This window comes from Macaca mulatta, chromosome 16 (genome assembly GCF_049350105.2).
Source record: "Macaca mulatta isolate MMU2019108-1 chromosome 16, T2T-MMU8v2.0, whole genome shotgun sequence".
Lineage (NCBI taxonomy): Eukaryota > Metazoa > Chordata > Mammalia > Primates > Cercopithecidae > Macaca > Macaca mulatta.
The window spans coordinates 20720337-20851735 of NC_133421.1; the positions used below are offsets into that span (position 1 = coordinate 20720337).

The following is a 131399-nucleotide window of genomic DNA, read 5'->3' on the forward strand; positions in this document are numbered from 1 at the left end:
CTCCCACAAGAGCCCGGAGTCTTAAGTGGACAATGAGCCATTGAAAACCATGCCAGGGTCAGTCACGGTGGCTTAGCCTGTAATCCCAACACTTTGGGAGGCCAAGGATGGCGGGTCACTTGAGGTCAGGAGTTCGAGACCAGCATGGCCAGCATGGTGAAACCCCGTCTCTAGTAAAAATACAAAAGTTAGCGGAAGTGGTGGTGTGCGCTTGTAATCTCAGCTACTTGGGAGGTTAAGGCAGGAGAATCGCTTGAAACCTGGAAGCGAAGGAGGTTGCAGTAAGCCGAGATCGTGCCACTGCACTCCTGTCTGGGCGACAGAGCAAGACCCTGTTTAAAAATAATAATAATAAATAAATAATAAAATATGGGCTTGGTGGTTTACGCCTGTAATCCCAGCACTTTGGGAGGCCTAGGCGGGCGGATCACCTGAGGTCGGTAGTTCGAGATCAGCCTGGCCAACATGGCAAAACCCTGTCTCTACTAAAAATACAAAAAAAAATTAGCCGGGCGTGGTGGCGGGCGCCAGTAATCCCAGCTACTCGGGAGGCTCGGGAGGCTGAGGCAGGAGAATCGCTTGAGCCCGGGAGGCGGAGGGTGCAGTGAGCCGAGATTGCGCCACTGCACTCCAGCCTGGGCAACAGAGCGAGACTGTCTCAAAAAGAAAAAGAATTGTGGCATTTTTCAAGTATGTTTGGCAAGCTGCTTCCTGGTCGTGGGCGTCGCCCTCTGCACCCCCGTGCTTGTCCCCTGAGAGGAGAGGAGAAAGGAGCAGCCCTGAGCCCCGCGACTCCGCGACCCCGCGCCGCCATCCGCTCTCGGCCGCCACGCCTGGGTCCTGCCGCCTCCCGACGACAACGTCGCCGCTTCACAGGAGGCACTGGACCTGGCGAGCGGCGACCGCGAACGCCTCTGCCGGCCGCCCAGCAGCCCCCCGCCAGGCCCCGGCGTCCCCAGCACCGCCCGGAGTCACCCCACCCCCCTCCTCGGCGTTCTCTCCTCCGCCCGCGTCCCCTCGCCCGCCCCGACGTCCCCTCGCCCGCCCCGACGTCCCCTCGCTGCGCCTTAGAGTCCTCTCTGCCCGGGGGTCCCTCTGCCCTCTGGGCTTCCTCCAGTCCCTGGTTCCTCCCCCCTAACCCCCGGCGTCCCTACTGCTCCTCGGAGTCACCCACCCCCACGTCCCCTAGCCTCCGCGGCGTCCCCTTCTCCCCTGCGTCCCCTCGCTCCCTCCCAGAATCCCTATGGCTCTGGGATCCCCCTGATCCCGGGCCTCCACCCGGGCATCTCCTCAGTCCCACCCCCCGGTGCCAGTCCCCGCATCCCGGCGTCCCCTCGCCGGGTCACTCCAACGACGCGGAGAAGGCGGAGCCCGAGTGTCGGCCGCCGGGTAGCCGCTCCGCTGCGGCGCCGCAGTTCAGTCTGGGATGTCCCAGCGCATCAGTGTTCCCACACCCGAGAAACGACACTCGCCAGCGCTCTAAATTGGTGCTGGAATTCGGGAAAGAGGGCATTTTTCTTCCGCAGCCTTCAAGTCCTACGACCATACTGGAGAAACGAGGTCTTTAACGATGCGAAGTCGCATGCTTGCTGTGACCTCGTGGCGGAATGGTAGCGCGTCTGACTCCAGATCAGAAGGTTGCGTGTTCAAGTCACGTCGGGGTCAAAGTTGGGCTTTTTTTTTTTTTTTTTCTTAATTGTAGAGAACTGGAAGGAGAAGAATAAAAGTCATAAATGAAGAAATTAAGCCCCGTGCAAGATCTGTTGTCCTTCCAACGCAACGGAAAACAACTCGTTTTTCCTTTCCCTGGGAGTAAAAAAACCGTTCCGTTCCGAGGGAAAGAGTTTCCGGTAAGAGGGGCACCACCAACCCTCCGAGTGAACCCCGAGGGAGCTGGAAGCCACCCAACCCGGTCGCAGGGAGGGTGCCCTGCCCGCCACGCCCACGCCCACTTCTGCCCCCTCGCCGACTCACCTGGGCTCTCACCTGGAAGGGGTCCCTCACGTCCCGGAAGTGTGCTCCCCACCCTAAGGACTGGTGTCTTTTGCATCTCCGTCTTCTCCCTGCCTGCCTTGAAATTCTCTTTTTTTGTCTGCTGCACTTTCAGGTATTCCTAGTCTCAGTGATGGTCTCTCTGGTGGTCCTTTCTCTGACACTTGAATTGACACCTCATTCTCAGCAGGTCTATAATTTGGCCACAGCCGTAAGGCCTGGATATTCACTTCAATGTTGTCTAACATTTGTTACCGTGTATTACATCTGGTTGGAGGGTTCATAGGATCTAATATTATGAAACATGATGTTCAGGTCTGAATTCTCTCCACCTGCATGGTCCAAAACCCCCAGGCCAAGAAATTATAGTTTCCCAGGTTAGGAGACCCCACAGATGCTGGCAGAAGTTGAGGTAAATTCTCTCTGAGAGAAATACACCCTCACAATAGGCCTTCTAGTTTTCCCACATAGAAAGTCTCAGTTGAAATTTATTCATAATATATTTTAAAGGAAAATAAAATCTGTGAAGCTGATTCTGCTGTCTACTGTTTTTGCAAAAACAGCAGAATCAGATCCACAGATTCCGGTATGGAGATTATCAGATACTGAATACACAATGGATATGTTTAATCTTTTTCAAAAAATAAAAGAGGGGACCAAAAAGTTAACTAGGGAATGATAAACAATAAAAATATATGTGTAAATAACTAAAAAAAAAAATTCTAGCAATGAAAGATTTAATACTTGAAATTAGAAACACAATGGATATATTTAACAGCAGATCAGACTGAGTTGAAAAAAGAATAAAATGGAATATTGTGGTAATTCAAAATATGTGGTCAGGTGCGACTAAATATACAAATTGACAACTGCTCGACCATATTATAAAAATAGAGGGCCAGGCATGGTAGCTTATGCCTGTAATCCCAGCACTTTGGGAGGCCCAGGAGGGAGGATCTCTTGATCCCAAGAGTTCAAGACCAGCCTGGACAACATGGCGAGACCCCGTCTCGGATGTAGTGGTGCACCGCTGTGGTCCCAGCTACTCAGGAGGCTGTGGCAGGAGGATCACTTGAACCCAGGAGCTCAGGAGGCTGCAGTGAGCCATGATCACACCACTGCACTCCAGCCTGGGCAATAGAGACCCTGTCTCAAAAACAAAACAAAAAGTAGGCCGGACGGATCACCTGAGGTCAGGAGTTCGAGACCAGCCTGACCAACATGGAGAAACCCCATCTCTACTAAAAATGCAAAACTACCCAGGCGTGGTGGTGCATGCCTGTAATCCCAGCTACTCAGGAGACTGAGGCAGAAGAATCGCTTGAACCTGGGAGGCAGAGGTTGCTGTGAGTCAAGATCATGCCATTGCACTCCAGCCTGGGGAACAAGAGCGAAACTCTGTCTAAAAAAAAAAAAAAAAAAAAAAATCAAGGAACTACGTTTTGGTATAAAATTCTTTGATTTCTTTTAGGGCCTGCTGTCTGTCACGTTGGTATCTTATTGCTAGGAAAAGTCAGTCTTAAAGTCTCTCTTTCTTTCTTTCTTTCTTTCTTTCTTTCTTTCTTTCTTTCTTTCTTTCTTTCTTTCTTTCTTTCTTTCTTTTTTTTGAGATAGAGTTTCGCTCTTGTTACCCAGGCTGCAGAATCTCGGCTCACTGCAACCTATGCCTCCTGGGTTCAAGCAACTCTCCTGCCTCAGTGTCCCAAGTAGCTGGGATTACAGCCGTGGTGCACCACCACGCCTGGCTAATTTTGTATCTTTAGTAGAGATGGGGTTTCACTATTTCGGTCAGGCTGGTCTCAAATTCCACCTCAGATGATCCACCCACCTCGGCCTCCCAAAGTGCTGGGATTACAGGCATGAGCCACCACGCCCGGCCAAGGTCTCCGTTTAAAATTGATGCTGGGCAACTGTGCCTGAATTCCAAAGGGAGGAAGGTATGAGGAAGCACGACTACCCATTCCCACCACGGCGTGAAATCGTATTTCAGGTTTACTTTAGAAATGCGCTTGGCCACCGGCCGGGCGCGGTGGCTCAAGCCTGTAATCCCAGCACTTTGGGAGGCCGAGACGGGCGGATCACGAGGTCAGGAGATCAAGACCATCCTGGCTAACACGGTGAAACCCCGTCTCTACTAAAAAATACAAAAAACTAGCCGGGCGAGGTGACCGGCGCCTGTAGTCCCAGCTACTCGGGAGGCTGAGACAGGAGAATGGCGTAAACCCGGGAGGCGGAGCTTGCAGTGAGCTGAGATCCGGCCACTGAACTCCAGCCTGGGCTATAGAGCGAGACTCCGTCTCAAAAAAAAAAAAAAAAAAAAAAAAAAAAAAAAAAAAATGCACTTGGCCGAGAGGAGGGGTCCGTTCTGTTGGCTGGGGAGCCTAGGAGTTTTAGTTTACACCACATACTGGCATCCTTGGCTCCAGAGGGGAGGAATGAGCTTGGGCTTCAGAACCGAGAATGTTCCTATCAGAATCTGTTCCTTCAATGGGCTAAAGCCTGAGCACATGTCACCAAAGCTGGAGAGCTAAGCGGCACAAGCCAAGATCTGGAACTCACCTTCTGTTCCTCCCACGCGCCATCTGAACTTGATACTCAGCATGAGAAACTCCTTAGCGTCAGCCCCACTCCCACCTCAGAGGAGGGGCAGCCTTCCTCAGCGGGGACTTCAGCCCTGGGGGACACTGCCTGGCCAGGCCTTGGTGAAGAGTCCTCACGACCTCATTCCCTGGAGCTGCCTGTGGGAGACGGAACTCTAGAATCTGAGTGTCAGAAAGAAACTGGGTGATCTCAGCCTAGTTCGTGCTCCAGGGGATACACAAAACTGACAGTGGCTGGGAATAGAGGCAAAAAGTGTCCAGAGCGATTACAGAACTGGAAGGTCTCATTTGTATAAAACAGACAGAATGCCAGGGACCCATAGACTCCCACTCACACAGGACTAGAAAGGAAAAGGCCAAAACATTAGCGGTAATGATCTCTGGGTGGCAAGATAACAGATTTAAAAAAAAATCTTTTTGCCTGTGTTTTATTATTTTAAAGCAACAAACAGTAAAGAATAGTGGTAAATGTTCCAGCCTGCAGTGAGAGGACCTGGCTGGAAATCCTGACTCCTGCCCTGATTAGTTGTGTGGCCTGGGACAGTTTATCTAACCTCTCAGTCCCCAACTTCTTCATCTGTAAAATGGGAATAATAGTGGTCCCCATCTTACAGGGCAAATAAGAGAATTCAGTGAGTGGATTAGAGTTCACACTGCGTGAGTGAACATAGAGAGCTTCAAACAGTGCCTGGCACATGGCAAACACCATAGATGCTGGCGGTGTGTTCACCAGTACTCTGTAAACCAAAAGTAAAATTCTGACCAGGTGTGGTGGCTCACACCTGTAATTCCAACACTTTGGGAGGCCAAGGCAGGAAGATCGCTGGAGCCCAGGAGTTTGAGGCCAGTCTGGGCAACATAGAAAGATCTCATCTCTACAAATAATAATTTAAAAACTTAGCCAGGTGTGGTGACATGCACCTGTAGTCCCAGGTATACTCAGGAGGCTGAGGTGGGAGGATTGCTTGAGCCCAGGAGGTGAAGGCTGCAGTGAGCCATGATCATACTACTATACTCCAGCCTGGGTGACAGAGCGAGACCCTGTCTCAAAATAAAATAGAATAAATACAAAATAATAAAATAAAAACGTCTAAGCTCTCCAACTGACTGGCAGACACCCCCCCATTCCCTACCCCTGCCCCGCCCTCAGCCAAGGACATTCCAAAGTAACCTGAAAATCTAGTTCAGGCCATGATGGGAAGAGGAGTCCACATGCCTCATGATACCCTTCTCCCTTTGGAATTCAGGTACAAGAGACCAACATTAATGTTAAAATAAAGATCTGGCCGGGCACAGTGGCTCACGCTTTAATCCCAGCACTTTGGGAGGCCAAGGCGGGTGGATCACCTGAGGTCAGGAGTTTGAAACCAGCCTGGCCAATGTGGTGAAACCCCGTCTCTACTAAAAACACAAAAATTAGCCAGGCATGGTGGCGGGCACCTGTATCCCAGCTACTAGGGAGGCTGAGGCAGAAGAGTTGCTTGAACCCAGGAGGTGGAGGTTGCAGTGAGCCCAGATCAGGCCACCGCACTCCAGCCTGGGCAACAAGAGCAAAACTCCATCTCAAAATAAATAAATAAATAAAAATAAACAATAATAAAATAAAGATCTTAAGACTGACAAAGCAATGTCTTTATAGGTACCAAATTCCAACCTGACTCTAGTATATCACATGACAGATAGCAGACTCCGAAAGAAATCAATGTATTTTATTCCAGAATATATATATGTGTGTGTATATATATGTGTGTGTGTATATATAGAGAGAGTTGTTGTTGTGTTTGAGATGGAGTTTCACTCTTGTCACCGAGGCTGGAGTGCAATGGCGCAATCTTGGCTCACTGCAACCTCTGCCTCCTGGGTTCAAGCAATTCTCCTGCCTCAGCCTCCCAAGTAGCTGGGATTACAGGCACGTGCCATCATGCCCAGCTAATTTTTTGTATTTTTAGTAGAGATGAGGTTTCACCGTATTGGCCAGGCTGGTCTTGAACTCCTGACTTCAAGTGATCCGATCCACCCTCCTCAGCCTCCCAAACTACTGGGATTACAGGCGTGAGGCACCACGCCCGGCCCCAGAATATATTTTTTTGGCATATTTTGAAATGGCCCTGCAAAGCTGTCTCTTGTAGAGGAAATTTACATTCTGTAGAGAATCCCCCTCCCTTTCCAGGTCTTTCTCCTGGTCCAGGAGATATTAACTAAGAGTCTGGTACGTTTTCAGGTCTGGTAAGAGCTCTAAAGCCCACCTCCTGGAGGCTTCCTCTGCATGAACAGAACCTCGGTCTCCACAACCCCCTATCCCCAGACACTCCTTTCTATTGATGCCGAGTTTTTAGATCATAACTTAACTCTTTCAACCAATTGCCAATCAGAAAATCTTTGAATCCACCTATGACCTGGAAGCTCCAATCCACCCCCATCACTCCCACCTCTCACTCCCCTCTTTGAGTTATCCTACCTTTCCATACAGAACCAACGTACACCTTACATGTATTGATTGATATCTGCAAGTTCTGTCCCCCTAAAATGTATAAAATCACACTGTGACGCAACCACCTTGGGCATATATTCTCAGGACCTCCTGGGGCTGGGTCACAAGTTGTGGTCCTCACATTTGGCTCAGAATAAATCTCTTCCAATATTCTCCAGAGTATGGCTCTTTTTGACAGCAGCTTTTCTAGAATTCTTAATGTTTCCAAGGCTAAGAAACTCATCACTAGATTAGTCAGCAAAAGAAGACTGTGTAAGTTCAGAACTTAGACCAAGAGTGTGTTCCGCTGTCCCCCAACTCCAAGACAGGGACCCGGTGGTTCTGTGACCTGCGTGCTGTGATGGATCATTCAAATGCACGGCAGGCTCCTGAGGCCATCACAGGCCGCCTGGCTCTTCTCAGGCTCTCCTGGTGGGGGAATTTTGACCACAGTTAGCAAGGGATAGAGCCAAGGACAGTTTCGCTGTCTAAAAAGCAAAACATCTCAGCACACCGGCAGAGGGCGCAAATTGCAAGCCCAGGAATCACAGGGACGTCATCGGGAACATTTTTCCTCCAACATAGAACTAATGAACTGTGTGCTTGGGTATTCTCTAAAATAATTTCTGGAAAACCATGTAACCCTTGTACATGTTCCAAGTGGGCATAAAACATTTTCACCATAATTAAAAATAGTTGCAAGGGCTGGCATATTACAAATAGTAACATTTAAAAATGAAATGGTTACATCATTGTTTTAAATATATCCAATGACGTATACACACCACAATTTGATACTGTCACCCATTTTTGAAAAATACATGAACAAGCTCTTCCTTAAAGTCAGAAAGTTTCATCTTTCCTTTTTCTCTTCATATTTCCATTCCTTCCCTCCATCACTTTGTAATATACTTTTATGCTGAAAGTATTTTATTTACCACTCTGTCATGACTCTCGCCACAAAAATACAAACGTAAATTGAAAATTAAAATGTCTCATTTCCTGAGATCTTCAAAGGCTAAGTATTAACAATTTTTCTTCGGGATGGAATTATCACTATTTTTAAAAATCTTTTTTGTCTCCCTCAAATCGTGGGAACTATAATTAATATCAACACAGCGTTGCTACAAACAACACAAATATATTACACATCTTGGTAATGTATTACAAGGTTTTGAAGTTGTCAGACTGCCTCTTTGTTTGGCTCCTGAGAAGTGTTTCCGCCTTGGGGCAATGTGAGGTACAATGTGGGTGAGAAGGTATCTTTCTTTAGTGACAAATACACTGCCAAGAGAAAGGAGAAGGCAGTTTTCTTTTTTTTTTTTTTTTTTTTTTTTTTTTTGAGACGGAGTCTGGCTCTGTCACCCAGGCTGGAGTGCAGTGGCGTGATCTCGGCTCACTGCAAGCTCCGCCTCCCGGGTTTACGCCATTCTCCTGCCTCAGCCTCCTGAGTAGCTGGGACTACAGGCGCCCGCCACCTCACCCGGCTAGTTTTTTGTATTTTTTAGTAGAGACGGGGTTTCACCGTGTTAGCCAGGATGGTCTCGATCTCCTGACCTCATGATCCGCCCGTCTCGGCCTCCCAAAGTGCTGGGATTACAGGCTTGAGCCACCGCGCCCGGCCGAGAAGGCAGTTTTCATCAGAAACTTGGGAATCTGGAACAGTAGTTGCTTTTTTTTTTTTTTTTTTTTTTTTGAGATGGAGTCTCACTCTGTCACCCAGGCTGGAGTGCAATGGCATGATGGCATGATCTCGGCTCACTGCAGCTTCTGCCTCCCGGGTTCAAGCGATTCTTCTGCCCCAGCCTCTTGAGCAGCTGGAATTACAGGCACCTGCCATCATGCCCAGATAATTTTTGTATTTTTGTAGAGACAGGGTTTCGCCATGTTGGCCAGCCTGGTCTTGAACTCCTGACCTCAGGTGATCCACCTGCCTCGGCCTGCCAAAGTGCTGGGATTACAGGTGTGAGCCTTAAAACTTTCCTTGTCACACACAGTATTCCCTTGTCACATACAGTTGACTGCTCCAGTTTGAAGATGCCATCAAAACCTGCTATGGAGAGACTGGGAAAGCTGACTGAGCCAGTGGCCCACTGGAGGGACCGCAGCAGAGCAGACGGAGCAACCACATCCCAGATGCTGGGGGAGGAGCACACCCCCAGGTCTTTGTATGGCCCCAGAGAGCTGGGCCAGATGTCACTGAGCCAAGTCAACCCAAAGGAAGCCTGGAGACCGAGTCACAGGCAGAATCTGTGCAAAGGGACGAGTAGACATTTTAAAAAATAAAAAGAAAAATGCAATTTTCCCAAATAACCTTATTACTTTATGATGAGGAATAACAGAACACCCATGAGTAGGTAGTTTTTCTGTTTTAAATTTTTTTTTTTTTTTTTTTTTTTTTTTTTTTTTTTTTGAGACATAGTCTCTCTCTTTCACCTAGGCTGGAATGCAGTGGCACCATCTTGGCTCACTGCAATCTCTGTCTCTCAGATTCAAGCGACTCTCCTGCCTTAGCCTCCTGAGGCGCTAGGATGACAGGCGCCCACCACCACACTGATTTTTTGTATTTTTTTTTAGTAGAGACAGAGTTTTGCCACGTTGCCCAGGCTAGCCTCAAACTCCTGACCTCAGGAGATCTGCATGGCTCAGCCTCTCAGAGTGCTGGGTTTGAGCCACCACTCCCGGCCTGTTTTACATGTTTTTTTTTTTTTTTTTTTTTTTTGAGACGGAGTCTCACGCTGTTGCCCAGGCTGGAGTGCAGTGGCGCGATCTCGGCTCACTGCAAGCTCCGCCTCCCGGGTTCCCGCCATTCTCCTGCCTCAGCCTCCTGAGTAGCTGGGACTACAGGCGCCCGCCACCGCGCCCGGCTAATTTTTTGTATTTTTAGTAGAGACGGGGTTTCACAGTGGTCTCGATCTCCTGACCTTGTGATCCGCCCGCCTCGGCCTCCCAAAGTGCTGGGATTACAGGCTTGAGCCACCGCGCCCGGCTGTTTTACATGTTTTAACTTAGGTTAAAGAGTTGCTATTTTGGCTGGGCGCGGTGGCTCAAGCCAGTAATCCCAGCACTTTGGGAGGCCGAGACGGGCGGATCACGAGGTCAGGAGATCGAGACCATCCTGGCTAACCCAGTGAAACCCCGTCTCTACCAAAAAATACAAAAAACTAGCCGGGTGAGGTGTCGGGCACCTGTAGTCCCAGCTACTTGGGAGACTGAGGCAGGAGAATAGCGTAAACCCGGGAGGCGGAGCTTGCAGTGAGCTGAGATCCGGCCACTGCACTCCAGGCTGGGCGACAGAGTGACTCCGTCTCAAAAAAGAGTTGCTATTTTAAGTGTTACATATGTCTATAGTCTATTTAATTGCTTACTTTGCAATAAGACACTGAAATAATTTACAGCTCTTTAAACTCCACTTTTAGGGGCTGGACGCAGTGGCTCATGCCTATAATCCCAATGCCTTTGGAAGGCCAAGGCGGAGGGATCGCTCGCAGCCTGGAGTTCAAGACTAGCCTGGCCAACGTGGCAAGACTGCTACCCCCAACTGTTATTATTTTGAGATAGGATATCGCTCTGTCACCCAGGATGGAATGCAGTGGTGCCATCAGAGCTCACTGGGACCTTGAACTCCTGGGCTCAAGGAATCTTGATGCCTCAGCCTCCTGTCTATCTGGGACTACCAGCATGCAGCACCACACCTGACTAATTTTTTTATTTTTTGTAGCAATGGGGTCTCACTATGTTGGCCAGGCTGGTACGGACTGCTGGCTTCAAGTGATCATCCAGCCTCAGCCTCCCAAAGGGATGAGATTATGGGCATAAGCCACCCCAACTGGCCTGGTTATTTTTTAATTAAAATTATTAATTAAATAATATTTATTTTTATTAGTGGTTCATGGGTGTAATCCCAGAACCTCAGAAGGCTGAGGAGGGAGGATTGCTTGAACCCAGGAGTTCAAGACCAGTCTACCAACATAATGAGACCCAGTGGCTACCAAAAATAAATAAATAAATAATTAGTCGGGAGTCTAAGTTCCAGCTACTTGGGAGACTGACACGGGAGGATCACTTGAGCCCAAGAGGTTGAGGCTACAGTGAGCGATGATCGCACCACTGCACCCGAACCTGGGTGATAGAGTGAGACCCTGTACCAAAAAAAAAAAATAGAGGTAGTTTGCACTTGAATGCAACTTAAGTCCGCTACTTGTTGAAGACTGCCCATGACTGTCTGGTCTTAGACATTTTGAAATGGGATGAAATGTATGTACCTTAGCAGAAAGAACAGACTTTAAAGTTAGACATATCTACATTCAAATCCTGGTTTGACCAGTTGCTTTTACGTAAGCCTTAGTTTTCTCATCTATGAATAATAAGAATAAGAGATAATGGCTGGGCGCAGTGGCTCGCGCCTATAATCCCAGCACTTTGGGAGGCCGAGGCGGGCGGTTCACGAGGTCAGGAGATGGAGACCATCCTGGCGAACACGGTGAAACACCGTCTCTACTAAAAATACAAAAAATTAGCCGGGCGTGGTGGAGGGAGCCTGTATTCCCAGCTACTCAGGAGGCTGAGTCAGGAGAATGCCGTGAACCCAGTAGGCGGAGGTTGCAGTGAGCCGAGATCGCGCCACGGCACTCCAGCCTGGGCGACAGAGTGAGACTCTATCTCAAAAAAAAAAAAAAAAAAAAAAAGAGATAATAATGCCCATTGTGATTTTTTTTTTTTTTTCTTTTTGGTAGGAATCAAATGAGAATGTGTTACAGGGCCTGGCAGTTAGGTGTTCAAAACTGGGGATTATTCTTGTGGTGATGCTGAACAAGGCTGTCTTTACGCTTCCACTGCTCTGAGGGCCAGGATTTCTGGGGCCAGCTCTTGCCCTAAATTCTTGTGTGACCTTGGGCAAATCCCATTTTCCTCTGAGGCCCAGTGACCCCATGTGTCCAATGCAAGCTGGGCGCCTGGAGAGGCCTCGAGCTTTGACACTCTCGTGCTAACTCTCTACAGCCTTGCTGCTCAGAAGGTGGGCCTCAGACCCGCAGCAGAGGAGGCCTGGGAGTAGCTGCGGATTCTCAGACCCCATCCCAGACCTACCCCAGACTCTGTGATTCTCATGCACGTTGCGACCGAAAAGGTTCTGCCCCACTGTTCTGGATTAAACTGATTTGAGGTACCTTCGTGAAAGAACCAAACCACCAGAATGATTGGGAATTTAGACATTTTGTTGACTCTAGGAATTAGGCATATCCTGACAGTTTAGAGACATTACTCTTCATTTCCGACTCCTCACATCTGAAAATATGGAATTTATTCATTCTGAATGTTTTATTTCTGGGGACAGCAGGTACTCCCAGTGCATTTGCTGAATGAATGATGAGCTGTGTATGGAGTTGGATATTCCTGTTTTTTGATTATCTGATGTTAGATGATGACCTTTAGTTCCCACTCTGTTTCTGGAATCAGGCAGAGGTAATTTCCAGTCCCCTATCTGCCACTAATTAGCCATTTAGCTCCAGGCAAGTTACTTAAACCATTTGAACTGCAATTCACCCATCTGAAGAAAGCAAGTGATAACCCCCTCTAGGATCCTTGTCAGGATTATGAGGTAATGGCTGCAAACACCCAGCCCAACCCGGAATACGGCAGCTGTTAATGATATTACAAGAAGGAAATGTCATTACATCAAATAGTAGGTAATGGACAATGGTATTACATTATTATCGTTGTCGTTGTTAGTAATATCTTGGGGACAGATTCAAATGGAGCTATAGGACAAAAAGTGCTTCTGGGCATTCTCCCTCAGTGACCAGATGACACCCAGGTTCCTGGAAGATGGTCCCCTCCAAGGTCTTTGATATTACTTTTGGTCTGGTGTCACACTTGGTCCACAGTGGCCCCTCACAGGCATGGCCAAGCAAACACTCTTCTCCAAAGATGGCTTACAATCTGAGAGTCCTTGTACTTCTTACAAACACAGTCCCTCAGATGACTCCAAGTGGCCTTCGTAGTTGCACAGAGCTTTCTGGGCTGGAAAGATGGCGGACTGGATGTTCTCCTACTTTTTAATTTAATTTTTATTTTATTTTATTTTATTTTATTTATTGAGATGGAGTTTCACTCTTGTTGCCCAGGCTGGAGTGCAATGGTGATCTTGGCTCACTGCAACCTCCACCTCCTGGGTTCAAGTGATTCTCCTGCCTCAGCCTCCCGAGTAGCTGGGATTACAGGCATGCGCCACCACGCCCAGCTAATTTTGTATTTTTAGTAGTGACGGGGTTTCTTCATGTTGGTCAGACTGGTCTCGAACTCCCTACTGTCTTACGCATCCGTGTGAAGAGACCACCAAACAGGCTTTGTGTCAGCAACAAGGCTGTTTATTTCACCTGGGAGCAGGTGGGCTGAGTCCGAAAAGAGAGTCAGCAAAGGGTGGTGGGATTATCATTAGTTCTTATAGGTTTTGGGATAGGTGGTGGAGTTAGGAGCAATGTTTTTTTTTTTTGAGACAGAGTCTTGCTCTGTTGCCCAGGCTGGAGTGCAGCGGTGCGATCTCTGCTCACTGCAAGCTCCACCTCCCGGGTTCATGCCATTCTCCTGCCTCAGCCTCCCCAGTAGCTGGGACCACAGGCGCCCGCCACCATGCCCAGCTAATTTTTTGCATTTTTAGTAGAGACGGGGTTTCACCGTGTTAGCCAGAATGGTCTTGATCTCCTGACCTCATGATCCACCTGCCTCAGCCTCCGAAAGTGCTGGGATTACAGACGTGAGCCACCATGCCTGCCCAGCTAGGAGCAATGTTTTACGGGCAGGGGATGGATCTCACAAAGTACATTCTGAAGGGTGGAGAGAATTATAAAGATCCTTCTTAAGGGTAGGGAAGATTAGAAAGTACATTGATCAGTTAGGGTGGGGCAGAAACAAATCACAATGGTGGAATGTCATCAGTTAAGTCTATTTTCACTTCTTCTTGTGGATCTTCAGTTGCTTCTGGCCATCTGGGTGCAGGTCACAGGGGATATGATGGTTTAGCTTGGGCTCAGAGGCCTGACACCTACCTCAGGTGACCCGCCACCTCAGCCTCCCAAAGTGCTGGGATTACAGGTGTGAGCCACCACGCCCAGCCCTTATTTATTTATTTATTGAGATAGGGTCTCACTCTGTTGCCCAGGCTGGAGTGCAGTGGCACAATCATGGCTTGCTGCTGCCTTGACCTCCCGAGCTCAAGCAATCCTCCTATCTCAGCCCCCTGAGTAGCTGGGACTAGAGGCTCATGACACCATGCCTGGCTAATTCTTAAATTTTTTGTAGAGATGAGGTCTTACTATGTTGCCCAGGCTGGTCTCCAACTCCAGGGCTCAATCTCCCATCCCATGATGCCGACTGTTTCTTGAGTCCAGGAGTCATGTTTGAAGGGAAACTGAATGACTTCAGCTAGGTCATCTCTGTCAAGACCTGAAGTATTTTATTTTAACCTCCAAAATCCAGCACTAGTCCCGTTCTGTCCTGCACTCAACAGCAGTGCTGAGTCAACTGAGCTCCTGGCCGGTCTGGGGGCCTGAACTCCTTCCTGGTTGAGCACGACCAAGCCCTCAGAGTTATCAGACATCCTTGACTATCTCTGGTCGGTCTGCACATCCTGAGTCCGGATTGCAGCAGCAATTGGCCTAGGCATTAACCTTGGGCACTGCCTGGAGATTGTTGCGCTGAGTCATAAAAGATGTTGCGGGGGAAATAAAGAGAAATCAGACTGTTACTGTGTCTATGTAGAAAAAGGAAGACACAAGAAACTCCATTTTGATCTGTACTAAGAAAAATACTTCTGCTTTGAGATGCCGTTCATCTGTAGCCCTAGCCCCAACCCTGTGCTCCTAGAAACATGTGCTATATTGACTCAAGGTTTAAGGGATTTAGGGCTGTGCAGGATGGCTTTGGTAAAAATGTGTTTGCAGGCAGTATGCTTGGTAAAAGTCATCGCCGTTCTCCAGTCTCGAGTACCCAGGGACACAATGCACTACGGAAGGCCACAGGGACCCCTGCCCAAGAAAGCCTGGGTATTGTCCAGGTTTCCCCCCACTGAGACAATCTGAGATATGGCCTCATGGGAAGGGAAAGACCTGACTGTTCCCCAGCCCGACGCCCATAAAGGGTCTATGCTAAGGAGGATTAGTGAAAGAGGAAGGCCTCTATGGTTGAGATAAGAGGAAGGCATCTGTCTCCTGCTCATCCCTGGGAATGGAATGTCTCGGTGTAAAACTCGATCATACATTCTATTTAGTGAGATGGGAGAAAACCGCCTTATGGCTGGAAGCGAGACATGCTGGCAGCAATACTGCTCCTTAATGCACCGAGATGTTTGTGTAAAGTCAAACATCAATCTGGCCTACGTGCACATCTAGGCACAGCACCTTTCCTTAAACTTCTTTAGAACACAGAGTCTTTTGTTCACATATTTTCCTGCTGACCCTCTCCCCACCATCACCCTACAATCATACCGCATTCCCCTCGCCGAGATAGTAAAGATAGTGATCAATAAATACTGAGGTAACTCAGAGACCAGCGCCAGTGTAGGTCCTCACTTACTGAGCACCAGTCCCCTGGGCCCACTTTTCTTCCTCTATACTTTGTCTCTGTGTCTTATTTTTTTTCTCAGTCTCTCATTTCCACCTTGCGAGAAATACCCACAGGTGTGGAGGGGCAGGCCCCTTTCAAGATGTGGCCACATGTTTTGAACAAAAAGTCACAAAAGATGTGGCTGCATGTTTTGCCCATTTGGGCTTAAAATCTCAGGGTCTTACATCTGCATATGGCTAAGGGAGCTGGGTGGGGCAGACGGGCGTCCTCTGTCGGGGTGTATATGGGGGCACCTTGTAGGGCAGTGCTCCAAGTCCAGAGATGTATTAAGAGATTTCTTTGACATCTTGGACAAGGATATGGACTTCTGCTGAGCATACACGTCAGACGCTCTCTCGGTTGCCTGCTTTACACCCATTCTGCTCATATTCTGTTCTCACAGAACCATAATGATTTTTCTTTTCAAAGAACCAGCTTTCGGTTTTGTTGATTTTTCTCTATTGATTTCCTGTTTCCAATTCTATTGGCTTCTGCTCTAATTTCTTTTTTTCTTTTCTTTTGTTGGCTTTGGATTTAATTTGCTCTTCTTTTTCTTGTTTCCTACGGTAGAAGCTTAGATGATTGATTTTAGATCTTTTTCTTTTCTCATAGATGCAGTCAATGCTAGAAATTTCCCTCTAAGCACTGTTTTTTTTTCTTCTGCATCCCGCAAACGCTGATAGTTTGTATTTTAATTTTCATAAGATTTAAATTCAATACCAACATATTTTAAAACTTTTCTTGAGATTTCTTCTTTGGCCCATATGTTACTCAGAAGTGTGTTGTTGGCTGGTGCAGTGGCTCACGTCTGTAATCCCAGCACTTTGGGAGGCCGAGGCAGGTGGATTTCCTGAGGTCAGGAACTCAAGACCAGCCTGACTCAACGCAGTGAAACGCTGTCTCTACTAAATACAAAAAATTAGCTGAGTATCGTGACCCATGCCTGTAATCCCACGTACTTGAGAGGCTGAGGCAGGAGAATCGCTTGAACTCGGAAGGCGAAGGTTGCAGTGAGCCAAGACCGTGCCACTGCACTCCAGCCTGGGCAGCAAGAGTGAAACTCTGTCTCAAAAAAGAAGTGTGCTATTTAATCTCCAGATATTTTGGGTTTTTTTCCAGCTAGCTTTCTATTAGTGATTTCTAGTTTAATTTTATTGTGTCCTGACAACATACTTTGTGTGGTTTCTTTTTCTTTTTTTTCTTTTTTGAGACAGTTTCTCTTGTTGCCCGGGCTGGAGTGCAATGGCGCGATCTTGGCTCACTGCAACCTTTGCCTTCCGGGTTCAAGCGATTCTCCTGCCTCAGCCTCCCGAGTAGCTGGGATTACAGGCATGCATCACCACACCCGGCTAAATTTTGTATTTTTAGTAGAGACAGGGTTTCTCCCTGTTGGTCAGGCTAGTCTCGAACTCCCGACCTCAGGTGATCCGCCCACCTGGGCCTCCCAAAGTGCTGGGATTACAGGCATGAGTCACTGTGCCTGGCCCAAAATGTTCTTCTGAAGCCCTGTGCTTCTCTCGGCTTCCTTTAAATTGTGTGTGTGCGTGTGTGTGTGTGTGTGTGTGTGTGTGTGTGTGTGTGTGAGACAGAGTTTTGCTCTTGTTGCCCAGGCTGCAGTGCAATGGCTGGATCTCAGCTCACCGCAATCTCTGCCTCCCGGGTTCAAGTGATTCTCCTGCCTCAGCCTCCTGAGTAACTGGGACTACAGATATGAGTCCTGGCTAATTTTGTAGTTTTAGTAGAGACGGGGTTTCTCCATATTGGTCAGGCTGGTCTCGAACTCTCAACGTCAGGTGATATGCCCACCTGGGCCTCCCAAAGTGGTGGGATTACAGACGTGAGCCACTGCACCTGGCCTGTGTGGTTTCTGTTCTTTTGAATTTGTTAAGGTGTGTTTTATGGCCCAGAAAATGGCCTATCTCATGAATGTTCCATGCTACCTTGAGAAGAATGTATATTCTGCTACTGCTGGATGAAGCAGCCTACAAATACTCATATATCCACTTGACTGGTGGTGCTATTGAGTTACTGAGCTTCTGCTCACTGGATCTGTTCATTTTTGATAGAGGGGTGTTGAAATCTTCAACTGATAATAGTGGATTCACGTATTTCTTCTTGTAGTTCTACCAGTTTTTGGCTTCACACATTAAGGATTGATATGGGGCTGGGTGAAGCACTTTGGGAGGCCGAGGTGGGCAGATTGCATGAGTCCAGGAGTTCAAGACCAGCCTTGGCAATTTGGCAAAATCCTGTCTTTACAAAAAAATACAAAAATTAGCCATAATGGTGGCATGTGCCTATAGTCCCAGCTACTCAGGAGGCTGAGGTGAGAGGATCGCTTGAGGTTGCAGTGAGCCGAGATCGTAACACTGCACTCAAGCCTGGGTGACACAGAGAGAGCAAGACCCTGTCTCAAAAAAAAAAAAAAAAAAAAAAAAAAAAAGACGGTTATGCATTCACCCCTTTACCATTGTGTAATACCCCTATAAAGATATCCCTTTATTTGCTCTGAAATCTGTCTGAAGTCAGTAGAGCTAACCCTTGCTTTCTGTTGATAAGTGTTAGTATAATATATCTTTCTCCATCCCTTTGCCTTTAATCTAGATGTGTCTTTATATTTAAAATAGCTTTATTTTATTATTATCATTATTATTATTATTTTAATAGAGATGAGAACTTGCTACGTTGCCCAGGCTGGTTTCGAACTCCTGGGTTTAAGCAATCCTCCCACCTCAGCTCCCAAATTGCTGGGATTATAGGCATGAGCCACCTTGCCTAGCCTATGTTTCTTTTTCTTTTTTAAAGAACTTTTTTCAGTGGTTCCCCAAAAGTTTGCAATATACATTTACAATTAATTCAAGTCCACTTTCAAATAACAATATGTCACTTCACAGGTAACACAAGTGCTTTATAATAACAAAATAATCCTAATTCCTCCTTCTCATTCCTTTCTATGGTTGCTGTCGTTCATTTCACTTAGGCATACGTAAGCATATCTAAGTTTCAAGGGGTTGATCCTGGTTTGCCTAAACCAATCACCAATGCCCCTTGTCTAACCCACCACCACAAGCCTGTTTTGGAGCTATCATGGGGAAGGGTGTTGGGTTTCCCACTATAGGTAAGCTTGGATTCAACCATTTTCATTTTGATTTTAGATGATAGGGTGACCTTAGCAGGTTGGGCAACTTGGGGACATCCAATCCGGGTTGTTAGAGTTTCTCATACATGTGGATTGGAATTATCTTGATTTTGCCACTTTTCATTGTTTATGTGTTCCTTGGGAGGCAACCACATGTTTAGGAATGTTTGCCACATGGTTATTAAGTTTCAAAGAGGAGGAATTATGTAAGATTTAAATTCATGACCAGGCTCAGTGGTTCACGCCTGTAATCCCAGCACTTTGGGAGGCCAAGGTGGGAGGATCACTTCAGTGCAGGAATTAGAGACCAGCCTGGGCAACATAACAAAACCCCATCTCTACCAACAACAACAACAACAACAACAAACATATTAGCTGGGCGTGGTGACATGAGCCTACTTGGGAGGCTAAAGCGGGAAGATCACTTGAGCTAGGGAGTTAAAGGTTGTGGTGAGCCATGATTGTACCACTGCACTCCAAAGTGGGTGACAGAGCAAGATGCTGTCTCGAGAAACAAAACGAAACAAAAAAACACCACCACCAACAAAAAACAGGCTGGCCACAGTGGCTCACACCTGTAATCCTAGCACTTTGGAAGGCAGAGGTGGGCAGGTCACTTGAGGTCACGAGTTTGAGAGCAGCCTGGCCAACATGGTGAAACCCTGTCTCTACTGAAAATACAAAAATTACCCAAGCATGGTGGCGTGTGCCTGTAGTCCCAGCTACTTGGGAGACTGAGGCATGAGGATCCCTTGAATCCAGGAGGCAGAGCTTGCAGCGAGCCGAGATCGTGCCACTGCACTCCAGCCTGGACAACAGAGTGAGACTGTGTTTCAGAACAAAAATAAACAAAAATAAATAAATAAAACCCCCAAACCTGACGCTTTGAACTGCTACGGTGGTGGCTAAGTGCATGCATCACACCCCACAGTTAGGAGAAAATTACAAAGCAAACACTGGGCTCTGAGATAAACCAGACCAAACCAAAAAAACCAGGGTCACTCTGTTAAGTCCTAGTATCCCAAATCAGTGAAACTTGAGCCGTTCCTGGAAGTTGTTGACTCCCTGACCTGAAATTCTTCTCTCTGATTTTTGTAATGCTAATATCTGAAGATGCGTTATGACCTTTATGGATACGATTTTCATGTGACGTTTTCGCTGTTTTTTTCTTTTTTTTCGTATCATTAACGGACAGATAGTAACTTTAGTAATCTTGTCTTTCTTTCTTTCTTCAAAAACCTGTAGTGTTTTCTCATTTGGAAATCCATTCCCTGAAGTCTGACCGTGCAGTTGTTGTGCAGATAACATTCTTTCCTTGTCTAAAATGCATCTGCCTCTGGCTTTTTCTCCCACTAGGAAGGGTCTACCCAGAAAGCCTTGAGGCACTGATCTATCTCCTGGAGCTGCAGGGGCGGTTTGTCCAAGTGCACAAATGAACCTAGATCATTTCTAAAGCTCCTATAACTTGGAGATGATGATGTTAATAGTGACGGCTTATATTTGCATTCCTCAATAGGGTTCACAGGCAGGCATGGCTGCTCATGTCGGTAATCCCAACACTCTGGCAAACGCAGGCTGGAGGATCACTTGAGCTCAGGAGTTTGAGGCTCGCCTGGACAACATAGGTAGACCCCGTCTCTACAAAAACTAAAAAATTGGCCAGGCATGGTGGTGAGCGCCTGTAATCCCTACTAAGGAGGCCGAAGTGGGAGGATCACTTGAGCCTAGGAGGTTGAGGCTGCAGTGAGCTGAAATCATGCCACCACACTCCAGCCTGGGTGACAGAGTGAAACCCTGTCTCAAAAAAAAAAAAAAAAAAAAAGGAGTCACAGTGCACTTTTACACTCATTTCATCCTTTGATCTTCCCAATAAGGATGAATTTCATGAGGCAATAAACCTTAACTCTCAAGAATCCTGTTTTTTTTTTTTTTTTTTTGAGACAGTTTCACTCTTGTTCCCCAGGCTGGAGTGCAGTGGCGTGATCTCGGTTCACTGCAACCTCCGCCTCCCAGGTTCAAGCCATTCTCCTGCCTCAGCCTCCTGAGTAGCTGGGATTACAGGCGCGTACCACCATGACCAGCTATTTTTTGTATTTTTAGTAAAGACGGGGTTTCACCAGACCTCAGATGATTCGCCCGCCTTGGCCTCCCAGAGTGCTGGGATTACAGGCGTGAGCCACCGCGCCGGGCCTCCTGTGTTTTTTTTGACTGTTTGCTGGCTTTGTTTCTGTTTTACTTTCTAGATTCTGTCTGATTCTTGGCCAGGTCTGTTTCTGGCTTGGGTTCTGATTTGTATACAGCGACTTATGCCCCCTTCATTGAGGTTTTCACTATCTGACCATTAGCCGATCTCTGCCAGACAGCGGACTGAACAGGAATTCTGACTATTGATGGTGGATTTTTGTTGTTCTTGTTTTGGTTTATGCGTTTATCTTGGAGATCCCAATGTCTCCTGGCTCCTCGGTTTTGTCTTTGTTGTTTATATACAGTGTGAGGACAAGTTACTCAATTAGAAAAGGGCCTTTTCTTTCCCTGGAATGGAGAGCAGCCTCTGATGCCTGTAGATCAACCAATTGGTCAGTTTTGAGTTCTATGTTTTCCTTGATGATTTGTGGGCAAAGTGAACAAAACTGAAAAAGCTGGCTCTCTTTCTGTGTGTCTAAGTGCATTTATTTATTTTTTGAGGCAGGGCCTCAGTCTGTCACCTAGGCTGGAGTGCGGTGGCACAATCACAGCTCACTGCAGCCTCCACCCCACTCTGTGCTCAAGCGATCCTCCCACCTCAGCCTCCCAAGTAGCTGGGACTACAGGCGCATGCCACCACACCTGGCTAATTTTTGTATTTTTTTTTTTTTGTAGAGATGGGGTTTCACCATGTTGCCCATGCTGGTGTTGAACTCCTGAGCTCAAACAATTCTTCTGCCTCAGCCTTTCAAAGTGCTGGGATTACAGACGTAAGCCACTGCACTACCCCATGTATCTAAATTTAAAAAGCCTTCCCCTTTCTTGCCAAAAATAGATATTTGTCTTTTACAATCACCTGTTTATACTCTCTGCCTCCCTTGCTCTCTCCTTCTCTGTCTTATTTAATATCTGTGATTCTCTTGGCTTTGCCCTTTTCCAATATTGGCTTTATCCTAGGGCCAGCAGCTGCATTATGGCTGTAGCACTTCCAGACATAACATTAAGATACTGCTGGGTGTGGTGGCTCACGCCTGTAATTCCAGCACTTTGGGAGGCCAAGGCAGGTGGATTGCTTGAGCTCAGGAGTTCGAGACCAGCCTGGACAACATGGTGAAACCCTGTGTCTACAAAAATATACAAAAATTAGCCAGGCTTGGTGATGGGCTCCTGTGGTCCCAGCTATTTGGGAGACTGAGGTGGGAGGACCTCTTAAGCCCAGGAAGCAGAGGTTGCAGTGAGCCAAGATCACACACTGTACTCCAGCCTGGGCAAAAGAGTGAGACTCTGTCTCAAAAAAAAAAAAAAAAAAAAAATTCGGATACCGCAATATCTGAAGGAGAAGATAGGGGCCTTTTTCTTGTCTGACTGTTAGAAATAGGAAACGTTTTCCAGAAACACCATTAGATTTTCACTCAGGATTCATGGCTAGAATTGGATCATGAGCTTGGGCAACATAGTGAGACTTTCTCTAATATACATATAAATACATTAAATAGAATTGGGTCATGCATGTCCATTCCTACATAGGGCCCTGAGAAGGCAAATGAGATTCTTGTGCCTGGCTAAAATGAGCCATTTGGGGTGAAAGGAATGTTGGGGAACTAGCCATAATGACCACCATCAATTCTACAATAAAAAGAGTATCGAGGGCCGGGTGCGGTAGCTCACGCCTGTAATCCCAGCACTTTGGGAGGCTGAGGCGGGCAGATCATGAGGTCAGGAGCTCGAGACTAGCCTGGCCAACATAGTGAAACCTCATCTCTACTAAAAATACAAAAATTAGCCAGGCATGGTGGCACATGCCTGTAGTCCCAGCTACTCAGGAGACTGAGGCAGGAGAATTGCTTGAACCCAGGAGGTAGAGGTTGGAATGAGCCAAGATCTAGCCACTCCAGCTTGGGCAAAAGAGTGAGAGTTCATCTCAAAAACAAAAAAGAGAATTGGGGCTGGGCACGGTGGCTCACGCCTGTAATCCCAGCACTTTGGGAGGCCGAGGTGGATGGATCACTTGAGGTCAGGAGTTCAACACCAGCCTGGCCAACATGGTGAAACCCCATATTCACTAAAAATACAAAAAAAATTAGCTAGGTATGGTGGCATATGTCTGTAATCCAAGCTACTCGGGATGCTGAAGCAGGAGAATCGCTTGAACCTGAGAGGTGGAGGTTGCAGTGAGCTGAGATCGTACCATTGCACTCTGTACTTCAGCCTGGGCGACAGAGTGAGACGCCATCTCAAAAAAAAAAAAAAAAAAAAAAAGAAAGAGAGAGAGAATCTTAGTGGATTGGAGTTTTCACCTGTAACATGTAACGCTAGAAGCATGGGAATGTGTAAAATATGATGGCTGCAAACATTCAGAAAGCACACGCCACAATATCCTGAGAAAGTACCCACTAGAAAATGAAAAGCTAATCAGAATTTTAAAATACAGGTAAGACGGAGACGTGGTCAGAACATGGTGAGTATGAGATGCTGAATAAGGCCCCCCAAAGATGTCCCCATCCTAACTCTTGAAACCTGTGAATACGTAACCTTGCGTGGCAAAGGGACTTGGAGATGTGATTACTGCAAGGATCGTAAGATGCAAAGGTTATTCTGGGTTATCGGGTGGGCCTAATGGAATCTCTTTTTCTGAGAGGAAGACAAGAGAGTAAAAGCTGGAAAAAGGAGACGTGATGAAAGAACAGAGGCTGCAATGATGCGCTTTGGAGATGGAGGAAGAGGGAGGTGGCATCTAGAAGCAGGAACAGGCAAGGGAATGGATTCTTCCTGAGCCCCAGCAAGAAAGCAGCTCTGCCAACACCTTGATTTCAGCCCCACGAAACCCATTTCAGGCTTCTGACCTCTGTTAACTAGTAACTTTGTGTTATTGTAACCCATTAAATTTGTGGTAATGTGTTACAGCAGCAATCAATAAACACTTATCACGAGTGACCAAAATTAATTCAAGAAGAGGTTAAAAAAAAACCCTGAATAGACCAGCAACTTCTAAGTAAATAGAAAACTTTTTACTTTTTTTCTTATTTTTAAATAAAATGCCCCTTCTATAAAGGCATCAGATGGTCCTCTAGGGGAGTGGCCTTCAAACCTTCAAGAAACAGATCATTCTTATGGTATTTGAAAAATTACGGAGCCTAAAGATAGACGGAAGCCGGGCGCAGCGGCTCACGCCTGTAATCCCAGCACTTTGGGAAGCCAAGGCAGGAGGACTGCTTGAGTTCAGGATTTCAAGACCAGCCTGGGCAGCATAGTGAGACCCCTGTCTCTATAAAAATAAATAAATATCAAAATCCTGAATATAATATTAGCAATAAATCTACCGCTATATACCTGTTATAGTATACTATTAGGAATAAGGGAAGTTTATTCCAGGAATCAGTGACAGCTACACATTAGGAAATCTACAATGAACTTATATTAACAAGCAAAAAGAGAAGAAAAATATGATTATTTCAATTAATACTAAAAAAAAAAAAAATCTGTGAGCACGGTGGCTCATGCCTGTAATCCCAGCACTCTGGGAGGCCAAGGTATGAGGATCGCTTAGAGCCCAGGAGTTTGAGACCAGTCTGGGCAATATAGTGAGACCTCTTTGTCTCTATAAAAAATATGAAAACAGGCCGGGCATGGTGGATCATGTCTGTAATCCCAGCACTTTGGGAGGCCTAGGCAGGTGGATCACCTGAGGTTGAGACCAGCCTGACCAACATGGAGAAACCCCATCTCTAAAAAAAAAAAAAAAAAATACAAAATTAGTCGGGCATGGTGGCACATGCCTGTAATCCCAGCTACTCGGGAGGCTGAGGTAGGGGAGTTGCTTGAACCCAGGAGGCGGAGGTTGTGGTGAGCCAAGATCGCACAATTGCACTCCAGCCTGGGCAACAAGAGTGAAACTCCGTCTCAAAAAAAAAAAAAAAAAGGAAAAAGAAAACAAAATTAGCCAGGTTTGGTGGCACATGGATGTAGTCCCAGTTCTTCAGGAGGCTAAGGTGGGAGGATTGCTTGAGTCAGGGTGGTTGAAGCTGCTTTGAGCCGAGATCAAACCATTGCACTCTAGCCTAGGTGACAGAGAGAGATCCTGTCCCAAAACAAAACAAAACAAACTGATAAAATTCAACTTTAATACATGCTTTTAATAATATATTTCAGAAAGTTAAGAACCATATATGAACATAATTATGACTATTTATCAAGCATCAATAACAAATTCATCATATCCCTAGTCCAGTGAGTGTCCCATTCCCTAGATAAGTACTGATTAGACTAGGGATATGATTTAACTAGAAGACAGTATTTTCATGAGGTGCATTCTTTCTGAATAAATCTGCAGATATAATGCAATGTCAAAATCCTAACAACAGGGTTCTTTGTTTTTTAAATTATTTTATTGTTTTGTCTTTTATTGAGATAGGGTCTCACTCTGCTGTCCAGGCTGGAGTGCAGTAGTGCAATCGTAGCTCACCGCAGCCTCAAACTGTTGGGCTCAGTCAATCCTGTCACCTCAGCCTCCCAAAGTGCTGGGGCTACAGGTGTGGGCTACCAAGCTCAGCCAACCACACATTGTTTTAAAAGCTATTTATCAGCCAACAGAGCTACTTCTTTCCTCCTTACTTTTCTTTTTCAGAGTTTTTGTTATATCTTCCTGTTTACACTATCAATTGCTTTTAGAGTCATTCTATTAAATTTTAAAATAATGGAATACACAGAAGTGGACTAAAACCTAATATGTTAATTGAAAATTAATTTTCCTGTTCTACTTTTTGGAAGGAAGTCACTATGTACAATCCATCTTTAAGGAGTGAGGAGTTATGCTCTGCATCACATGGACTTTTTACTTTTTGTTGCTATTGTGAAGGATTTCTTTTAGTATTTTCATATATGTTATTACCAATATAAAGGACTGATATGACTTGTTGAAGAACTTCTTTTTTTTTTTTTTTTTGAGACGGAGTCTCGCTCTGTCGCCCAGGCTGGAGTGCAGTGGCCAGATCTCCGCTCACTGCAAGCTCCGCCTCCCGGGTTCGCGCAATTCTCCTGCCTCAGCCTCCCGAGCAGCTGGGACTACAGGCGCCCGCCACCTCGCCTGGCTAGTTTTTTTGTATTTTTAGTAGAGACGGGGTTTCACCGTGTTAGCCAGGATGGTCTCGATCTCCTGACCTCGTGATCCACCCGTCTCGGCCTCCCAAAGTGCTGGGATTACAGGCTTGAGCCACCGCGCCCGGCCGAAGAACTTCTATGTAGCAACTTTATTAAACCCCTTTACCAATTCTATTAGTTTTTCTTCATATTTTATTTCTTTGGGTTGGGTTGTGTGGATTTTTTTTTTTTTTTTAGGAGATGGGGTCTCACTGTGTTGCCCAGGCTGGTCTCAAAACTCCTGGGTTCAAGTGATCCTCCCACCTCGGCCTTCCAAAGTGTTACGATTATAGGCATGAGTCACTGTGCCTGGTCCAGTCTGGCAATTTCTACTGTGAGTAATCCCTTTGCCTTTTCTTTCCTAATATTATACATTACATTTCCATTTCCTGTCTTATTACATCAGTCAGGACTTCCAGAAGATTATCAAAGAACAGCAGTGATCACAGATCTAGTGAACATCCTTGGATATTTGTCTGTTGAGACTCTCAGTTCTTTTGGAAAACTTCTCTACTCCATACGTGCAGTCCTCGTGGGACGAGACCAGTCACAGGGCACCTAATTCTACCCTGTAGGTACAAAGCTGGGTGCATGGTCCAGGGCAAGCCAAACATCAGACCCTATTTTCCCACCCAGGGCGATTGTTCCAGAGGTGGGCAAGAAACCTAAGCAGGGCCAACCAGATTTTCTCCCAGTTTTTTGTTTGTTAGTTTGGAGCCAGAAGAGAGGAGGGGAGGGCCTTACTTTCTGGTTTAACAGATGGGAAAGATAGAAACGAGGGCATCAGAGGCCACCCACCGCTGTAACCTGCACAGGAAGAGAAAGGTTGCTTGCAGAGGAGGAAGAGAAACCACGGAAAGAAATCCCAACGGGCAAGGAGAAGGGAGGAGAGGGACCGAGATGGGGAGAGGGACGATCTTGTTTGTGTGTGTGTGTTTTTTTAAGATGAATTCTCCCTCTGCCACCAGGCTGGAGTGCAGTGGCGAGATCTCGGCTCACTGCAACCTCCGCCTCCCGGGTTCAAGCAGTTCTCCCGCCTCAGCCTCCCTAGTAGCTGGGATTACAGGCGCGCGCCAGGACGCACAGCTAATTTTCGGTAGAGACGGTGTTTCACCATGTTGGCCTGGTGTTTCACCACGCCGAATGATCTTGTTTTTAAATCCCTGAATCCGGCCGGGCGCGGTGGTTCACGCCTGTAATCCCAGCACTTTGGGAGGCCGAGACGGGAAGATCACGAAGTCAGGAGATCGAGACCATCTTGGCCAACACGGTGAAACCCCTTCTCTACTAAAAATACAAAATAAATTAGCCGGGCGTAGTGGTGGGCGCCTGTAGTCCCAGCTACTCGGGAGGCAGGAGAATGGCGTGAACCCGGGAGGCGGAGCTTGCAGTGAGCCGAGATGGTGCCACTGCACTCCAGCCTGGGGGACAGAGTGAGACTCTGTATCAAAAAAAAAAAAAAAGAAAAAAGAAAAAAAAAAAATTCCTGAATCCACACTTGCTGATTATGTGAGCCAAAAAATTTGTTTTCCGTTTTCTTTACTTACATTGGATCACTTACAATGGAAGGAATTTTGACTATTACAGAAATCATTCTTGTCCTGGTAACTGACACTTATTAGGTAATGGCTGGTGCCAGGCTGAGGGCAGGTGGCACTGGCTCAGGTCCTCCGCCCAGGCAACCCCAGTCTTCATAGCTGGCGACGAGATGTTCTTTCACGTTTGCAGATGAGGAAGCTGAGGCTCTGGGAGGAAAGCGCGCTGCCCACGCCCTTCTGGGCAACAGCCTCTTGTACTCCCACAGCAGGCTGACGGATAAACTTCCAACACGACCAGCGGGCACCAACTGTGCAACTTGGCAAATGGGAGCATGTTGCTCTACCCTGGTAGATTCTAAGTTCTCTAATGGAACAACTGATGAAAGGAGAGGAGTATGCAACCAGCATCCAAACCAGCATCCAAACCAGCATCAAAGCGTGTAACCAACTCAATCTGTTCAATCTGCACAGTAAATGCGCCCCACCCATACACCCCGCGGGGTGCTAACCTAGTCACCGCTCGAGGCCTCTGAGTCCTTCCACGCCAGGTCATTCAGAACCTGAAACTCCCAGCGGAGGTGCAGAGGCGGGGTGAGTCCTGGCGTCCGCGAGACTTGGAGGACCCAGTCCCCGGAGCGCATTCCGTTAGTTTGCAGAGCTTTTTCAAACTTTGCCTTCCAAGTGCAGGAGTTCCTTGGTCTTTGCAAGACCCGCAGGCGTCCGCAGTGGTGCAGAAAAAGGTGCAAAGGGTGCGCCCAAGGTCGCAGGCTGCCTGGCTGCGAGCTCAGTCGGGCCCCCGGGCGCCAGGCGCGGGGCGGGCTCTGGGCGGGCGGCCGGGGCGGGGACTGCAGAGCCGGCTGCGTTGCGCGGTCCCCACTGCCTGCCTCTGCGCTACCCGGCCGCAGCGCGCCAGTCACATGGAGGATCCTGAGGAGCCCGCGCCCGTGCGCGGAGGCCCGGAGGCCACCCTTGAGCTCCGTGGGTCGCGCTGCCTGAGGCTGTCCGCCTTCCGAGAGGAGCTGCGGGCGCTCTTGGTCCTGGCGGGCCCGGCGGTGAGTAAGGTGGCTTCCGTGGGAGGCCGGTCCCGGCGAGCTGGGGGCCTGGTGAGTCCTGCCTCCGCGGGTGAGTTGGCGGAGTTTGGGGATAGAGCAAGCTGGCCGCGGCCGGGCGCCGGGGAGCATAGTGCCAGGAGCCGGGCAGGCACCCCAGCTCCTCCGCCTGCGTCCCGGCCGCCCTCCGCTCCGCACCACCCGACTGGGAGCCCCGCGGGGCACTGCGGGCACGGCTGGCATGCGCCTAGGCGCACGTTGGCCCGGAGAGGCCGGCGGCTCCTGCCTCCTGCGCCAGGAGACACCGGGGAGCTGGGACCTTTGCGCCTAACGGGGCTCAAGCAGGTCCAGGCTGCATTTGCATCCGGGGCTGCCTTCTCTGGGAGCTGATTTCAACCAACAAAGCACAAGTTGCCTGAACTTCAAAACACGAGGGAACTTGTTTCTTTGAAAATTAGCTGTAAAAAGTTTGGAAGCTCAGCGATCTAAATAATCCCGAGGCATGGAGGAGGAGGTGCGTGGTCTGTCGTGGACTTAGAGCTGCGAAATGATTTCTTCAGAATTAAGTCAACCTCCACCGAGGAAACCAGAGGCATCCTGTACCACCCCCTCCCTGCCAGTAGTATGTATGTAACAGAAAAAAAGCGTTTTAATGTGGTTCTTTGTGGGATCGAGGTGTTCTTATCTGTGGGATTCTTTTCTTTTTAATCATTAGGTTAGGGCTGTTTCTGCCTTGTCTCCTAAAAGTAATGTGGTTTTTAAAACCACAAAAATATAATCCTATCCACGTTCTCCTGCCAGCTTGGGTGGTTTTCAAACCGAGAGGGTAGGACGCTGCACAAGAAGCGACTGGTATGCACTTAAGGCGTGAATAAGCTTTTGACTTTGAGGCCCACATTCTGCACCTGCGCGGGCTGAGGGGGGCCGCTGTGCCCCTGGAGTGGAGACTCGGTGGTTTGTGGGATATTGTGGCACACGCTGTGGTGTGCAGGACAGCAAGAGTAATGCCGAGGTCAAAGCCATGGAATGAAGATCCATCAGCGATGCTTTCTTACAGACCAGAAAGAACTCATGATTTGGGGCCGGGCACGGTGGCTCACGCCTGTAATCCCAGCACTTTGGGAGGCCGAGGCGGGTGGATCACTTGAGGTCAGGAGTTTGAGACCAGCCTGGGCAAAATGGTGAAACTCCGTCTCTACTAAAAATACAAAAATTAGCCAGACGTGGTGGCGGGCGCCTGTAGTTCCAGCTACTCCAGAGGCTGAGGCACAAGAATCGCTTGAACCTGGGAGGTGGAGGTTACAGTGAGCCAGATCGTGCCACTGCACTCCAGCCTGGACGACAGAGTGAGACTTGGTCTAAAAAAAAAAAAAAAAAAAAAAAAAAAAAACACCTCATGGCCGGGCCCAGTGGCTCACGCCTGTAATCCCAGCACTTTGGGAGGCAGATGCAGGCGGATCACGAGGTCAAGAGATCGAGACCATCCTGGCTAACCGGGTGAAACCCTGTCTCTACTAAAAATGCAAAAAAAAAAAAAAAAAAATTAGCCAGGCGTGGTGGCAGATGCCTGTAATCCCAGCTACTTGGGAGGCTGAGGCAGGAGAATCGCTTGAACCTGGGAGGTGGAGGTTGCAGTGAGCCGAGATAGCGCCATTACACTCCATCCAGCCTGGGCAAAAAGAGCAAAACTCTGTCTCAAAAAAACCAAAATAAAGAAACACCTCATGATTTGGAATCTCAAGACCTGGGGCTGCATGCCCTGCTTTGACCTCCGAAAGTAAGTCAGGAAGCAGCTGTGCGAATTGAAACAGCCTCTTAACCTCTTCTGGTCTCTGCGTATTCATCTGTAAAATGGAGATAATAATCGTGTCTTGTCCTAACACTCCCTCACAGAGCTGCTGTAAGAAGGGGCTTTCTAAGGCTATTATTGTTTTATTAATTTTTTTTTTGAGACAGGGTCTTGATCTGTCGGCCAGGCTGGCGTGCAGTAGTGCGATCACAGCTCACTGCAGCCTCAACTTCCGAAGCAGTGGAGACTACAGGCACACACCACCATGCCTGGCTAATTTCTGTATTTGGGTTAGAGATAGGGTCTCCCTTTGTTGCCCATTGCTTGAATTCCTGGGCTCAAGCAATCCTCCTGCCTTCGGCCTCCCAAGAGCTGGGATTATAAGCATGAGCCACCTTGCCCAGCCTGTTATTGCTTTAATAGTATAGCAATAATAATAATAACAATAATAATAATAACAGGGCAGGTTTCTGAAATCCAGCCCTCCTAGTAGCCTGATTCCCTTGATGTGGGGTGCCTCTCCAGGTCTCCAGGGATGAGCGCTGGATTGACGCACCGGGGACCTCACCCTTCTCTTTGTATGTACACGCATGTATACCACTGTGTTTATTACAAATGTCATGCATATTTACTGTAGAAAAAATAGAAAACCAAGACCAACAGAAGGAAAAAACCCTCTGAAATCTCACCACTGAGAGGTAATTTGGGACTGGAATTTCCTTCCAGTCCTTTGTGCGTGTGTGTCTCTGCTTTGTGAAAATGTGATTGTAGAGTTTTGCTACCTGTTTTAGTCTTTCATGAAGTGTATGTGGACCCGCCTGGGTCTGTCTCCCCATCTCTAATCCCATCTGCTGTAAAGTTTTCTGTTTGCTAAAGGGCATGGGATAAGGAAAGACCACTCCCTTCTTTTCCCATGCTCATTGTCCAATTCTACTCCAAGTGTCCAACATAACATGAGGAAGATGCCCTATCTGGCTCTCCTCTCTGTAATTTTCTCTCTTATTCGCCATCTCCCTTCCAGACCTCTCAAGTTAACCCTGACCCTTGAGGTCTCACTGGGCTTTAAATGAGGCCTTCGTAAAGAGAATAACCCCTAACACAATGGAAAGTGTGAGCCGAATGGTGCTTACTTCTCAAAAAAATGTGTCCATTTTATCTTGGAGAGAGCTTGAGGAAGACTGGATTTGCAAGGGAAGGAATGTACCTGGCCTCAGGTACTCCAGTTGTGCCTCCTCTTTGTCATCAGCCTCTCATCACCTGGCTGAATTGAGAAACTTCAAACAGCAAAAGTTCTGAAAAGTAACACCAAAGGTGGACCCCCGGGCATTGCCCAGGATGTAACAGAGGTGGCATAGCCTAGGCCCCAACTCAAGGAATTGTTTCCACTTGTATGGGAAGGAGCTGGTGGACCTTCTAGGGCTGCAGGGCGGAAATATCAGATAAGACAGGCAGGTTGAGGGGAGTGAGGTGGGGGATCTGGAGAGACCCACTTTACCCAGGACACACAAAGGAAAAAATGCAGGCTGACCTTTTGAATTGTATCCTGAAGGCAATGGAGAAGATATTGATCAGGAAGTGGTTACTGACACCAGATTCTACAGGAGAAGCCTGGTCAGAGACAGACCGGGCCTAGGCCGGAGGAAGAGAAGACCTACAGGGATGGCGGTTCCTCCCTTTCAAAGGGTGAGAGAAAGTAGTCAAAGATGGTAGGAGCTGGATAGAGGAAAGCCGGGTGAGGTCCGGCCCCCGCCGCCTCTACTCCCCGTTTCCTCCTCCAATCCGTCCTCACCAAGGCCTTTGGCTTTAACTCCTTAAATACCTCTCAGAGGGATCCACTTTTTAAATGCCCATCTGAGCTTATGCCTCCTGCTCAGAACCTTTTCCTTGGTCCTGCAAAGCCCTCTATGGCCAGGGCCTGGCCAGCCCTCCAGCCTCATCTCTCGTCCCTATCTCCTGGTTACACCCTCCACCCAGCCTCCTTTCAGTGCCTCAGCCTGGAAAGTCCTCCCCTACAGACAAGTCTCTGGTACCCAACTATATGACATTGACTTGTTCATCATGCAGGTTTCAGCTCCACTTCATTTCCCCCAGAAACCTCTGAATTCTCTGTTGCACCCCATAGCGCATCACACAAAAGTCTTGAGCTGTGTAATTTATTGCGTTTTGAACATCTTTCCCTACTCTACAGATGCTCCCTGGCTTACGATGGGGTTATGTGCACTGAAAGTATCATTAAGTCGAAATGCCTCTAAAGGATGAGATCATGGATTGCAAGAGTCCTGACTTACGTGGGACGGCCGTGACTGGCTTGCCACCCCTATGCTGGCCAATTATCTTCAGTTCTTTTCCCCAGAAGCAGGAGACACATATGGCCGTTTTGTACTCATGATGGGATGCAAAAACACAAAACAATACCCAAAAAATGCTGGCAACACAGTCTACTGTAGAGTGTCAGTTGCCTGCACTTGTGATGGCAGGGCTGATGGGCAGCTGTGGCTCACTGCCCTGACAGGCACTGCAAGTCTGAGATTACACATTACTAGCCCAGGAAAAGACCAATATCCCAAATTCCAAGTACAGTTTCTACTGAATGTCCATTGCTTTCGCACCACTGCAAAGTTGAAAAATTGTAAGTCAGAACCATCTGTACTGTGGGTCCCACGGGGCAGAAATGAAGTAATGGTGTCTAACTCACACCTGTTCCCCCAGTGCTTGGATGTACTTCGTGCTCCAAAGACAGTGGCTGTATGTAACCATCTGAGTTGAGAGTCAGGTGGCTGGGCTGATTGCGAAACCTCCTGGGCTGTGTTTCCTCGCATGTAAAGGAAGGGGGGCTGTCCCAGGTGACCTCTCAGCTTGTTTCCAGTGAGCGAACTTTCAGCAGTCATGGGAGCGGGTAGGAGAGGCTGTCTGGAGGTGCCTGACACGTGCTCTCCCTGGAGAGCAACTTCTAAAGCCACCAGGCATTGAAAGTCTTTATCTGGCTGCCAAGTTTGCTTATTGTTGTCCAGCCAAAATCTGAGCAGGGTCGCTGTGACAAGAAGGGACGGAAGCACGGTCAGTCTGGAAGTTTCTTTGTTTGAGACAGGGTCTTGCTCTGTCACCCAGGCTGGAATGCAGTGGTGTGAGTGGCTCACTGCAGCCTCAAACTCCTGAGCTCCAGTGGTCCTTCATGCCTCAGGCTCCTGAGTGGCTGGGATCACAGGTGCGTGCCACCATGCATGCTATTTTTGGTATTTTTTTGTAGAGATGTGGTCTCTACAAAATGTTGCCTGGGCTGGTCTTGAACTCCTGGGCTCAAGCAGTCCTCCCGCCTCAGCCTCCCCAAGTGCTGCGATTGCAAGCATGAGCCACCGTGCCCGGCCCAGTCTGGCAATTTCTGTCATCCATTCAGCTCTGTCCAAGCCACTGCCAGTTCAGGCTGTTCTTCAGACAGCAGCTGCTGAGACATCTAGCGGAACAGGCCTTTGTCCAGAATTGGTTCATTCCCTGGGCACAGAAATACGCTCTGTGATAGCACAGTCCCAGAGGGTCTGGAGCACTCAAAGTGTGACCCTGGACCACATGCATCTTGCCTGGGTGTGTATGAGGGAGCGTGGGGATATACTGAAATGAAGATTCCTCAGCCCCACGGACCTCCTGGGCCTTTTCTTTCTTTCTTTTTTTTTTTTTTGAGATGGAGTCTCTGTCGCCCAGGCTGGAGTGTAGCGGTTCGATCTCCACTCACTGCAACCTCTGCCTCCTGGGTTCAAACAATTCTCCTGCCTCAGCCTCCCTAGTAGCTGGGATTACAGGTGTGCACCACTGCGCCCAGCTAATTTTTTATATTTTTAATAGAGACGGGGCTTCACCATGTTGGTCTCGAACTTCTGACCTCAGGTGATCCACCCGCCTCGGCCTCCCAAAGTGTTGAGATTACAGGTGTGAGCCACTGAGCCCAGCCTAACCTCCTGGGGCTTGCAATGGGCCAGGGTAAAGCCTCCCAGGTGACCCTTATGTACATGATCCACAGCCTGTGGCCAAGTGTTCACCCAAAGGGCTTGAAACCAAGATCTGAGAAGAGGTTAGTAAATCTGGACTGAAGCCAAGATCCCTGGCACGGACTTTCAGGATGGGCCGGCTGCATGAGGCTGCCCGACTCAGGGTTGTTGCTGTAACCCCAGCAGAGCCGCAGCAGCTCTCAGAAAACTATTTTTGCTGGCATTGACATTGAAGGTGCATCTCACATGGATTAGTCTAACTCAGCTCAACTTCCTGGACTTTTGTATCCAAGACATCTAATGATTCCCACCCTTGGACGGGGCTCCACCCAAGTGAGAAAGATGTTCAGGGCAGTGCAATTTGTGATGGTAAAATCTGGGTGGCACTCCAAAGATCGGGTAGTAGGGGAGACCGAGCACATTTCCACGCGAAGCCATGGAAATCAGCTCACAGGTGGCCCGCAGGGAGGCAGGGAACCGTGGAGTGGAAACGCGATGTTCCGTGGGAAAGGAGAAGACAGATTCTGTGAACACAACCGCTTGTGACAGATGATATGCAAAAGCTTAAAGCACAGTGAGCTGAAAAGATTTGGAAGTGATGCCGAGTTTACAAACAAAAAGAACCCTGTGGCCTTTAAAAGTACATGAATTCACAATTTAAAGAGAGACCAAGCTCCACCTAATGGGGACATCTGTAAGGGTGGTGACAATGCCTAAATCATGTGGCACCGTTCCCAGTACAGGCCTACGGGGCGTCCATTGGCTCTAGGTTTAGATTCTACAGCATCTGGTTCTTCATCCCAGCCTTTTTTATTGACACCTCCACGCCGCCCCCTTTTTATTCCCATCTTCTGTCTCATTTTGGCTTACTCACGCAGAACATTGCAAAAGTGCCCCTCACGTTCAGTAGTGGGGGACTGTTGGCGATTAAATTCACATTAGGCTTCTGTGGTAGTGAGAGAGGTGCCTGGATCATGTAGGAGTTGATACAAGAAAGATAATTCTCCTACAACCACACACACACACACACACACACACACACACCCACCCCTAGGATTAGGAACAGGCTTTGCATGCTCTGAAGTTCTGGGCCCATCACAGGAGTTGAAAATGGTCTCTCCCCAGATGTGGATTCTAGGGAAGAAAAGAGGGAGATCATCGGAACCATCATGGCTCGGGGGCCTGATGAGGTCCTGATGTAGCCATTTTGGGTTGGCTGCAGAGCTGGCAGATGGGCTGTGTGTGAGCCTGGTGGAGGTCCAATGAAGCTAAGTCATTGAAGCCCTAAAAGAGGGGCCTTTCTGTGGGCTCAGCACAGAGGATTCTGTTCTCCTTGAGGGAGGTGAGAGGTGGCCTTGTGGCTGGACCAGCAGCAGCATCACCAACTCTGGGGTACCAGCTTCAGTGAGGGCCCCATGGGGCAGATGCAGGCAGCGGCGGCAGCAGCAAATCCTTAGGCACCCATTCTCTCCTAGGGAACAGGGATCAGGTGAACCCCCCATTTTGGGCCATGTAACCTGCCAGGGGAGAGAGGATTCCTCAAGAAAGATACTGGACGGCCTGGGTCTAGTGGGTGGGGGGCAGGAGGTGATTTTAAGTTAACCTCCAGAAATAAGCGCATTATCCATTCCTGTAGTGAAAGCACTGTGGAGCAATTCATAGAATTGCCGCCTGGAATTTCGAGGAAGAAAGGTTCAATAATCCAGAATTTGCCCTCACATCTGAGGCTTCCTAGATTGCAAGGTGTTCAGCAGGCCTGTAATGTTTCACCCTGAGAGTCCGGATCCCACTGGGACTCCAAATGGACGATCTCATCGCTACCTCCGGCTCCTCCGGTCTACAGACTTCCTTGCTGGAATGAGTTCTTGTTGTTGAAGGCCGCATTCCCTCCAGTCTGCACTAGGAATCTTGGATAACAAGGGGGTTATCCCAGAAGGCCGCCTCTGCAGATTTCAGAGGAAATTTAATGTGATCTATGGCTTGGGAAACTGAAGCGAAAGACCAAAAAGGCAGGTTGGGCGTGGTGGCTCATGCCTGTAATCCCAGCACTTTGGGAGGCCAAGGCAGGCGGATCATGAGGTCAGTGGTTCGAGACCAGCCTGACTAACATGGTGAAACCCCGTCTCTACTAGAAATCCAAAAATTAGGTGGGCGTGGTGGCGCCCACCTATAATCCCAGCTGCTCAGGGGGCTGAGGCAGGAGAATCACTTGAACCCGGGAGGCGGAGGTTGCAGTGAGCCGAGATCGCACCACTGCACTCCAGTCCAGGTGACAGTGTGAGACTCTGTCTCAAAAAAAAAAAAAAGAGGCTGGGCGCGGTGGCTCTAGCCTGTAATCCCAGCACTTTGGGAGGCCGAGATGGGTGGATCACGAGGTCAGGAGATCGAGACCATCCTGGCTAACATGGTGAAACCCCGTCTCTACTAAAAAATACAAAAAAACTAGCCAGGCGAGGTGGCGGGCGCCCGTAGTCCCAGCTACTCGGGAGGCTGAGGCAGGAGAATGGCGTAAACCCGGGAGGCGGAGCTTGCAGTGAGCTGAGATCCGGCCACTGCACTCCAGCCTGGGCGACAGAGCGAGACTCTGTCTCAAAAAAAAAAAAAAAAAAAAAACTGAAAAGGCTGGGAAGTTCTCAGAAAAAGTGATTCTGACCCAGTGGTTGCAAATAAATGTTTTAATATTTCAAAAAGCCTCCCATCCCCAGCCCCAGAAATTGTACATTTGCCTGTGAAAGGTGGCAGAGGCTCACTGAAGTCGGATTTCTTTATTTCTGACTGGACTTGTTGGGTCGGGGTCATCCTTGGGGCCCCAGGCTTCCCTGCGATGGTGGGCACTCACCTCCCTTCCCGTTCCCCTCTCTTCCCAGTTCTTGGTTCAGCTGATGGTGTTCCTGATCAGCTTCATAAGCTCCGTGTTCTGTGGCCACCTGGGCAAGCTGGAGCTGGACGCAGTCACGCTGGCGATCGCGGTACGTATGGGCTTTCCGGCAGGTCTACCAACACTGTCTGTGTTTGTCTCCTGCTGCTACTATAACAAATCACTAAAATGTAGTGGTCGAAACCTACACAGACTTATTCTCTTACAGTGCTGGAGTGCAGAAGTCTGAAGTGGGTTTCATGGCCTAAAATCAAGGTGCTGCAACTTTAATTCCCCTATGCCATGTAACCTTGCAGATTCCTAGGTTCTGGGGATTGGGATGGGGACATCTTGGGGGGCATTATCCTGTCTACCACATCTTCTCATTTCTATTTATTTTATTTTATTTTGTTTTTTTGTTTTGAGACGAAGTCTTACTCTGTCACCCAGGCTGGAGTGCAATGGTGCGATCTCGGCTCACTGCAACCTCCGCCTCCCGGGTTCAAGCGATTCTCCTGTCTCAGCCTCCTGAGTAGCTGGGGTTACAGGCAGGTGCCACCACACTTGGTTAATTTTTGTATTTTTAGTAGTGATGGGGTTTCCCATGTTGCCCAGGCTGGTCTTAAACTCTTGAGTTCAAGCAATCCACCTGCCTTGGCCTCCGAAAGTACTGAGATTACAGGCGTGAGCCACTGCGCCCAGCCTCACATCATCTTATTTCTTTTTTTTTTTTTTTTTCGGACGGAGTCTCCCTCCAACCCAGGCTGGAGTGCAGTGGTGTAGTCTCGGCTCACTGCAACCTCTGCCTCCTGGGTTCAAGCAATTCTCCCGTCTCAGCCTCCTGAGTAGCTGGTACTACAGGTGCCTGCCACCAAGTCTGGCTAATTTTTGTATTTTTAGTAGAGACGGGGTTTCACCTTGTTGCTCAGGCTGGTCTTGGACTCCTGACCTCAGGTGATCCACCCGCCTTGGCCTCCCAAAGTGCTGAGATTACAGGCATGAGCCACAGCACCCGGCCTACATCATCTTATTTCTAATCCATGGAACTCGTTCCCACTCTTGGTCCCACAGCCTGGGGAGGGGAACAGTAAAAGGGGCGTTCAAGTCTGACTTCCTCAGAGGAACTGACTCCCCCCATGCCCACCCCTCAGTTGTCTGTCTTACTGAGAGTCCTAATCTAGAAAGGAGTCTGGAAGGTGAAAGTCTAGATCTTTGTGTCCAAATTTAAAATTGGAAAGATCTGCAAATCCTCTCTGTATAGTAGATGTGAACTCCCCCAAACCAGAGACATGTCATCAGTCTCAGCCAGGAATTGTCACCTGGCCACGCAAGACCAAAAGGTTTGGTTTGTCTAGTTAGGGTATTTCTAGAAAAGTGGATTCAGTGGCTCTGGGGCAAGTGTATGTTCCCCTTTCCTTTCCTCCTGCCCTGATGGAGACACAGTTTCACTTGATCTGCCTGGTCTGACCAGGCATTTGAGTTTGCTACCCATGAACTATGCAAGATGCCTGGGAACTAGTCACCAAGTATATGTGGAACTAGCTATGAGTACATATGGCTTATTTATTTATTTATTTTGAAATGGAGTCTCGCTTTGTTGCCCAATCTGGAGTGCAGTGGTGCGATCTTGGCTCACTGCAGCTGCCACCTCCGGGGTTCAAACGATTCTCCTGCCTCAGCCTGGGATTACAGGCATGCGCCACCACACCCAGCTAATTTTTTGTATTTTTAGTAGAGATGGGGTTTCACCATGTTGGTCAGACAAAATCAGGTCTTGAACTCCTGATTTTGTGATCCGCCCTCCTCGACCTCCCAAAGTGCTGGGATTACAGGCGTGAGCCACTGCCCCAGCATGACTTATTTTATTTTGGCTATAGTGGGCAACATGGACAAATCCCAGGCTTAATTATCCATTTTGTTTTTAAGTATTGTATATTTGCAATAGAGGAGAAGACAGAAATGCACTTAGCAAGACTCAGCAGATTCTCTTTGGCCAAGGAATTGCAGGATGTGGCCAAGGACTTATCAAAGTCAGTGCTTCCAGGCCAGGTGCAGTTTGGGCTGTTGTCCACAGGTTCCCTGCTGTAGAATCAAGTGGAGGTACCAGATTCCAGATAGGGAGTGCATCAGACATCCTGCGATACCACTCCCTGGTTTGGGGGGCACTGCCCTGGGTTCCCCAAAGCTTCAGGGTTTGCTGCTAACCCTGGTGAAGGTGAGCATACCTGGAAAGCCTCTGGCACTAGCCTGGACTTCAGACTGCCTCTGCACTCCCAGTGTCCCCCAGGGCACGGATGCAGGCCATGCTAGGTCTCCAGCAGGTGGGCTTTTCTGTGCTACTGTGCCATTGCATTCCCAGAAGAAGTGTCCCTGATTGCTGAAATTGGAGAGCAAAGTGACTTTTTTTTTTTTTTTGAGACGGAGTCTTGCTCTGTCACCCAGGCTGGAGTGCAGTGGCACGATCTTGGCTGACTGCAAGCTCCGCCTCCCGGGTTCACGCCATTCTCGTGCCTCAGCCTCCCGAGTAGCTGGGAATACAGGCGCCCGCCACCATGCCAGGCTAATTTTTTGTATTTTTTAGTAGAGATGGGGTTTCACCCTGTTAGCCAGGATGGTCTCCATCTCCTGACCTCGTGATCCGCCTGCCTCGGCCTCCCAAAGTGCTGGGATTACAGGCGTGAGCCACCGCGCCCGGCGCAAAGTGACTTTTTAAAAGAGAAAGGCTGGGTAATCGCCTCTAGCCTAGACTTTTCCGCTTCTAAACTTGTACGTGTCCTTAACCCAGCCAAGATCTTGTAACCATAATAGGTTCGTCGACTTGCTCATGGCAAGTCAATAATCCAAGTCGCCAGGTTGCAACAGTGAAAGAGGTTTAATTGTAAGGCCACTGAATGAGGAAACCTCAAATCAGTCTCTCCAAGGAGTTTGGGGCTAGAGTTTTTAAGGGTTTTCGAATGGGCTGAAGTGTGATTGTTGTTTGGTTGAAGAGTGCAGCGTGAAGTCATGGGATAGGGTGATGAAGAAACTGTGTTCTCGTGCTGATTCAGTTCCTCTATGTGGGTCTTCAAACTGGTTGGTGTCAGATGTTTCACTGGAATTTAGGCTCTGCTTAATAATTTTTTTTTTTTTTTTTTTTTTTTGAGACAGAGTCTCGCTCTGTCGCCCAGGCTGGAGAGCAGTGGCACGATCTCAGCTCACTGCCACTTCTGCCTCCCGGGTTCAAGTGATTCTCTTGGCTCAGCCTCCTGAGTAGCTGGGAATACAGGCGCCCGCCACCATGCCCGGCTAATTTTTGTATTTTTAGTAGAGATGGGGTTTCACTGTATTGGTCAGGCTGGTCCCAAACTCCTGACCTCATGATCTGCCCACCTAGGCCTCCCAAAGTGCTGGGATTACAGGCATGAGCCACCACACCCGGCCAGATTTTTTTTTTCTTTTTTGAGTCAGGGTCTCCATTACCCAGGCTAGAGTGCAGTGGTGCTCTCTACTGCACTCTAGAAGCTCACTGTAATCTCTGCTTCTTGGGCTCAAGTGATCCTTTCACCTCAGCCTCCAGAAATAGCTGGGACTGCAGGAGCATGCCACCATGCCTGCTAGTTTTTGTACTTTTGTAGAGATGACGTTTCATCATGCTGCCTCGGCTGGTCTCAAACTCCTGGGCTCAAGCGATCCTCCCTCCTTGGCCTCCCAAAGTGCTGGGATTACAGGCATAAACCACCACGCCTGGCTAACAATTCTTAAACAATAGCCTTATGATTGTAACACCAGAAATCCCATCTGTAGGAACAGTGGGGATGCACATGGCCAGTGTCTGGTAGGAACAGTGGGGATGCACGTGGCCAGTGTCTGGTAGGAACAGTGGGGATGCACGTGGCCTGTGTCTGGTAGGAACAGTGGGGATGCACGTGGCCAGTGTCTGGTAGGAACTGGGGATGCACGTGGCCAGTGTCTGGTAGGAACAGTGGGGATGCACGTGGCCAGTGTCTGGTAGGAACAGTGGGGATGCACGTGGCCTGTGTCTGGTAGGAACAGTGGGGATGCACGTGGCCAGTGTGTCTGGTAGGAACAGTGGGGATGCACGTGGCCAGGAACAGAGGGGATGCATGTGGCCAGTGTCTGGTTGGAACAGTGGGGATGTACATGGTCAGTGTCTGGTAGGAACAGAGGGGATGCATGTGGCCAGTGTCTGGTAGGAACAGTGGGGATGTACATGGTCAGTGTCTGGTGCCACATGACTTTCAGTTATAAGGAAGTGGGTCAAAGTGTAGCCTGATTAATACTGTAGTTCTGGGCCGGGCGGGGTGGCTCACGCCTGTCATCCCAGCACTTTGGGAGGCCAAGGTGGGCAGATCATGAGGTGAAGAGATTGAGACCATTCTGGCTAACATGGTGAAACCCCGTCACTACTAAAAATACAAAAATTAGCTGGTTGTGGTAGCACGCGCCTGTAGTGCCAGCTACTCGGGAGGCTGAGGCAGGAGAATCCCTTGAACCCGGGAGGTGGAGGTTGCAGTGAGCCGAGATTGCGTCACTGCGCTCCAGCCTGGGCGACAGAGTGAGACTCTGTCTCAAAAAAAAAAAAAAAGTATATGTATATACACACACACACACACATACACACACACACACACACACACACACACATATATATATCTCTATATAATAGTTCTGTCCAGAATTCTTGATAAACCTGTGAGAATGGCTTCGGTCTGAGCGGGGTCCAGGCAGCTAACAAAGTTGGTAAAATTGACTTGTGAATGCTGAAGGAGGAGCTTTGCAGGTTCTCATCAACAGACACAGGTATTTTGTCTTCCTTTCCTCCTTTCACTCTACAGGGCCTTATCTTTGGGTTTATTCGCAGGTTATCAATGTCACTGGTGTCTCAGTGGGATTCGGCTTATCTTCTGCTTGTGACACCCTCATCTCCCAGGTAAATGGCAGTGGTCACACGCTCACAGGGACCTCAGACATCTTTTCTCAAGTGTGGATGGAAGAGCCTCACTGGCAGGAAGAGCCCAGCAGCCAGCACCTGCAGCGCCTATCTCCTGGCCTGCTTTCTTTGAAATGTCACTGGGTTTCTTTCAGCTGTGTCAACTACTTTTTGTCTGCACAACTGCCTTACACTATATTTTGAACACATAGGGGACATGTTGTAAAAGTCCCTTCTATTGCTCCCTACGTTTGAATTTGCTATAGTTCTGTGGCTCTCAAAATTGAGCATGCATTGAACTTGGAGGGCTTGTTAAAACCCAGCTTGCCTGGCCCCACCCAGTGGCAGGCTGGTAAATGTTCAGCAACCAGGTCTTGGGTGAAAGGGGAAGGAGGGTGAAAGCGGAAGGAGGGAAACACGTGACTGGCGGTGTTTGCCAATTCCAGGGGTGTAAGTAGTTCCTCTGGTTAATTTCAGACTACCAGAGATGTCACTGAACCTGGAGCTGGAGGAGACGCGCACAACTTGAAAAGATGTGCAAAATTTGGCTTGTTTTGTTTTGAGACGGGGCTTGCTCTGTCACTCAGGCTAGGCTGCAGTGGCACACCCATTGCTCACTGCAGCCTCAAACTCCTGAGCTCCAGCGATCCTCTTGCCTCAGCCTCTCAAGTACCTGGTATTACAGGCATGCACCACTACACACAGCTAATTTTTTGTATTTTTTGTAGAGATGGGGTTTCTGATCTCAAACTCCTGGGCTCAAGCAATCCTCCTACCTCAGCCTCCCAACATGTTGGGATTATAGGCATGAGCCACAATGCCCAGCCTGGCTTTTTTTTTTTTTTTTTGAGACGGACTCTGGCTCTGTTGCCCAGCTTGGAGTGCAGTGACGGGATCTCGGCTCCCTAACCTTTGCCTCCCTAAAAAAAATTTTTTTCCAGTCTCTAAAAATAAATGAAGTATGAATTTCAGATTGTTTACTTCTGTAAAAAGAAAAATTGTTTTAAATAGAATTTTTTTAAAAAAAGGTATGGATCTCTGAATCCTGCCCTGGGTGAATTAAGTCCAGAATGTCATTAGTGAGACTGTTTTGAAAATGATCCCCCGGTGATGCTAATGGAAGCTGAGTTTGAGAAGCATCCTTCACACCATCCTCATCCTACCTAAACAGTGGGGCAAAGTCTCTAGGGCCATGGACTTCTTTTTTTTTTTTTTTTTTTTTTTTTTTTTTTTGAGACGGAGTCTTGCTCTGCCCGCCAGGCTGGAGTGCGGTGGTGTGATCTCAGCTCACTGCAACCTCTGCCTCCTGGGTTCAAGCGATTCTCCTGCCTCAGCCTCCTGAGTAGCTGGGATTACAAGTGTGAGCCACCTCACCCAGCCAACCTGCTTCTTTATGAGGCACAATTGAAGGCTTTTAGGGGACAGCTGGGGTGCTGGGTCTGTGCTAATGGGTTCATTTTGGCTGTGTGCACCCCAGACGTACGGGAGCCAGAACCTGAGGCACGTGGGCGTGATCCTACAGCGGAGTATGCTCATTCTGCTCCTCTGCTGCTTCCCCTGCTGGGCGCTGTTTCTCAACACCCAGCACATCCTGCTGCTCTTCAGGCAGGACCCGGTTGTGTCCAGGTAAGATGGAACCTGTCACGGCGGGACTGTGTGTCCGTCCCACAGAAAGATTATCCCCTCTGGGTGCAGCCAAGGCCAGGGACAAGGCCGCACACCAAGGTGGTGCTAATCTCTCCTTGGCTGACGTCTCCTAGGTCTTAATACTTTCCTCACCTGGCACCTAAGATGTACTCCCCCTTCCCTCCTGGGTGACTTGCATGGTTAAGAGTTTTCAATGAAAACAGATTTGCAAGCACTCTGCATGTGGGATGGTAGTTTCTGACGTTTGCTCAAAGCTTAGTTATTCTTGACCTTGGTTGATATTAAAATCAAATCCACCTGTGCTTTCAAATCCACCTGTGCCCCTGCTCCCTACCACTCAATATTCTGTTTTGTTTTTCTTTTTTTGAGACCAAGTCTCACTCTGTCCTCCAGGCTGGAGTGCAGTGGTGCGATCTTGGCTCGCTGCAACCTCTGCCTCCCGGGTTCAAGCAATTCTCCTGCCTCAGGCTCCCGAGTAGCTGGGATTACAGGCGCCCGCCACCATGCCTGGCTAAGTTTTGAACTTTTAGTAGAGACGGGGTTTCATCATGTTGGCGAGGCTGGCCTCAAACTCCTGACCTCATGGGATCTGTCACCTCGGCCTCTCAAAGTGCATGAGCCACCATGCCCGGCCAGGATTCTGTTTTAATTGGTCTGGGCTGAGGCCTGGGTATTGGTATCTTTCAAAGCACCCTAGGTAATTCTAATATGCTGCCAAGTTTGAGAACCAGTGATTTAATTGGGTAAGAGCTTTTAAAACTCTAATCTAGACCAGCGGCTCTGAACTAGGAGACATTTGGCAACATCTGAAGACATTTCCGGTTATCACAGCTGGCCGTAGGCGGGTGCTCCTGGTAGAAACCAAGGAGGCTGTGAAAGATCCTGCAGTGCTCGGGACAGCACCCCACAACAGGCAGAGAATTACCTGGCCATAGTGCTGAGGTTGAAAAACCCTGTCCTAGACATAAAGACATCAAATAACCAAGAAAGGTTATCTGGGTTATAAGATGACAAGCTCTATATGTAAATTTTCACATTTGCTCTAGCAATTTTTTCTTTCTTTCTTTTGTTTTTTTTGAGATGGAGTCTCGCCCTGTCGTCCAGGCTGGAGTGCAATGGCGTGATCTCAGCTCACTGCAACCTCCTCCTCCCGGGTTCAAACGATTCTCCTGCCTCAGCCTCCCAAGTAGCTGGGATTACAGACAGCCGCCACCATGCTCGGCTGTTTTTTGTATTTTCAGTAGAGACGGGGTTTTACTGTGTTAGCCAGGTGGTCTCGAACTCCTGACCTCATGATCTGCCTACCTCGGCCTCCCAAAGTGCTGGGATTACAGGCGTGAGCCACCACGCCCGGCCTGCTCCAGCAACTTAAGCCTATTAATTTCGAAAGAGCCAAGGATGCAAAAGGCAGTTTTAGTTATTTTCTTCTGCCCACCTTTCCCTGGAAACAGAGGCCTCCATCACAGTTTTTGTTGTTGTTTTTCTTTTCGTTATTTAGGCTTACCCAGACCTATGTCACGATCTTCATTCCAGCTCTTCCTGTAAGTGCTTAAGGGCTAAGAGGTTCCCTTCTTGGGGTCCGTGGGTGAAAGGTAGCCGCCATATCTGTGAGCTCAGTGCATTGGCTCAGTCTTAGATGATTCTTATCTGTGCTGTTGGTGCCCATCAAGGAAGCCTGTTTTTATTTATGCCTGTTAAGGACACAACAGATGCTTGTCTCAAGGAACACCAAGATTGAGGCTACTCCAGGAGGTCCAGAGTAGCGCTGGAGAGACCTCCAGAATCATCCATAGAGAAGAGTGCAAACTTTTATTGTAAACAAGGGCAAAGTCTCACCCATCTGAGAACCCCTGAGGGTGTCACTTAGAACCTTTAGACTTTTTTTGGTCTGCTGAGTTTGACCACACAGAACCGGTAAGCATGGGTTAATGTTTGACACAGTAGTGTGTGGTCAATGAACAATGAGAGCTAAGTGGTTTTTTTGTTTGTTTGTTTGGTGTTTTGGAGACAGGGTCTCATTGCTGTCACCCAGGCTGAAGTGCAGGGACATTGTGACATTGTCATAGCTCACTGCACCCTTGACCTCCTGGGCTCAAGCCATCATCCTGTCTCAGCCTCCTAGGTAGCTGGAACTACAAGCACAAGTCACCACACTTGGCTAATTTTTTAGTTTTTGTAGAGACAAGGTCTTGCTTTTTTTTCTTTTTTTTAAGCTAGGGTGTCACTCTGTTGCCCAGACCGAAGTGCAGTGGCACAATCTTCACTCATTGCAACCTCTGCCTCCCGGGCTGAAGTGATCCTCCCACCTCAGCCTCCCGATTAGCTGGTACTGCAGGTGCACACCACCATACCCAGCTAATTTTTGTATTTTTTGTAGAGACAGCATTTTACCATGTTTCCCAGGCTGGTCTCGAACTCCTGGATTCAAGCAATCCGTCTGCCTTGGCCTCCCACAGTGTTGGGTTGCATGTGTGAGCCACCACGCCTGGCCTGAGAGCTAAGTGTTTGTTATTCAGCTGGAGACTGTAGCTGAATTAGTCTGCGGGGGCTTCCATAATATAATACCACACACTAGGGGGCCTAAACAACAGAATTTTATTTTCTTACAGTTCAGGAAGCTGGAAGTCCAAGGTCAAGGCGTAGCAGGCTTGGTGCCCTCTGCGGCCTCTCTCCTTGGCCTGCAGACGGCCACCCTCTGCAGGTTGTCCCCTATGCATTCATACCCTGGTGTCTCCTGTCTTCTTATGAGGACACCAGTCCTATTGGATTAGGGCCCCACCCTAATGACCTCATTTTAATTTTATCTCCCTTTGAGGACCTCCAGTTAGTCACACTGGGGACTAGGGCTTCAATATATGGATCTAGGGACACCATTTGCCCTCAGAATTGACAGTGTGCTCACTTATTTATCCTGAAACCTTGTAAATGTGACAGTCTTTCGTGATGCCACCACATAGGACCAGTCTATATGGAGGTGCCCATCTGGAGTGTGCCCAGGGCCTCCTCTCCATGCCAGTGTCCCCAGAAGAGTCCTGGCCATTCACCCAGGGAAACTGCACCTCCTTTTGCCAGACAGAGGGAATATGCTTGGGGCATATTCACCCACAAAGGAGATGTGGGAAGTCCCCGGGCCATAACCCCTGGCCCCAGCCCTGTCCTGAGACGGCAGCCTCTGTGGCTCCGTGCGGGAGCAGAGGGCAGCTGAGCCTTGGCTGTGGCTCCCAGCTCCCTGCCGTGTGACCCTCACTGCTGTGTGGCAAGGCTGAAACATTAACATTCATCTCTCTTGTTCTCTTGTAGGCAACCTTTCTTTATACGCTACAAGTTAAATATTTGCTCAACCAGGTAGTACTGACTGTTCTCTTCCTTTGGGAGGCTAATGGGAGTTTGTACCTTTCTGGGAGTGGGGGTCCTGAAGATACTCCAGGACCAGGGACACCAGGGTGGAGGGAGCTCACCGCTGGGAGCCACTGAAAGGTATTTTTTCATTGTTGTGCACACACGACTCGGATGTCAGAGGTTTGTTAAGTGATATCCAGGAAAGAACATATTATATTTGGCTCTGGAAAACGTATCCAATTTCCACTTGGAAATATTGTCATTGGCAGGGTGGGCTCAGAGCCGCAGTGTTCCTTGGCTCTGCATTTTAACCAGTGTCCTGGAAAGAAGGGTGCATGCCTGTTTGCTCCCGAGACAGAGCGCAGGCTGGGGGCGGCTCGTCTGGCAGAGAGGGAACCCGCCTGTCTGCTCTGTGCTGTCTGAATGTCCCCACTTTTCTCAGCGAGGATATAAGAGCTCAGACTCTCATGACATCTAACGTCAGCCAGAACTCCTCCTATGTGATTAAACAGTCACAGCCAAAGGCCCTGGCTTGGAAGGGGTAGATTTATGAAATCAGCATATGTGGGACTCGCCACATTCTTCCAGACAAGTCCAGGTAAACGGGTACCCGGCAATGGATCCCGGCCGCACTGGTGGGCTCTCCAGGGATGTGCAACGGGGGGGCCAGGACGGGAGGAGGAAGAAAGGAAGTTTCCCACCTATCTTGAAGTTAAGATATTACCCTATTTAAAAAAAAAATATATATATATATATATTTTTTTTTTTTTGAGAGGGAGTCTTGCTCTGTTGCCCAGGCTAGAGTGCAGTGGCCGGATCTCAGCTCACTGCAAGCTCCGCCTCCCGGGTTTTACGCCATTCTCCTGCCTCAGCCTCCCGAGTAGCTGGGACTACAGGCGCCCGCCACCTCGCCTGGCTAGTTTTTTGTATTTATTTGGTAGAGACGGGGTTTCACCGTGTTCGCCAGGCTGGTCTCGATCTCCTGACCTCGTGATCCGCCCGTCTCGGCCTCCCAAAGTGCTGGGATTACAGGCTTGAGCCACTGCGCCTGGACAAAAAAAATATTTTTAAAGTAGATATGGGGTCTTGCTATGTTGCCCAGGCTGGTTTCAAACTCCTGGCCTCAAGAAATCCTCCTGCCTCAGTCTCCCAAAGTGCTGGGATTACAGGTGTGAGCCACTGCCTCCGGCCAGGATATTACTCTATCAACAAAACAAGAATATTTAGAATCCCTATTAGTATTTAGAATGACATCTCCGAAATAGGTGTAGACTAGAGAGAAGGAAACCCACACATCTCATCCGGCTCCGGACTGTCTCCTTTTGATCTAGACCCTTGCTAAGGCAGCACGGATACCTTAGCATGCTGCAAGGCCTTCTCCTGGACTCAGTCCCCCAACAACTGCGGTGGCCCTAACCTCAGGGTCTGATGTGACCTACTGAGGACAGTGAGTGTGAAAGTCTTCTCTCCTGTTCTCTGGGGCACAGGGAAAGGCCTGGAAGTAGGAGCCACGAGCTGAGAGGGGTTGGGAGCTTTGAATTTGGTGACAGAGGACACGTGGGGTTTCCAAGGTCAGGAAGGAAGGCAGGGCATCCCAGACAGAGGGGATACCTGTTTCTAGGGGCTGGGGCCCGCCAGGTCTCGTTAGGCCACTGCGGTGGGAGGGGACGCAGTGAGATGATGGCATCGAGAGGCGGGCTGGCCCAAGGTCAGGCTTTGTGTTTTCTGCTGGGGCATTTCGTTTTGGGAAATTAACTAATTGGGAGAGGAAGAGGTGAGAGTTATGGACATGGTCCAAACAAATGATGGTGAAGGTCTGTGATGAAGAGTTTGCGTTGTGGGAGCAGTGGGAGATAGGATGATGGGTGGGTTCTATAAAAATGGCAGGGGCTGTCGGGCCCCCAGGGTGGAAGGAGTTTCTGCCCTGGGCCCTTCCCTAGGAAGACAGGGTGACCATTCGCTGAGCGTAGCACCGAAGAGAAGCAGCTGGGAGTTTGGAGAAAGTGAATGCTCTCGGAGAGGGCGGAGGGTGGGAAGAGAGCCAGATGGTACTAGGGGGAAGACAGACTTTGAAGTAGGAGAGTCAAGAGGGCCTTGGAGGAGAAGGTCACTCCACTGGGCGTGGAGACGCATGCGTATTGCAGGCTTGGCCGTCTCCTCTCGTCCTCCCACGAGCCTGCTCCTCTGCCTTCTTCCGTTCCATTGCAATGGGTGGAATTGCGTGGCCTCCCCATTTTCACTCCCAGTAACCTGTCCTTTTGGTCCCTGTCACATCCTCGACTCCATCTTTCCTTCCCTCCCACATCTGGTCAGTCACCTGGTCCTTTAGCTTCTGCCTGCTCCTCCCAATTCTCAATGCCACCACCTGAATTCATTTCTTTCTTTTTCTTTTCTTTTCTTTTTTTTTGAGACAGAGTCTCACTCTGTTGCCCAGGCTGGAGTGCAGTGACGTGATCTCGGCTCACTGCAACCTCCACCTTCCAGGTTCAAGTGATTCACCTGCCTCAGCCTCCCAAGTAGCTGGGACTACAGGCGTGTGCCACCGTGCCCAACTAGTTTTTGTATTTTTAGTAGAGACAGGGTTTCACCATGTTGGCCAGGCTGGTCTCAAACTCCTGACCTCAGGTGATCCGCCCACCTTGGCCTCCCAAAGCGCTGGGATTACAGGCGTGACCCACCGCACCCAGCCCTGAATTCATTTCTTGTCATTTGTCCTCTGTGTCATTTCAGAGGACCTTAACCTGTCTCCATCCACTGCCGTCTGCCTGAAAAGTAAATCTGATCACTAATTCCCTTGCTAAAAACTAACCAGGGCCTCCCCATAAATATGTGGGCTACACAAGTCATCGGCCAAGACCATTGTCTTGGCCCCACCAGCCTGAGACCACCAGAGACAGGCCTGCAGGCCAGTGGGTTTGCAGTTGGATTTATCAACCTGTGGCAATGAGAGAGACTAGAGGGGCCGGGGGATGCCTCACTAAAGGAAGAAAAGTTATTATAAAGGTTTGAAGAAGGATGGGGCTCAGGTGACATTATTAAACATATCGAAACCACGGTTTGATAGGCACCGAGCAGATCTGTGAGTGAGGGGCCCAACACCAGGTCTGGGCTGTGATGTGGACCCGGTGCTCCTCCTTTGGAAACTCAAGGCTAAGCAGGATGTTGAGGGTGGACAGATGTAGAATGCCACATCCAGGAGCTCCCACGAAGCTCTGTGCCTGGGTTCAAATTGAGACTACTTTTTTGTGTTAAAGTGATTTTGAGCCTGCAGGCAAGAGTGGGGTGTTTTGTTTTTACTGATACAATTTCAAATAGCAGTGTTTCCGAGCAGTGTGATTTTAGAGAACAAAGTTTCTCAATGAATCAGAAAGCACTCGTCATTCTACTAGGGGAGTAATGACACTTTATGGGGACAGCGTGACCTTGGGAGAAAGGTTTCCTCTTACGTTTGCACTGACTTTATTTGCGTCTGCTATTCTAGCCGGATGCGGAGCAGAACAGAGTTTTACTTCCTCGGTCTGATGTAATTTTACTTTCACGCCCTGTCTTACTTTGACACACCAAATAGTCTGGATGTTTCTCCGGTCCTGTACTTTTGAGAGTTAGATATGTTGGAATCCCTTCCATATTCTAGAAAGGAACTCTAGTTTCTTCAAGACCTTAGGTCAATTTTTTTGAATTTCTATGTTGGTCCAGAAAGTATTCTCATTTTCTCCTATCGTCCGGTGTCAAAGATGGCTTGTTGACCCATTTAGCCCCTGCCAGTCCTTGCCATGTTGGAAATAAGCCATTTATCTTCTTCCTTCTGTGCTGTTGAACGTATCTTGTCTGTGTCTCTCTGTGGCCAGAACGCCGCACTTCATACCTCAAAGAGAGAAGGAAGAGAAAGGGATGGGAGAGTGGAAAGGCAGGAGCAACCAGGACGTGGCCTCCCCAGTTAAGCCCCCCTGCTCTGCCCGTGACACCCACTGAGCAGGCCAGCTGGAGCCTGTGTGCTTGGGGAGCAGAAAGGCAGTCCTATTCTGTGGATCTCAAGGATGGCATATGCGGTGTCCTTGTTCCAGGGAATTCTCCTGCCCCAGATCGTAACTGGAGTTGCAGCCAACCTTGTCAATGCCCTCGCCAACTATCTGTTTCTCCATCAGCTGCATCTTGGGGTGATGTGAGTCCAATGTACTCTTGGGACAGGGACAAGGGATGACTTGCATGCGGCTTTTCCAGGAGGGAGAAGAGTGGGCTCTTCAGCTGGTTCTCGTGTTCACACGTGGTGTCTTTCTTGCACACTGTGGAAAGCACTCTCAGGGATGGAGGGTGAGGCTGCTCTGGGAAGAAGACCTTGGTCTGCTGAGGACGGCACGGGAAGGGATGAGTCTCCCCTCCTCACCCAGTGGGGCAGGGAGAGGTGCAGGAAGGCACCTCCCTCTCACTGGGACTGTTCTTTCCAGAGGCTCTGCAGTGGCAAATTTGATTTCCCAGTACACCCTGGCTCTACTCCTCTTTTTCTACATCCTTGGGAAAAAACTGCATCAAGCTACGTGGGGAGGTAACGACTGCCCTTTTGTCTTCCAACTGGGACGTGGGTTTTGTCTCGGGTTGAATTCCAGCCCGACGGCCAGATCTCCTGGAAATGTGTGTGTCCCCCCCACAGGTTGGTCCCTCGAGTGCCTGCAGGACTGGGCCTCCTTCCTCCGCCTGGCCATCCCCAGCATGCTCATGCTATGCATGGAGTGGTGGGCCTATGAGGTCGGGAGCTTCCTCAGCGGTCTGTATGAGGACGGATGACGGGGACTGGTGGGAACCCGGGGGCCCTGTCTGGGTGCAAGGCGACAGCTGTCTCTTTTCACCAGGCATCCTCGGCATGGTGGAGCTGGGCGCTCAGTCCATCGTGTATGAACTGGCCATCGTTGTGTACATGGTAAGCAGGGGAGCCGGTCGTGGGGAGGTGCCAGGCGTTTTCCTCGCTGGGTATCTGAAAGAGTCCATGGATGAGCATAGGCATTCGTACATGAATCATTTGTGAAATGCTGGACAAAAGTCAAATCCCATCCTTGAGCCTGGGAGGGTACCTCTGCTACAGCTGGATCTTCCCTGGGAACTGAAGGGGGGCTGGAGAGAAACTGCACGTGATCTGCTGGTTCTCCATCTCCTAACGCAGCTCCCAGCTGAATCCTCCCTTGAAAGATTTGATTTTGTTTCCATACTTTTAGAATCTTTTTCAGTTGTCACAGCACAAATACCTTGAGGGGCCAGGTGGGTGGCATAGCAGAGAGATGAGGCTGGGCCATAAACATCAAGCTGCCTATGTCACTATTCCCGCTCCTGCCTGGTTCCGAAGCCTCTGAAAACACAGTGTGGCTACTCCTAGGTAGATCCCCAAAACAACTGAAAGCAGGGTCTTCAAGAGATTTTTTTTTTTTTTTTTTTGAGACGGAGTCCCACTCTTGTTGCCCTGGCTGGAGTGCAATGGCGTGATTTCGGCTCACTGCAACCTCCACCTCCTGGGTTCAAGCATTTCTTCTGCCTCAGCCTCTCAAGTAGCTGAGATTACAGGTGCCTGCCACCACGCCCAGCTACTTTGGTATTTTTAGTAGAGACAGGGTTTCACCGTGTTGGTCAGGCTGGTCTTGAACTTGTGACCTCAGGCCATCCACCTGCCTCGGCCTCCCAAAGTGTTGGGATTACAGGCGTGAGCCACCGCACCCGACTTAAAGGGGTGTTTGTTAACTGTGTTCACAGGAGCATTATTGACAGTAGACAAAAGGTGGAAGCAACCTGTGCGTCTGCGGGTAAACAAAATGGGTTCTTCGCATACTGTGGAGTATTATTCAGCCTTAAAGGGGAGGAAATTTTGATCATAGAGAACACGAGTCGTTAGGAGGCTTTTCTTTGACTTTATTTTCCTGAAAACATCAGCTGGAGATTCTGAAGGAAGCAAGTACCGTTTTAGAAATGTAAAATTAAAAAACAGAAAGGCAGTTTGTAATGTGGGGAGAAACTCAAGCCAGCAGATGTGCTTGGCATTTTTTGCAGTATTAACACTTAGATTTTTTTCCCTCTGATATTGGTTATGTTTTAAAAGTACATAGAGTACACATTTCCCGTTTTCTTTAAGAATTATTCTCTTGCAGACCTGTTTTTTGTTTTTGTTCTTCTATCCTTGGCAGTTTTTTAACACAGATTTTTTACTTCACTTTTAGTATTTTATTTACATTTTATGTTTGAGTAAATTCATTAACTAATTCTAAGTCAAAATGCTTAATGGTACATAGGATTCCACTATATGTGATATACTTTTAAAATCAATTTCCTATGGTTGAACAGTTTATTTCCAATGTTTCAATATTAACAACTCTTCAAGGAACATCCTAGGACAAATATCTTCATACACTTGTCTGATTATTTCTTTAAGATTTGTAAAAGAGAAACAAAGGCACGATTTTATGTCTTTTGAATATGTTTTCATATGCTTTCCAATAGGCTTGTAAGAATTTACACTTACATTTCTTCTCAATCAAAAGAAAGGTGTATGCCCTTTCCTCAGGTTCACCAGTTTTGCCACATTTATTCTGTCTGGTCTATCTACATAGTCCATGTTCAAATAAAAGATCAATACAGTCAATTCAAAACAATACCAGTTGTTCTGGTAATGTCCCTTATCACTAATTTTTCCCTAGCATCTTTAGTGTCCTTTAATCTGGAACAGATCTTCATTGTTCCATTGTCTTTCTTGACCTTGGCATTTTTGAAGAACATAGGCCATTATCTGTAGAAGTTCACTCAGTGTGGTGCAGCTGATGTTTCCTTATAAATAAATTTAGATTGTCCGTTTTGGGCAGGAAAGCTAGAGAAGTGATGCTGTGTCCTCCTTAGTGCACCGTATCAGGAGACACATAATGTTGATCTGTCTCAGTGTTGGTGATACTACCTTTTTACTTGGTGGCAGTGGTTTTTTTTTTTTTTTTTTTTTTTTGAGACAGCATCTTGCTCTGTCACCCAGGCTGGTGACAGTGGCCTGATCTTGGCTTGTTACAGTCCGACCTCCTGGGCTCAAGCAATCCTCCCACTTCAGCCTCCTGAGTAGCTGGGACTACAGGCATGCACCACCACTCCCAGCTAATTTTTTAAAACAATTTGGTCTTGTTATGTTGCATAGGCTGGTCTCAAACTCCTGGGCTCAAGCAATCCTTCCACCTTGGCCTTCCAAAGTGCTGAGATTACAGGCACAGCCATTGCACCCTGCCAGTATTAACTTTGATTGCTTGGTTAAGGTGGTGCCTGCCAGGTTTCTCCTGTCAAGTTCCTGCCTTTCCCTTTGTAATGAATAAATAATTTGTCAGGTGATCTCTATGTTTGTCCCTGCTTATGAATTTATAGGCAGAGACTCAGTCTTCTATTACTTTTTTATTCCTCAATCTGTGTATCAGATTTTCTTTAAGCTGGTCCTTAGTCATCCTGATCCTAAGGCAATGTTCATGTTTCAACAAGTGATGACTCCTTTTTCCTTATTAATATTAATTTTTCAAGCGGTAACTTTATATAATAATAGTAATGGTAAATCTTTATTGAGCAATTCCTACATGCTTCTTCTAAGCAGTTAGGCATGTATGGACTCATTAAGTTCCCACAATAGCCCAATGAGATAGGTTCTATGATTAAACTCCTTATTTATTTATTTATTTATTTATTTATTTATTTTTTTGAGACGGAGTCTCGCTCTGTCACCCAGGCTGGAGTGCAGTGGCGCGATCTCGGCTCACTGAAAGCTCCACCTCCTGGGTTCACGCCATTCTCCTGCCTCAGCCTCCCGAGTAGCTGGGACTACAGGCGCCCGCCACCACGCCCGGCTACTTTTTTTGTATTTTTTAGTAGAGATGGGGTTTCACCGTGTTAGCCAGGATGGTCTCAATCTCCTGATCTCGTGATCCACCCACCTCGGCCTCCCAAAGTACTGGGATTACAGGCTTGAGCCACCGCGCCAGGCCGATTCAACTCCTTTTACAGATAAAACAAAACTCTGGAGGTTTAGAGAGGGTAAGTAACTTGCTCAGGGTGATGCAGCTGATAAAAGTGGTTACGCTGGGATTTGAACCCAAGCCATAGCCATCTGGCTTCAGAATTGTGATCCCTAACCACAATGCACGGTTTCTTCCCTGCAGTTCCTTTAGTGCCACTCCTGTCTTGTAAACTGGATCCCTTGATAGTCTTTCAGAATAAACACTGTGCCTTTTGTGGTGGCGCATGCCTGTCATCCCAGCTAGTTGAGAGGTTGAGGTTGCAGGATCATTGGAGCCCAGGAGGTCGAGGCTGTAGTGAGCTATGACTGTGCCGCTGCACTCCAGCCTGAGGGACACAATGAGACCCTGTCCCTATTTGATTTTATTTATTTAGAGATGGAGTTTCACTCTGTCACCCAGGCTGGAGTGTAGTGGCACTATCGCGGCTCACTGCAACCTCCGCCTCCCGGGTTCAAGCGATTCTCCTGCCTCAGCCTGCTGAGTAGCTGGGATTACAGGCATGCGCCACCACGCCCAGCTAAGTTTTGTATTTTTTAGTAGAGACAGGGTTTCACCATGTTGGCCAGGCTGGTCTCAAACTCCTGACCACAAGTGATCCGTCCGCCTCGGCCACCCAAAATGCTGGGATTACAGGCCTGAGCCACCGTGCCTGGCCTCTGTCCTATTAAAAAACAAACAAACAACAACAACAACAACAACAAAATACAAACCTGGGCTCCCGGTGAGTCAGTCCATCTCCCACACCCAGAGGAGGAACGTGGTTGTGCAGCACCCTCGTGTTGTAGAGGTTGGAAGCTCTGCAGCAAAGCCCAGTTTGTGCTAAGCATCCTAACCTGGGGTTCGGTTTCCACAGTAGCGTGGGAGCTCCCAGCTAGGCAAAGGGGATGTTGCAAATCAGTCTTTTCAAAACTTTTAGGACCAAGTTTTCCCACCAGGTGTGAGACTTGAGGCTGCTTCTGTGCACGTGTTCTCACTCTGCAGATTCGTTGTTGCAGGTTTCCTTTTCATTTTAGGTCCCTGCAGGCTTCAGCGTGGCTGCCAGTGTCCGAGTAGGAAACGCTCTGGGTGCTGGAGACATGGAGCAGGCACGGAAGTCCTCCACCGTTTCCCTACTAATCACAGGTGCTGAGACCCTTTTACCCGAGGCTCTTGGTGCAGTCTCTCCATGCAAAGCCCAGGCTCCCCCATTTCCTGTGGATCTTCTTGCTCACCATGTTGTTTCTTCTGCCGTTTTTACCTTCAGTGCTCTTTGCTGTAGCCTTCAGTGTCCTGCTGTTAAGCTGTAAGGATCTTGTGGGGTACATTTTCACTACCGACCGGTGAGTGCTAGGATTTTCTTGAAATGTGAAATCTGTGATAAAGAAATGGTTCATTGAGAAATTTTGTTATCTAAAATCAGGCTGTTCAGAAACATTGCTGTTTGAAATCATTATCAGTAAAAAGAAAACATCCCACTCACGCCTGTAATCCCAGCACTTTGGGATCACCTGAGGTCAGGAGTTCGAGGCCAGCCTGGCCAACATGGCGAAACCCCATCTCTACTAAAAATACAAAAATTAGCCAGGTGTGGTGGCAGACACCTGTAATCCCAGCTACTTGGGAGGCTGAGGCTGGAGAATCGCTTAAGCCCACCAGGAGGCAGAGGTTGCAGTGAGCCGAGATTGTGCCACTGCACTCCAGCCTGGGCAACAGAGCAAGACTCTGCCTCGAAAAAAAAAAGAAAAAAGAAATGTTTCCTCCAAGAGCAAGGTGCCAGCAGAAAAAGTTTTTTAAAACTGGGAATTTTTTTAAAAAGAGGCCAGGCACAGTGGTTCACGCCTGTAATCCTTGCACTTTGGAAGGTCAAGGTGGTCAGATCACCTGAGGTCAGGAGTTCGAGACTAGCCCGGGCAACACGGTGAAACCCCCATCTCCACTAAAAATACAAAAATTAGCTGTGCATGGTGGCACACGCCTGTAATCCCAGCTACTTGGGAGGCTGAGGCAGGAGAATCACTGGAACCTGGGAGGCAGAGGTTGCAGTGAGCTGAGATCCCGCCATTGTACTCCAGCCTAGGTGACAAGAGTGAGACTCCATCTCAAAAATTTAAAAAAGAAATGGTTAACTTGGATAGATGCTATCACAGAGGGGCCGCCTGTGGTTGTTGCAGCAGGGATGTCTGAATCATTTGCAAGATCAGAGGCTCCACTGATGTTACTTGGGAAGAACATATTAGATGTAGGAACTGATTTATAATCTCCAATGCCAACTTAATGGGCATTGGTGATGATTTTATGCTTCTGCTGGTCATGTATTTTAAAAGTGGAAAGCCCTTTTTAGTATGATGAATTACATTTTCAGTTAATTATTTTGTTTCCAATGATAAGAATCCTCTTGGTTTCTTAGTATCAGCCAAATTGCCCGGTTTGTAGTAGTTGCATAATATGTTTGTCAAACTGAATTGAAGTTAAAATCTCACCAGTGAGCTGTCTCAAAAGTCACATAGTCAGATTGATTACTGAAGAATTCTTGGATAAGTCCCTTCTGCTCTGCAGAATTTGTTTCCTTCATCAGTGATGCTGGTGTGTACATTCGGATTATGTAGAAACTTTATGGGGATGCTTCTTATTTGGGACACCTTTGTCAGCAGTTACAAGATGCAAATGGACTTTGCCTTCCTGGATTCAGAAAGCTGGTGGAGTGGACAGAACTAATTTCATGGTTTATTCTTCACACATTTGACTTTTGACTTCAGATCGTTGGTTTTCATTTTTCAGCTTCAGCTATTTTGTTACGGGGAAATAAGATGTTTAGGCCAGGCACGGTGGCTCACTCCTGTAATCCCAACACTTTAGGAGGCAGAGGCGGATGGATTGCCTGAGTTCAGGAGTTCAAGACCAGCTTGTCAACATGGGGAGACCCTGTCTCTACTAAAAATACAAAAAAAAAGAAAAAAAATTAGCCAGGTGTGGTGAGGCACACCTGCAATCCCAGCTACTCAGGAGGCGGAGGCAGGAGAATCGCTTGAACCTGGGAGACGGAGGGTGCAGTGAGCTGAGATCCGGCCACTGCACTCCAGCCTGGGCAACAGAGTGAGACTCTGTCTCAAACAAACAAACAAATAAAAAGATGTTTATAGCTCCCTCACTCAGAATGAATGGGGAAGGTGATGGTAAGTAGTTGGCTTTTTTCACAAAGGGAATCAGGATGACCTTTATGAGGACCAGGATAGACGGATGGTTTCAGAAGGAATATGGTAGACACTGGACTCTGAATCTGTCCACTTGGGAAACCATAGAGTGCAGGAAAAGAATGAAAAACAAGAGGCCCACAAACTATAGAACTGATGAGATAAGGAAACATCAGAAGCTCAACAATCAAATTACTTGGAAGGTGACCAGGATCCGACCCAATGTGATACAATCGGTGAAAGAGCTCAACCTCTACCTAACTTAATCACAGGGGACGGGAAACGACACCTCTAGCAAAGAAAGGAGGACGTTACTACTGACCACAATCGTTTTTTAAAATCCTAAGAGACTACTTTGCACGACTTTTTCCAAGGAAATCTAAAAACCTGGAATAAACAGATAATTTTCTAGGGAAATAATTGATCAGGATATACCCTAGAAAAGATAGAAGGTCTAAATAAACTGATTTCCTGGTAAGAAATAAGAGAAAGCTATTTTAAAATGTCAAAAAGCACAATGCCAGAAGGTTCCAAAGGATGATTTTATCAAATCTTCAAAACATAGGGAATTGCAAACACAGATCAAACAGAAAATTTCCCAGAGCACAGGAAAAGGAAAACTTCGCATTCTGTTTATGAAGCAAATATAACATTGGTGCCAAAATCTGCCAAAGTTTGTACATGAAAAAGAAAATCACAGATCATTCTTTTTTTTTTTTTTGAGAGGGAGTCTCGCTCTGTCGCCCAGGCTGGAGTGCGGTGGCCAGATCTCAGCTCAGAGCAAGCTCCGCCTCCCGGGTTTACGCCATTCTCCTGCCTCAGCCTTCCGAACAGCTGGGACTACAGGCTTCCGCCACCTCGCCCGGCTAGTTTTTTGTCTTTTTAGTAGAGACGGGGTTTCATCATGTTAGCCAGGATGGTCTCGATCTCCTGACCTCATGATCCGCCCGTCTCGGCCTCCCAAAGTGCTGGGATTACAGGCTTGAGCCACCGCGCCCGGCCACAGATCATTCTTATGTATTAATACCAATCTAAAAATCCAAAATAAAAATATTATTAGACAGAATTTAGCAGCACATTGAAAAGAATATATTTTGGTGAAATATAAAAGTGAATATAGGCCAGGCGCAGTGGCTCATGCCTGTAATCCCAACACTTTGGGAGACTGAGGCAAAAGGATCACTTGAGCCCAGGAGTTCGAGACCAGCCTGGACAACATGGTGAAACCCCATCTCTACAAAAAATAAAATTTAGCTGGGCATGGTGGTGTGCACCTGTAGTCCTAGCTACTCAAGAGGCTGAGGTGGGAGGATCACTTGAGCCTGAGAGGTTGAGGCTGCAGTGAGCCATGATTGTACTACTCCACTCCAGCCTGGGTGACAGTGTCTCAAAAAAAAAAGTGAATATAATATCTCAGGTGGAAAAAGCAAGGTGCAGAACATCATATAGAGAATGCTGCATGTGAAATGATAGAATATAGAAAGGAAAATTAAGAATATACATTTGTATTTGCTTATATTTTCATAGACACTACACAAACATGGAACGTGCTAAGAATTGTTACCTGGAGGAGGCAGGGCTGGTACTGGGGCAAACTGGAAGGGCATTGCAGTCGTAAGACTTTGCTTACTATCTTGTTCATATTGTACCATTTTTTGACCATGTGCATGTTACCTATTCCGAAAATAAAATTTGAATAAAATAATTATATTTCTGTCCTTTTTGGTGAGGAAGAAGTGATCATCTTGTTCAGTGCTGGATTTCTTTTTTTATTTTTGAGACGGAGTTTCGCTCTTGTTGCCCAGGCTGGAGTGCAATGGCACGATCTCGGCTCACCGCAGTCTCTGCCTCCTGGTTTCAAGCGATTCTCCTGCCTCAGCCCCCCGAGTACCTGGGATTACAGGCGTGCACCACCACACCTGCTAATTTTGTATTTTTAGTAGAGACGGGATTTCTCCATGTTGGTTAGGCTGGTCTCGCACTCCTGACCTCAGGTGATCCACCCGCCTTGACCTCCTGAAGCGCTGGGATTACAGGCGTGAGCCACCGTGCCCAGCCCAGTGCTGGATTTCTTATTTAGTAATTAAACAAGTATTTATTGGCAGATAATCTTCCAGGTTCTAGATTGGAGTGACCAAACTCACTCCAAGGGTGTTGTGGATTTCTTGCTTCCACAGGTCAGGGCAGCATTTTTTCATCTCCCTTCATGTGTAGGGGTTAGAATCCAAGTCTCTAGCTTTAGGGGTGCCATTTCTAGGAACCAAGGATAATTCTACAGAATATATCTATGGCCTTTTACCAACCTTCATTCCATAGAGGAAACTTAATCTTTACTCTGTAGCGCTTCACTCAGGTTTACTAAGAGACACAGTCAGACTCGGCCTGTGGCATCATCTTAAAAGAGGGATGATCATAGCATCCAAACTTGCTGGGATGATAGATGTGTGCTACTGTCCCCAGCCAAATTTTTTTTCAGCTGGTGGGGAATGGGGAAGGGGTGTCGTCAAATCACTTGATTTGTCTATACTGACCACATGGACTTTGCAGTAGCCCTTCTATCCTCGGTTTTGCTTTCCAAGGTTTAGTCACCTGCAGTCAATTTTGGTCTGAAAATCTTTTTTTTTTTTTTTTTTTTTTTTTTGAGACGGAGTCTCACTCTGTCGCCCAGGCTGGAGTGCAGTGGCGTGATCTCGGCTCACTGCAAGCTCCGCCTCCCAGGTTTATGCCATTCTCCTGCCTCAGCCTCCCGAGTAGCTGGGACTACAGGTGCCCGCCACCACAGCCGGCTAATTTTTATATTTTTCGTAGAGATGGGGTTTCACTGTGTTAGTCAGGGTGGTCTCGATCTCCTGACCTTGTGATCCACCCGCCTCGGCCTCCCAAAGTTCTGGGATTACAGGCGTGAGCCACCATGACCGGTCCCTGAAAATCTTAAGTGGAAAATTCCAGAAATAAACAATTCATAAGTTTTCAATTGCATGCTGTTATGAGTATTAGGAGGAAATCTCACATCCCCCCTGGGACGTGAAATCATCCCTTTGTCCAATGTCTCCACGCTGTGCGTGCTTTCCACCTGCTAGTTATTTCAGATGGACTGTTTTGGTATCACAGTGCTAGTAACAGCCCCAAAGCACAAAAGTAGTGATGCCGGCATGTGGTTGTGGCCTACTTTATTACTACTGTTGTTACTCTCTTACTGTGCCCAATTTATAAATTAACATTCTCATAGGTGTATATGTGTATAAGGAAAACAATGTATTTAGGGTTCAGTCCTCTCTGCGATTTCAGGCATCCACTGGGGGTCTTGGAACATATCTCCTGAAGACAAGGATGTGGTGCTGCATATTTTTTTCTAAAAGTCGTGAGATAAAACATGCAGTTAGTTTCCTCCATGGGCCCAGCAACAGGAGAACTGTCCCTGACTAGGCTGCTGGCCTCAGTGCATGTGCATGTTTGTAATATGCAGAAAGCTATATCCTTTTTTTTTTTTTTTTTTTGAGACGGAGTCTCGCTCTGTCGCCCAGGCTGGAGTGCAGTGGCCAGATCTCAGCTCACTGCAAGCTCCGCCTCCCGGGTTCACGCCATTCTCCTGCCTCAGCCTCCCGAGTAGCTGGGACCACAGGCGCCGCCACCTCGCCCGGCTAATTTTTTGTGTTTTTAGTAGAGACGGGGTTTCGCCATGTTAGCCAGGATGGTCTCGATCTCCTGACCTTGTGATCCGCCCGTCTCGGCCTCCCAAAGTGCTGGGATTACAGGCTTGAGCCACCGCGCCCGGCCTTTTTTTTTTTTTTTGAGACAGTCTCGCTCTGTCATCCAGGCTGAAGTGCAGTGGTGCGATCTCAGCTCACTGCAACCTCCGCCTCCTGGGTTCAAGTGATTCTCCTGCCTCAGCCTCTTGAGTAGCTGGGATTACAGGTACCTGCCACCAGGCCTGGCTAATTTTATATTTTTAGTAGATACGGGGTTTCGCCATGTTGGCCAGGCTGGTCTCAAACTCCTGACCTCAGGTGATCCTCCCGCCTCAGTCTCCCAAAGTGCTGAGATTACAGGCATGAGCCACTGTGCCCAGCTAGAAAGCTATATACTTCTTTCTCCACTTTGTCTCCTAATCACCATGTGCTTTCTTTTTCCTAACAGAGACATCATTAATCTGGTGGCTCAGGTGGTTCCAATTTATGCTGTTTCCCACCTCTTCGAAGCTCTTGCTGTAAGTATTATGTAGTAGTTCCCTAAGCCCTGTTGTGATCTATGGATTTCTTCTGATGGTGGTAAATTTCAGCTGAGAGGACAGGTCAGGGTAGGTAGGAAGATTGAATATTGTTATCATGTTTTGTTTAGAAGGATACTGTCACCTTATGGGTTTTAGCGTCCGAGTCCCACAGAAATGAAGTGCTCACGAGATGGGACTGTTTCAGGAGCGCCGACTGATGGAATGCTCTCTGCCTGCAGTGCACGAGCGGTGGCGTTCTGAGGGGGAGTGGAAATCAGAAGGTTGGAGCCATTGTGAATACCGTTGGGTACTACGTGGTTGGCCTCCCCATCGGGATCACGCTGATGTTTGCAACCAAACTTGGAGTGATGGGTAAGCTCTAACCTGTGCAGGCAGGGCTTAGCTGCTCACCAGTCCAGGAAATGACTGTCGGAGCACACAGGCCTTTGACTGAGGCTCACCTCTGAAACTTGGCAACTCACCGACGTCCATTCTGTGTCTTGTTAGAGAGCGCAGACAGCGTTCAGGAGGTGGCCTCCAGCTCTAGCCAGGGCCCCAAGGGTGCATTGTCCTGCCCCTCGCACCCCTGCGGGCGATCTTCCATGCTGACACACTTGAGCACGGATGCCCTTTCTACTCACCTCCTATCCTGAATCATCCAGCCCTCACTTCTCTAAAGGAGGCGTCAGTAGGAAACGCTGAAGAAGCATTCGGAAGCTTCCCTTTTGCATGTTCCATGCTGTTCTTTGGAGACAGCGTGTGATCCCCTGTGGGTGGCTCTGCAGGGCTGAGGCCATCGTAGGCGGTCTGTCCTGCGTGCGTGGGGTGCCGCAGGGTCAGCACTCACGGTGGCCCTGTGCACCCTAGAGCAGCGCCCCGTGTGTTCACCAAGCAGCGTGGCTGGATCCTTGGAGGGCAACGGGTGGCCAGTGCCCTTCTCATCACCCTCATTGCACTCCGCAGCCTCCACCTCCCTCCTTGCACAGCCTTAGCTCTGTGCCTGTGGGTCTCCTCACAAGGCCATGCACGTGGTCGGTGTGAACAGCACAGAAGGAAGAGGGTGGACTTAAGCACTTTCCCACATTTGGAAGAAAAAACGTAATGAACAGCATCTGAAATTACCAGAGCTAATCGTTTTAAAAAGTACAGAAATAAATGACTGCCCAGCTTTGATTTCTAAAATAATAATTTGGAATACATTGGCAGTTAATAAATGATGATATGAAAACCTGGACATTTATCTTTGGGGTGAGTAGTGACCGACTTAAAGCGAGGCTTGTTTTGATCCATTTGTACTTGGCAGGCTCAGAGGTGGAGAGAAGTCAACTGATAGCTACAGGGAACTTCCAGTTCAGTATGTTCCTTTATGTGGCACATTTTTCTCAAGTTCAATAATATTTTAATTAAAAATACAGGAGTTGTTCAAAGAATAGAATTGCCAATGCAAAGTTCATTGGGCTTGCATGATAGTGCAGAAAATTATTTAGCTGAGTTTCTGGTATGATTCATGTTTTGGGTTTGCCATTGCCTAGCTAATACAAATATTATAGGAATCTTAATTTATTTTTATTTTTAAAGTAATGTATTTTATGTAACACAATATATCTAAAATATTATTGCAACAGGCAATCAGTATAAAATATTAAGAAAATACTTTAAATTCTCTTTTTTATGTTATATCTTTTAAGTTTTAAATTGACAAATTATAATTGTTTGCATTTATGGGGTACAGAGTGGTATTTTGATATATGTATAGAATGTGGAACAATTAGATCAAGCTAATTAACATACTTATCACCACTTTTTTTAATGGTGAGACATTAGAAATTTACCTAGTTAATTTGAAATGTACAGTACATTGACTAATCACCTTGGTGTGCAATTGATCTCAAAACTTATTCTTCCTGTCTATCAGAAACTTTGTACCTTAACAAGTCCCTGTTCCCACACCCTCCCCTCCTTGCCACCAGTCCCTGGTAACCATCATTCTACTCTACAGAGTTCAACTTTTTCAGAAGAGGAATCTACTTTATTCCCTTGTTTCATTTTTTACAGATGGGGTCTTGCTATGTTGCCCAGGCTGGTCTCAAACTCCTTGACTCAAGTGATCCTCCCACTTTTGCCTCCCAAGTATCTGGGATTACAGGCATGAGGAACCTGCTTTGAAATATAAATCCATCTATATCCCAGGTGCTGTCCTTGGCTCACCTATTCATTTAACAAAATATATCTAGGCCAGGCACAGTGGCTCATGCCTGTAATTCCAGCACTTTGGGAGGCTGGGGTGGGCGGTTCACTTGAGGTTAGGAGTTCGAGACCAACCTGGGCAACATGGCGAAACCCCGTCTCTACTAAAAGTACAAAAATTAGCCAGGTGTGGTGGTGCGCGCCTGTAGTCCCAGCTACTTGGGAGGCTGAGGCACAAGAATTGCTTGAACTTGGGAAGCGGAGGCTGCAGTGAGCCAAGATGGCACCACTGTACTCTAGCCTGGGCAACAGAGTGAGACTTTATCTTAAAAAAAAAACAAAAACAACTAATTGTGCAAAGTAGAAGAGGAAGTTGAGAATCACTGAAAAGAAATGGTAGGGGCCCTGGGGATATGAGGGCTCTATGAGAAGACTGTAGTCAATCCCTCCACCCACCTATTAGAAGAAAGTGTGGTATGAATTGGTTTTGAGTATTGTATCTCCTATGGTATGGTATGCAGTATACCTACACAAGGTGTCTAGGAGAGCATCAGAATTCTGCAGGTTCTCAGAAGCAACCCCAGGAAATCATAATGACCCTCAGAATCCCTGGGAGACTTTGTAAATATGTAAATTCCTGGACCTTGCCCATGAGATTCTAATAACCATCCTACTTTGGGCTCCTAGGTCGGGTCAAATAGAAATCTTTTAAATGATGTGTGCTAAAATTATTGGAAATCTAATTCATAACTTTCAGATTATAGCTGGAGGTAGCTGGTTATTTCCTGTTTAAGATGGTTTGGGTGAGCTTGTAGTTTCTATGTACTGAGAACACTGGATTTGTAAGTGGAAGCCAGTAGCTTGCTTTTACTAATTTTTTATAGGACTAGCAGGTGGCACAAACTATACTATTCTAAGAGCAGGCTAGGCTGGGCGCAGTGACTCATACCTATAATCCTAGTGCTTTGGGAGGCCAAGGCGGAGGATCACTTGATTCCAGGAGTTGGAGGCTGCAGTGAGCTGTGGTCATGCCACTGCTCTCCAGCCTGGGCAGCAGAGCAAGACCCTGCCTCTAAAAAGCAAACAAACAAACAAACAAAAGGGCAGGTTGGTCATACCTGAAAATGTGATTGGTACTAAGAAAACAGAGCTATAAACCCTGTACCAAATCCATAAACCAGGAACCCAGACTAGGCACCTTAACCCTTACATAGATCTGGACAGCTGTGGAAATCAACCAGGACCAACCAAGCAAGACCAGCAAAGGCTGTGTATTCTCAGCAAGGGTGTTGGCCGCCACCACTTGCATTTGGGCAGAGACTCAAAGGCAGGCAAAGGAGTGGGAAAGCGTCACCGTGGATAAAAGGGGAGGCTGCAGGTGTGCCCTGAGTGGAGGTTGTTGATCTGAGGGATGCTGGAGGTAGCTGACTAGAAATGGGCCTCATGTGATTGGTTAGGGGGGGATGTATTTTACTTTCTCTGGTTGGTTCTAAGTTGGAAGTGCAGACCAAAATTAGGGAAGCTGTCAGTTGCTAATCAAGTCCTGGCCATCTGGGGCCAATCGTTACAGTAAGTTACTGGTTAGCTTCCTGGATTTTCACCAGAGGCAATCTTGCTTCCTGCGAGCCTGATTTAGGGAAGGCTGGCTTCCTGGGTTTATTGTAGATAGGGGGTGGGTTCTTGGGCAGGATACTGCACGTTGTGAGGCATAGGTCTGTTTTTATTACGGTCAGGCCCTTGTCTTTTGGTTATTGTTGAAGCTTTTTGTTCTTCCGTTAGTTTACTATTGACCAAAAAACGTTCCTCACCTGGGGTCTCCCTCTGTGCCCTGTGTGGTGCCTTGAGATCCACAGGGCTTTTCCCGCCATCCGTTCCCACCTGGCCTGCCTTTGGTGTTCTCCAGTCATCTCTGGGTGCCCAGCCCTGCTCTGGAAGCTTCCAGCAAAGTCTGTGTCAGAAGCAAGTTAAGGTCCAAGGTCTGGCAGGAACTCTGAGGGAGAGAACATTAGTAATTTATATGGCTAGTGATTTCTGCTTTTTTTTTTTATATGTTAGTCCCCTTTTTTGAGGAAACTAGGGCAGAAGTAGTTGGTCCTGGGAAATTTTAATTTCCTTGTAACTGGCATTTTTCTTAATATTCAAGCATCATAATCAGTAAGGCTAAAAATATCCTCTGAATATTTGTTCCGAAATCCTGAACCAAAAGAGATGGCCCTTTTGGGGGTGGCCTCAGGGAGTACTGGGCTTTCCAGCACCTTCTGGAACCTTCTGGAAGCCCGAGGAGGAGCAGGGTAGAGGTCTGTGGCCCACTGTGGGCTCCACCTCAGCCATGAAAGCAGATATTAAGTATGGCTGATAGAAGTGAGATAGACAAAACATACTCCCCAGGGGCAGCCGGTTTTCTATGGAATTAACTTCTATTAAATATTTCTATTTCTAGGTCTGTGGTCAGGGATCATCATCTGTACAGTCTTTCAAGCTGTGTGTTTTCTAGGCTTTATTATTCAGCTAAATTGGAAAAAAGCGTGTCAGCAGGTAACTATGTTCATTCTGTCCCGGTAAAGGTTCCTCTCCTAGAAAAACAGGATCTGATCTGGCTCTCCCTTTTTTCTTTCGGAAAGTTCTTTTCTCATTTTCTTTATTCTTATCTCACAAATACTATTTTTCTTGTTGTTTTAACTAGACAGTTCAGATGTGAAGGGCCAGATGACCCCGGCTTTATCCATTCCCAGAAAAACAGGGGGCTCCTTTCTTCCTTGTCTCCCATGCCAGGCTGCCACCCTTGTGCAGGAAAATCCAATTTCCGGACAAGAATTATAACTGGAGAGAAAGGCGCGATGCATCAAAGTCATCCTGATGTCGTTTTTATGATTACCAAATGTTTTGTTAAGGTGCTTGTGTGCATCCTTCCCTTCAACTTTCTAGGGTCAGTGTGAGGTCTAGAAATAGGTGGTAGAAAAATGAAATGAGTCGAGGTACGGTGGCTTATGCCTGTAGTCCCAGCTATTCAGGAGGCTGAGGCGGGAGGATCGCTTGAGCCCAAGAGTTCGAGGCTGCGGTGAGCTGTGATTGCACCACTGCACCCCAGCCTGGGTGATGGAGCGAGACCCTGTCTCTACAAATAAAAATTAAAAAAAAAAAAAAAAAAGAGATAAAGTAAAAAGAAGGGAGAGTTCCAAATGATCTTGGTCCCTCTCTTGTCCCTGTCTCCCTCACCCTGTACTGTTCCCATGCCACCTTCCCTCTCATGGACCCCATTTCAACCTTTTCTGTTTCCTTTTTCTTAAGAGACAGGCTCTCACTCTGTCACCCAGGCTGGACTGTAGTGGCAGGATCACAGCTTGCTGGAGTCTTAACCTCCTGGGCTCAAGTGATCCTCCTGTCTCAGCCTCCCGAGTAGTTGGGAATACAGACATATGCCACCATGCCTGGCTGGGTTTTTTTTTGTTTTTTGTTTTTAATTTTTTAGTTGAGATGGGGTCTTGCTGTGTTGCGCAGGCTGGCCTTGAATTCCTGGGCTCAAGCAATCCTCCCTCCTCAGCCCCCCAAAGTGCTGGGATAACTGGTGTGAGCACTGAGCCTGGTCCCATTTCAATCTGTATGAAAGATGACCTGTGAATAAGAGGAGCTTCAGCTGTACATGCCAATTAAGGAAAATGGCTTGGCTTTTCCTAAACTAGACAGTCAAGTAAAATACCTTATTAACACCATCGTGAAGCCTGAAGGACTGACTGAGTTTCATTTTCCAGGCTCAGGTACACGCCAATTTGAAAGCAGACGTGGCTCGGAGTGGGAATTCCGCTCTCCCTCAGGACCCGTTTCACCCAGGTATGATATGACTCCCTCAGCCCTTGGATAGGGCTGTCTAGGTGGGACTGGAGGGGCTGTTCGTGAGACACAGCTAGATTTGCTGCTATGAGCTCTTACTTAAATAGGCCAATAGTGTTTCAGAAACACATGATAAAGTCAAGTAACAACCAATTCAAGGTAAACTGACTTCAAGTTTATTTACTTTAATTCCACACATTAGTAGACTGCTATAGATGACTGAAAGCTCCCCAGTGCCTCCCCTAATTTCTGCAAGCACTTTCCAGGCATTTCCAACACTTGGAGATACTGTGCTTCTACCATAGCTTGGAAACTGACATTTGTTTGTTTTAATGGGGTCCCAGGTGTTCATCGGGCAGACACTTGTGGACTTTAAACAGGTTGTTTGCTTGGACCTTTGCTTGTGATGCACGTCATGCAAATGTGGTTATGGTTTTCTTCAGTCAGTTAAGTAATCCCCGTCCCCCGATTCCTGGCCCGTTAGGCAGTTAGCCACCCACTCCCAGTAATCCTTGCTCCTTTATCATTTAAACCCTTTGATTTCATAGACTGTCTGATATGCTGTCAATGGTCAATTGTGTTGTTTCTGCCAGTTTTCATTCATGTTGTCTAGGCTCCTGTGCTGTGTGTCTGGTTATCTTTGATTTTAATTTAAATTAATTTTTTAAAATAAAAAAAAATTAGGCCGGGCACAGTGGCTCACGCCTGTAATCCCAGCACTTTGGGAGGCCGAGGTGGGCGGATCACAAGGTCAGGAGATCGAGACCATCCTGGCTAACACGGTGAAACCCTGTCTCTACTAAAAATACAAAAAATTAGCCGGGCGAGGTGGCGGGCGCCTGTAGTCCCAGCTACTCAGGAGGCTGATGCAGGAGAATGGCGTGAACCCGGGAGGCAGAGCTTGCAGTGAGCGGAGACTGTGCCACTGTACTCCAGCCTGGGCGACAGAGTGAGACCCGTCTCAAAAAAATAAATAAAATAAAAAAAATTTAAAAAGTTTTTTTTAAATAGAGACAGGGTCTCACTCTGTTGCCCAGGCTGGTGTGCAGTGGTATGATGGTAGCTCACTGCAGCCTCTACATCTTGGGCTCAAGCGATCCTCCTGCCTTGGCCTCCCAAAGCAGTGGGATTACAGGCATGAGCCACCACACCTGACCTGGTTATCTTTGATTATATTCCAGACTTTATATTTGAAAATTGTTCATAGAAGTAACTTCAGCCTGAAAGGATGTTGTCTATTTGTCTTCAGAGAGGATTTTCTTTTGCTTCTTTTGGACACTGAGGGTGACCAGCAGTCTAGGGCAATCTTGGAAATGGAGCTTTCTGCAGCATCCAGCCGACCTGAAGGTGTTCAAGGCTTGGTTTACTTCTTCTGGTTCATGCTTTTTTTTTTTTTGAGATGGAGTCTTGCTCTGTCGCCCAGGCTGGAGTGCGGTGGCGTGATCTCTGCTCACTGCAAGCTCCGTCTCTCGGGTTCAAGCGATTCTCCTGCCTCAGCTTCCTGAGTAGCTGCGATTATAGGCACGTACCACCACACCTGGCTAACTTTTGTATTTTTAGTGGATGTGGGGTGTCACCATGTTGGTCAGGCTGGTCTCGAACTCCTGACCACAAGTGATCTGCCCTCCTCGGCCCCCCAAAGTGCTAGGATTACAGGTGTGAGCCACCGCACCCAGAGTGGTTCATCCTTAAGTCTTGGATGCAGCCCTTTGGGGTTCTAACCTCAAATACAGAAGGCTTGCCAGAGCCTGATTCTTGGTAGGTACCCAAGTCCTCAAAGCCCTGATCAGCGTCTCCGTCACGTGATCTGGATGTAGCTGTCCCTGACCTGCATCCTCTGATCTCTCTGATCTGAATGAACTCTGATCCGAGGCAGCCCTAGAGGCTGGGCGGCCCCTCTGGGTTTCCTTTATCCCCTGGACCTTGCCCTGGTGACTCTTCATTACATCGTTTGCATTCTGATGCCTTCAAGATGATATTTAATTTGTTTTATTCAGATTCTACAATGATCTTCAGGGAAGGGTTGGTCGATGTTTTCCACCATCTTACCAGTTTCCCTGATTTGTGAAACCTGCCTGACAATAGCACTTATCTCTGTTGCCAGGCTGGAGTTCAGTGGCTTCTCACTGCAACCTCTACCTCCCAGGTTTAAGTGATTCTCCTGCCTCAGCCTCCCGAGTAGCTGGGATTACAAGTGTGTGCCACCACGCCCGGCTAATGTTTGTATTTTTAGCAGAAACCAGGTTTCACCATGTTGGCCAGACTTTTCTTGAACAACTCAAGTGATCCACCTGGCTCAGCCTCCCAAAGTGCTGGGATTAGAGGTATGAGTGCTGGGATTTACAGGGATTACAGGCATGAGGCATGAGTGCTGGGATTCCAGGGATTCCAGGCGTGAGCCACTGCACCCGGCCTAACAATGGCACTTACTTCATACTACCCCTCCTGGGGTTGAGAAGCACCTAGGACTGCCTGACCAGGGAAAGCATTTTGTTAAGAGTGAGCTGATATGACTCTGTTCAAAATGATTTTCTTTCAGAACTCTGAGGATATTGCTACATTCCTAACATTCATCCACTTATGCTCATTAGGAAGTGGGATGGCCAAGCTTATTCTTGTGCCATTATGTAATCTGCCTTCATTTTAGGATATTTTCTTATTATTATTCCTTTTTTTTTTTTTTTTTTTTTTTGAGATAGGGTCTTGTTCTGTCACGTAGGCTGGAGTGCAGTGGTGCAATTATAGCTCACTGCAGTCTCAAAACTCCTGGGCTCAAGCAATCCTCCCATTTTAGCCTCCCGAGTAGCTGGGTTTACAGGTGCGTGCCACTATGCTCAGCTAACCCTTTAATATTTTTGTAGAGACCAGGTCTTGCTTTGCAGCCCAGGTTGGTCTTGAACTTCTGGATTCGAGCAATCCTCCTGCTTTAGCCTCTCAAAGTGTTGGGATTACAGGTGTGAACCACCATGCCTGGCCTATTACTCTGACTGTTCTGAAGTGTCTTGACACTAAGTCTAGATGTGAGTCATTATCTGCTTGAAACTGTGAAGGAGAAGCTTTCCCCTTGCCCTCCGATGGTTCACTGAAAAATCAACTTATAATAAGGCTGATCAATAAAAGACATACAAATGTATTCAACCATGCACAAGGGAAGAATCACAGTGATTACCCAACCTCGTAGTGAGGCCCAACACGCATATAACCAACTTTCAGAGGGGAGAGAGGAGATGGGGCATTTGGTGCTTCTGTTGAGGGATAGTAAATGATTACCAGGGAAAATGAATGGACATTTGGCAGAATGAATCAGTTGGGGGCAGGGTGGAGAGATTGGTTCTCTTTGGAAGTCGAATGAACCTGAGAGACTGGCATTATTTTGTGAAAGGTTTGGCAATCATTCTTCTTGGTGGGTTTGTCTGGCTTTTATGTAGGAGGGGGAAATGTCTCTTTCAAGGCCTGTTGATCTCTAAGGAGTTTTTAATTTAAAATACTCATTATAGGAGGGAGCCATATCTTGGGGTTGAAATTCCCTGCACTCCTTCAATACTTAGTAGGCCCTTTGATGTGAACAGTCACATCTTTCTCCCATTCTGTGAATAGCCTTGTATTCTTTCTTCCTTTCTTTTTTTTTGGACACTAGGTCTCTCTCGGTCACTCAGGCTGGACTGCAGTATTACAATCATAGCTCACTGCAGCCTCGGGACTATAGGCATGCGCCATCATGCCCAGTGAAGTTTTTGTTTGTAGAGATGAGGTATCACTATGTTGCCCAGGCTGGTCTTGAGCTTCTGGGCTCAAGGGATCCTCCCACCTCAGCCTCCCAAAGTGTTGGAATTACAGGCGTGAGCCATCACACCCAGCCTTGAATTATTTCTTAGGTTGTTTCTCCTTGTGTTTTGTTCTGAAATGCTTATTAAATTGGTGTTGGCTCCTTGAAAATTTCCCCTGTGAATCTTCTTTTTTTTTTTTTTTGGAGACAGAGTTTTGCTCTCGTTGCCCAGGCTAGAGTGCAATGGCACCATCTTGGCTCACTGCAACCTCCGCCTCCTGGGTTCAAGCGATTCTCCTGCCTCACTGCCTCAGCCTCCCGAATAGCTGGGATTACAGGCATGCGCCACCATGCCCGGCTAATTTTCTATTTTTAGTAGAGAGACGGGGTTTCTCCATATTGGTCAGGCTGGTCTCTAACTCCCGACCTCAGGTGATCTGCCTGCCTCAGCCTCCCAAACTGCTGGGATTACAGGCATGATGGCTCTTGCCTGTAATCCCTGTGAATTTTAATGGAGAGGGCTTCCCTGTGAAGTTTAATGGAGAGGGCTACCTTATTTCTCTAGCTCCTGGGAGAGCGCTCCCTGGAGCACCCAAGCCAGCCCCGGTAGGATCATCGGTGTTTGTGAAAGAGTGAGTGGAGAGGCACTCTGGGATAGGATTTCTTTTATTTATTCACTGTAGCAATAGCGTCCTGAATTAACTTTCTCTCAGCTACTAGCACATATTCCTTTTATACATAGCCCTTTATACAAATGAAAAAAAAAAAAAATCCCTTTTAAGCTGCTAAGGTCCTTTTTCCTCCCAGGGTGCCCTGAAAACCATGAAGGAATTTTAATGAACGATGTTGGAAAGACGGGCGAGGCTCAGTTGGATCAGCAGATGCGCCAAGAAGAACCTTTGCCGGAACATCCACAGGACAGTGCGAAGTTGTCCAGGACACAGCTGGTGCTGCGGCGAGGGCTTCTGCTCCTTGGGGCCTTCTTAATCTTGCTGGTGGGGATTTTAGTGAGATTCTATGTCAGAATTCAGTGACGTGGCAGGAAAGAAAGTCAGGTCAAGTGATGCTTTTGAGCTTACACACAATTCACAGGCCCACCAGTGACAATTTACTTTGAGTTAATGTCATTCAAGTGTGCCCATGGATTCTGAGGGTTGGGAATGCAAAGATACATTTCTCTAAAAAAAGAAAAAGCAACTAAGGTTAAAAGCTATATTGTGGCCCAAGACACTGTCTGAAAGATGACATGAGTAATATAATTCACCACTATCTGAACCAAGGACCAATGTGCTGACTGCATTGGCCAATGGCTTTGCTATTTTTTTAGACACAAACCCAGAAACTCAGTGCTTAAGAATTCATACTGCCTGAATTATGTAAAATATATTTTACAATATATCTTTCCTTGGGCCTTAGATTACTATTCACTGGGCAAATGGTATTTGTTTTTGTTTTAATTTTTTTTTTAATAGACGGAAGTCTTGCTCTGTCACGCAGGGTGGAGTACAGTGGTGCGATCATAGCTCACTGCAGCCTCAAACTCCTGGGCTTCAAGCAATCCTCCTGTGTCAACCACCAGAGTAGCTGAGACTTCAGGGGTGTGCCACCATGCCCAGCTGGCATTTGTTAATCTTCATTTGAGGTCTAGATCTAGGCACTGTGGGCACTGAAAAACAGTCGGGAAATCTTTGGAGCTGTGGAAATCCAGACAAGGACTGCTAATTCCTGGCAGGGGTGTGTGCGTGACCTACTGCAGCCTCAACCTCCTGGGCTCAAGTGATCCTCGCATCTCAGCCTCCTGAGTAGCTGAGACCACAGGCGTGTGCCACCATGCCTAGCTAATTTTTTATTTTTTGTAGAGACTGGGTCTACCTGTTTTTTCCCAGGCTGGTCTTGAATTCCTGGGATCAAGCGATCCTTCCACCTTGCCCTCCCAAAGTGTTGGGATTATAGGCGTGAGCCACCACGCCTGGCCAGAGGACAAAATTTTAATAAAGGTCTTAGCTTAAGTAGTAATCCTACTTCATTAACCTTCCTGGGGCGGGGTACGCACCGATAATTCAGCAAGCCCCAGTACATACTAAGTATGCTCAGTGCTGTGAAAGTGGATTACACCAAATTAAGTCATTCTTATCACACCCAATTAAAAGTCAAGAAGCCAGGGATAAAAGCACCCCAGGCACATAACTTTAATCTAGTAATGTAATTCTCTGCACATCCAGCTGGTGAAACTGCCTGCTGTAAGCTGAGACCAGCTTTATCCATAACTGCTGAGATAACTTGCTGAAGCTCTAGGAATAATTTCGCCTGCCCGGTTGCTCACCAGTTGTAGCTTGCCAGCTCCCAGGACCCTTCCCGGTGCCAATAAACTTTCTCAAAGAGCTATACTGACATTTCTTTTGATAAAACCTCCAGCCTTCTGTGTTGTTCCGACATACCGAGGACCACCTGGTCTACATGGATGCCCTGAACTGCAATTCTTTCTTCCCAAATAAAGCATTAAATGGAGATTTGCCTGTACACGTTTGACTTAGTGCTAGGATGGATATAATGCTCTAGGCATGGCCTTTTCCTGAAATAACAAAATCAGAAAAGTTACCCGCTTTGAGTAAAAAACACCCACGTGCTGATTTTGGTTGGGGCCACCTTAAGGTATCTCTACCCTTAGTGCCTTCTTCTTGGGCCACGAGGCCCAGTCTCCAGGAAGGCAGATAAAGGCTTGCACTGTAGCCCTCGGGGTTGGGCCTGGGGGCAGGGGGCAGACACTGCAGAGGCCCCTCCCCAGCTCCTCATCAGGAACTCTCGAACCCTGTCACCATTCCCCTCGCACAGGACTCCCTGTCCTTCCCCTTGCCAGGTAGGGCAGGGACTCCCCGGGGATGAGAGGAGTTTCCTTCAATCAACAGCCACAGATAGCGGCTGGTCCCACCCCAGGCCGTCAGGAGCAGGGAGGCTGGGGTGTCTGGGTGTCTGGCCGCCAGGAGCAGGGAGGCTGGGGTGTCTGCGAGACCGGACCCCTCCTCTCCCGGAAACACCTGAACCCGCAGCAAGCCCAGGCCAGGAGAAGCATGAAAAGCGCTAGACCCGTACTCCGCGGGGGAGGATGGAATCACCAGCTCCGTCCTGTCTGCCCACCCTGTAGGCATTTTGCTCTTCCAACGTGACCCACAAACTCTCCGGATAAAAACCCGTGTCATCCAAAAGCACATGAGGGTCCTCCCCCGCAGGGACCCCTTCCCCGAGCCCCCTTCATCAGCCCCCAAGGGCCCTCCCGGTCCCCTCCCGCAGGGTTCTGCGGGCGGCATCATTGCACTGGGCGTCTGGAGAGGGTCCGGGTCCGGGCTGGGTGGGGCCGAGCCGTCCTCCGCCCTTCTTCCCCGCGCTGCGGTCCCGCGCCCGCGCCGCCGCCAGCCGCTCCCCGCCTCCGCACGGAGGCCCCCGCGGCCGCCGAGCTCCCAGCCGCCGCCAAGGGCCGGCCCCCATAGCGGCCCGGGCCCTCGGATGGCGCGACCGCCTGCGGGGCCTGCGGGGCGCTCTGCCCCCGAACCTGCAGCAGGCGGCAGCCGAGCTGGCGGCGCTGGCGGGTCCCGTGGTGAGTGCGGCTGCCCGGCGCCCAGCCCGACGCCTCCTGAGCAGCTGCCGCGCGGGGGTGGGCGCGGGCTTCCAGGAGGGAGGGCGGCTGTGAACGCGCCTTGCTTTCTGCGCCTCCGCAGTTTCTTGCTCAGTTGATCATCTTGCTCATCAGCCTCGTCAGCTCCATCTTCTGTGGACATCTGGGCAAGGTCGAGCTGGACGCTGTCACGCTCGCCGTCACGGTGGGTGCCTGATTTCGCCCCTGTAGCAGCTAACGGGCGGCCAAGGTTTAGGATTTGAGCGGTGTCCCCGGGCGCTGTGGCTCACGACGGTAATCCCGGTCCTTTGGGAGGCCCAGGTGGGAGGATCGCTTGAGCTCAGGAGTTCGAGACCAGCCTGGGCAGCATAGCAAGACCCCCGTCTCTACTAAAAATACAAAAATCTACTAAAAATACAACAATTATCCCGGCGTAGTGGCACCGCCTGTGGTCTTAGCTACTCGGGAGACTGAGAGAGGAGGATCGCTTGCGCCCAGGAGATGGAGGCTGCAGTGGGCTGAGATCGCACCACTGCACTCCAGCCTTGGCAAGAGAGCAAGACCCTGTTTCAAAATCGAACACACAAGGCCGGGCGCGGTGGCTAACTCCTGTAATCCCAGCCAGCACTTTGGGAGGCCGAAGTGGGTGGATCACCTGAGGTCAGGAGTTCGAGACCAGCCTGGCCAATATGGCAAAACCCCCCTCTACTAAAAATACAAAAATTAGCCGGGTGTGGTGGCAGGCACCTGTAATCCCAGTTATTCGGGAGGCTGAGGCACGAAAACCGCTTGAACCCAGGGGCCTGAGGTTGCAGTGAGGCGGAATTTTGCCACTGCACTCCAGCCTGGGTAACAGAAGGAGACTCCGTCTCAAAAAAAAAAAAAAAAAAAAAAAGGAAAGAAAAAAAATCAATTTGAATTGTATCATGTCTTATGCATCTTCGTTTACAGGTCTGGCACTGACCTGTGGCTTACCATTACCTGATTAGATTTGGAAGGAGCTTGTGTCAATACTTAGAAAAGGGTAAAACTGAAAAAACTGCACTTTTTTCTATTATGAAATTCAATCAGCAGACTTTTAGGTAATTTAGGTTGTTTGCCATTAATTGGATTACACAGTGCATTCAGCTCCTACCCTTTTACCCTTGTGGAAAAGCCTCTCCCTCGGGTTGAAATCACGCTTCCTGGGACGTCTCTTCCCTGGATTTTGTTAGTGATGTGGAAAGTTGCTTCTTCCTGCGCGTTTCATCCAGGATTTCAGAGAACGTGGGAAACACTTCTGCTGGTGATGGTAGGCGGCTTTCCCCAGTCTCGGAAAATGTCCCCTGTGTCCCTGTGAGGTGGGAACACACCCTAAGAACACGGAGGGCCACCGGAGCTTCTCATTTGGCTTCATGGGAGAGAAGACCTTGCCAGGTAGAATCAGTCACATTTTATTTACAGGTCTGTTATTTGGTGAGCTAATTGGGTTAAGGGACATTTTTGCTTCCTTTGAAACTTTAGACTGGGGCTCTAGGAAGAGGCACGAAGGCAGAGGAGATTCGTATACATGGCTGGTGGGGACATTTCCTGCTGTGTCCCTGCAGGGCCCAGGATTGGGGTCCAACTTTTCTGATCACTGCTTGCCAACCATCACTGCGCCCAGGGCGCTCCCTCGGTTCACTTCTGAGCCGTCTGTCACTCCTCCCTGTGGATGACGTCTAATGGCCAGTCAGCTGCCTCGTTCAAGAGGACTCAGCACCTGGGTGTCCATTCTTCTCCTCTCCCCGCTTCTGCTGTCATCCCTGGGGCGTGGGCCCGACCCTGTGGCCCACAGTTACAGCTTTCGTTTTTGAAAGGGTTCAAGACCATGTAATTGGCTGAAAATGTCCACATAGGTACAATGACCAGATAGCCACCTACTCTTAACCTAGGATTGAGAAACTGGGGACTTCACCTGGAGACTTCGGGGTCTTGTTTTAAGAGCAGGAGGATGCACTCGGTGTTAACGAAGTCGGCCCAGTAGGGAAAGCAGCACAGCATGAGGATGAGGACTCCTCTCTGCATATGATCCCCACGCGCTTGAGGTTCTTGCCTCCAAAGGACTTGAGGAAACAAATGCGCTGCTAACAGCATATGCCGGGCAGGCCGAGGCTGGAGGCCCGCACCACAAGCAGCCCCTCCCAGGGGTGCCCGCCTTCTGCCCCGGCAGCCCTGTTTCCCATCATCTGCTCCCGCCTTCCCCACCAACAGCTGACAGCATTGGGGGAGCTTCTGAGCCAGGGACAACCAGTGAGCCAGCTGGCCCCTGTGGCATTTGACACGTGTCCTGGGACAATGTGTCCCTGCTCCCAGAAGCTGGGACTGTTAGCATGGAGGGTATAGGCAGCAGAAACTGAAGCTTAGAAGAGAGTTTTCAACATTGGGGGAGACAGATGCTGCAGGAGAGCGTGTGCTGTGGTAGAAGGTGAAGTTGTGGGGGACTCTGAGGGCCAGGGATACTGGGGGAGGGTGCAGAGGAAGAAAAGCACACACTGTAGGCTGAGAAGGGCGGCTAGGGAGGCGGCAAGAATTTTGGGGGGTGGTAGGTCATGGAGGCCAAGGCAGTGCTCTAGAAAGCAGGGATGGCTAAGTGGATTAAGGACGGCCAAGGGCTTACCTGAGGATTTTGTCACAGGAGGCTGGGAAGAGGCCAGGCCCAGTAGGCTGGGCAGGAACGAACAAGGCATCAATGGGAGCTGAGTCAGGAGTACAGGCCAGGCCTGAGTACAAAGAACACCTTCAAGAAGCTTGGCTTGAAGGAGGCCAAGAGGGAAGGAGGGGTGGTGGTGAGGGAGGGCGATTTTAGGGTATGGGAGACCAGACTGGGAGAAACAAAGGACAAAATGCCCTTGAGCAGGTGGCCCCAGAGGACAGCACTAGTCAAGCTGACTCTGCTGTTTTTTTGTTTTTGTTTTCGTTTTTTTGTTTTTTTTGAGATGAAATCTCGCTCTGTCGCCCAGGCTGCAGTGGTGAGATCTTGGCTCACTGCAACCTCTGCCTCCCAGATTCAAGCGATTTTCCCAATGCAGCCTCCTGAGGAGCTGGGATTACAGGCGTCCACCACCATGCCTGGCTAATTTTTGTATTTTTAGTAGAGACAGGGTTTCACCATGTTGGTCAAAATTGTCTCGACAACTTAGTTGAAATACCACTGCCCTTGGTCCAAGGCGGAGGAGTGCAGAGCCCCTTATACGGAACGGGCTACAGAAATTCCTGTGGTTAGGCTGGGCACAGTGGCTCACGCCTGTAATCCCAGCACTTTGGGAGGTTGAGGCGGGCAGATCACCTGAAGTCAGGAGGTCGAGACCAGCCTGACCAACATGGCGAAACCCCGTCTCTACTAAAAATACAAAAATTAGCCAGGTGTGGTGGTGGGTGCCTGTAGTCCCAGCTACTTGTGAGGCTGAGGCAGGAGAATCTCTTGAACCCGGTAGGCAGAGGTTGCAGTGAGATATTCTAGGAAGAGAACAGACTAATTTTTAAGATAACTGTGAAAACAAAATTTTTTACCTTTAGACAAATGTTCATAATATAAAAGGATTAACAAAAGTGTTTTTTTAAATAAAAGAACATTTATTTATATTCCACCTTGTTCCACAAATAATTTGAACTAGTTTACACAAACACTTCCCTAAAAGAAGGATAAATAAATAGCTGTTATAATTGGGTCAAAGAAACATGGGTGGAAAAGCCTGGAGCCGGGGGTGAGTTGGCATGGGATAGCCTGGAAATCGTGCTGAGGTTTTTTTTTTTTTTTTTTTTTTTTTGAGACAGAGTCTTGCTATGTCGCCCAGGCTGGAGTGCAGTGGCCGGATCTCAGCTCACTGCAAGCTCCGCCTCCCAGGTTTACGCCATTCTCCTGCCTCAGCCTCCCGAGTAGCTGGGACTACAGGCGCCCGCCACCTCGCCTGGCTAGTTTTTTGTATTTTTTTTTTTTAGTAGAGACGGGGTTTCACCGTGTTAGCCAGGATGGTCTCGATCTCCTGACCTCGTGATCCGCCCGTCTCGGCCTCCCAAAGTGCTTCGATTACAGGCTTGAGCCACCACGCCTGGCCCGTGCTGAGGTTTTATGGAAGCCTTGATTTGCGGGAAGGGCAGGCCTGGGTACTGAGCCTCAGCCACATTCCCCTTGACCCTCAGAAGGCAGACACCACGACATGGAGCGTGGTAATCTGGGCAGCTTGCCGCCCGAGACAGAGTAGCAATTTTTGTTCCATCTTTTATAAAGTTATGTGTTGTAAGCAAGAGGTGTAACGTCAGAGCTGAGTTTGATAAAAGCTTGTGACAGCGGAAGCCGCAGGGCCCAAGGCCGTGGTCCTGCTTACATGGTTAGACTGAGTCCTGGGGGAGAGTAACACATTTCTCATTTCTTTGTGCTGGGAGTATTCAATATCTTCTTTTCTTTTATTTCTTTCTCCTTTTTTTTTTTGAGACAGGATCTTGCGCTGTCACCCAGACTGGAGTGCAGTGGCACAATCACAGCTCACTGCAGCCTCAAACTCCTGGGCTCAAGTGATTGTCCCACCTCAGCCTTCTAAGTAGCTAGAACCACAGTTGTGTGCTACCATGTCCAGCTAATTTTTTTTTTTTTTTTTTAAGACAGAGTCTTGCTCTGTTATCGAGGCTGGAGTGCAGTGACTCACTGCAACCTCCATCTCCCGGATTCAAACGATTCTCCTGCCTCAGCCTCCTGAGTAGCTGGGACTACAGGCATGTGCCAACACACCCGGCTAATTTTTGTATTTTTAGTAGAGACAGGGTTTCACTGTATTGGCCAGGCTGGTCTCGAACTCCTGACCTCAGATGATCCACCTGCCTCAGCCTCCCAGAGTGCTGGGATTACAGGTGTGAGCCACAACACCCGGCCAATGTCCAGCTAATTTTTAAAAGTTTTGTAGAGATGGGGTCTGGTCATGTTGCCCAGGCTTCAGTATCCTTCCAGCTATTTGAAGCTATCTGTGATTGTTTACTGCAGTCATCCTGCAGTGTGGTGAACACAGGCCTATTCCTTCTGTTTAACTGTAACTTTGTATCCTTTAACACATCTCTTCCTATCCCCTCCATCCCCCTTACCCTCCTATGTGACTTTTTTTTTTTTTTGAGACAGAGTCTTGCTCTGTTGCCCAGGCTGGAGTGCAGGGGCACTGTCTCAGCTCACTGCAACCTCTGCCTCCCAGGTTCAAACAATTCTTGTGCCTCAGCTTCCTGAGTAGCTGGGACTACAGGTACGTACCACCACTCCCAGCTAATTTTTGCAGTTTTAGTAGAGATGGGTTTTGCCATGTTGACTGGGCTGCTCTTGAATGCCTGGCCTCAAGTGATCTGCCCACCTCGGCTTCCCAAAGTGCTAGGATTACAGATGTGAGCCACCGTGCCCAGCTCTGTGTGACTTTTTAAAACACAAAACTTTTCATAAATTGGCATGCTTTACCTTTCTGTTTTCCTGGCAGTCTAAGGGGTTTGGGAGCTTTAGTCATGCCCCTCTCCCCTGGCTGGAATTCAGTGTCGCAGTGTGAGTGTATCCTCATTGTGCCACAGCCCTCCTGGGGCACGGTTAGATGGAGACCCCGGTCTCGTGGGGTCCCACTGGGCAGTGTGTGTGTGGCCTGTCAGTTACATGGTGGGGGCTGGAGTTTGTGTTCACCAGGCCAGAGTCGTGGTCAGTGAAGAAGCTAACTCACATCACCACTAACCGTGAGACCCAGGACGCAAGCGAGGGTCTTTCAGCCCCTCACCCTGCGAGCCTCTTGCGCCCTACTTGCAGGCTACACTATGTGGCCTTGATTGTCAGGGACTGGGTGAAGTCTGGTCAAGAGGGTGACACAACTAGTCCTGTTCCTCACTGGAGGACTAAAGCTTGGGATCTGGGAATCAACCCAAATGTCCATCAGTGACAGACTGGATTAAGAAAATGTGGCACACTGGCCGAGCGCGGTGGCTCACGCCTGTAATCCCAGCACTTTGGGAGGCCGAGGCGGGCGGATCACAAGGTCAGGAGATCGAGACCACGGTGAAACCCTGTCTCTACTAAAAATACAAAAAATTAGCCGGGCGCGGTGGTGGGCGCCTGTAGTCCCAGCTACTCAGGAGGCTGAGGCAGGAGAATGTTGTGAACCCGGGAGGCGGAGCTTGCAGTGAGCCAAGATTGTGCCACTGCACTCCAGCCTGGGCGACAGAGCAACACTCTGTCTCAAAAAAAAAAAAAAGAAAAGAAAAAAGAAAATGTGGCACATATACACCATGGAATACTATGCAGCCATAAAAAAGGATGAGTTTGTATCCTTTGTAGGGACATGGATGCAGCTGGAAACCATCATTCTCAGCAAACTATCGCAAGAACAGAAAACCAAACACCGCATGTTCTCACTCATAGGTGGGAACTGAACAATGAGATCACTTGGACTTGGGAAGGGGAACATCACACACCAGGGCCTATCATGGGGAGGGGGGAGGGGGGAAGGATTGCATTGGGAGTTATACCTGATGTAAATGACGAGTTGATGGGTGCTGACAAGTTGATGGGTGCAGCACACCAACATGGCACAAGTATACATATGTAACAAACCTGCACGTTATGCACATGTACCCTAGAACTTAAAGTATAAAAAAAAAAAAAAAAAACCTTGGGATCTGAAACCAGACGTCCCAGACTCAGGTCACCATCTGAGTAACTTGGGCAAGGGACATACACTTTGATACACTTTGTGTAACTCATGCTACCCAATACAAAAAATGAGATGAGTGGTCCTAGCACCATGTGCATGAGGGGCTTAGGGCAGTGCCTGGCACATAGTATGTGCTCAATAGAAGTTTGCTGTTATTATTACTAACTGCACATCCTACTGGCAGATCGGGGCATCACCTTTAGATGTTAACCACAACCTAACTTTATTTATTTTTTATGTTTTTGAGACAGGGTCTCACTCTGTCACCCAGGTTAGAGTGCAATGGCATGATCTTGGCTCACTGCAGCCTTCACCTCCTGGGTTCAAGCGATTCTCCTGCCGCAGCTTCCCAAGTAACTGGGATTACAGGTGCCTGCCATCATGCCCGGCCAATTTTATATTTTTAGTAGAGATGGGGTTTCACCATGTTGGTCAGGCTGGTCTCAAACTCCTGACCACAAGTGATCTACCCGCCTTGGCCTCCCAAAGTGCTGGGATTACAGGTGTGAGCCACCGCACCCGGCCCACAACTTAACTGTAAATATAGAAATTATAATGTGCTATACTGTTTAAGAAAAACTAGGTTTCATATTTCCCCAGTTGACACAAGGTGGTTATCGTCCTTTAGTCAGAAGGTACATTTTTGTTCAATAATCAATAAGGATAGATGTAGACACCCATTTGATCTAAAATACAGCATACATTTAAAATACAGCCTTGGCCTCCATGACCTCCCGCCCCCCGAAGTTCTTTAGAGACAAGCTTGTTGAGGTTCCTCCATGAAGAGGGAGCTGTCTGATGTGACCCTGAACTGGCGTCGCCTCCAGAACATCTGCCACACCGGCTCTGTTGTTGCAGGTGTCGAAGGTTACTGGGATTGCAGTTGGCATCGGCCTAGCCTCAGCTCGTGACACCTTCATGTCTCAGGTGAGGACCACCCTCCCCCACATACCGTTTTTTGGCAGTTACCTTTCATAATAGAGACTTTCTAGGACCATCCACCCTATGGGTTTTGTTGCGTTTTATTTGTCAAATACAGATGGTCCCCGACTTCGATTTTTCAGCTTCGCGATGGTACAACAGCGACACGTGTTCAGTAGCTGCACTTCAAGCCCCATACAACCATTCTGCTTTCCACTTTCAGTACCCTCCAGTAGATTCCATGAGAGAGTCAACACTGTATCACAAATAGGCTTTATCTAAGATGATTTTACTCAGCTGTGGGCTAATGTAAGCGTTCTGAGCACGTTTAAAGTGGGCCAGGCTACACTGTGATGTTTGGTAGGTTAGATGCATTCAATGCATTTTCAACTCACGATATTTCTAATTTACAGTTGTGAGGTAGCTAGGTAGCCCGTTGTAAATCATGGAGAATCTTTTTAAAACATTTTATTTTATTTTATTTTATTTTATTTTGAGATGGAGTCTCGCTCTGTTGCCCAGGCTGGAGTGCAGTGGCCGGATCTCAGCTCACTGCAAGCTCTGCCTCCCGGGTTTACGCCATTCTCCTGCCTCAGCCTCCCGAGTAGCTGGGACTACAGGCGCCCGCCACCTCACCCGGCTAGATTTTTGTATTTTTTAGTGGAGACGGGGTTTCACCGGGTTAGCCAGGATGGTCTCGATCTCCTGACCTCGTGATCCGCCCGCCTCGGCCTCCCAAAGTGCTGAGATTACAGGCTTGAGCCACCGCGCCTGGCCTAAAACATTTTATTTCTATTTTTGGAGGCAAGGTCTCCCTATGTTGCCCAGGCAGGTTGGACTTGAACTCCTGGGCTCAAGAGATCCTCCTGCCTCAGCCTCCCATGTAGCTGGGACTACTGGAGCAAACATCTGTTCCTGGCTGCAAATGACTGGAAATACAACCAGGGTCGGCTGGGTGCAGTGGCTCACGCCTGTAACCCCAGCCCTTTGGGATGCCAAGGTAGCAGATCTGACCTGAGGTCAGAAGTTCGAGACCAGCCTGGCCAACATGATGAAACCCCATCTCTACTAAAAATACAATGGTGGTGGGTGCCTGTAATCCCAGCTACTCAGGAGGCTGAGGTTGGAGAATCACTTGAATCTGGGAGGTGGAGGTTGCAGTGAGCCGAGATCCCGCCACTGCACTCCAGCCTGGGCAACAGAGCGAGACTCCATCTCAAAAAACAAAAACAAAAACCAGCACAGTCAGCTTGACTAGTGCTGTCCTCTGGGGCCACCTGCTCAAGGGCATTTTGTCCTTTGTTCCTCCCACTCTGGTCTCCCATACCCTAAAATTGCCCTCCCTTACCACCATCCCTCCTTCCCTGCTGGCCTCCTTCAGGCCAAGCTTCTTGAAGGTGTTCTTTGCACTCAGGCCTGGCCTGCACTCCTGACTAAGCCCCCATTGATGCCTTGTTCGTTCCTGCCCAGCTCACTGGGCCTGGCTTCTTCCCGGCCTCCTGTGACAAAATCCTCAGGTGACCGCTTGGCCATCCTTATTCCATTTGGACATTCCTGCTTTCTAGAGCACAGCCTTGGCCTCCATGACCTACCACCCCCCGAAGTTCTTGCCGCCTCCCTAACTGCCCTTCTCAGCCTACAGTGTGTGCTTTTCTTCCTCTGAACCCTCCCCCAGTATCCCTGGCCCTCAGAGTCCCCCACAACTTCACCTTCTACCATGGCACACGCTCTCCTGCAGCATCTGTCTCCCCCAATGTTGAAAACTCTCTTCTAAGCTTCAGTTTCTGCTGCCTATACCCTCCATGTTAACAGTCCCGGCTCCTGGGAGCAGGGACACATTGTCCTAGGACACGTGTCAAATGCCACAGGGGCCAGCTGGCTCACTGGTTGTCCCTGGCTCAGAAGCTCCCCCAATGCTGTCAGCTGTTGGTGGGGAGGGCGGGAGCAGATGGTGGGAAACGGGGCTGCCTGGGCGGCGGGCGGGCACCCCTGGGAGGGGCTGCTTGTGGTGCGGGCCCCCAGCCTCGGCCTGCCCCAACATATGCTGTTAGCAGCGTTTGTTTCCTCAAGTCCTTTGGAGGCAGAAACCTCAAGCGCATGGGGATCATATGCAGACAGGAATCCTCATCCTCATGCTGTGCTGCTTTCCCTGCTGGGCCGACTTCATCAATACCGAGCGCATCCTCCTGCTCTTAAAACAAGACCCCGAAGTCTCCAGGTGAGGTCCCCTGTTTCTCAATCCTAGGTTAAAAGTAAGTGGCTATCTGGTCATTGTACCTATGTGGACATTTTCGGCCAATTACATGGTCTTGAACCCTTTAAAAATTGAAAGCTAGCCAGGCGCGGTGGCTCACGCCTGTAATCCCAGCACTTTGGGAGGCTGAGGCGGGTGGATCATCTGAGGTCAGGAGTTCAAGACCAGCCTGGCTGACATGGTGAAACCCCGTCTCTACTAAAAATACAAAAAAATTAGCTGGGCGTGGTGGTAGGCGCCTGTAATCCCAGCTACTCGGGAGGCTGAGGCAGGAGAATTGCTTGAACCCGGGAGGCGGAGGTTGCAGTGAGCCAAAATCGCACCATTGCATTCCAGCCTGGGCGACAAGATCAAAACTCCATCTCAAAAAAAAAAAGGAAGCTGTGACTGTGGACCATAGGGTCTTGGGGCTGCAGGGACCACCTGACCCTCGGTGACAAGATACAGGACCAGGGTGTTATGTGCCTGGCCTGTCTCCCGTTCACCAAGTCCCTCCATTTTGCTGTGTGGCAAATGCATAGAATACTTTTCCCCTGAAGTAGAATAGCAGTGTAATCGCCTTCATGTATGACTTTAGAGTTGGGTTTTTTCTTTAACCTGTCATTCCAGCGTATTCTCTGGTATTGTCCTTGGGGCACGTGGTCCTTTCTAGAAGACTGTCTCGCTCAGTGTTAGGTGGCCCTGACACTTTCAAATGGTTTCTGAATTTTGCCCAAGTTTTAGTTCCTTTTGCTGTGTTCACTCCACCTTTTATGCTAAGAATGAGCTGAAAAATGGAAAGTGGTCAGGCTTCCCCTTAGATAGCAGACGTTTAGTAGACTTAGTGTCATGTTGGTGTAGGTTGAAGAAAAACACTTAAAGTTATTAAGTTTCTCCCTTTTTTTTTTTTTTTTTTGAGACGGAGTCTCGCTCTGCTGCCCAGGCTGGAGTGCAATGGCTGGATCTCAGCTCACTGCAAGCTCCGCCTCCCGGGTTCACGCCATTCTCCTGCCTCAGCCTCCCGAGTAGTTGGGACTACAGGCGCCCGCCACCTCGCCCGGCTAATTTTTTGTATTTTTAGTAGAGACGGGGTTTCACCGTGTTAGCCAGGATGGTCTCGATCTCCTGACCTCGTGATCCGCCCGTCTCGGCCTCCCAAAGTGCTGGGATTACAGGCTTGAGCCACCGCGCCCGGCCAGTTTCTCCCATTTTTAAGCTGGGTCCGGTGGCTCACATCTGTAATCCCAGCACTTTGGGAGGCCAAGGCAGGAGGATCGCTTGAGCCCAGAAGTTTGAGGTTACAGCGAGCTATGATGGCACCATTGTACTCCAGTCTGGGCATGAGAGTGAGACCTTGTCTCTAAAAAATAATTTTTAATTTTAATTTTTAGAAAATACTCTTGCGGGTTCAGTTTGAAGACAGTATGACCAGCAACTGTTTTAATATTAACTGAAGACGATTTTGTTTGTTTCAGGATAGCCCAAATTTGTGTGCTGATTTTCATTCCTGCCCTTCTTGTAAGTTTCAAGGCTGCTGTGTCTCATGACATGAAGCAGGTCACAGGTGTCGCCCTGCACATGCCCCTTCCCCCCACCCTCGTTTGTTTCTCCATCTTGGTGCAGTTCATGCCAAAAGCCCAACATGTATTTCTTGGCCCTATTCTCCCTCCCTTGCTGACTCTCAGGACATGTCCCACTCTGATGTCCAGTAGCTTAAATTAAAGTCAAAGATTGGGCCGGGTGCGGGGGCTCACGCCTGTAATCCCAGCACTTTGGGAGGCCGGGGCAGGTGGATCACGAGGTCAGGAGATGGAGACCATCCTGGCTAACATGGTGAAACCCTGTCTGTACTAAAAATACAAAAAAATTAGCCGGGTGGTGGCGGGTGCCTGTAGTCCCAGCTACTCGGGAGGCTGAGGCAGGAGAATGGCGTGAACCCAGGAGGCAGGGCTTGCAGTGAGCCGGGATTGCGCCACTGCACTCCAGCCTGGGTGACTGAGCAAGACTCCGTCTCAAAAAAAAAAAAAAAAAAAGACAAAGACAAAGATTGATGAGGGGAAGACATTTCCTTCCTGATTCCTTGTTCTACGGTTACTTCTGATTGCAAATCAACCAGAATGTTTCTGGGATCGTCTAGGATTTGGGGGGTGCTGCATTCGAGCACCCTCGGAGCCCTTCAAAATGTCAAGACAGTGGCGTCTGCTTCAGCTAGTTAGAATTTGCCTGTGTCAGTTCTTCAGGGAGTACATCTTTTATCCACTCTGGAAAATTCCAAATAGTTAGTGCCCTAGCATTGTCTCATGTGAGTGAGGTTCTCTGAGATCACACGTCAAGGGGAAGTGTCTTATTTAAGATTAAAAACCGGAACTAAACTAAACCATTGGAATTTATATTAATGAGAAGTGTATGTTGTTCTGTTTAAACTTACAGGCAGCATTCTTGTTCCAGCTGCAGACAAGATATTTACAAAGTCAGGTATAGATTCTTTTTATAATTTTTACTCCATAATCCTGGAAATGTCTAGTGAATATTCGTAGGGAATGTTCTATAAAAGTAATTCACATTTTTCCTCCTTTAATTCTACCCTAGAGTTCTTTGCCTGAGAGATTGAGGCCTTGTAGGTGAATATTGTCTAGCCTGAGAGAGACGGCTGTATCAATCCGTCCCATTCCCCTTTAAATCACCACCACCCCCTTCTCTCTGCAGCCCCTGCCCGACCCCTCCCCTCTCTTGGGGCTGGTGCCAACTTTGCATCTGGCCTGGGGCCTGGCTCTTGTGCTTCTGCTTTAGAGAGGAGGGCCCGGGGTTCCTACAGCCACGAGGGAGCAGCGAAGGAGGAGTCTGCGGGCAAGGTTTGGGTGGACGGTGGAGAGAAGCAGGGCTCTGCCTCCCTGGGTCCCTTCTTGTCCATCTGAGGCCGCAGCCCTCTTGCCTTGCCCAGCTTGGGTAACAGTCTGCTCTCTGTTTCAATGCAGGTACGAAAAGAGGTTTTACTGAAAGAAAATGTTTGAATAGACAGCATAAACAAAACAAATGAGTGACTGGCACCTGCAACAACAGGGTAAGCCTGTTCCGCACACCTGCTATGAAGCAGGCTGCTGGGTGTCCTGTACGCAAGAACTTAAGCAACTTGGCCCAGATAATCTTCCAAGCTGCCTCTCCTCTACTTCACACCAGGCCCCATTTGCCCTTCAGGAGCTTTTCTCTCTCTGCTGCTGTTCTGGAAACTATGACCTACCAGGTCATTCAGAAGCATCTTCAAGCTTCTGGTTGGGATGGCTAGACGCTGCACCAACGGAGGAGACTAATCTGGTCATCTCAGTTCCTGACCATTCCAGTCCTGCGTAACTTTGCCATCATTTAAATTGTTCCCTGTTTAACTGTGAGTGTTCACTTGACAGGCTAGCTAATTAGCTTTTGAAAATGTGAATGTTTTCCTATTTGTTTTGGGGTTTTAGGGCATCATCATGCCTCAAGTTATTACCGGGATTGCAGCGAATGTCATCAACGTGGGCATGAATGCCCTCTTGCTGTATGCCCTGGACCCCAGAGTGGTGTAAGTCATGACCCCTTCATTCAACAGATACTGAGTGTCTGCTGTGTGCTGTCTCCTGGCCCTGGAGCTGGGGACAGCGAGAGTGAAATCATCTGGTAGAGGGAATATGGACAGGTGGACAGGCAATAGAGTTGGGTGTTCAGGTGGTCTGTGTGCCAGGTGAGAACTGGGTGCCACAGGATCCCACAGGAGGAGCAGCCGGCTCAGGCTGTTGGAAGGAAGGTCAGTGGGTTAGTGGGTGGAGAGATAGGGATGGTGCCTGGGAAGAAGCAATGTGTAAGCTGATTGTGTGTCGAGGTGGAGTTCACCTAGAGAGGGGAGTTGCTGTGGTCTGTGAAGGCTGAAAGGGGCCACCCTAGCAAAGACAGAGTGGGGCAGACACCTTAGGGATTCTCTCAGCATCTTGGAATTGTAAGAAACTGAGCCCAATTGCATCCTTATGAAGCTTGAGGAGATGAGGGTCCCAGAAAGAAAGCACTATCGATTCGCCTGTCCCTCACTGGGGGACACTTCTGTGCATGGAGCCAGAGCGAGGCTCCTCAGTGTGGCTAGAAAGTCTTTAAAGGCTGGCTGAGGACGGAACGTAAGAACACATCAGTGAAACACACCTTCTGCTAGAAAGCTGGATGAGGCGCTGGCCCGGGAAGCTGGAGTCCCACAGGGAGGTGTGAGCACCAGTTGGATGACTCATGTCCGGAAACAGGAGGTCTGGGCCGCCCAGGTTCTCCTGGGGGGTGGGCCTCAGAAACTGTCTTAGAGGTTTCCCCAACAGATGTACACAGGGAAGCTTGGGGATATAGGAGAAAAGGAGAAGAAAATTTAGGAATAGATTAACAAAGGATAAAATGGAGGATTGTGTAGGGGAGTGGAATGGAAAAATAGACAGGAGGACAGAGTACCTGGCTCTCTATGCCAGAGTGGGGCATGGTTCTATTTGTTGTGATAAAATGTGACCTATGGAAGACGCTCCAAAGGTTATTTTCCAATACAAAGCAAATGTATTATAATCCCAGGAAACAAAACTGCTATGTCCTAGACCAGTGTTTTGAACACAGTAATGTTTGATGTATCCCTTTTAACTAATTATGTTCAGGGACTTATCTGATGGGTTAAGACTCTCACAACATGGAATGGTGATACATCTTTATGTCCTTTTGTTTTTCCATCGAGGAACAACATTTGGTTCTTCCACAAAATTTAATCTTGGTGAAAAGAAAAAAGTCTATTATAAGTGGATTTGGGAAAATATTAAAAGTCCAGGAGTTCCAGCCTCATCTAATAACTGTGATTCTTACCTCAGAGCAAAAGCTTGTGGAAGGTGGCCTGTTTATTTTCATCTGGAAGGAATATACGTGCAGATAATGATGACTTTTCTTCGCAGAGGATCTGCCTGGGCCAACACCACTTCCAGTTCTCCCTGTCTGCTCTGCTTTTCCTGTATATGTGGTGGAAAAAAGTCTACGTCGACACCTGGGGAGGTAAGGGTGTGTCCGGAATTTATTCCTTCCGGTGGGTTCTCCGTCTCCCTGACTTCAAGAATGAAGCCACGGACCTTCGCGGTGAGTGTTACAGTTCTTAAAGATGGTGTGTCCAGAGTTTGTTCCTTCAGATGTTCAGATGTGTCCGGAGTTTCTTCCTTCTGATGGGTTCGTGGTCTCGCTGACTTCAAGAAAGAAGCCTGTGGCGAGTGTTACAGCTCTTAAAGGTGGCGTGGACCCAAAGAGTGAGCAACGGCAAGATTTATTGTGAAGAGCGAAAGAAGGAACCTTCCACACCATGGAAGGGGACCTGAGAGGGTTGCCCCTGCTGGCTGGGGTGGCCAGCTTTTATTCCCTTATTTGGCCCCGCCCACATCCTGCTGCTTTGTCCATTTTACAGAGTGCTGATTGGTCCATTTTACAGAGTGCTGATTGGTACATTTACATACTTTAAGCTAGACACAGAGTGCTGATTGGTGCATTTACAATCCTTTAGCTAGACACAGAGCACTGATTGGTACGTTTTTATAGAGTGCTGATTGGTGTGTTTATGATCCTTTAGCTAGACAGAAAAGTTCTCAAAGTTCCCACTTGACCCAGGAAGTCCAGCGGGCTTTACCTCTCAAGGGGACATTGATTTTTTACATTATGTGATTTGTTATTCAGAAAGATGTAATTCTGGTTTTTGGATGTTTTTCTCCCAGATTATTATTATTATCTTTTGGGAAATCTAAAAATTATAGAAAAAGTTTAAGTTACTGAAAACAAAAATTACAGGGTCAATGTGAGATTTTTAAAAACGTCCATGAAAGCAGTTTTTGTTCATAGAAGACTATTTGTAGGTACTGGGTGTTAGGAATTAATGTTTAATGAATTAAAATGACAAATACAAAATCCAGGCGGGGCGCAGTAGCTCATGTCTGTAAAACCAGCACTTTGGGAGGCCGAGGTGGGCAGATCACCTGAGGTCAGTAGTTCGAGACCAGCCTGGCCAACATGGAGAAACCCCATCTCTACTAAAAATACAGAAATTAGCCTGTAATTCCAGCACTTTGGGAGGCCAAGATGGGTGGATCACGAGATCAGGAGATCGAGACCATCTTGGCTAATGTGGTGAAACCCCGTCTCTACTAAAAATACAAAAAATTAGCCAGTCATGGTGGCGGGCGCCTACTTGGGAGGCTGAGGCAGGTGAATGGCATGACCTGGGAGGCAGAGCCTGCAGTGAGCCGAGATTGCGCCACTGCACTCCAGCCTGGGTGACAGAGCAAGACTCTGTCTCAACAAAAAAATAATAAAATAAAATACAAAAATTAGCTGGACATGGTGGTACATGCCTGTAGTCCCAGCTACTCGGGAGGCTGAGGCAGGAGAATCGCTTGAACCTGGGAGGTGGAGACTGAGCTGAGATCACACCATCACACTCCAGCCTGGGCAACAGAGTGAGACTCCGTCTCAGAAAAAAGAAAAAAAAAGATAAATACAAAATATCCTACTTGTTCCTTGCAAATCATTCTGTTCTATTAGTGTCTTATCAATTCAAATAAGCAGACTGAACTCTTAAATAATCAGTACCACTGGCTGGGTGCAGTGGCTCATGCCTGTAATCCTAGCACTTTGGGAGGCTGAGGTGGGCGGATCACCTGAGGTCAGGAGTTCGAGACCAGCCTGACCAACATGGAGAAACCCGTCTCTGCTAAAAATACGAAATTAGCCGGGCGTGGTGGCAGCGCATGCCCGTAATCCTAGCTACTCGGGAGGCTGAGGTAGAAGAATCGCTTGAACCTGGGAGGTGGAGGTTGCAGTGAGCCAAGATCATGCCATTGCACTCCCTCCTGGGCAACAACAGAGAAACTCTGTCTCAAAAAAATACATAAATAAATAAAAAATTAGTACCACTTACAACTTAGCTAAATTCCTTTAAATATTTTATTTAAAATAAATATTTAAAGGAATTTAATAGATTAGGTTTGTTGTTGTTTTTCTATTTGTTCCAGCTTTATTTATATACAATTAAAACTTGTATAAATTTAAAGTGTACAACATGATGGGTTTTTGTTTTTTTCTTGAGTCATTTAGCTTCTGACAACATGTTGTTTTGATATGTGTGTACATTCTGAAATGATTACCACTATTAAGCTAATTAACATATACATCACCTTGCATAGTTCCCCCCCCTTTTTTTTTGAGATGGAGTCTTGCACTCTTGCCCAGGCTGGAGTTAAATGGCGCGATCTCGGCTCACTGCAACTTCCGCCATGTGGGTTCAAGGAATTCTCCTGCCTCAGCCTCCCGAGTAGCTGGGATTACAGGTGCCCACCATCACGCCCGGCTAATTTTTTGTAGTTTTAGTAGAGACGGGGTTTCATTATGTTGGCCAGGCAGGTCTTGAACTCCTGACCTCATGATCCGCCCACCTCGGCCTCCCAAAGTGCTGGGATTACAGGTGTGAGCTACTGCACCCGGCCTAGTTCCCCTTTCGCACATGGTAAGAATACTTAAGATCTACTCCCTGAGCAAATTTCAAGTATCCAATACATTATCATTAATTGTGCTCACCGTGTTGTACATTAGTTCCCCAGAACTTATTCATCTTATAGCTGAAAGTTCGTACCCTTTGATTGACATGTCCGCATTTCTCCCACCCCCTAAGATAAGTGAGATCATACAGTATTTGTGTTTCTGAGCCTGCCTTATTTCACTTAGCATGATGGCTTCCAGGTTCTTCCATGTTGTTGCAAATGACAGGATTTCATTACTTTTTATGGCTGGATAATATTCCATTTTCTGCGTGCATGCGTGCGTGCACCACATTCTCTTTATTCCACTGGCCATGGACACTCAGGTCATTTCCTTATCTTGGCTAATGTGAATAATGCTGCAATGAACACGGGAGTGCAGCTCTCTCTTTGAGAAAGTAATTTCCTTTTGATATATGCCCAGAAGGACTACTGGATCATATGATTGTTATATTTTTACATTTTTGAGGAACCGCCATACTTTTTTCTATACTGGCTATACCAATTTACACCACTACCAAAATTTTACAAAAGTCCTCTTTTCTTCATACGTTTGTCAACACCTTCTTTTTGGTAATGGCTGTGCTAAGAGGTGATAGATGTCTCAGTGTGGTTTGGATTTCTATTTCTCTGATAATTTGTAATGTTGAACACCTTTTCATATACCTGTTGGTCACTCGTATATCTTTTTTTTTTTTGAGACAGAGTCTTGCTCCATTACCAGGTTGGAGTGCAGGCACAATCTTGGCTTACTACAACCTCTGCCTCCTGGGTTCAAGCGATTCTCCTGCCTCAGCCTCCCGAGTAGCTGGGATTACAGGCACGCACCACCACACCCGGTTGTATTTTTACTAGAGACGGGGTCTCACCATGTTGGCCAGGATGGTCTCGATCTCTTGACCTCGTGATCCGCCCGTCTCGGCCCCCCAAAGTGCTGGGATTACAGGCGTGAGCCACCGTGCCCGGCCTTTTTCCTTTAAGAGATGAGGTCTCAACTATGTCGCCTAGGCTGAGTGCAGTGGTGCAATCATAGCTCATTGCTGCCTTGACCTCCTGAGCTCAAGGGATCCTCCTGCTTCAGCTTCCCGAGTAGCTGGGACTACAGGCGTGCACCATGGCACCTGGCCCTGTATGTCTTCTTTTGATAAATGACTATTTAAAGCCTTTGTACATGGGTGTTTTTTTTTTTTTTTTTTTTTTTTTGCTATTGAGTTGTATGAGTTCCTTATTTATTTTGGATATCAGCACATTATTGGATAAATGGTTTGCACATATCTTCTTCCATTCTATACTTTACCTTTTAATTTTATTGACTATTTCCTTTGCTCTGCAGAAACGCTTTAGTTTTATGTAGTCCCACTTGTTATTTCTGTCTTTGTTGCCTATGCATTTGGTGTCATAGAAAAAAAGCATTGCCAAGACTGACGTCATGGAGCTTTTCCCCTGTTTTCTCTGGGAGTTTTATGGTTTCTGGTCATGTTTAAGTCTTTAATCCATTTTGAGTTGATTTTTGTGTATGATGTAAGATAAGAGTCCAATTTCTTTTCTTAATTTTTTTTCCAGCATGTGAATTTCTAGTTTTCTAACACCATCTGTTGAAGAGACTACTCCTCCCCAATTGTGTATTCTTGGAGCATTTGGTGATGATTCGTTGACTACGTATGTCTGGGTTTATTTCTGGGCTCTCTATTCTGTTCCCTTGGTCTGTGTGCCTTCCATTGCTAGTACCATACTGTTTTTTGTTTTAAGAGATGGAGTCTCACTCTGTCACACAGGCTGGAGTATAGTGGTGCCATCATAGCTCATTGCAGCCTTGAACTCCTCAGCTCAAGCGATCCTCCTTCCTCAGCCTTCTAAGTAGCTGGGACTACAGGTGTGTACCACCATGCCTGGGTAATTTTTAAAAAATTTTTTGTAGAGATAGGATCTTGCTGTGTTGCCCAGGCTGGTCTCAAACTCCTGAGCTCAAGTGATCCTTCTGCCTCAGCCTCCTAAAATGTTGGGATTATAGGCATGAGCCACCACACCCAGCCACCATGCTGTTTTCATTATGATTATGATATAATTTGAAATCAGAATGTGTGATGCTTCCAGCTTTTTCAATATTGCTTTGGCTAGTCGAGATCTTTTGTGGTTCTATGCTAATTTTTAGAATTGTTTTTCTATTCTGTAAAAAAAGTCTCTTGGAATTTTGATAAACATTGCATTGAATCTGTAGATCACTTTGGTAGTGTGAACATTTTGACAGTGTTGATTCTTTTGATTCATAAACGTGGGGTATCTTTTCATTCATTTGTGTCTTCAATTTTTTTCATCAATGCTTTGTAGTTTTAAATATAAAGATCTCTCACCTGCTTGGTTACATTTTTTTCTAAGTATTTTATTCTTTTTGATTTAATTGTAAATGGATTTTTTTTTTTTTCTTTTGGGACAGGGTCTCAATGTGTCGCCCAGGCTGGAGTGCAGTGGTGCTGGAGTGGAGTTGGCTCACTGCAACTTCTGCCTCCCAGGCTCAAGGGATCCTCTCACCTCAGCTTCCTGAGTAGCTGGGACTACAGGTGTGCACCACCATGCCCAGCTAATTTTTCTAATTTTTTTGTAGAGACGGGGTTTCGCCATGTTGCCCAGGCTAGGGAATTGTTTTCTTAATTTTTTTTTTTTTCGGATTGTTCATTGTTACTATAAAGAAACGTAAACTATTTTTGTATATTGATTTTATATCTTGAAATGTCACTGAATTTTTAAATTAGTTCTAATAATTTTTGGTGGAGTCTATAGGGTTTTCTCTATATACCATCATGACATCTGCAAACAGAACATTTTACTTCTTTCTCTCTGATTTAGATGCCTTGTATTTCTTTTTCTTGCCTAACTGCTGTGGCTAGGACTTCTAGTACTATGGTGAAAAGAAATAGTGAGAGTGAGCATTCCTTGTCTTTTTCCTGATCTTAGAGGAAAAGCTTTTACCTTTTTACCACTGAGTATGATGCTAGCTGTAGGCTTGTGATATATGGCCTTTATTGTGTTGCAGTACTTTCCTTCTACACATAACTTGTTGAGAGGAGTTTTGTTTGTTTTTGAGACAGGGTCTTGCTCTTCACCCAGGCTGGAGTGCAGACCTCCTAGGCCGTAGCAATCCTCCGACCCCAGCCTCCCAAGTAGCTCAGACTACAGGCATATGCCACCAAACCTGGCTAATTTTTTTTTTTTTTTTTAATTTTCTGAAGAGACAGGGTCTCACTTTTTTTCTCAAGCTGGTCTCAAACTCCTGGAGTCAAGCAGTACTCCTTCCTCTGCCTCCCAAAGCGCTGAGATTACAGGTGTGAGCCACTGCTCCCAGCCTGCTCTCTTGAATGTTTCTCTTGAATATTGCTGGGTATAGAAATCTAAGTGAAGCCCAGTGTGGTGGCTCACATCTGCAATCCCAGCACTTTTATTTATATTTAAAACAGTTTATAATTTGAATAATTATATTTTTTATGTCTAAGATTTTACTCAGTTCTTTTTTCTCTCTCTTATTTTGAGACAGGGCCTCACTCTGTTGCCCAGGCTGGAGTACAGTGGTGTGATCTTGGCTCACTGCAACCTCCACCTCCCAGGCTCAAGCGATCCTCCCACTTCAGCCTCCCAAGTAGCTGGGACTACAAGTGTGTGCCACCCACACCCAGCTAATTTTTGTATTTTTTTGTAGAGACGGGGTCTTGCCATGTTGCCTAGGCTGATCTTGAACTCCTGACCTCAGGCAATCCACCAGCCTCAGCCTTCCAAAGTGTTGGGATTACAGGCCTGAGACACCATGCCCAGCCCCTTCGTTCTTTTTTATATCTGTTGATTCTTATTTCAAAACCTCCTGCCTTTGAACATTTTAAGAATGCTTATTTAAAATTTTTTTTCAGATTATCCTATTATTCCTACTTCACTGGGTATGAAATCTTTTGTGTGCTGGTTTTGTGACGTTTCTTTCCTGGTATCAGATTCAATATCTGTTTATGTCTTGAGTCATGGAACATATCTATACCTGTATTTTGTTGATTCTAAGACTCATAATTTTTCCATTTTAATGTCTTTAAAATTGGAATTCATCTTTCAATTGATGTCTTAAGATCTTATGTCACAGTTTAATTGTCAAACTGTTTTCGGCACATAATGACCTCACTGACATGATGAAATACAGTATTCGAGTTTACTCAGCAGTGTCAGATGGATGCCTGCCACCTGAGACCGTAGTTTTGACTGACTTCCTTATGGCTTTGTCCGTGCCCTTCTCTTTCGAGGGGGTTGTGTTCCTGTGCGTCGCATGTGTGCCCCGTCCATTTTTTTAGGGTTGCATCTGCTCAGGTCTTGTGAAATATCCTTGCTCTAGAACCAGTGTCTTAGTTCAGGGTTTCCTCACTGTGACTGTGCTCTGGCTTCAGGCCTCTGTCCTGTGCACAGTGACCCTTTTGCTAGTGGCTTGGGATAGGCAGCGCGCTTGTGCCATGACTGCAGGCCGGCGGGCAGGTTTTCTGGTCCTCGTTTACACAAGGATGGGGGACACCACTCTCCTGGCTCCTAAGTCCCTGCTCACTGGGACCTATGCTTTGACTCGCTCTCACCTTCTCACCATTCGTAGCCATCACAGTGCATGTAGCTCATTCTCTATTGTTCTTCATGTTGTTCTTCCCTCAAACCTTCACTTCCAAGTCTGCAGTTATGGGGTGAGGGCCGGCTCTTCTTCTTTCCTAGAGCAGACCATATTGCTTCCCGATAAGGTAAGTTGCCGATTGGCTCTTGGTGCCTTCTTTGCTTTTATGTTGCAGAAATTCTCGGTGTTTTTCAATGCCTGACTCCTCCCTTCTCCCCCTCCCCCTCCAGTCCTGAACCTCAGATGCAAAGCACTGAGTTTCTCATACTCACATTCATGGCATGCTGATGTCATCATTCCTTCCATTATCCCTGTCCCATTTTACCATTTTAGGGTATTTCTACCTTCATTTCAAAGTTTCCATTCTCCTCCCTCAAGGCACTCTCTCTGTGTTTATTTATATATATATATATATACACACTTTTTTTTGAGACAGGGTCTTGCTCTGTGGCCCAGGCTGGAGTGCAGTGGCACAATCTTGCTTCACTGAACTCTCCATATCCCAGGCTCAGGTGATTCTCCCACCTCAGTCTCCTGAGTGGCTAGGACTAGAGGTGTGCACCACCACAGCAGGATCATTTTTCTATTTTTAGTAGAGACAGGGTTTCACTATATTGCCCCGGCTGGTCTTGAACTCCTGGCCTCGATTGATCCTCCTGCCTAAGCCTCCCAAAGTGCTGGGATTACAGGCATGAGCCACCGTGCCCAGCCAGTGACATATATCTTTTAATATGCATCTTAAAAAAAATTTTTTTTGTCTGTATATATATGTTTATATTTACCTAATATAGTGTTATAGTTTAGACTTCTTTTCCCTCCCCTCCCCTCCTTTTCCCTCCTCTTTTCTTCAGATTCTTGCTCTGTTGCCCAGGATGGAGTGAGGTGGCGTGATCTCAGTTCAGTGCCACCTCCGCCTCCCAGGTTCAAGTGATTCTCCTGCCTCAGCCTCCAGAGTAGCTGGGATTACAGGCACCCACTACCATGTCTGGCTAATTTTTGTATTTTTAGTATAGATGGGGTTTCCCCATGGTGGCCAGGCTGGTCTTGAACTCCTGGCCTCAAGTGATCTGTCCGCCTCAGCCTCCCAAAGTACTGGGATTACAGGCGTGAGCCACCACACTTGGCTAGACTTCTTTCTTTTTTGTAAACCTTTTCACTTAGCACAGATGTTGGCAAACCCATGAACTTGCGGCCAGTTTTTTTAAATAAAGTGTTATTGAAACACAGCCATGTGTAATCACTTACATGTTGCCCATGGCTGTTCTTAGGCTGCTAGAGCAAAGTTGAGTGGTTGCCACAGAGACCATTTGGCCTGCAAAGTAGAAAATATTTACCATCTGACCCTTTACAGAAAAAGTTCATTAACCCCTGACTTTGCACATTGTTTTCTTTTTATATTTTTTCTAATTGTGGTAAAATATGCATAACACAAAATTTATCATTTTAACCATTCTTATGTGTATGGTCAGTGGCATGAAGTCCATTCACATTGTTGTAAAGCCATCACCATCTCCCACCTCTAGAACTTTTGCAGTTTGCAAAACTGAAACTATGTGCTCATTATACAACTCCCCATTCCTCCCTGCCCCTGAACCCCTGGCAGCCACCATTTTACTTTCTGTTCTTATGAGTTTAACTATTCTTGATTCATCATATAATTGAAGGTCATATGGTATTTGTCGTTTTGTTACCCACCCACTCAGCATAATGTTCTCAAGATTCATCCCTGTTTAACACATTTCAGAATTCCCTTCCTTTTTAAGGCTGAATTGTATTCCATTGTATGTATATACCACCTTTGTTTTATCCATTCATGCACTGATAGACACAAGGGTTGCTCCAACCTTTTGGCTTTTGTGAATAGTACTGCTTTGAACATGGGTGTTCAAATATCTCTTCAAGACCTTTCTTTTGATTCTTTGGAGCATATACTCAGAAGCGGAATTACTGGATCATATGGGGATTCTATTTTTAATTTTTTGAGGAATTATCATACTGTTTTTCCACATCAGCTGCACCATTCCCACCAACGGTGCACAAGGGGTCTAGTGCTCCACATCCTCACCAACAGTTGTTATTTTCTGGGTTTTTTGATAGTGGCCATCCTAATGGGTATGATGTGATGTCTCACTTTGGTTTTGATTTGCATTTCCTTCAGATTACTGATGTTGAGCATTTTTTCATATATTTGTTGACCATTTATATATCATCTTTGGAGAAATGTCTCTTCAAGTCTGTTGCCCTCCCTTTTTTAAACCAGGTTACTTCTTTTTTTTGTTGTTGAGTGTAGGAATTTTGTTGCTGATGTTGTTGTTGTTTTTGTTTTGAGATGGAGTCCCGCTCTGTTGCCTAGGCTGGAGTGCAGTAGCGCGATCTCGGTTCACTGCAACCTCCACCTCCCAGGTTCAGGTGATTCTCCTGTCTCAGCCTCCTGAGTAGCTGGGATCACAGGCGCCCACTACCATGCCTGGCTAATTTTTTGTATTTTTAGTAGAGACAGGACTTTACCATGTTGGCCAGGCTGGTCTTGAACTCCTGACCTCAGGTGATTCACCCGCCTTGGCCTCCCAAAGTGCTGGGATTACAGGCGTGAGCCACTGCGCCTGGCCATAGAAATTTTTTTATGTATTCTGGACATTATGATATCCAGATATCCTTATATGATTTGCAAATATTTTCTCCCATTCCATGGGTTGCCCTTTCACTCTGCTGATTGTGTCCTTTGATACACACAAGTTTTTTATTTTGATGTAGTCCAATTTATCTATGTTTACTTTTGTTGCCTGTGAGCACTATGTATTTTAAATATCCACATTGCTATATATACATCAATTTTGCTTTTAATCATAATGTACATCTATCATATTTTACTCCTCTAGTTCCGTGTTGTCTCCCACACCCCTCAACTAATGTCTGCCACAGTGAATATTTTTTTTTTTTTTTTTTTTGAGACGGAGTCTCGCTCTGTTGCCCAGGCTGGAGTGCAGTGGCCAGATCTCAGCTCACTGCAAGCTCCGCCTCCCGGGTTCCCGCCATTCTCCTGCCTCAGCCTCCCGAGTAGCTGGGACCACAGGCGCCGCCACCTCGCCCGGCTAATTTTTTGTGTTTTTAGTAGAGACGGGGTTTCGCCGTGTTAGCCAGGATGGTCTCGATCTCCTGACCTTGTGATCCGCCCGTCTCGGCCTCCCAAAGTGCTGGGATTACAGGCTTGAGCCACCGCGCCCGGCCTGCCACAGTGAATATTCTACATGTCTTTTTTTTTTTTTTTTTTTTTTGAGAGGAGTCTCACCCTGTTGCCCAGGCTGGAATGCAGTGGTGCGATCTCAGCTCACTGAAACCTCCGCCTCCCGAGTTCAAGCGATTCTCCTGCCTCAGCCTCCTGAGTAGCTGGGATTTACAGGCGTGTGCCACCACACCCGGCTAATTTTTTGTATCTTTAGTATAGACGGGGTTTCACCATGTTGGCCAGGCTGGTCTTGAACTCCTGACCTCGTGATCCACCACCTTGGCCTCCCAAAGTGCTGGGATTACAGGCGTGAGCCACCGCGCCTGGCTTTCTACATGTGTTTTTACAGAGGTCTACAAAAATCCCTCTGCCATTTATGCCTGGGAGTAGAATGTGTGGGTGAAAGGGCATCTACTGAGTCTTGCCAGCTTAGGGCCTGCCATCTCAACCCGTTTGGCATCTTTATACTTTGCTGGAGAACTGAGGTTGCACCTAGTCTCTGGCCATTTGCGGGGTACGGGTATGTGAAACAGAATTGTTGGTGCCAGAGACTGTTGAAAAGCAAACGCCTGTTTTCTTTCCTGTTCCCTAGGTTGGACAAGGGAGTGCTTCCAGGAGTGGGGCTCCTACATCTGCCTGGTTATTCCCAGTATGTTCATGGTGTGCATTGAGCGGTGGACCTTTGAGATCGGAAACTTCCTTGCAGGTTTGTCAGCAGTCCGGCCGAAAGCTGTCCTCAGCCCGGCCAGTCAGGTCTCCAGAGATTCCCAGGAAACTCCAGCTTTGCTGCTTTGTCCTGCCTCATTTCATTAGGCTCTCATGGAGGTTTTCAATATAGGTTTAAGCCCTCATCCCATCGTTAGCAGACTCAGGCTGGGTGGGGTTTTGGCTCTACTGCAGCACCCGTCATTTTGTAAGTGAGGAAAGGGAAGCTGCTGGTCAGAGGTTTGCCAGAGGTCACGAACTGAAGGAACAAAAGCCCGACCCCAGGCCTCATGAAGTAGCTTGTGCCTCAGCTGACTTTGGCCAGGCATCAAGCCAAATTGGTTTTTAATTTTTATTTATTTATTTTTTTGAGACAGAGACTCGCTCTGTCACCCAGGCTGGCGTACAGTGGCGCGATCTCGGCTCACTGCACCCTCTGCCTCCCTAGTTCAAGCGATTCTCCTGCCTTAGCCTCCCAAGTAGCTGAGACTATAGCCATGCACTACCATGCCTGGCTAATTTTTGTATTTTTGGTAGAGATGGGGTTTCACCATGTTGGCCAGGCTGGTCTGGAACTCCTGACCTCGAGTGATCCACCTGCCTTGGCCTCCCAAAGTGCTGGGATTATAGGCATGAGCCACCGCACCAGCCCAAGCCAAATTTCTTTTTTTTTTTTTTTTTTTTTGAGATGGAGTCTGGCTCTGTCGCCCAGGCTTGGAGTGCAGTGGCCGGATCTCAGCTCACTGCAAGCTCCGCCTCCCGGGTTTATGCCATTCTCCTGCCTCTGCCTCCCAAATTTCTAAGAGTTGTATGTACACAGGGCGACTGATTCAGCCCTGTTTTAGCCATGGCCTATGTTTCTGTTGGAACCGTAATCGTTTTTGCCGTAGATATTTACCTTAGCCATTTTGTTATTAGTGAAGTAACAAACAGTCGATGCAGAGGGTGACAGTGACAACGTTGCCATTTCTATGGACACTCGCACACATCAACAGTCCCATCAGCTATCTGTAGAGTTCTGCAGCCTCCGCCTCCCCTCCCACCATGTGACCCCATGTCTCTCTAGGGGGTGACTTGCAACTCTTACAGCCTCACTTTCTTTTGCTTTTTGGGGGTGGGGTAGGGTCTCAGTCCATCACCCAAGCTGGAGTGCAGTGGTGCCATCAGGGCTCACTACAGCCTCGATCTTCTGGGCTCAAGTGATCCTCCGGCCTCAGCCTCCTGAGTAGCTGGGACTACAGGAGTGTGCCACCATGCCCAACTAATTTTTTGGGATTTTTTTTTTTTTTTTTTTTGTAGAGATGGGGTTCTCACTATGTTGCTCAGGCTGGTCTCAAACTCCTGGGCTCAGGTGATCCTGCCACCTCAGCCCCCCAAAGTACTGGGATTACAGGTGTGAGCCACTGCACCTGGCCATTCTTTTTTCTACTTTGAACCTAATGTTTTGTTCCCTAGTGGAGTAGGGATTTGTAGAATGAACCTGTGTTACATCTGAGCTGCCTGAGATCATGGTCATGGCAACTGCTCAGGGCAGGATGTCTGGGCTTCTCAGCACACGTGGTGAATTCTGCCACCAAGTTATGCTTCTTGAAGGCATTCTTAGGTTCTCTTAAAATAAGTTCTAGTTTCATAAGGAAAATGTTTATATACTTTTTGAAATGTGTTTTGTGTGTGCTGACGTTTCAGGACTGATTGACGTGACGGAGCTCGGTGCCCAGGGCATCATCTATGAGCTGGCATTGGTGGCCTACATGGTAAGAACTCGGGTGAGACTCGGGACAGGACCTGGCACCTTCTCTGCTTAAACCTGCTGTGCCACTGTCATTGCATTCACTCAGCAGATGTGCACCATGGGAAGGGAGGAACCAGGCAGCACAAGCGAGAGAGGACAGTGCAGTGGGGACAGCATAGACGGGGCCAGACACATGGAGCTGTCCTGGCCACGTCGTTCCCCAACTGTGTGACCTGGGCTTGTTACTTAACCTTTCCAAGCTTTAGTTTCCTCATATACAAAATGGGGAGGGGGGGGAAACAACCTAGGTTGCAGGTGAAGACTGAATGAGAATGCATATGCAACACTCACCACGACGCCTGGCACATATGTTCGCCCGACGTGGAGTTGGTGCTAGGATGCAGTGGGGTGTGAGATGGGGTCAGCTCCTGCCCTCTGTGGCTCATGGCCCAATAGGGAGACAGAGATGAAGCAAGTACATGGATGAGTGAGAGCATCGTAAATGTATGTGATAGGTAACATTTAAAAGCAAAAGCAGGGCCAGGTGCGGTGGCTCACACCTGTAATCCCAGCGCTTTGGGAGGCTGAGGAGGGCAGATCACCTGAGGTCAGGAGTTCAAGACCAGCTGGACCAACATGGTGAAACCCTGTCTCTATTAAAATACAAAAATTAGCTGGGTGTGGTGGTGCGCGCCTGTAATCCCAGCTACTCAGGAGTCTGGGCAGGAGAAGTGCTTGAACCTGGGAAGTGGAGGTTGCAGTGAGCTGAGATTGCGCCACTGCCCTCCAACCTGGGCGACAAAAGTGAAACTCCATCTCAAAACAAAAACAAAAACAAAGCAAAAGTAGGACTGAGATGCATGAAAACCGAGATGACACCTTTTTGGCTTGGGTAGTCAGGAACGGTCTTTCTTTATTGCTGTTTAAGCTGAGACTTGAAGGATGAGAGGAGCCAGCTTGGGAGTCTGTGCGCAGGAACCAACTGCTCAGCCTGGGCCAAGGCTCTGCAATGGGTCCAAGCACCTGGCGTGGAAGAGGTGAAGGGTTAGTGAGGAGAGGAGGGTAGAGGGAGGCTGGAGGCAGCATGCAGGGCCTGTAGGCTCCAGAAGGAAACAGCCATTCTTGGTGCCACGTAGAAGTGGGCTTAGAGGGGCACAGGTGTGGGTGGGAGTTGGGATGGCGAAGAAGGCTGTTGGAATCGTCCAGGGGAACAAGCAGGAGGCTGCTGGTGGGGGAGGAGAGAAGGGGGTGGATCAGTTATGTGTAGAGGCAGAATCGACAGGTTATGATCAGGGTTTGGTTGTGGAATGCAAGACAGTGAAGGAGAAGGGTCACAGACTGCAGAGTTTCTGGCTTGAGCAACTGTAGCAGTAATACCTGTTTGCCTTTTGATGCTTTTTGAATGTCCCAACCCAGTGCAGATATCCCCTTTGTTTTGTTTGTTTCTTGTTTGTTTTGTTTTTAAAAGGTCAACTGAGGCCATCTCAGCAGTGGAATTATGGGCCATTTGTGTGTGTGTGTGTGTGTGTATGTATATGTACACATATATATGCGTATATATACTATTATTGACTGTACAACAAAACCTGATCCATACGAATATTGATCCGTACTAGAAATTCTTAATATTGCATAGTGCATATATTCGTTCATTGGACATGGCACATTTCAGTCAAGAAATCTCTTGTCAACATGGATATCCCTGCCAGGTTTTGGTCTCTTAATCTACCAGCCTCCGAGAAATCATCATCCCGCTGGGGAGTGCTACCCTCCTCATTCCAGGCCCATAACACTTGGGGGCGACTGTCCTGAAACTATACCTGGCATCTGGTTCTTACTTCAGGGCCATAAAACTAAGATCACCCACATGTTCCCCTTAAACAAGACATCTCGATGGACTAATGACTACCACCCTATTAACCAGTCACGGGAGCGCTGTCTTGCATTTCGTATTTTTAACTTTGGGGGATGCTGTCACTCACCATTGCGTAAGGCCTAGTCCCCTCCGAATCCGCCATAGATGAACTTGGATTTGATTCCTGCTAAATCAATTGTAGAAGCTGAGCTTATATTGAATATTCCAGGCTGGCATAATAAGCATAAGGTATCAATTAATTCATGCTTGAAAGACATAACAATTAATCAATAGGCACGTATGCTCACGCATGTCCGCTCACTTTCAAGAATGATTTCCATTAAATCCGCAAAAACAAGAGACTAAAATGCAACCCAGTCAGAGCCCAGAAATCATATTTTAACCATGAATACCCCAACAGCCGCCCCTCGATGGATGTCATTTTCCTAAAAATCTTAAGATCCTCCTACTAAATTAAGCCTCCATTTTATATAACAAATACAATCACTAAATTTCCACCCTAATACTGATATAATACCTTGAGCGTACCCCTCTGAAAGTGCTACCCCATACACCATACCCTAAATCAATTATGTCCGAATTATGAGTGGTCCTCTCAGCCAAACCTCTGCTAACTCAACTTTAAAGACCCTGAATTCCCAGAACTGTAAACGACTATTTATACTTACTTCTTTCCTTCTCATATTTTAATTTTACATAAGTATTTATGCAGTTAATGTAGCTTAATTATTCAAAGCAAGACACTGAAAATGTCTAGATGGGCCTGCACAACCCCATAAACAGATAGGTTTGGTCCTGGCCTTTCTATTAGCTTTTAGTAAGATTATACATGCAAGCACCCACGCCCCCATGAAAAATGCCTTCTAGATCACCCAGATCAAAAGAAGCAGGTATCAAGCACGCATAAATGCAGCTCAAAACACTTTGCTCAACCACACTCCCATGGGAAACAGCAATGATAAATCATTATTAATAAGTGAAAGTTTATGCTGATATCTAGGGTTGGTCAATTTCGTGCCAGCCACCGTGGCCATACGATTAACCCAAGTTAATAGAACTCTGCGTAAAGAGTGTTTAAGGTCTGGCCTCAATAAAGCTAAACTCCATCTAAGTTGTAACAAACTCCAGCTGAAATAAAATATACTAGGAAAGTGGCTTTAATACCCTGAAGATACAATAGCTAAGACCCATGCTGGGATTAGATACCCCACTATGCTTAGCCCTAAACTCTAATTAATAGTTACATTAACAAAACCATTCGCCAGAATACTACAAGCAACAGCTTAAAACTCAAAGGACTTGGTGGTGCTTCATATCCCTCTAGAGGAGCCTGTTCTATAATCTATAAACCCCGATACACCTCACCACTTCTTGCCCCCGGCCTGTATACCGCCATCTTCAGCAAACCCTAAAAAGGTTGTAGAGTAGGCCGGGTGCAGTGGCTCACGCCTGTAATCCCAGCACTTTGGGAGGCCGAGACAGGCGGATCACGAGGTCAGGAGACCGACACCATCCTGAGTAACATGGTGAAACCCCGTCTCTACTAAAAATACAAAAAATTAGCTAGGCGTGCTGGGGCAAGGTGGCGGGTGCCTATAGTCCCAGCTACTAGGGAGGCCAAGGCAGGAGAATGGCGTGAACCCAGGAGGCGGAGCTTGCAGTGAGCCAAGATCACACCACTGCACTCCGGCCTGGGTGACAGAGCGAGACGCCATCTCAAAAAAAAAAAAAAAAAAAAAAAAGTTTAACTGTTAATCTAAAGAGGGATAGCTCTTTAAACCATAGGAAACAGCCTTCCAACAGAGAGTAAAAAATATTACCACCACAGTTAGCCCAAAAGCAGCCACCAATTAAGAAAGCATTCAAGCTCAACATCTATCTATCTTAAATTCTTTTTTTTTTTTTTTTTCTTTTTCTTTTTGTTGAGACAGAGTCTTGCTTTGTCGCCCAGACTGGAGTGCAGTGGCCGGATCTCAGCTCACTGCAAGCTCCGCCTCCCGGGTTCACGCCATTCTCCTGCCTCAGCCTCCCTAGTAGCTGGGACTACAGACGCCCACCACCTCGCCCGGCTAGGTTTTTGTATTTTTTAGTAGAGACGGGGTTTCACCGTGTTAGCCAGGATGGTCTCGATCTCCTGACCTTGTGATCCGCCCGTCTCGGCCTCCCAAAGTGCTGGGATTACAGGCTTGAGCCACCGCGCCTGGCCTATCTATCTTAAATTCTAATCACTCTACTGAACTCCTAACATCACATTGGACTAATCTATTACTTAATGGAAGCAATAATGTTAATGTAAGTAACATGAAGATATTCTCCATTGCATAAGCTTACATCAGATCGGAATAACCCATTGAAAGCCTAATATTAATAAGCACCCTATTATTTATACTGTTAATCCAACACAGGTATGCTCTAAGGAAAGATTACAAAAAGTAAAAGGAACTCGGCAAATCTTACCCTGCCTGTTTACCAAAAACATCACCTCTAGTATTACCAGTATTAGAGGCACTGCCTGCTCCGTGACATACGTTCAACAGCTGCGGTATCCTGACCATGCAAAGGCAGCATAATCACTTGTTCCCTAAATAGGGACTTGTATGAATGGCTACATGAGGGTTCAGCTGTCTATTACTTTTTTTTTTTTTTTTTTTTTGATTACAGGCGTGAGCCACTGTGCCCGGCCAACTGTCTCTTACTTTTAATCAGTGAAATTGACTTATCCGTGAAGAGGTGGATATAAGAGAAGACCCTATGAAGTTTTAATTTATTAATGCAAATAAAAATTCAAAAAAAGCCTACAGACCCTAGCCTACTATCCCTGCATTAAAAATTTTGGTTGGGGTGACCTCGGAGCATAATCCAACCTCCGAACAACCTAAACTAAGACTGCGCTAGTCTAAGCGAGTTAATACACATTGACCCAATAATTTGATCAACCAAATAAGTTACCCTAGGGATAACAGCACAATCCTAATCTAGAGTTCATATTGACAATAGGATTTACGACCTTGATGTTGGATCAGGACATGCTAATAATGGTGTAGCCGCTATTAAGGGTTCGTTTGTTTTATGATTAAAATCCTACATGATCTGAGTTCAGATTGGAGTAATCCAAGTCAGTTTCTGTCTATTTAACATTTCTCCTATTACAAAAGGATAAGAGAAATAGGGCCCACTTCATAAAGCACCCTCACCCCATAGATGATGTTATCTCAGTCAAACAGATCATCACACACCCAACCCAACAACAGGGTTTGTTAAGATGGCAGAGTCCAGCAATTGCATAAAACTTAAAACTTTATTATCAGAGGTTCAAGTCCTCTTCTTAACAACGGGCCTATAATTCACCTTCTCCTACTCATCATTCCTACTCTAATCGCTATAGCATTCCTTACACTCATTGAACGGAAAATCTCAGGCTATATACAACTATGCAAAGGACCTAACCTTGTAGGTCCCTACGGACTGCTTCAACCACTCCCTGACGCAATAAAACTTTTCACCAAAGAACCCTTATGGCCCTCAACATCTGCTATTACCCTTTATGTTACTGCTCCAACCCTGGCCCTTTCTATCGCTGTCCTCTTGTGAACTCCCCTCCCTATACCAGATACTCTAATTAATTTTAATATAAGCCTCCTATTTATACTAGCCACATCAAGCCTAACCGTCTATTCTATGATCAGGATGAGTATCTAATTCAAATTATGCACTGATTGGTGCATTACGAGCTGTGGCCCAGACAATTTCATATGAGGTCACCCTAGCCATCATCCTGCTGTTAGTTCTACTTAAGTGGCTCATTTAACTTATATGCACTCATCACAATGCAAGAATTCCTCTGACTGCTCCTACCATCATGCCCCCAGCCAGAATATAATTTATCTCCACAGTAGCAGACACTAACCGAGCCCCTTTTAATCTAACAGAAGGAGACTCAGAGTTAGTCTCAGGCTTCAACATTGAATATGCCGCAGGTTCATTTGCCCTCTTCTTTATAGCAGAATACATGAATATTATCGTAATAAATGCCCTAACTACTACTATTTTCCTAGGAGCACTACACACTATATATTCATTCACCAGAACTCTATATCACAAATTTCATTACCAAGACCCTCCTTCTAACCACCGTTTTTATGAATTCGAACAGCATACCCCCGATTCCACTATGACCAACTCACATATCTTCTATGAAAAAACTTCCTACCACTTAAACTAGCATTCTGCATATGTTATATCTCAATGCCTGTCCTAATTTCCAGCGTTCCACCTCAAACATAGAACATATGTCTGACAAAAGAATTACTTTGATAGAGTAAACAATAGAGGTTAAAATCCTCTTATTTCTAGAACGATAGGAATTGAACCTACCCCTGAGAATCCAAAATTCTCCATGCTATCTATTACACCACATCTTAAAGTAAGGTCAGCTAAATAAGCCATCGGGCCCATACCCCGAAAATGTTGGTCATACCCTTCCCGTGCCAATTAATCCATTAGCTCAACTTATTATCTACCCTACTATTTTCAGAGAAACTCTTATCACAATGCTGGGCTCACACTGATTTCTCATCTGAATAGGCCGAGAAATAAACATACTAGCTTTTACCCCAATCTTAATTAAAAAAAATAAATCCCCGCTCTACAGAAGCAGCCACCAAATACTTCCTTACACAAACAACCACATCTATAATTCTCATGATGGGTATCCTTTCCAATAACCTGTCCTCCGGACAATGAAAAAGAATAAACACTAGTAATCAATTTTCATCCTTAACAATAATAATGGCCCTAGTAATAAAACTAGGAATAGCCCCCTTTCACTTCTAGGTCTCAGCGGTAACCCAAGAAACCTCTCTAATGTCTGGCATACTTCTCACATGACAAAAACTAGCGCCTATCTTGATTATGTTTCAAATTTTCCCCATCAATAAACATGAACACCCTCCTATCTATCACAATCTTATCCATTATAGTGGGCAGTTGAAGAGAACTTAGACACAACTGAGTAAAATCCTAGCCTACTCCTCAATTACTCACATAGGTTGAATAATAGCAGTACTAATTTATGACCCCCAAATTACCATTCTAAACCTGATTATTGACTTCACTTTAACAACTACTGCATTTCTAGCGCTCAACCTGAGTATAAGCACTACAGTTCTTTCACGATCTCATGCCTGAAACAAATTAACATGATTAACACCTATAATTCCACTAATTCTACTATCCCTAGGAGGTTTACCCTCATTAACAGGATTTTTACTTAAATAAGTCATTATTCAAGAATTTACAAAAAGCAATAGTCTTATTACCCCCATCATTATAGCTACCATAACCCTACTCAGCCTGTACGTTTACATATGCCTAATTTATTCCATCTCAGTGACAATATTCTCCACATCTAATAACATGAAAATAAAATGACAATTCGAAAACACAAAACCCGTACTACTACTCCCCCCACTTACCATTTCTTCTACCCTCCTCTTACCCATCTCTCCATTAATACTTAGAAATTTAGAATTTCCACCACTTTAATGAAGCTAAGCCCTGGCTAGGCTGGTGGAATTCAAACCCACGAAAATTTAGTTAACATCTGAACACCCTAATCAATTGGCTTCAATCTACCTCTCCCACCGCTGAGGGGAGAAAGGTGGCAGAAGCCACGGCAGGATTGAAGCTGCTCCTTTCAATTTGTTAATTCAACATGAGAAATCACTTCAGGGTTGGTAAAAAGAGGCCTTGACCTCTGTCTTTAGATTTACAGTCTCATGCTTACTCAGCCATTTTACCTTTTTCCCACTTAGGTTCATCAGTCGTTGATTGTTTTCAACTAACCACAAAGATATCGGAACACTATACCTGCTATTAGGCGCAGGAGTGGGGATAGTGGGCACCGCCTTAAGCCTTCTAATTCGAGCAGAATTAGGCCAACCAGGAACTCGGCTAGGAGATGATCAGATCTACAACGTTATTGTTACCACCCACGCAGTCGTCATAATATTCTTTATGGTAATACGAATCATAATCGGAGGTTTCGGCAACTGGCTAGTCCCTCTAATAATTGGTGCACCCGATATGGCATTTCTCCGGATAAATAATATGAGCTTCTAGGCCGGGCGCGGTGGCTCAAGCCTGTAATCCCAGCACTTTGGGAGGCCGAGACGGGCGGATCACGAGGTCAGGAGATCGAGATCATCCTGGCTGACACGGTGAAACCCCGTCTCTACTAAAAAAGACAAAAAACTAGCCGGGCGAGGTGGCGGGCGCCTGTAGTCCCAGCTACTCGGGAGGCTGAGGCAGGAGAATGGCGTGAACCCAGGAGGCGGAGCTTGCAGTGAGCTGAGATCCGGCCACTGCACGCCAGCCTGGGCGACAGAGCGAGACTCTGTCTCAAAAAAAAAATAAATAAATAAAAAATAAATAAATAAATAATATGAGCTTCTGACTTCTCCCCATCTCTTTCCTACTCTTACTTGCATCCTCAACAGCAGAAGCCGGTGCTGGAACTGGCTGAACAGTTGATCTCCTTTTAGCAGGAAACCTAACACGTGCAGGAGACTCTGTAGATCTAACCGTCATCTCATTCCACTTGGCAGGTGTTTCTTCTGTTTTAGGGGCCATTAATAGTAGATGTATGATAGTTAATTAAGGAATTTTCAGTATGTGCTTATATGTATGTGGACGACATACATATAATAGCCAGCCACCATGCCTGGCTAACTTGTGTATTTTTTTGTAGAGATGGGTTTCACCATGTTGCCCAGGCTGGTCTTGAACTCCTGAGCTCAAGTGATCCTCCCACTTCAGCCTCCCAAAGTGCTGGGATTACAGGCATGAGCCACTGCACTTGGCTTCCTTAACATTTTTTTTTTTTTTTTTTTTTTTTTGAGACAGAGTCTTGCTCTGTCTCCCAGGCTGGACTGCAGTGGTGTGATTTGGCTCACTGCAGTCTCTGCCTCCTGGGCTCAAGCAATTCTGCTTCAGCCTCCCAAGTAGTTTGGATTACAGGCGCCTGCCACCACGCCCAGCTAAGTTTTGTATATTTAGTAGAGATAGGGTTTTGCCATGTTGGCTAGACTGGTCTCAAACTCCTGACATCAGATGATCCACCTGCCTCGGCTTCCCAAAGTGCTGGGATTAAAGGCATGAGCCACCGTGCCTTGCCTCCTTAATCTTTTTTTTTTTTTTTTTTTTTTTTTTTGAGATGGAGTTTCGCTCTTGTTGCCCAGGCTGGAGTGCAATGGTGTGATCTCAGTTCACCGCAACTTCTACCTTCCGGGTTCAAGCAATTCTCCTGCGTCAGCCTCCCGAGTAGCTGGGATTACAAGCATGCACCACCACGCCTGGCTAATTTTGTATTTTTAGCAGAGACAGGGTTTCTCCATGTTGGTCAAGCTGGTCTCAAACTCCCGACCTCAGGCGATTCGCCCACTTCAACCTCCCAAAGTGCTGGGATTACAGGGGTGAGCCACCGCGCCCGGCCTCCTCCTTAATCATTTTTAAGTGTACAGTTCAGTAGTGGTAACTGTATTCACATTGTTGTGCAACCAGTCTCCAGAACTTTTCATCTTGCAAAACTGAAATCGTGTACTCATTAAACAACTCTCATCTTCCTTCCCCAGACCCTGGTAACCACCTTCTACTTTCTGTTTCTTGTCACAGTCTGTTTTGTTAGAGACAGTGAGGCAACAATTCTTCATTATTCCCTAACACTAACAGCAACACCACTAACAGCTAAACAAGCCCTGTTAGTGGTGAGCTTACAGTAAAAATTATAAAATGTAAAGAAGTAATCCACCATGAACAAGAGTTAACACATACAACTAACAGGAAAATTAAAGTTCAGAATTTGCAATAATGGTATCATAATCAGAAAGAGAATAGAAAATTATGTTTAAAATCATTAGACATAAAGGCTGGGCATGATGGCTCACGCCTGTAATCCCAGCAGTTTGGGAGGCTGAGGTGGGTGGATCACGAGGTCAGGAGTTCGAGACCAGCCTGACCAATATGAAACCCCATTTCTACTAAAAAATACAAAAATTAGCCAGGCATGGTGGCAAGCGCCTGTAATCCCAGCTACCTGGGAGGCTGAGACAGGAGAATCCCTTGAACCCCGGAGATGGAGGTTGCAGCGAGCTGAGATCATGCCATTGCATTCCAGCCTGGGCAACAAAAGCAAAACTCATCTCAAAAAAAAAAAAAATCATTAGACATAAAAGAAGGAATTGAAACCAAAAGAACAATATTGGAAAAAGGACCACAGAGAACCCAGAAGTAAAAAATATATCCATTGACATCTAATACTTGGTAGACTAAACTACAGATTAGTTATAACCAAAAGAGTAAATAATGAACTTGAAGATAGATTTGTGGAAATTCCCCAGAATAAAAGATATGTAAAGAGATGGAATGTATGCAAGATCTAGGTGTTTTCTTGTTGTGTGTTTTTTTTTTTTTTTTTTTGAGACAGAGTTTCACTCTGTCGTCTAGGCTGGAGTGCAGTGGCGCAATCTCGGCTCACTGCAACTTCCGCCTCCCAGGATTAAGCAATTCTCCTGCCTCAGCCTCCTGAGTAGCTGAGATTACAGGCACCTGCCACCACTCCCAGCTAATTTTTGTATTTTTAATAGAGATGAAGTTTCACCATGTTGGCCAGGTTGGTCTCGAACGCCTGACCTCAGGTGGTCACCCGCCGCAGCCTCCCAAAGTGCTGAGACTACAGGCATGAGTCACTGCACCCGACCTAGGTCATTATTTATCTGATAGAAATTCCAAGGAAAAGAGTAGGAAACTGGTGGAGATGTAGTATTCAGATATTTGACAAAAGACACTTGAAGTAAGGGATGAATCTTAATATTCACAGATCTAATGAGCATTGTACTGGAGATTCTATCCTGGGTGATGAGACAAGAAAAAGAAAGAAAAGACATCCAGCTTGTAAGGGAAGAAGTTAATCTATCCTATTTGAGTGTGACATGATCGTTCATTTATAAAACCCTAAGGAATCCATACATACTTACACAAAACTAAAACTATTAGAGCTAATAAATGAGTTCAGCAGGGTTGTAAGATACAAGATCAATACACAAAAATCAGTTGAATTTCTATCCACTAGCAATAGACAACCTGAAAATGAAATTAAGAAAACACTTCCATTCACAAAAGTACCAAAAAGAATAAAATACTTAGGAATAAATTCAATCAAAGGAATGCAAGACTTGTCAGTATTAAAAGACATTAAAAACATAAATAAAAATTTCCCATGGTAATGGACTGGAAGCCTTAAAATTGTTAAATATACCCTAAATTGATCTACAGAGATTCAGGGCAAGCCCTATCAAACTTTAAATAGGCCCCCTTCTTGCGGATTGGAAAATACATCCTAAAACTTATATGGAGATGCAAGGGACCCAGGATAGTCGGAACAATCTTGTGAAAGAAGAAAGTTGGAGGATTCACACATCAACAACAACAATAAAAACCAGAAGACAGTGAAATAATATCATCAAAATGCTGAGAGAATAATGTTACTCCTCATCCAGCTACACTATTGTTCTCAAAAGCGGGCAAATTAAAAGACATTTTCCAGCAAATACTGAGAGGCATCACCATTTATTTATAGAGCATTCATGGAAAAAAAAAAAAAAAAAACCACTGATGTCCAAATAATGGCAACAAAATTGGTAAATATGGATATATTGAAACTTGCTTTGAATTTAAATTTTAAAAAATAATAGGATAATTCACACAGTACAAAAATAAAGTAGAAATAAAATATGTACAGCAATAAAAGGTAAGATTGGGAGAAGGTTCTCTTAGTTAAAGCCATCTAGATATTATCAGGGAAGAGGGTAGGATATAGTGATTGACAAAGTTTTTAAGTTATGTATGCATGTTGCCATTTTAAGGGAATAACCAAAAGGGAAGAAATATAATACATAATTTATAAATCAGTAGAAATCAAAAGGAAACTAAGAAAACAATCTAACATAAAGCAGTGAAAATGAAGATAAAAAGTAAAAAGAAGGCATTATAATAATACAAAATAAGACAGTAGAATTGAATCTCAAATATGTATAATCACACTAAAGGAAAATACACACAATTTCCCAAAGATAGACTCTCAAATCTCCCCGCCCTCACTTCCAATCTCTTTGCAGTGTTTGTTTTTGTCTCAGCTGTGTTCTGTTTTTTTACTTAACATTACCACACAAACATGTTTCTTATGTTTATAAAGGCACTTCCTGAAAATAATGTTAAAATCCAATTGTCTCTGTATAATCAGTACCTGATTGACACACTGTTCACCTAATTACTTCATTGTCATTGGACTTTTCATGTGTCTAGTTTTTCACTATCACCTATAATTGATTCACTGAATATCTTTACACAGAATTTGATCCTTGAGACTAGAATCCTAAATCAGAAACAAGTATTTCAAAAAATCTTTGCTAGCTCAGTATATGAAAAATGGGTACTTAATTTCAATTTTTTTTATTAGTGAGGTTGACTATATTTGACTAGTTTTTCTTTTAATTATCTTTTATCTGTTTATATCTGTTGCCTGTTTATCAGTCTGGGGTTTATTTTTCTTTTCAATTTATATGAGTTCTTTATAACTAGAAGTTTATTAGTTTTCTATCAGTTGTGACTGTGACAAATTTTTCCATTTTATTTTAAAATTTTATGTATTCTTAAAAATGTTTTATTATAAAAGTTCTGTTCTTTGATACAGAACTTAACTGTATCAAAGCTCAAGTGTATTTAAAATAGTACAAGAATATGTAGTACCCAACAAAGTAAAATCACAATGTCTGGCATACAATTAATAATTACCAGGCATACAAAGAAACAACAAACTAAGATCCATAATAAAGAGAAACATCAATCAATAGAAACTGACCCAGAAATGAACAGATAGAATTACTACTCAGGAATATTAAATGGTTTCTATAATTTTGTTTAATCTTTAAGAAAACAGAGAATAACATGGAGTATGTTAAAGTGAGACATCAAATTTACAAAAAGAAAACCAAATTGAATTGCCAGAGATGAAACAAAAAGTCTGAGATGAAAATACATTGGTTGACATTAACAGCAGATTAGACACTGTAGAAGAAAAGATTAGTGAATTTAAAGATACAGCAATGGTAAACATCCTAAATAAAATGTAGAGAGAAAAAAGACTGAAAAAAATGAAAATGAGCAATCTGTGAGTGGCCTAAAAAGCATATAATCGTAGTTCCCAAAGCAGAGGAGAGAGAAGAGGGGCAGAATAATTTTTTTAAAAGAAATAATGACAAAAAACTTTCCACATTTAATAAAATCTTCATATTAAAGGGGTCTAAAAGGGTATTTGATGTAATCACCAATCTGACCTTGGGATTCCTCCAGAACATCCTTGCCAGGCTGTCCAGTTTATACTTAATTACCTCACTGATGAGGAACTTGCTACCTCCCAATGCAGCTTTGATTCTCAGAACACTTTTCTTTTGAACTGAAACCTACCTTTCCTACCCATAACTTTCACCCACTGATACCAGCTGTTGGGCTTATGATCCTGTAGGAGAGTCTGTCCGTTTTTCAGTTACTGCCCTACGGGTGTTTTTATGATGGCTCATGCTCCACAGGATCTTCATGGTAAACATTTGTAATTTCTTCAGTCATTTTTCATGGAATGTGATTTCGAGTCTCTACTCTCTTCATCTTGAATTCATGCAAGCCTGAAGGCAGTGTCCGTAGTACAAACAGAACCATTTAGAGCAGAACCATTTCCATTAGAGCAGAACCTGTTAGACTTTTAGGGAAGTACTAAGTTTTTGATGGCTATACCACATGACCTGGCAGTGTGCCACTGACCAGCCACAGCATCACCACCCTCCCTTTGTGTGGTTGTCCTCCTGAGCCCAAGTGCAGAATTCTACATTTGGACCCATTGTTTTTTCTTATTTTTCAGTCATCTTAACATTTTTGGTGTCTAATTTTTCCAGTGACAGTATTTCCTATCCTTTCCAGCTAGTGGCCCCTATACATGTGATATATACTTTTATATCTTCATTTCCTCCTCTCTTATGTAAAACTCTAGCACCTTCATACAGTCTTTCTAACCCCAAGTCTTACCAGCATCCTATGTGAACTCAGCATCCTGTGTGAACTCAGCATCCATAGAGATGAAGACATTCAATGCCCCAGTCCCTCACCTCAATTCCCCAGTCCTCAGTCCAGTAACGTTCTCTGCCCCACCTCAGGCACACACTCCATAATCATACTTTGGGCTTTTTCATTGCATATAACTGTTCTACCTTCAGCCCTTTAACTGGCCACATCTCTAATCCTTCCAGCATACTTTCATTGCTATGTCTGCTTAAGAGATTTCTTCAATCACTTGGGCCTCCCAGTCAGTTGACAACTCTTTCTCAATCCACTACATTCCTGCCTTTACTTCCTTCCTTATGTAGCTTCGTCAGTATGGTTCATCATTTTAGTAACTCTTTTGCCAGTAACCTGAATTCTTTTGACCCTTCTACATGACAGAACTCCATCCTGGAGGAACCCAGTTGCACATTTTCTGTACTAATAGCCGATCACTTCATATTGGTTACAGTAGAAACTTAACGACCATTAACCATAATTAGACCCTCAGCACCCTGCCCTGCCTTTGTTTAGTCATGTCACTGTCCATCTCTGCAACCCATGTTAAACCTTCTCCACTCTTTTAAAACCACTGACCCCTCCCTACCACCTTCCACCATTACAGTCAGCAAATGACCTTGCCCCTCCTCAAATTCACCCTACTTGGTGTTTGTTGGGCCTCTTGAATATATAGATTCATATCTTTCATCAAATTTGGGACATTTTCAGTTATTCTTTCTTCAAATATTTTTTTTTTTTTTTTTTTTTTTTTTTGAGACGGAGTCTCGCTCTGCCGCCCAGGCTGGAGTGCAGTGGCCGGATCTCAGCTCACTGCAGGCTCCGCCTCCTGGGTTCACGCAATTCTCCTGCCTCAGCCTCCCCAGTATCTGGGACTACAGGCACGCACCACCACACCCGGCTAGTTTTTTGTATTTTTTAGTAGAGACGGGGTTTCACCATGTCAGCCAGGATGGTCTCGATCTCCTGACCTCGTGATCCGCCCGCCTCGGCCTCCCAAAGTGCTGGGATTACAGGCTTGAGCCACCGCGCCCGGCCTCTTCAAATATTTTTATGTTTTTTTCTTTCTCTCCTCACCTCTGAGACTTCCATTATTTGTATGTTGGTATACTTGATTGTGTTTCCTAGGTCCCTACATCTGTGTTCACTTTTCTTACCTTTTTTTTCTGTTCCTCAGACTAATCTCAATTATCCTATCTTTAAGTTTGCTGATTCTGTCTTTTGCCAGCTCAAATCTACTCTTGAGCCCTCTAGTGAATTTTTTCACTTCAGTTATGGTACTTTTCAACTCCATAGCTTTTTTTTTTTTTTCTGAGACGCAGTCTGGCTCTGTCACCCAGGCTAGAGTGCAGTGGCACAATCTCAGTTCACTGCAAATTCTACCTCCTGTGTTCAAGCGATTCTCCTGCCTCAGCCTCCTGAGTAGCTGGGACTACAGGTGTGTGCCACCATGCCCGGCTCATTTTTGTATTTTTAGTAGAGACGGAGTTTCACCATGTTGGTCAGGCTGGTCTTGAACTCCCGACCTCGTGATCTGCCCACCTCAGCCTCCCAAAGTGCTGGGATTACAGGTGTGAGCTACCATGCCCAGCCTGCGATTCCTCTATGTTGCAGCATGTCTCTCAAAACTTGATTCCTTTCTCTGGCTGAATAGTTTATTGTGTGATATGCCACATGGTGTTTACTAATCAGTTGATGGACTTTTAGGTTGTTTCTACTTTTTGGCTATTGTGAATAATGCTGCAGTAAATACTCTTGTACAAGTTTTTGTTTGAACACCTGTTTTCACTTCTTTTCAGTCTATACCTAGGAGTGGAATTACTGGGTTATATGATAATTCTGTTTTTTTTTTTGAGGGACTGCCAAAATGTTTCCCATGGTGGCTGCACCATTCTTCATTGCCACCAGCAGTGTATGAGGTTTCCAGTTTCTCCACATCCTTGCTAACGCTTGGGATTTTCTTTTTGTTTTTAGTTATACCATAGTTGTGGGTGGGAAGTGGTGTCTCATTGTGGTTACTAGAGATCACATACTACTAATGATGCCACACCTATTTTCTGAAATACTTCAGAAACTCAGATACACATAAAGAAAGGAATTATGTATTAGTAAAGGAATAAATGAAGGTAAAATATTTTATCTTTCTTATTTTTAATTGATAAAAATTGCATGAAAATAATAGCAACAATGTATTTGGTTACTACAGCTTGTGCATAGCTAAAATGAATGACAGCAGTGTTATAAGGGTCAAGAGGGAGGAACTGAGAATATTCCAAGGCACTTGCACTACCCATGAAGAAGGACAGTGTTATTCAAAAGTGGAATTAGGTTAATTGTAAATGTATATTGCAAACTCTAGGGCAACTAATGGAAAAGCTTTTAAAAACTAATATAATCAATATACTAAGAGAAGAAAGAAAATAGAATCTCATAAAACGCTCAGTTAATGGAAGAAAAAAAAAGCAAGGACATCAAATAGAAAAGGTAACATATATACATACTAATCTCACTATACCAATAATGATACCTTTTCTTTGAAAAATAAAAACACTTAATAAAGTGAGAATAGAAAGAAAGTTCCTCAAAATGATAAAAGCCATATATGACAAACCTCCAGCTAAGATCATACTCAATGGTGAAAGACTAAAAGCTTTTCCCCTAAGATCAGGAACAAGACAAAAATGTCTGCTTTCCCCACTTATATTCACAATACTATTGAAAGTTTAAGATGGTACAATTAGGCAACAAAAAGAATAAAAGGTATTTACATTGGAAAGGAAGGAGTAAAATTACCTGTGTTCAAAAATAACATGATCTTATATGTATAAAATCCGTGACATTCCCAAAACCATTATGCCCAATTAACAAATTCAGAAGTCACAGGATGCAAATCACAACACATAAAATGAGTTGCATTTCTATACACTAGCAATGAATGATCCCAAAAAGAAATTAAGAAAACAATTCCACTTTTAATAGCATCAAAAAGAATCAAATGCATAGGAATAAATTTACCAAGGAGGCAACAGACTTGTACACTAAAAACTATAAAACATCATTGAAAGAAATTAACGAAGACATAAATAAATGGAAAGACAACCCACTCTCACGCATATGAAGACTTAATACTGTTAAGATAACAATATTACCAAAAGCGATTTAAAGATTCAATGCAATCTCTATCAAAATCCCTAAGACATATTGCAGAAATAGAAAAATCCACCCTAAAATACATACGGAATCTTAATGGACCCCAATAGCCAAAAATGTCTTGACAAAGAAGAACAAAGTGGAAGGACTCAGACTGCTTGATTCCAAAACAAACTACAAAGCTACATAATCAAAACAGTGTGGTATTGGCATAAAGACACGCCTATGGACAGGATTGGGAATGCAGAAATGAACTCTTGCATATATGGTCAAATGACTTCAACAAGGGTGCCAATACCGTTAAATGGGAAAAGGAAAGCCTTTTCATCAAATTGTGCTGGGAAAACTGGATATCCACATAGAAAAGAATGAAGTTGATCCCCTATTTATCATATAAAATATTAACTCAAAAGTGATCAGTCTGGGTACAGTGGCTCACACCTATAATCCCAGCACTTCGGAAGGCCAAGGTGGGCTGATTGCTTGAGCCCAGGAGTTCAAGACCAGCCTGAGCAATATGGCAAAACCCTGTCTCTACAAAAAATACACACACACACACACACACAGTGTGGTGATGTGCGCCTGTAGTCCCAGCTACTTAGGAGGCTGAGGTGGGAGGATCACCTGAGCCTGGGAGGTGAAGGCTGCAGTGAGCTCTGATTGCACCACTGTACTCCAGGATGACGGAGTGAGACCCTAGCTCAAAAAAAAAAAAAAAAAAGTGATCAAAGACCTAAACATAAGAGCAAACACTAAGCCTTCCAGAAGAAAACATAAGGGGAAATCTGGATTTGGCAGTGACTACTTAGATATGCACAAGCAACAACAACAAAACGGATAAATAGGACTTCAGTGAAATTAGAAATTTTGTGCATAAAAGAACACTATCAATAATATAAACAGGTAGCCTTCTGAATGGCAAAAGGTATTTGCATAGCATATATCTGATAAGTGATTTATGTTCTGGACATAAATTCTTAACAACTCAGCAACAACAAAATATACAAACAGCCTAATTCAAAACTAGGCATATGGCTGGGTGTGGTGGCTCACGCCTGTAATCCCAGCACTTTGGGAGGCTGAGGCAGGTGGATCACTTGAGGTCAGGAGTTCGAGACCAGCCTGGCCAACATGGTGAAACCCATCTCTATTAAAAATATAAAAATTAGCTAGGCATGGTGGCAGGCAGCCTCAGGAGGCTGAGGCAGGGGAATCACTTAAACCTGGGAGGCAGAGGTTGCAGTGAGCCAAGATCATGCCACTGCACTCCAGCCTGGGTGACAGAGTGAGACTCTGTCTCAAAAAAAACAAAAAAACAAAAAAAAACTAGGCATAGTACTTGAACAGACATTTCTCCGGAGAAGATAAATAGCTATTCAGGGCATGAAAACATTCTCTCTACATCACTAGTCACCAGGGAAATGCAAATAAAAACCACAATGAGACATCACTTTATACCTATTACAGGGATCATTACAGAAAGAAAACAGAAAGCAAGTTTTAGTGAGAATGTGGAGAAATTGGAACTATTGTACATTGCTGATGGGAACGTAAAATGGTGCAACTACTATAGAAAATAGTATGTGAGATCTTTAACAAATATAGAATTATGATATGCTGCAGGGACTCAAGCAGATATTTGTATACCAGTGTTCACAGCGCATTATTCACAATAGCCAAAAGGTAGAATCAACCCAAATGTCCATTCTGTAAATGGATAAACAAAATGGTATACTTACAATAGGATATTACTCAACCTTAAAAAGAAAGGAAATTCTGATATATGCTATAACATGGATGAACCTTAAAAACATTGTGCTAGGGCTGGTGGTGTTGTGGCTATTGCCTATAATCCCAGCACTTTGGGAGACGGAGGCAGGAGGATCCCTTGAGCTCAGGAGTTTGAGACCAGCCTGGGCAAAATGGCGAGACCTTGTCTCTACAAAAAAATTTAAAATTAGCTGGGTATGGTGGCACATGCTTGTGGTCCCAGTTACTCAGGAACCTGAGGTGGGAAGATCACTTGTGCCTGGGAGGTTGAGGCTGCAGTAAGCCATGTTTATGCCACTGCGCTCCAGCCAGGGCAATAGAGCAAGACCCTGTTTCCCCCTAAAAAGAAAACACTGTGCTAAGGAAAATAAGCCATATGTAGGCCTATTATACAAGGACGCTTGTACAAGTATGCAAGGACACATATTGTATGATTACACTTATGTGAAGTACCTAGAATAGTCAAAATCATACAGTATAGAGGTTGTTAGGCAACTGAAAGAGGACAAGAGGGGAATTATTGTTTATGGGTACAATTTCTGTTTGGGATGATGAAAATGTTCTAAAAGTGAATGATATTGATGGTTGCAGAATGTTATGCATGTACTTAATGTCACTGAATTGTGCATCTTAATGGTTAAAATAGTAAGTTTTATTTATCTATTTTATTTCAAGAATAAAAATGCCTCATTTGGATCACAAACATCTACAAAATTCTACAGATAACATATTAGTCAAAAGAAGCTGCATGCCTTCCTGCTAATATTAGGAACAAAGCAAGGATGTCCCCTCTCCACTGATTTTCAACATTGTAACTGGTTTTAGCTAATGTGATAAGACAAATAAAGGAAATGTATACATAGTAGGAAGAAAGAAATTAAGCTGACTTTGTTCACAGATAACATGATTATCTAGGTAGAACATCCCAAATAATCAACAAAAAAGGTTTCTGGAACTAGTAAGTGATTATAGCATGGTATCAGGATGAAAGTTACTATACAAAAGTCAATTATTTTACTATACAATAGCAATGAACACTTTGGATTTGAGATTAAAATTAAAAACACCACTTACATTAGCACCAAAAAGGGGGGGAAATACTTATATATAAATCTAAATACATACAAGATCTATATGAGGAAAACTACAAAATTCTGTTGTAAGAAACCAAAGGAGATGTAAATAATAAATGAAGAGACAGTCCATGCTCATGGAAATGAAGAGTCGAAGTTGAAAAGATGCCAGTTCTTCTCAACTTGATCCATGGATTCAACACTCCCAATCAAAATCTAGCAGGTTATTTTGTGGATATTGACAAACTTAATTCTAAAGACGACATGGAAAAGCAAAAATCCAGAATAGCCAACACAATGTTGAAGAACAAAGATGGTAGACTGACACTACCAACTACAGGATTTACCATAAAGGTGGAGTAAACACAATAATGTGGCACCGATGACTGAATACACAAATAAATCAATAGAATAGAATACAAAACTGAAAAATGGATTCACACTAATACAGTCAACTGAGGTTTGACAAAGAAACAAAAGCAATTCAATGGAGAAAGGACAGCCTGTTTGACAAATGGTACTGAAACAACTAGACATCCACATGCCAAAAAACAAAACAAAACCAGAACCTAGAGAAAGATCTTAGACCTTTCTTTTCTTCCTGACATGCATCACTCTAAAACTCCTAGGATAACATAGGAGAACATCTAGGTGGCCTTGAGTTTGGCAATGACTTTTTAGATACAAAACCAAAAGCACAATTCATGAAAGAAAACATTCATAAATTGGACTTCATTAAAATTTAAAACTTGCTCTGTAAAAAAACACTGTTAATAGAATGAAAAGACAAGCCAAGGATTATGAGAAAATCTTTGTAAAAACATATCTGATATAAAGGCTATTTATCTAAAATACACAAACAACTCTTTAAACTCAACAATAAAAAGCAACCCAATTAAAAATGGTCTAAACAGATACGTCACTGAAGAATCTATACAGATGGCAAATAAAGATGTGTAAAGATACTCAACATTATGTGTCATCAGGGAATTGGCAATAAAACAATGAGTTACCACTACACACCTATGAGAATGGCTAAAATCCAAAGCACTTACACCACAAAATGCTGGCAAGGATGTGGCGGAGCAGGAACTCTCATATATTGGTAGGAATGCATGATGAATGGTACAGTCACTTTGGAAGAGTTTTGCAGTTTCTTACAAAGCTAGGCAGAGGTCTCCAATAAGCACACACCAGCTATTTACCCAAATGAGTTGAAAACTTACATCCACATGTTTTATGCATTTTTTTGTATCTTTTATGTATATTTTACCATTTTAATCATTTTTAAGTGAACAATTCAGTGGCATTAAGTACATTCACAATGTTGTGCAATCATCGCCAGTATTTACCTCCAGAACTTTTTCATCATTCCAAATGGAAACTCTGTCCCCATCAAGCAGTAGCTCCGTTACCGTAACCACTTCCCTTGCCCCCTGCCCCAGCCCTGAGTAACCACTGTTCTACTTTTTGTTTCTATGAATTTGACTACTCTAAGTATACCATGTAAGTGGAATCATTTGTCTCCTTTTCATTTTATGTAATTTTGTCAAACTGCTCTTTTTGTATCTCTTACCTTTTTTTCTCATGTGACTTTCATCTCTATCAAGGTGTGCTTTTCTCTTCTCTTTCTTTCCTGAGTTTCAATTTGAGTTTACCCTCTCCTATTTTCTTATAATCTATTATGTAATCCCCCACAGCCTTCCTTTGGGCTAACTCTTCTGCTTCTGCCCCCAAAGACCACGTTTCCGTGTCTTAATAGATTGTGAGAATTACACATCAGAACGCTTCATCTTTTGTAAACGTATCTCCTTTTTAAGGAGAATCACTTGAAGCTGGGAGGCGGAGGTTGCGGTGAGCCGAGATCGCACCATTGCACTCCAGCCTGGGCAAAAAGAGCAAAATTCCATCTCAAAAAAAAAAAAAAAGTGTAAATAATGCACAAAATTCCAGTGTGGAATTAGAACAGGAATTGGCTTTACCTAGGGCAAATTAATCACTGAGTAGCGAAGAGCTGCTGAGTTATATGCACGTGTGCGTGTGTGTAGTGTCTATGGACCTGTGTTTGTTCTTTTCTATTACTGGTCTGTGAACACAAGCATTTATATTGGCATTTGCTGAAGAAGAGTGTGTTGAAAGTTAGGAAAGGTGTCCAAGGCAGTCTGAGGCTTCAGTTCAGGTCTGCTATCTTAAACACCTTTCATAAAATCTGCTATTCCTAGCTATGGAAATGTGTGCAAATAGTCAATACACATGAAAAGGTGCCCATCATGATTAGTCACTAGGGAAATGCAAGTCAACATCACCAGGAGTTATCACTACAAGCTGGGTGCAGTGGCTCACACCTGTAACCCCAGCACTTTGGGAGGCCGAGGCGGGTGGATCTCCTGAGCTCAGGGGTTCGAGATCAGCCTGGGCAACATGGCAAAACCCTGTCTCTACTAAAAATATAAAAATTAGCCAGGCATGGTGGCATGCACCTGTAATGCGAGCAACTAGGGAGGCTAAAGTGAGAGGATCCCTTGAGCCCAGGAAGCAGAGGTTGCTGTGAGCTGAGATGACACCACTGCACTCCTTTTTTTTTTTTTGAGACTCTGTCAAAAAAAAAGATCACTACGCATCCACCAGAATGGGTAACTTTTTTAAAATCCAGTTTTAGAAAGGAGCTGCTAGACTGTGTCGCACATCACTGGCGGGGAATATAAATTGGTATAAACACGCTGAAAAATTATTTGGCCTCTGAAGTTAAACATGTATTTACTTTCACCCAGAAGTTCTGTAGTGGTGACTGGGTAGGGGCCTAAGAGGAATGCTGGTAATGTTCTGGGTCATAGACACAGGTAGGTAAACTCTGTAATAATTTACTGTAGGCACTGTTTGGTATTTATGTAGTATCCAATGAAAATGTAATGAAATTTGGGCCAGAAGGCAGAAAGAACTCCTGGGTACACACTCATTACCTTAGTCCTTCTGAGGTTTAAATAATTAAAAGTGTCTGTTTCATCCCTGCCTTTAAGAAAACTCCCTCTGCCGACAACTGAGGAGATCAAAGATCTAAAGGTTGTGGTGGACAAGGGTCATGGAGTAGATAACCCACAATAAAAACAAAAACAAAAACTCGTTTTTTTTAGCTGACAAAGGAGGATGGAAAAGTATAGTGGGCAGGCATACTAAAATCACTACCGTCTACTGCATTCCTGAAAGGAGTAGCCTGTGAGGACTCACCCCTTACCCCTATATCCCGCTGTGGTGATTTCATTACCCATAGCTACTTAAATCAATGAGTGTATCATATTCAAAAGCTGAAGGGAGAATATTTCAGCTTGGGAGTGTAGTAAAAGAATTCCCAGTCCTCTCTTTGGTTCCATAAATGTATCTCCTTGTTCTGTTAAAGCACTTGGATGTGATTTTTAAAGAAAACGTTCAAGAGTTGGTAGAAACTCTTGGTGATTATGCCATTAAAATCAGAGTACCTCGTTTGTAAGAAATCCTTGGCCGGGCATAGTAGCTCATTCCTGCAATCCCAGCACTTTGGGAGGCTGAGGTGGTAGATCATGAGATCAGGAGTTTGAGACCAGCCTGACCAACATGGTGAAACCTCACCTCTACTAAAAATACAAAAGTTAGCTGGGCATGGTGGCGGGCGCCTGTAATCCAGCTACTCAGGAGCTTGAGGCAGGAGAATCGCTTGAACCTGGGAGGCGGAGGTTGCAGTGAGCTGAGATTGCGCCACTGCACTCCAGCCTGGGCAACAGAGTGAGACAAAGAGAAGAGAAGACGGGAGGGGAGGGGAGGGGAGAGGAGAGAAGACAAGAGAAGGGAATAAATCCTCACATCTTATCCTCAGCAAAAGCAGCAGCTCTTCGCTACTCAGTGATTAATATGCCCTAGGTAAAGCTGATTCCTGTTCTAATTCCACACTGGAATTCTGTTCATTATTTACACTTTTTTTTTTTTTTTTTGAGATGGAATTTTGCTCTTTTTGCCCAGGCTGGAGTGCAATGGTGCGATCTCGGCTCACCGCAACCTCCGCCTCCCAGCTTCAAGTGATTCTCCTGCCTCAGCCTCCCGAGTAGCTGGGACTACAGGTATGCGCCACCACCCCGGCTAATTTTGTATTTTTAGTAGAGACGGGGTTTCTCCATATTGGTCAGGCTGGTCTTGAACTCCCGACCTCAGGTGATCCACCTGCCTTGGCCTCCCAAAGTGCTGGGATTACAGGCGTGAGCCACGGCACCCAGCCCATTATTTACATTTTTAAAAAAATGGAAGCATGATTCGTATCTCAATTTACCTAGTTCCTTACACAATATTTATTATCTCAGCATTTAGAACTGGTTACTCTTTCAGATCAGATAAACAAAGATTATTGGGTACACTCTGTGGCAGACTTTGAGCTGATTTAAACATTGCTGCTACACGGTTCTAGATACTGATATTGGTTGGCTGGCTTCCTATGCACAAGCACTCCTCAGTTACTTACATAATTGAATTAAACACTTTGTATATGTTGGAGGCTACTGCTTTTCTTTGTTATGTAAGCCTGCTTGCCTTCTCATCTACTGTCTCCCAACTTTAACCATGGTATTTCCAGATGGGCTGGATTTTTTTGTATTTGTCCAAAGCAGGCAAGTGAGAAGTAGAAGTGAAGAGTTTGATGGTCTTGCTAATTTCCTTGCTTTATCATGAATCTCCTTAAGCTTCAAGTTACAGGCTGTTGAGAAAGCCACAAAAGTAGACAGTGCCAAGACACTGAGACTAGAGTATGTAAGAGTGTAGCATGCATTCATTCATTCAGTAAACACTTACTGAGCACCTACTGTGGGCCAGATTCTATTCAAGGTACTAACATTACAATGAACTTGAACAACAAAGACCCTGACTTTACACGACATTCCAGTGAGGAAGACACATTAAAAACAACAAACAAACAGATACATTTCTATTAAGAAAAATAAAACAGGGTCAGGGACAGAAAGTAGCAGAGACTGATATTTTAGACATGGTGGTCAGGGAAGGCTTCTTTAGGGAGGTAATATTGAAGCAGAAATTGAATGAAGTGAGAATGATAGCTGGACACTACAGGCCAAGGAAACGGAATGCAAAAGTCCTGGGCTAGGAACGTGTTTAGAGTGCTCAGTAGTGTACAGCAAGGGAGCCACTCTGGCTGGAACTAAGTGGGAGAATCCTACAAAAAGAGGATGAAGAGGTAGTCAGGGGCCAAGGCATTTAGGCCTCGTAGAATATGTATAGAAAATTCACATTCTGAATTTTATTCTAAACATGAGGGGAGGCTGTTGGAAAGTTTTAAGCAGTGAATTAACATGATCAGGGTACCTTCGGACACCAACGGCTAGGTGGAAAACAGCCTACAGCAAAGTGTTATCAGAGTCCAGTCATGAAAGAGAAACTAGTTAATTCATGCGGAGGGAATTTTAAGAGTAATAGATGTCAAAAAGAATAATGGGGTGACATTATAGATTTAAAAAAAAAAAAAAAAAACAGCTAAAAATACCCTTAGCTGGAACCCATGGAACTGCACCAGCTACTGTGCCATTTGGAGACACTATCACTTTCATCCTCTGTCTACTAGAGAGGTGCCACCTTGACCATGGAAGGAATTCCTAAAGAATAATCCCTCCTCCACTTTCACTATAGAAATGGGCAGCAACTGCCACACGATTGAATCCAGAAGCAGTAAGTTACTATCTCCTGCCTTCTGATTTCCTTGTAGTGCCCCCTACTGGCAGAAGCCAGCTGGCATGAGAGCCTGGGAAATGGGGTTCACACACTCTAGGCCCCCGCAGTAGAGTATAAAAGGGCAAGTGTAGAACTGAAAAATAATAACCCCTAGAGTCAAGAGTAGAAGCAGGGGGCCGGCGAGGTGGCTCACATCTGTAATTCCAGCACTTCGGGAGATTGAGGGAGGCGGATCGCTTGAGCCCAGGAGTTGGAGACCAGCCTGGGCAACATAGCAAGTCCCTATCTCTACAAAAAATACAAAAAATTTTAGCCAGGTGTGGTGGCACATACCTGTAGTCCCGACTACTTGGGAGGCTGAGGTGGGAGGATCACTTGAGCCTGGGAGTTGGAGGCTGCAGTGAGTCATGATCATGGCCACTGCACTCCAGCCTGGGTGACAAGAGTGACACCTTGTCTCAAAAAAAAAAAAAAAAAAAAAACCAAAAGGGTACAAGCAGGGAAACCATCAGGATGCCCGACCTGTTTTTTCTTTTTCATTTTTCCCCCCTCATCTGTGGTAATTTAGCTAATTCAAAGGCCTTATTCTCCATAATTTCAACTTTCCTTCAGCTTTGACCCAGTCAGGTAGAGCTGGTCAAGCCCATTGGGAAAAAGACCAAAACAACAACAGAAACAAACTGTTAAGCAAAATAAACAATCGCACAATTTGTATTACTGAGCGCTCTAATGGTAAGGAGAAATTAAGACCAGTTGGTTGTTAATGTTAACTTTAGTCACTAAGGTGAGTTTCCAAGACAAAACTCCAATTCAGGTGCTTACCTAGGAATAGGGCCCAGGCTCAAGACTGCTCTTTACCATTTTAGAAGGAGGAAAACAACTCAGACTCACCTTCCCTGCTGGAAGCCAGATGAAATTCCAGCACTTTGGGAGGCCGAGGCAGGCGGATCACAAGGTCAGGAAATCGAGACCATGGTGAAACCTCGTCTCTACTAAAAATAGAAAAAATTAGCCGGGCGCGGTGGCGGGCGCCTGTAGTCCCAGCTACTCGGGAGGCTGAGGCAGGAGAATGGCGTGAACCCGGGAGGCGGAGCTTGCAGTGAGCCGAGATTGCGCCACTGCACTCCAGCCTGGGCGACAGAACGAGACTCCGTCTCCAAAAAAAAAAAAAAAAGCAATTCCAGAAAGGAGTTGCCTGCTCGCCATCGTCCTGGAAGCAGGAAACTCGACTTCCTTGTTGGGAGTTAAGTACAACTGCAGAAAAGAGGTGTACAGCAAAATAAACCATATATCTCAACCAAATTTTGGGAGATCAGGGATTCTCTGGAGTGCGGAGCTCCCAGATCTTAGCAAATTGTCCTGTTCGAGTAATAAAAATAGCCCAAGCTGGTACCAAGCACTGATAGATTTGTCAAAGGTCAGGGCTACCTCCACTCAGAGTCACTTCCTTTGGCTGCCAGTTTGTAAACCAAAACCAGCTCTCAATCAGTTTGGAAGTTTATTTTGCCAAGGTAAAGGACATGCTTGGGAGGGAGGTCTATGCCTTTATCTAAATATGATTTTGAGGGCTTCAATATTTAAAAGGGAGGAGCGGGCTGGAGAGGAAAGGGGGGAAAACATGGTCATTACTGAATCCACACATTGCACAAATAGAACAAGGAACAGGCAGGGGAATAGTCAATTATGTATTTGCCTCACGCTCTGTAAATCAGCACTTCACTGAGATAAGGTGAGGACAGAGCAGCTACCTGTGGGGACATTTAACCTTTTATCTGTAGCCATCTACTTTGGAACATACAGAAAGGCAGTTTCTTGCATGACTCAGCTTTCTGCTTAATTTTTTCCTTCTGGCATAGTGAATTGGGTTCCCACGGTTTTTGTTGTTTTGTGTATAAGTGGGGAGTTCATTTTGTGTATAAGTGGGGAGTTCATTTGGGCCAGGGCCCGGAGT

The 131399-nt window shown here is 46.3% G+C and overlaps 2 protein-coding genes and 1 non-coding gene across 9 annotated transcripts; all 3 read left to right on the top strand.

Moving 5' to 3' along the window:
* Positions 1–1593: 1593 nt before the first annotated feature.
* Positions 1594–1665, top strand: TRNAW-CCA (transfer RNA tryptophan (anticodon CCA)). Its single transcript has one exon. It is a non-coding gene; the product is annotated as a tRNA-Trp (tRNA).
* A 26906-nt stretch (positions 1666–28571) lies between these two features.
* SLC47A1 (solute carrier family 47 member 1) lies at positions 28572–74935 on the top strand. Of its 6 annotated transcripts, none has more exons than XM_015118789.3 (17): positions 28572–28712; positions 37346–37447; positions 42197–42265; positions 43743–43891; positions 45411–45453; positions 47213–47257; positions 51316–51413; positions 51697–51794; positions 51900–52013; positions 52099–52166; positions 56280–56388; positions 56510–56585; positions 62574–62643; positions 62886–63018; positions 67274–67368; positions 68583–68661; positions 73235–74935. In XM_015118789.3, exons 1-17 carry the CDS (start codon positions 28578–28580, stop codon positions 73459–73461), a joined length of 1710 nt encoding a protein of 569 aa, XP_014974275.1. In that variant the 5' UTR covers positions 28572–28577; the 3' UTR covers positions 73462–74935. The 6 variants fall into 6 exon arrangements, with proteins under 6 accessions (XP_014974275.1, XP_014974277.1, XP_077826647.1 ...); XM_028836102.2 differs by lacking the exon at positions 28572–28712 and adding an exon at positions 32050–32181; XM_015118791.3 differs by lacking the exon at positions 67274–67368.
* A 1215-nt stretch (positions 74936–76150) lies between these two features.
* LOC114673075 (multidrug and toxin extrusion protein 2-like) lies at positions 76151–111573 on the top strand. Of its 2 annotated transcripts, none has more exons than XM_028836111.2 (10): positions 76151–76242; positions 83582–83650; positions 85715–85862; positions 88308–88352; positions 88853–88938; positions 89336–89433; positions 90734–90911; positions 101873–101986; positions 103672–103739; positions 111407–111573. In XM_028836111.2, the coding sequence occupies exons 5-10, from the start codon at positions 88911–88913 to the stop codon at positions 111434–111436; spliced, it is 516 nt and encodes a 171-aa protein (XP_028691944.2). In that variant the 5' UTR covers positions 76151–76242; positions 83582–83650; positions 85715–85862; positions 88308–88352; positions 88853–88910; the 3' UTR covers positions 111437–111573. The 2 variants fall into 2 exon arrangements, with proteins under 2 accessions (XP_028691944.2, XP_077826653.1); XM_077970527.1 differs by having other exon boundaries at positions 90815–90911.
* The last annotated feature ends 19826 nt before the right edge of the window (positions 111574–131399 follow it).

Excerpts from the sequence above, each read along its gene's own strand:
- SLC47A1 (XM_015118789.3), top strand. The coding sequence starts at position 28,578 with ATGGAGGATCCTGAGGAGCCCGCGCCCGTGCGCGGAGGCCCGGAGGCC. Across the intron at positions 43,892-45,410 it reads CAGGACCCGGTTGTGTCCAG|GCTTACCCAGACCTATGTCA; the intron begins GTAAGATGGAAC and ends TTCGTTATTTAG. Across the intron at positions 56,586-62,573 it reads TACATTTTCACTACCGACCG|AGACATCATTAATCTGGTGG; the intron begins GTGAGTGCTAGG and ends TTTTCCTAACAG.
- LOC114673075 (XM_028836111.2), top strand. The coding sequence starts at position 88,911 with ATGAGTGACTGGCACCTGCAACAACAGG. Across the intron at positions 101,987-103,671 it reads GATCGGAAACTTCCTTGCAG|GACTGATTGACGTGACGGAG; the intron begins GTTTGTCAGCAG and ends CTGACGTTTCAG. Across the intron at positions 103,740-111,406 it reads TGGCATTGGTGGCCTACATG|GTTCATCAGTCGTTGATTGT; the intron begins GTAAGAACTCGG and ends TTTCCCACTTAG.